This window comes from Pan troglodytes, chromosome 15 (assembly GCF_028858775.2).
Source record: "Pan troglodytes isolate AG18354 chromosome 15, NHGRI_mPanTro3-v2.0_pri, whole genome shotgun sequence".
NCBI classification, from domain to species: Eukaryota; Metazoa; Chordata; class Mammalia; order Primates; family Hominidae; genus Pan; species Pan troglodytes.
The window spans coordinates 93,685,094-93,829,272 of record NC_072413.2 but is presented as its reverse complement, the minus strand read 5'-3'; the positions used below and the strand labels follow the sequence as shown (position 1 = coordinate 93,829,272).

The 144,179-nt window shown below is 44.2% G+C and overlaps 2 protein-coding genes and 1 long non-coding RNA gene across 7 annotated transcripts; 1 reads left to right on the top strand and 2 right to left on the bottom strand.

Annotated features, from left to right (window-relative positions):
* Window positions 1-72,657: 72,657 nt before the first annotated feature.
* On the bottom strand, window positions 72,658-115,012 carry LOC112205366 (uncharacterized). Its single transcript, XR_002939254.3, has 3 exons — window positions 113,610-115,012; window positions 111,753-111,850; window positions 72,658-74,177 (listed from the first exon to the last, which is right to left on the bottom strand). It is a non-coding gene; the product is annotated as an uncharacterized LOC112205366 (long non-coding RNA).
* Window positions 114,512-136,660, top strand: TCL1A (TCL1 family AKT coactivator A). 5 transcript variants are annotated; one of them, XR_010151026.1, is made up of 5 exons: window positions 115,116-115,369; window positions 116,927-117,103; window positions 117,521-117,574; window positions 118,454-118,705; window positions 119,089-119,368. XR_010151026.1 is itself a non-coding variant. In XM_063793114.1 (4 exons), exons 1-3 carry the CDS (start codon window positions 115,250-115,252, stop codon window positions 117,566-117,568), a joined length of 345 nt encoding a protein of 114 aa, XP_063649184.1. In that variant the 5' UTR covers window positions 114,512-115,249; the 3' UTR covers window positions 117,569-117,574; window positions 134,637-136,660. The 5 variants fall into 5 exon arrangements, 4 of the variants coding, with proteins under 4 accessions (XP_063649184.1, XP_009426683.1, XP_063649183.1 ...); XM_063793114.1 differs by lacking the exons at window positions 118,454-118,705; window positions 119,089-119,368 and adding an exon at window positions 134,637-136,660 and having other exon boundaries at window positions 114,512-115,369; XM_009428408.4 differs by having other exon boundaries at window positions 115,088-115,369; window positions 117,521-117,569; window positions 118,454-119,368.
* Window positions 135,833-142,950, bottom strand: TCL1B (TCL1 family AKT coactivator B). The gene is made up of 4 exons (XM_054666280.2): window positions 142,718-142,950; window positions 138,457-138,627; window positions 138,027-138,095; window positions 135,833-137,430 (listed from the first exon to the last, which is right to left on the bottom strand). Exons 1-3 carry the CDS (start codon window positions 142,877-142,879, stop codon window positions 138,042-138,044), a joined length of 387 nt encoding a protein of 128 aa, XP_054522255.1. The 5' UTR covers window positions 142,880-142,950; the 3' UTR covers window positions 135,833-137,430; window positions 138,027-138,041.
* Window positions 142,951-144,179: the final 1,229 nt, after the last annotated feature.

Below are 144,179 nucleotides of genomic sequence, written 5' to 3'. Positions count from 1 at the left end.
GCTCCACAAAGAGGGCCTTTGAGCCTGGCCTCGGAAGAAGAAGGGGAGTCCAGGAGGGAGCATTGACCAATGGAAGACAGCAGGCCCAGGGTTGTCTCTGGAAGGTCAGCAGTCCTGCGTGGCTAGGCAGAGCACAGGCTCGTTGGATGACAGGACATATTTGGAGGCTGGGGGGCTGCAAAGGGTGGTCAGGGGGCATTGCAAAGGCCCTCCCTCCCCTGCTAGGAAGTGAAACCACCTTGCAACCTTGGCACAAAGTGTGATCTCTGCTGCATTAACCCGGATGCATCCTTTTCCTCTCAAACATGACTTCCTCAGAAAGACCTTTTCCAGACTACCCAGACTCCAGTACTCCCCTGTGATTTACACTCATGTTACCCCATGCTTGTCTTTCCCAGCATTTATCTCATTTGTACACACACAAGAGGCAGTTAAGCTTAATGCATAAGAGCAGGACACTGGATCAAGACTGCCAGCGCACACCTGGCCCCACCACCTACCGGGCAGGTGATGTGCAGGGCTGCATCATTACCCTGGTTCCTCACTCATCTCTGCTTACCCTTAACATGCCAGTTTGCAGTACCCTCCCCAGTGGGCAGGGCTTGCTGCCTGCCCCTGTGTTTGGCCACTTGCTTTGCTTTAACCAGTGGAATTATGGGGGAAATGACAGGATACCAGCTCTGAATCTACTGCTCACTCTCTTGTACTTCTGCCATCCCTATAAAAAGGACATGCCTGGACTGGCCTGATGTTTTCAGAAGAGGAGGAGAGGCATGTGGAGCAGAGTCAAGCCCCTACTGGCCACAGGCACATGGATGAGAACAGGAGAACCGCCTAACTGAGCCCAGCCTGGATCAGAGCTGATACCCAGCCAACAACTTGTGAGAACCAATACATGGTTATTTTAAGGCACTAACTTTTGGGGCTGGTTTATTATGTGGCTATAGCTGACTGATACAGGTGACCTTGGGCAAGTTAATCCATCTATGCCCCCATTTTCTTTTTTGTAAAGTAGGGGAATGAATAGTATCTGCCTCGTGTGATTTTTATAAGGATCAGATGAGTTAACAATTGTATAGCGCTTAGGTGCCTAAATACACATTTGTTTAATAAACATCTTTGTGTTTATTTGAATAATACTGTTTCCCCAACAAGACTCAATAACTGTTTTCTCATAATGTCCCCAGTGACTAGTACAATGCTTGATCCATAGAAGGCATTCAATAAATGCCTGTTGAATAGATAGTGGATTTTCCTAACACACATATAAATTATAAGGCCAAATATGGAACTTCCTTTTTTAAAAAAATGCTATTTAATGAGTCCTTATTAATTGCCAGGCATGATGTGAAACAACTTAGGTAGAAGTAGGCAGAATTATTGTGCTCATTGTAGAGACAAGAAAACTGAGGCTCGAGGTTAAGTAACTTGGCTGCAGTCACACAGTTAGGAAGTAGCAGAACTACGATTTGACCCCAATCTGAGTTCCTGCCTTCTTTCCTCCACCCCAGCATGCCTCCCTGTGCGCAGATGGCAAATCAAATCCAAGATTATTTCCCACTGTGGGAAAGGACTGCAGGTAATAAGGAAGGGGTCAAGTACCCAAAAGGGCAGGCTCAGCCTGCAATGGGAAGCGGGACCTCAGAAGGGACTCTTTACTTAGATGAATTCAGCATTTTTTTTCTTTTTTTTGTGGGAGGGTCTGATTGATGTTGTCACTGCAGGAGGAAGCCCAGTGTCAGCATATTCTCCAGGGGCAAGGGCTGGCCTCTCCTCCAGTCACCAGCTCCATTTTCTGAAGGTGGTTTATTGGAGTTTGCTCCCCGAGGGCCACTTCCTGAGCAGAACATGAAGGCAATAGCGAGATGCTTATGTGGAGGTTTTCTTTTTTGGTCAGGCATTGGAAGGGTTGGGAAGCCTATCTGAGTAAGCAGGTCTGGGCAGCCTGGGACTCCTGGGGCTCATATGCGCTGAGCTGCTGAGAGAGGATGTCAGCGCCTCCTTGGTAGACCCACTGTGGGGCCAAAACAAGAAAGGGCCGTCCTGTGACTTCCCTGCCTGCTGCTGCAGCCATCCCCCACCCGCTAGGAGCTTCACATTCTCCCCTGGGGCCCCCTGAAAGCGGGGGGAACTGGAGGACATGGATCACATCACCAGGAGCCGTGGATCTAGCAGTCTGGTGTCAGATGTGTTCTCCCAGCTGTGCAGACCATGAACAGTCACACAATGTCTCTGAGCCTCAGTTTCCCCATGTGGAAATTAAGAACTCTAACTGCTCTGGAAACCATAGTTCAGTACCCTAAAGAATAAAAATATCTATGCATTTATTCAACACCTTCTACATTCTAGGTTCAGGGCAATGCGCTTTATATATATGCTCTCATGCAATCATTTAAAAAACCCAATAAGAGATTATAGGGTTGATTTACTCTTTATTTTACAAATGATAAAACTAAATCTCAGGAGATTAAATAAAAGTTGCTTACAGTTTCAGCTGGTCAAACTTTGGAGCATCCACTCAGCATCATTGCCACCTTTCTCCTTTCTAATAGAATCCCAATATTATCCATGTAATTTTCTGTCCACGCAGGGAAAGGTGACCACATCCCTGGCTCCAGGACTCAGTCTCACTACCTCCAACAAGCAACATGTGTTGTTTGGTGGCTATGCCGCTTGCTTATGGGTGAGTATATGACTTGTGTGGGGTGAGGGTCTCCTGAGCTAATGATGTTGTTCTATGTATGACCTCGGTTTCTATGCAGCAATCCAGTAAGTATGAAGGGAGCCACCCTTAGGATGAAGCCAGTGTGAAGCAGAGATGGAAGAGGTCTCTGAACCATTGAACCAACCACTCCTGATGCTTGCCCTCCCTCTAGATTTCCTGGGTAGTCAGATCATCAATTTCTTTATTTTTCAGTCTAGTTTGAGTCTATTTAAATCATCCTGAAAGACACATGAGATGAACTTTCATCAGTTCAACTTTGAACCCACATCTTTCCAATTAGTACCTAAAATGATAAAGATTTCATATTTGTTCCATTAAAGAATTTAACAAGCATTTGCTCACTGACTACTAAGTATGTAAATATTTTACAAACATTTCACTTTATTCTCATCGTAGCCTGAGAAGGCAGATCAAGTTAAGATAATTTTTCTCCCAAAGGAACAAAGATTCAGGGAGGTTAGATGACAGAAGTAAAAGACACACAGCTATTAGGTGGCAGAAAATAGCTTCAAACCTGGATCTCTCGGAGTCCAGAGCCCATGCTGTTTTCAACACTGCACACTGCTTCTCAAAAACCTGTGAGCTCCAAGCTTTACCCCCTATCCAGTGAGATTATCAGCAATCGTATCATCAGGCCAGTTCTAATCCTAGTTCTAACCACCCCCATATACACACTGGAAAGTTGCCTTTAAGATGCTGGGACCCATTATGAGCTCCTTGTCTTTTATCCTCAGATCAAGTGAGAAAGACCACCTGGAAATTTGGAGGGGAAGCAAGGCTACGTCTCCCATTTCTATAGAAAAGGAGGAAATTCTACCAATAGTTCCCTACCCAGTGGAAGTGCTAGGGTGGACTCTGCCTTTCTCTTACTTCTGATTCATTTCTTCCCCAGGAAATTACATTTAACACAAAATTGTTGAGCACCTACTATGTGGCAGGTATAATTCTCAGTGCTGAGGATAGACCAACAAAGAACTTAAGGTCCTATCAGGGGTGTGGACTGGAGCCTAGCATTTTTGGGGCCGTGTTTTTAGTCCCTAATATTTAAGGGCTCATTGCTCATGCATCACTTCCTCTTGTTTTCTATTCTCTTATTATACCATTTTTATACCATCTTCCAGCAAGGCATCTCAGGGACCAAGAAGACTAGGAAACTTCTACGTATTTTGGGGAACACATTAAAAAACTAGGAAATCCTATAACAGTTAGCAAAATTATGCTGTATTTTAAACACATACATTAACTAAACCAACACCTTGAATGTAAAAAATGCAATGACATATACTTATGATATTCACAAAACAAAATACATAATTTTTAAAGGTTCATTTATTCATTGTCTATATTCATTGTGCCTGTTTAAAGTTGTATTAGTCTTTAAGGCTGTGCTACTGGCACATGAACAGAAAAGCAGATCAATGTTACAGAAATAGGCCAAAATACATATAAGAATTTAGTATATGATCTCTGCAGAGTTTTGGCAAAGTAAAACTTTATCATTTTGATAAAGTTCAATTTATTAACTTTCCCTTTTATGAATTATGCTTTTGGTGTCAAGTCTAAGAACTCTTTCCCTAGTCCTATATCCTGAAGATATTCTCCTGTGTTTATTTCCTTAAAATTTTATAGCATAACATTTTGTATTTAAGTCCATTATGCATCTTGAGTTAACTTTTGTATAAGGTGTCAGATAGGTCAAGGTTTATTTATTTACCTGTGTATGTACAATTGCTTCAGCAGTATTTGTTGTAAAGGCTACTTTTCTTCTATTAAATGCTTGTGTGCCTTTTCAAGAATCATTTGAGAATATTTATGTAAACTATATCTGGGTTCTCTATTCTGTTCCTTTTATCTAGGTGTGTGTCCCTCTGCCAGTAAAACAGTCTTGATTACTGTAGCTATATACTATGTTTTCAAATTGGGCAGATTGATTCTCTTTCAAAATTGTTTTGGCATTTTTAGTTTCTTAGTCTTTCCACATACATTTTAGGATAATTTTGTCTATAGTTACAAAATATTTTTCTGGAATCTTATGAGAATGCCCTTAAACCAGTACGTCAGTTTGGTGAGAATTGACATCTTTACTATTTCCGATTCATGAACATGGTATGTCTCTCCATTTATTTGGATCTTCTTTGATTTATTTCGTCAGTGGATTGTAGTTTTTAGCACAAATGTCTTTTACATGTTTTGTTAGATTTACACCTATTTCTTTTATTATGTGATTGTAAATGCTATTGTATTTTTAATTTCAGTTACCAGTTGTTCACCACTAGTATGTAGAAAGGCAGTTGATTTTTCTATGTTTATTTTGCATCCTGTGACCTTGCTGAACTCTCTTATTATTTCTAGGAGGTTTTTCTGGCATATTTCTTCAGATTTTCTACATAGGCAATCATGTCATCTGCAATAAAAACAGTTTTATTCTTTCTTTCCAATCTGTATGCTTTTTTTATTTTTACTTCTTGTCTTATTGTACTGGCTAGAACTGCCAGCAATAGATTAAATAAAAGTGGTGAGAGTGAGCATACTTACCTTGTTCCTGATCTTAGGGAAAAATTATTCAGTTATTGATCATTAAATATAAGGTTAGTTGTAGTTTCTTCCTTCCTTTATTCCTATTTTCCTAATATTTTTAAATCAAAAATTGGGGTTGTATTTTATCATATTCCTCTCTCTGCATGGAATGGTATTATCATGTAGTATTTTTCTTTAGCCTATTAATATTGTATATTACATTGATTGACTTTTAAAAATTGAACCATCCCTACATACCTGGAATAAATCCCACTTTGTCCTACTATATGCTGCTGAATTTTTTTTTTTTTTTTTTTTTGAGATGGAGTTTTGCTCTTGTCACACAGGCTGGAGTGCAATGGTGCAATCTTGGCTCACTGCAACCTCCGCCTCCTGGGTTCAAGGGATTCTCCTGCCTCAGCCTCCTGAGTAATTGAGATTACAGGCATGTGCCACCACACTCAGCTAATTTTTGTATTTTTAGTAGAGATGGGGTTTCACCATGTTGGCCAGGCTGGTCGCAAACTCCTGACCTCAAGTAATCCACTCACTTCAGCCTCCCAAAGTGCTGAGATTACAGGTGTGAGCCACTGTGCCCAACTGCTGCATTCTATTTGCTATATAATGTTAAGGATTTTTGGCTTTGTATTCATGAAGGATATTGGTCTTAGCATTCTTTTTTTGTATTGACTTTGTCCAGTTTGAATAGAGAGTAATATTAACTTTGTAAAATGAATTGAGAAGTGTTCCCTTCTCTTCTGTTTTTAGGAAAAATTTATATAGAATTGGTGTTAATTCTTCTTTAAATGTTTGATAGCATTCTCCACTGAAACATCGGGATGTTTCATCTTCAGTGAAACATCTGGAGATGTTGGGGGGTAGTTTTAAAATTACAAATATAATTTCCTTAATAGTTATAGGTATACCCAAATTATTTTCTTCATATTGAGTGAATAGTGGTTGTTTGCGGGTTTTTGAGGAATTGGTCTATTAAACCTAAGTTTGAAAATTTATGTGTGTAGAGTTCAAAGTATTTCCTTATTATCCTTTTGATGCCTGCAGGATCTATAGTGTTATTTTCTGTTGCATTCCTAATATTGCTAATTTGTGTCATCTTTATTTTTTGTTTTAGTTTTTTGTTTGTTTGTTTGTTTGGTCAGTCTTGCTACTGGTTTGTCAATTTTATGTATCTTTTCAAAGAACCAACTCTTTGTTTTATTGACTTTTCTCCATTGCTCTCTGTTTTCAGTTTTATTGATTGCTGTTCTTATCTTTATTATTTCATTCTTTTTCCTTACTTTGGGTTTCTTTTGCTCTTATTTTTCTAGTTTCTTGAGGTGGGAGCTTAGATAATTGATTTGAGACTTTTCTTCTTTTCTTGAGTATGAATTTACTGCTAAATTTGTCCCTCTCAACACTGCTTTAGCTGTGTCCAACAAATTTTTTAGGTCATATTTTCACTTCCATTCATTTCAATGTAATTTTTCATTTCCTTTAAGACTTCCTTTTTGAACCATGAATTGTTTAGAAGTATGCTGTTTAGTTTCCAAATGTTTAGAGATTTTATCTGTTATCTTTCTGTAATTTACTTCCAGTTTAATTCCATTATGGTTGAAGAACATACTCTGTATGTTTTCATTTCTTTTAAATTTGTTGAGGTTTATTTTATAGCCCAGGCTATGGTCTATCTTGGTATATTCTTTAAGCATGTGAAGAAGATGTATATTTTGCTTTTGTTGGGTGATGTGTTCTATAAATGCCAATTAGATTCTGTTGGTTGATTGTGTTGAGTTTTTGTATATTCTTGATGGTTTTCTTTCTAGTTCTATCGATTGTTCAGAAATATAAGTTGAATTCTTCAACTATAACTATGAATTGTCTCTTTCTTATTTCAGCTCTATCAGTTTTTGCTTCACACATTTTACAGCTCTGTTGTTTGAGACATACACATTTAGAATTACTATTTCTTCTTGGTAAATTGACTTATCATTGTATGATATCCCTTGCTAGCTCAGATAATTATCTTTGAAGCCTACTTTGTCTTATATTAACATAGCTACTCCTGCTTTCCTTTGATTAATGTTTGCATGGATATATATTTTTTCTATCATTTTACTTTTAACCTGCCTGTATCATTAGCTTCAAGTGAATTTCTTGTAAGCAGAATATAGTTGAGTCATGTTACTAATCTCTGTTTTTCAACTGATGTGTTTGAGTGTGATTATTTACATGATAGGCCTTAAGTCTTATTTTTCTGTGTGTTCTCTGTTTTGTTCTTCCTTCTGGTGGGTTATGTGGACATTTTTAGATTTACAAAGATGTAGAGTTTTGATTTATCTATAGTGTTTTTTAGTGCATCTCTTTGTGTAGGGTATTTTTTTTTTAGGATTGCTCCAGATATTACTTTATATACATAATTTATTACAGTCTACTCTTATCATCATTTTTAGAGTTTGAGTAAAGGATGATACCTCACTTCCCTTAATGAGCCTTAACTCTCCCCCATGTATAATATAATTGTATTAGTCCATTTTCACACTGCTATAAAGAAATACCTGAGACTAGGCAATTTATTTAAAAAAAGAGGTTTAACTTACTCATAGTTCTGCATGGCTGGGGAGGCCTCAGGAAACTCACAATCATGGCAGAAGGCAAAGGAGAAGCAGGCACATTCTTCACAAGGTGGCAGGAGAAAGAGAATGCAGAGGGGAAACTGCCACTTTTAAAATGTCAGGTCTTGTGAGAACTCCCTCCCTGTCACTATCACAAGGACAGCATGGGGGAAACTGCCCCCATGATCCAATAGCCTCCCACCATGTCCCTCCCTCATCAAGTGGGGATTACAATTAGAGATAAGATTTGGGTGGGGACACAGAGCCAAACTAGATTAATAATTTTCTTAACTATTTCTTCTACATACATTTAGAACCACATCAGACAATGCTAGAGTTTTTGCTTCAAACATCAAACACAGTTTAGAAAACCAAAGAGGAGAAAGACCACCTATTTTATTACCCATATTTTCACTTAGCCATGTTCTTTCTTCCCTCCAGATGTTCCAAGATTCCTTCTTTTATTGTTTCCTTTCTGTTTAGAGAACTGTCTTTAGCCACTATTTAGGGCAGGTCTGCTGATGACAAATTCTCTTAATTTTCCTTCATCTGAAAATGTCTTCATTTCTCATACATTTTTAAAGGATATTTTCACTAGATGTAGGTTTCTGGATTAACAGTTCTTGCTCTCAGCACCTGAAAATATTGTGCTACTTCCTTCTGGCCTCCATATTTTCTAATGAGAAATTCACTGTTATTCTATTTGTTTTTCTTTTATAGGTAAGATATTGTCTTTCTCTGGCCATTTTTAAGATTTTTTTCATGTTTTTGGTTTTCAGAAATTTAAAATACGATGTGTCTTGGTGTGGATTTCTTTGGTTTATCCTGTTTGAGATTTGCTCAGCATTTTGACTTTGTAGGTTTGTATGTTTTCCCAACTTTGGGGGAGTTTTAGCTATTATTATTTCTTTGACTACTTTTTCAGCACAATTCTTGTCTCTCTTTTTGGGACCACAGTGATACAAATTTTAGATTTTTGTTGAGTTTCTACTGGTCCATGAAGCTCTGTTTATGATTTCACATTCTGTTTCTCCTATGTTGTTCAGACTGAGTAATCCCTATTGTTCTATCTTCCAGTTCATTAATTATTCTCTTTATCCCCTCCATTTTGCTGTTCAGCCCATCCACTGAACACTGAACTTTTTATTTTGGTTACTGTATTTTTCAATTCTAAGTTTACCTTTTAATTCTTCTTTATATCTTTCAATTTTTGCCTTGTCTTTCTATCTCTTTGCTGAAACTTTCTATGTTTTCATTTGTTACAAGCCTGTTTATCATTGTTTGTTGAAGCATTTTTATCATGATACTTTAAAATCTTGGTCAGATTATTCTAATATCTCTGTCATTTCAGTGTTGGTATCTATTAAATGTCTTTCCTCATTCAGTCTGTGATCTTCTTGGCTTCTGATATGACAAGTGATTTTATTTTAAGATCTGGACATTTTAGTTTTATGCAATGAGGCTATGAATCTGAGTGTTTTAGCTATTTTTAATGAATGCTCTAGCAGGGGAAGTGGGGACACTGCCTTGTCATTTTTAGGCAGAAATAGAAGTCCTGAGTTCACATTTGGCTTTGTTGATACTTGAGAAGGGGGCTCTCCATTTTGCTGGGTGAGAGTGAAAGTCCAGGCTCCCCACATGGTCTCTAGTGATATTGCTGGGAAGGAGGTCTCATTGTCAGCTGGTAGGAATGAAATTCTTGGCTTCCTAACTGGCCACCTCTGACATCAGTAGGAATATTGGAGTGCCTTGTTAAAACATCATGAGACTGAAAATCTAGGCTCTTCTTTTGCCCTTTTCTGTCATGAGTGAGGTTAGAGGTTTCAAGTTTTTGTGTGTAAAGTGTTTGGCTAATGTAGAGTAGTTATTGGGAGCAGATTCTGTTTGAGCTTCTGATTTTGTCTGCTCCTGTTCATGTTTCTGGGAGTGCTGGCTTCTTCACATCCAATTCTGGGATATATGAGGCAAAAAGAAAACCCAAGGAACCCACCGCCATGTTATTCCCTGGGTTCTGAGATCTCTAGCCTTTTGCCTTCCCCTCTATCTTGCAGGAACTCAGTATGTTTGTCTTGCATACAATGCCTAGGCTTTTAGTTGCACTTAACCGGATGAATAGAGGAAAGTGCACCTGCTTTTTTTTCTTAGGCAAGTAAGTCCCCTCAAAGATACACTTTTAGTTGAAAAAGCAAGGTGCAGAACAGAGAGTGTGCTCTGTGTGAGTACACATATGTGCAAAGACTCTCTCTGGAGAGTCAAACACAAAACATAAATCACATGGCTTCTATGGGGACTGGGGTCAGGGAGGAAGGAAAATTATGCTTCTTTCTATAGTTTTTTGTAGCGTTTCAAATTTGTACCATGTGAATATGTCACATATTCAAAAGAATAAATGGTTTTTAAAAGAATGCTGCATGATGAACATTTTTATATTCTCCAGGAATATTTCCCTGACTGTCTGCCTAACCTTGTGTTCTGGGCTGAATTATGTCTCTTCCAAAATTCATATGTGGAAGTGCTAGCTCCTAGTACCTCAGAATGTGACTGTATTTGGAGACAGAGCCTTTAAAGAGGCAATCAAGTTACAATGAGGTCATTAGAGTAGGCCCTAATCCAGTATAACTGGTGTCCTTGTAAGAAAAGATTAGGACACAGACATTCGCAGAGAGAAGACCATGTGAGGACAACAGGGAAAGACAGCCATCTGCAAGCCAAAGGGTGAAGCCTGGGAAGAACCCCTGCCAACACCCTGATCTGGGACTCCCAGCCTCCAGGATTGTGAGTAAATAAATCTCTGTTGTTTAAGCCAGGCAATCTGTGTTACTTTGTTATGGCTGCCCTAGCAAACTAATATAACTTGTTCGGAGATAACACTGAAGGTATGAATTTGAGACCCTTGGCGAGTGAGAGACCTGAAAGAGATGGCTCTCTGGCCACACCTGCTGAAGTTCTGCCAATGTTCCTACTGTGGATTCTGTGAGGCCCAGGCTGCCTCTAGGATGACCCCCCAGCCAGCACTCCCTGAGAGGGGAAGCCTGCCTTGCTCCAGACTTTCTGTTATGGTGAATGCAGTTTGGGGAAGCTTGCCAATACAGCATCATCAATAACAACACTGATACTGAGCCTCGCCTGGCTCCTTGTGTACATTCTCAATTGGTTACACACTCAGAGGGGAGAGGGGCGATTAAATAGGTTCCCTCAGACTTCCAACAAGAGCAGCCCTGCAGTTTTTTGGTGCAAATGTTTTGAAGAGCATCATCCTATATGTCTCTTGTAAAAAGACCTGTGGGGTGCATCCCACTCTGATGTCAAAGTCAGAAGCATTTATTACCCACTTAACAGCCTGTGCTTCCTTTACAAACATCAGAGCCTGCCTTGCTCTTTGCCCAGATTCTTTCTACTGTGGTAGAAGGCAGGCTACTTGAAAATCAGCTACAGAAATAGCCTTTCAGTCATTTTTCTCTCTTCCCTCCTGTGCTTTTTGTGGTTTCTCAGGGTTTTGTTTTGTTTTGTTTTGTTTTTTAATCTGTCCCTTTTCTTCTGTTTCTCGTTTGAGTTGTTTTTAGTATTATTTTACCCATGTTTTTGTTGCAAGCTCTCAACTCTGAAGATGAGCTGATGTGCACATACAACCAGGTGGAGAGAGAGAACCCACATTCTCTTGTAACTGTAATATTTAGTAATAATGATATCAATTATAAAAGCATTGAATGTTCATTGAACATTTTTTATACACTCATGACTCTATGGTGCACATTTCTTGTGTCATTTCACTTGATCTTATAACTGTCCAGGGGAAGATATTATTGTCCTCAGTTCATAGAGAGAAACAGAGGCTCTGAGATATTATAACATATGGCCACAGCTCACCTCGCTTATAAGTAACTGATTGTGTATTTGAAACCTGGCTCTTGAATTCCACAGCCCAAGCTTTTAATCACTGAAATGGTACTTGGCAAAAGGTAGGGCAGGTGTCTTCCTTGTGCCTGGCACATGAAAGATACTCATCGCATAATTGTCAAATATTAGCTCTGTGAGACAGGGCTTTTGCTATATTTTGTTTACAGCCTGGCACTGAATAGGTGCTCATTAAATATTTGCTGAAGGTATCAAATGAACGAGTGCATGAATGAATGAATACAAGAATCAACACGAGAATCAAGAGCTGTGGGAATTCAGAGAAGGGGAAGTTCCCCACTTCCCCACCCCCAATTTGGGTCAGGTGAAATACGAGAACAATCTACAATAGCTCCTCTGATACTAGCAGTAAAAAATCCTAACAACATTCCAAACAGGCTCTGTTGCCCAGCCCACACCTCAGGAGATATCACTGGAGGCTTAGGAGTGTGGGGAGGGCAGAGATTCCACATCCACCACAGCAGAGAGAGGGCTCCAGAAGAAACCCCAGATCTTCAAGCTGCACACAGGGTTGCAGTCTGTACAACTTCTGCTGGGGGCCCTGCTTAGAGGTGTGGGCTGGAGTTGCGGCACCTCTGGGTGCTAAGTGGCTGGGTGCTGGGCATGGCTGTCCCAGGCATGGGTCATGTACATAATTTAGAATGTAAAAGTACAGACAGGCTCTTCAAGTTGCTCCCAGTGGTGACGTGCATTATCAGAGGGGAGGAACCATCCACAGAGAAGGCAGTGACTGCTTCAGGAGTGACTGGAGGATGGGATTTAGTCTCCCATAGCCTGATCAATTATTTGCCCCATTCTTCATTATGGACAACTGATGGTTTCCAGTCCCACATAGAGGGCTATGGAAATACCCCAAACCCACATCCCTGCCCACAATTCCCTCACCTGGTGGCACAGGTGCTGTTACAGGCAGAGTGTCCACCTCATGCTGGCCCCCCTGGCTCTGTGGCCCCATTCCTGCTGACCGCGTGCTCATAAAAGATGTGTTGAAGTGCTAACCCCAGTACCTCAGAGTGAGACTTTATTTGGGAATAGGATCATTGCTGATGTAATTAGTTAAGATGAGGTCATGTTGGAATGGGGCGGGCCCTTCATTCAATATGACCAGTGTCCATATAAGAAGAGAAGAAACAGAAAGAGTGAAAGGCCGTGTGATGGCAGAGACATGCTGGAGAGGACCACGTGAAGCAGAGATAGGAGTGCTACAACTGCAAGCCAAGGAATGCCAAGCTTTGCCAGTAACTGCCAGGAACTGAGAGAGACACATGGAGCCGACTCTCCTTCCGATCCTTCCAGAGGGAGCCAACCCTGCCGGACACCTTGATTTCAGACTTCCAGCTTCCAGGATTGTGAGAAAATAAACTTCTGTTGTCTTAAGTCACCCAGTCTGTGGTGATTGGTTACAGCTGTTGCAGGAAATGAATACTCTCCGCCACGCTGCCTGAGTGTCAAGACACTTCTCAAACCATATCTTTCCCATTCGCAAGAACCTTTAGTGACTCCTCATTATCTTCAGGATAAAGTGCAACTATCTGGGATGATTCACAATCCAGCTCTGCCTGGTCCACCTCTCTGGCCTCCTCCGCTAGTCTCCCTGCTACTGTCCTTCCAACTCAGCCACAGCAATGCCTTCATGAACCCCTTCTTTGTCTGGAAAACTTCTTTATTCTTCAAAACCCAGCCCAAATGTTCTCTCCTCCAAAGAGGCTTCCAAGTCTATCCAAGCAGAGAGAGCTGGTTGCCTTCTCTTCAGTGCTTGAGAGGACCCTGAAATACTTTTGTGATGGCAGGTAACACAAGAACGCAAGCTCCATGAGCATAGGCAGTTTATCTTGTTCACTGTTGAGTCCTCAGAGCCTAGATAATAGTCATTCACTAGGTATTTGTTGAATAAATGTATGAATTAATGCAGGAAAGAATGAATGAATGCAATGTGCTATAATTACAGTCACTTGAGAGACTGAGCACCTTGGTGTAGGGACTATGTCTCATTTGTCCCATGCACCTATGGATGACAGGGAGAAACAAGTTTCTTTTCAGCCTCTGTGATTGGAAAGGATGAGGTTTGAGGGACACAGGCCTAATGGTATTAAGATGAAGCCAGGCATACTCCCCAAAATAATAAAAAGGCATTTACAGGTCTTCACATCAGCTGACTATAACTGTTTTAAGAAAGCACAGAAAACAAAGAAGGTTCAACACAAGCAGTCCTGCAATAGTGTGTCCCCAGGTTCCAGAAACAATAGACATTACATGTCATCAGAATTATAGGACTGCAGCTGGAGGTCATCTTATCCTACCTCTGTGCAGCAGGTGAGGAAACCGACTCAGGGAGGGAAGGAGTCTGCACTGGGTCATGCAGGAGGCAGCCATGGAACTCTCACGCTATCACTTGCCTGCTGTTGCTAATGGAATGTTAATGCTTTGCGTTTGATCCCAGCCCATAGAAAGTGGAACGCCAAAGCAGGAAGGACCCTCAGAGACTGTTCAGCCCAAATGTGCTATCGCAGAGACGAAAAGCGAGACTCGCTTACCACAGGGGAAGGAAGAGGGATGAGATAATAAACAAAGAGATCGCAAGAAGCAAAGTATGCCAAGGGCTACGTGGGGAATGTAAATGGCCACTTTACATCGCACAGTTAGGGAGGGCTTCTCTATGCTGGTGACATTTAAACAGAGATCTGACTGACAAGGAGTCAGCCGGCTGATGATCTGGGGGAAGAACATTCAGGGCAGAGTAAAGAACTGTGCAAAGATCTTAGAGTCAGATTAGTTAGTGTCACCTCTGAAAGAGGAAACACTGCAAGATGGAAAGACCAACCAGTGATTCTTGCATGGCCTCCTGGCTTAGGTCAGGTTCCCTAGAAATGGAGCCTAAGACAGAGATTCTTGTGTGAGCAATTTAAAGAGGAAGTGTTCTCAGGAGAAACCTGTGAAGGAGTCAGAAATGTGAAATATGGGAAGGGGACAAGCTAGGCAAATGTGTGGTTTAGTGGGAGTCTGGCCTCCTGACGCCATGGGGAGCTCTGGAGCTTCAGATGCACCACAGAAGTTGTCTTGGCAGAGGCAGGAGGGCTGGGTGGTTACACCCCATATCAATCTGCCGCTGGCCACAGGTCACTCCTGGGGGTTTGGCTATACATCCCAGGCATCTCTGGGCAAAGTAGCTCCCATCAACCAAAGGCCACCCTCCAAAAGGATGCAAGCATGAGCTGCTGGCAGCCAACACCTACCGCATCTGGGAAATGAGAACACAGCCCCCGAGAGGAGTTGGGTGGAGACCAGCATGACTCAGTGCACCTATGGCACACCCTAAAGCGTTCCAGGTACTTTCTCACCCATTGCCCCGTGCGATATTTACATCACCCTGTGTGGAAGTCATCACTATTTTGCAGATTTAGAAACTGATGTTTAGAGAGGGTAAGGCACTCGCCAAACTTGCTCTGCTAGGAAGTTAGTGAGCTGGACCTCAGACCTAGGTTTTCTGATTCTCTTTAGGCTACTTCAGACTGCCTCTGATGCGTATATAAATACTCAGTCTGGAGGTGCAGACAGTAGGTGCCATTTGTTTTATGCCTTGCTGCATAGTATATATATTTCATAGCCAGAGATGTTAACACACTCCCTAGGAAGGAGTGATTCCTGAAAGCCAGTGATCTCATGGAATCCTCCTTTGAGCATCTGCTCAGAGCCTGGTCCACATCCCTGGTTAGTTCAGGTGACCTGTACCTAGCAGAAGAAGTCATTCTGCTTCTAGTCCAAGTTCCTGCAAGTCAGCTCAGCAGAGACCCTGTGGTCCTAAAGCTTGAGGTGAAAACCACAAAACTGATCTCATGCTGTTGTGGGTGCTCAGCTGCCTGCTTTGGGAATCCTCTGGAAAGGCAGCTTGTACCTTGCATTTGTGCCTGGTGAGCAGTGAGTTTGCATCAGTGAGCACCGAGCCCCATGTGTCTTCCACATTAGTCATTTTTTACAGAGATCTTTCTAAAATGATAAGATGCTGAACAAAATTTAAGTGTCTTCTTAATGACCCAGGGATCATCATTCTGAGTATGGGGCAAAATATAGTCTTTCTTTCAGAAAGTAGATATTGCTTGCCCCTAAACTAAATAATCCCAGATTTCTGCCTAGTATAGATTAAATTGCATCACCCTACGTATTCGTATGTTGAAGTCTTAACCTTCAGTATCTCAGAATGTGACCTTATTTGGGAATAGGGTCTTTGCAGATATAATGAGTTAATATTAAGTCATACTGGAGTAGAGAGAGACCCTAATCCAATATGACTGGTGTCCTTATAAAAAGGGGAAGCTTGGAGACAGACACACACACACAGGGAGAATGCCAGGTGGAGATGAAGGCAGAAATCAGGGTGATGCATCCATAAGCCAAGAAACACCTACTATGGCTTGAAAGACTGACAGCAAATCACCCTAAAAGTGGGAGAGGGGCATGAACTGATTCTCCCTCACAGCCCTCAGAAGGAACCAATCCTGCCTATCCCATAATTTCCAACTTGTAGCCTCCAGGACTGTGAGAATAAATTTCTGTTGGTTAAACCACTCGTTGTATAGCACTTTGTTACAGCAGTCCTGGGCTAACATACTGCCCTTGCTAGTCATATCTAGGGTTTACTTTTTTATATTTTTTCAAAATCTTTTCTTGGTAATCTTATGTATGAATATAATAGTTTCTCCTTTTATGAACCCAATTCTTTTTTTTTCCAAAGATGAAAGAGAGCTGAATATTAACCCAATTCTAACTCAATTTCTAATCAACTAGAAGCTAGAAAACTAAATCATGAAGTAGTTGGGCATATGGGTAAAATGGAAACCAGTAGAGCTGAGTAGGGCTCAGTGCTTGAGTTTTGCCACAACTTTTTTGTTTATTCTTGGACTCTCCCTTCTTGCTTGGAGATTCCTGTTCTGAGCAGCCTGGGTTCCCTGGAGCTGGACCTTTAGATAAACACGTTTTCAGTGGGAAAAAGGGAATTAACACATCGGGTCCCAGGCTGAGCTCTTTATTGTACATTATCTCATTTAATCATCATAACCAAATGGTAAGGCAAGAGTCTTCATCCTCACTTTATGCTCAAGGAATGAGAAAATTACAGAATGAAGAAAGTTGCCTCAAATCATGCAGCTGATGAGCAGTGCAGCCAAGAAGTGAACCCAAGACTTTGTGACTTCAAAGCCTGATCTCTTTCCACTAGAACATGGGATTTCTCGTAATTAAACCCAACAGTCCCATATGTTGGTATCACCTAATGATCGTACTTATCATGATTCTTTGTGTGGACAGGACTGGGATATGATGATGGGAAAAGGATTCCAATAGGCATCAGCCTGTGTACTGAACTCCAGGGTGACTAATAACTTCTAAGTTTCCTAGCCATCAGCTCAATCCAAAGATAGATTCTTGGCCAAATTACACTGTAATTGCATTGAATCCAAGAAGTTCTTTCTTTTGTCCAATTAAATTCCCAAAGCTTCATTTTTTTCCATTTCTTTTGATGGGAAGCTCTCTAGAAAAGGAAAATAAACTTCTTCCATGTTTCTACTCCAGATATGTGATATTTCTGCAAGAATAAAATGTGTCACCTCTTCTCTGTAAAACAATTCAGTGCAATGATAGATTGTTTTGTTTTGTTTTGTTTTTGAGGCAGTCTCACTCTGTCACCCAGGCTGCAGTGCAGTGGCACAATCTCAGCTCACTGCAACCTCCACCTCCCTGGTGTAAGGTATTCTTTTGTCTCAGCCTCCCAAGTAGCTGGAATTACACGCGTGTGCCATTACACCAGGCTAATTTTTGTATTTTTAGTAGAGACGGGGTATCGCCATATTGGTCAGGCCGGTCTCAAACTCCTGACCTCAATGATCCACATGCCTTGGCCTCCCCAAATGCTGGGATTGCAGGCTGATAGACTCTTCTTTGATCACTTCTCTATAAAGAGAGTCACTCAGCTTGGACCAAATAATTTCAAAAGACAAACACCAATTCTTTTCATCTGTCATGTCCACAGACATCAGACAACTTGGCTTAGGCCCTGCTGTGTGCAGGGGTCTTCTGCTTAGATTCTGCCATTTTTCCGTGGATCAGGAAGCCCACATCATACCATTTTGTCATCATTGTGTGTTAAGTCTGAGTCAATAGGCTCTTAATAAAGACCCTTTCTATGTTTATGCCATTTTGAGAATTTGATGAATGCTATGTCCTCCATCCCCAATTCACATAAAAAAGACACAAAAATTTAACATCAATTCAAATATTCTCTGTTTTTCAGAGTCAGTCACTGTCCATGGCATCAGGTTAAAAACACCTGACTTAAAAAGAGACTAAGAAAGAAAAAAATCCCTGAAATGGTTTCTTGGAATATTGATGACTTTATCCCAAGGCCAGACCATTAAAGTGTGAAGCTGCATGTTGCAATCTGGTCAAGAAAAGAGATTATGGAAAAAGAAGGAAGAGAAGGAGCAGATAAAGAAGAAGGACAAGGAGCAGGGGAAGGATGAGAAGAAGAAGAGAAGAAAGAGACTTTGGCACCCACTGACAAAGGCTGGAGAGAAAGACCTATGTCCTGATTGACCATTTGGGCTGCCTTGGGAGTCAGAAGCACAACTCTTGTTACAATAACATAGACTCAATTTACTGTTGAAGAAATCCTTCATCTCCAGCCACTCAGGGATGTTTGCCAGTGTGAGACATACCTGTGGGGCTGTGCTTTCTGCCTGGCCAGCCACCAAGGATACTCTGAAAAGACTCTAGTTTGTCTCCATGGAGAAAAACACGAACCTGAGAAAGAGGAGAGCTGTGTGACCCTGGGCAAATTCCTCTACTCAGCTTCAGTTTCCTCTTCTGAAAAATGAGAATAATTGCCCCTGCCCAGCCTGTCTTCAGGGATGTGGTGATGTCCAGGTACTTTACAAATGGAAAACACTAAATTGACATAAGGAAGACCATTGGTCAGTGGGGTGATGGCTCAGGGGACACAGTGGCAATTTATTCTGAATCACTCCCAAGTGCAATTGATTCTCTATATTCTATTCACTTCCCGTTGTCCCAGAGTTGGGAAACAGCCTTGCTCTTCTCCCACCAGCCATCTCTTTTGCCTTCCATTAGCTCGCTTAGACCTGGCAGCAGCATGAGTTTCACAAGTACCTGGGACACAATGTCCTCTTAGAAGACTGTGTGGAGAAAACATGATACTGAGCACCTGTCGGACCTGATCTCTAGAAAGGGTGTCTGGGAATAGATAGGCCCATGTTTTCTCATCAGGCAAAGCCACTGCATTCAAACAACCTCTTATGAGCCCTTACTATGAGTATGGTGCTCACTGGGGATGCCAATGAAAGACAGATGCAGTCTCTGCCATTGGGGGTGGAAACCAGCTACTGTTGAGTAGCTCAGGTGGGCCAGATGCTCTATGGACGCTTTCTCTAACCCTTGCAGCAATCTATTGAAGTCACATCCTCCCTACTTACACACAGGGAGTGCCAGGCACAGAGAACCTTGGCTATTTGCTCTAGATGTGCGGGATGGAGTCAGACTTGGCCTTTCTGGGTCCAAACCCCATGTACTTTTCTCTGTGCTGAGTTAGCACACGCTCTGGAGGAAGAGGCAAAAAGTCTGTAATAACAACAATGACAATAACTCACAAGTCTTGAGCAGGTATTATCCACGAGACACTGTGCTAAGTGCTTTGCAGAGTTACTCTCTTCTGTTACAACACCACAACATGGTTTCTATTAATAGCTGCATCTTGCTGGTGGGATAACTTAGACACAGAAGGTTAAACAAAGTGACCAACTTCACACAGAGAGAAAGTGATAAATCTAGGGCACAAATGCTGAGAGTGGCTCAGAATCCGCACCATTAATCTCTCTGCTACATTCTCCCCATCAAATGATGCATCACTCTGTCGGATGGTGAGACTCAGCACACAGAAACCAGTGGAAGATTCTCCCTGTGATGGCGAATTTTATGTGTCAACTTGGCTGGGCCACAGGGCACCCAGATATTTGGTCAAACATTACACTGGGTGTGTCTGTGAGGGTGTTTCTGGATGAGATTAACATTTGAGTTGGTAAACTGAGTAAAGCAGATTGCCCTCCTGAATGGAACAAAAAGACTGAGTCAGAAGGAGCTTCTTTTGCCTTCCCGCCTTTAAGCTGGGATGTCAGGTTTTTCCTGCTTCTGACTTGAACTGAAACATCAGCCCTTTCGGGGTCTTGAGTTTGCCTGCTTTAGGACTGGAACTACTCATCGGCTCTCCCAGGTCTCCAGCTTGCAGAGTGCAGATCTTGGGACTTGTCAGCCTCTGTAATCATGTTAGTCAATTGCTATATAAGTCATAAATCTCTCTCTCTCTCTCTCTCTCTTTCTGCACACACACACAGAGAGAGAGAGAGAGAGTGAAACTATTAGTTCTGTTTCTCTGACACCACAGACAGCAGCATCTAGGCTGCATGCCTTATCCCTGGATCATTCCTGGTTCATTTCCAATAAGGGAAAGTTCCATCCCTCATTGGTTTGAAAAATGGAGGACCTTTCCATAACCTCTCTGATTTTGGGTCTTTGGAGCTCTTCTGGCCTCAGCCAATCGGTTGACATTTATTATGAGTTCCTGAGGCCAGGGACCACCTCTTTCATCTTGGTGCTTTGATGCCTGACACACAGCAAGGACCCTTGTGTATCTGCTGGTTTCAACTCAGTTTGCAGAGAAGCCAAGAGAAGGAGAAAATGTAGCTCCCTGCTCTTTGATTGGATAACATGAAAGAGGAGGAAGAACAACATGAATGAAGGCAGGGAAGTGTTGAGTGTGGATCAGGATGGAGTTTACCTGCCTCGAGCATCCAACTGGTGCCTGGTGTTAGTTATGATGAGGAAGGACCACTCTTGCTTTTTTCCCGTGGGGCAAGGCCACTAGGAGGGATTTTACCTGGGTGAGAGGCAGGAAATGCAACTCCATGGAAAGGCGAACTCCCCACAGCAAATGGCCCTGGTCTGAAGAGTAGGATCTGCTATGTCAGCAAGCATAGGCTAGCAGCCAACATGCAGGTAGGAAGCAAAAAGTTGAGGGGTTGACAGTGTCAAAGTAAAAAATGGTTCTAATTTCAGCTGAGCATAGAGTGTTCTCTGAAGATAAGCCATGTTCAGCCAAGGCCAGTCTTTGGCCATGTTTGGAACAAGACAGAGAGATCACCTTGCAGTGCCCAAGGTGTGGGTGTAATGAAGGCCTCCTTGAAGGGAGATGCAGCTCCTTCCAACCCTGGCTCTCTAGCCCCCTATCCTGCCAGGATGCTAAGCAGAGATTAGCAGCTTCTTCAGCCAACTGGCACCTCAGCAGACAAAGGGCCAGCCTGGTGCTGCTGAGAAGGACTGGTCCTCTGTGGAGGGAATATGCCCTGCCGCAGCCAGGCTGGACCCAGCCCCTCTCTCTGAGTCCTGGGAAGCTCTTAACTTGGGCTTTACAGGCCTGTTTTGGGTCCCTGTTTTCTTTGAATTCCATAGAATCTCAGAGATAAACCACCTTGAGCTCCCACTGTAGAGATGGAAAAACTGAGGTCCAGTTGACTTAGCCTCTGAGAGGTACAGCCCAGGTGAAGGTCTAATCAAATACTACATTTTTATTTCTAGGCAGGGCTACTACACAGACTCCCCATCCAAAGCATGATAGGCTGAGAGGGGTTAAGCTGTGGACTCGCACAGACCTAGGTTCAAATCCTGCCCCCACCATTACCAGCTATATGGTATGGGAAATATTATATCACCTCTCTGAGCCTCTGTCATTTCATTTATGAAATGAGGACAGTAAAATTTCGTATTCAAGACTGGTGAAGCTTTAATGAAAAAATGTCAGGCACTCAGTAGATGTCAGTTGCTACTTCATCCTACCCAAAGGTGGTAAGCTGAGTAGCATTAAAGACGGCCCCAATTCACCCCTCCCTCTCACTCTGAATCCAAGCCTGGAGCCAATCCTAAGTGGTCAAATCCCTGCTTCTATTCTTTGAGACCTGAACTTACCACTGAGATTCTACCAAGCCCCAGATGCCTCCCTCCCAGATAGGGGAACTCAGAAAGCTCTTCCAAGTGATACCCTGAAATCACCCAAAATCATGGTGCAAATAGCTCTATAGACCAGTCCCTCCCCAAAAGCAAACATTAAGCTGAAAAGAGTAAGTGAAATAAACTCTTCTGGAACTCTGGAACTTGAGGACATTAATGACACCCAATAGAATTCTTGATAAAGGAAGAGGCTGCTGATCCTTCATAAGTGAGTAGCATGGGCAAACCGAGTACTTTCCTCCATTTCTCAGCCCCACTACACCTGTGGGCATAGAAGCTTATATTCTTGGCACAGCTGGCTGTGAGAGGGTGGGCAGTGAGACTTTTCCTCCAAAAGTTTGAAGTTGTACATTTTGGTTGCTTTGGTCATGGCTTGAGAGACTGGTACAGTCTCTTGTCATCAGTGACTTCCCTGGTGTCATCTATTGGAAGATTTAAAGAGACAGAACCCTTTACCCCATCATTTAGAAAAATCTTTGTTAGGTCACTAGTTGACTGCAAAGAAAATAGAACATAAAGTTCAGTGACCAGACACAACAAGGAATATGTACTTTGCAGAAATAAATTGGAAAAGTCACAAACAGATAATGCTAGCCTTCAAAAAGCAAAAGTCAGCAATCTTAGAAGAGGGGAAGAATCTGATTTCCAGAGTTGCCACATTATAATACTCAGAATGTCCAGTTCTCAAGGAAAAAAAAAAAACAAAACCTACAAAGAAACAGAAGAGTATGATCCAATCATAGGAAAAAAAAAAACTTAACAGAAACCATCTCTGAGGAAGACCAGACATAACTAGGCAAAGATGTTAAATCAGTTGTATTAAATGTGTTCCATGAGCTGAAGAAAACCATGAACAAAGCACTAAATGAAATTAGGAAAGGAATGTGTGGACAAAATGAAAATATTAATAAAGAGATAGACATTATAAAAAGGAACCAAACAGAAATTCTGGTTGAAAAGTACAATAGTTGAAATAAAAAATTCACTGCAGGACTTCAACAGTAGATTTAAGCAAGAAGAATAAAGGATCAGATAACTTGAAGATAAGGCCATTGATATGATCCAGTCTGGGGAATAGAAAGAAAACAAAATGAAGACAAATGAACAGAGCCTGAGGAACCTGTGGAACACCACCAATTGTACCAATATATGCATCACAGGAATCCCAGAAGGAGAATGGAGAGAAAATAGTGGCTAAAAGCTTCCCAAACCTCCAGCCTGCTCAACATAGCAAGACCTCATCTCTACTAAATTTTTTTTTAAATGAGCTGAGTGTGGTGGCATATGCCTATAGTCCCAGCTACTCAGGAGACTGAGGCAGGAGGATTGCTTGAACCCAGGAGTTCAAGGTTGCAGTGAGCTATGATTGTGCCACTGCACTCCAGTCTGGGTGACAGAGTGAGACTCAAAAAAAAAAAAAAGCCCCAATCTCACTTTTTTTTTTAGATGAGACCCCTCATCTCAAAAACAAAATAGTTCCAAACCTGATGATAGATAGGAATCTACACACTCATAAAGTTCAATTAATTCCGAACAAGATAAATTCTAAGATTCACATCAAGACATATTATATTCAAATTGTGGAAACCCAAAGTCACAAAGGGAATTTTGAAAGCAACAAGAGAGAACCAACTCATTGTGTACAAAGAAACCTCAATATGATAACAGCTGATTTCTCATCAGAAACCAAAGAGGCCAGAAGGCAGTGGGATGACATATTTAAAGTCCTGAAAAAAAAACCCAACCAAACAAACAAAAAAACCCTCTTAGCCAATAATTTTATATCTAGCAAAACTATCCCTCAAGAATAAAGGAAAAATTAAGACATTCTCCCATTAAAAAAATGCTGAGGGAGAGGAAGCAGGAGAGGAAGGGAGGGGCTGGTCCCTACACTTCAGGGAAGGGTTATAGTCATGGTACTTTTCAAGTCACTCCCAAATAAGCTGGAATGAAAGAGACAAAGGCAGGTATGGTCAGCACAGAGCTTTGGTTATATGGTCTCCAAGGCCCCCCAAGCTTCACTTCTGTGAAGCCATATAATTTTGAGGGTGTAACAGACATCAGGCTGGTGACAAGTGGGCATGAAATCAGTCTTCAGCACATCCCCTCAGACTACATAAAAGGCACAAGTCACCTAACAAAAGAATTTGATGCCTCTGAACCTATGAACTCTCCATGAGAGGAAGGAAGATCTGAATGTTGCATTGAGTCAGGCAGCAGAGGAAGTGGTCCTCAAAAGCATCTGCACCAGAATTGAAGCAAGCTCCTTCACTGATTACAGTCAGTCTCCGCCCCTCACCTTGGACTTCCAACCTCATTTTATCCTCCAAATAGCAGCCTGGCAATCACTGCAAATCAGATCCTGTCCTTCCTCGCTTAAAGCTTTCCAGTGGCTCACATCATCCAAAGGTTAAAATGACAACTATTGACTTGTCATTCATGGCCCCCTAGATTCAGCCCTGCCTCCTCTCTGGCATCATTATTCATCAGTGATGAACAACCTGGAGTCCTAACAATACACAGTTCTTTCTCACACCCCCCAGGACTTGGCCCCACTATTCCATCTGCTAGTAAAGGCTTCTTTCCTCATTTGTCAAGTTTGAGTCTTCCTTGAATCCCTGGCTAGATCAGGGGCCCTCCTCTGTGCTAAGTCCACTATACCACTCATTGTATTAGAGAGACCATGTACTTTTCCCATCCCTCAGTAGGTTCATTTTCTCTGACAATCTCTTACTTACCAGGCACTAGTATAAAGCCTGGCACAGAGCTGGCACTTAATAGACTATGTGTTCAATGAGTAAATGAAAAAAATGAATAAGTGGGTGAATGAATGTCTATATGCTAGGGGGCAGGGCATTCTGGGCTTGCACAGGTGAGGAAGGCCATGCCAGGAATACCAAACCATTTTAAAGCCATTATATTATTAATACTGGCTTGAATTTGGCTTGAATACTGGCTTGAATGCCAGAATAAATAAACTCTGGCTTTGCCCAGAGCATTTTGCTGCCTTCTGAATTGCCCAGGCATGAACAGCTCAGAAGTCAGATCTTCTGGTGATTTTCTTTGTTTCCTCTCCTGCACTTGCTGGAAATGTGTGTTTTAAAGTTTTCTGATGACTTTACTGGTTTTAAAGGACCCAAAGTTCTACAGTTGCATCCCTGGGTATCAAAAAGTAACTGGCTACTAGAAGCTTTCTGACACTGCTTTTGAAAGAAATTTGGTATCCTGCCAGCCTATCTGCAAATGGACTCAGACATTGATTCACACAACAGACGTATTTGGAGGGCCAACCACATGCTCAGTATCATGCAGGCTGCTGAGGGTTCAGGGATCCAGACCTGGTCCTGAAGGAGCTCACTGTCCGGTGGGGCAACAGATAACTACTATGTGGTGAAATGTGTCTAGGATAGGGCTTGCAATGGGGCATATGAGAACCCAGTTAGAGGACAGCTGTCCAAGCCTGGGGAAGACAAAAGGCTGTGTCCAAAGGAAGACGCATTTATTTATTTATTTATTTGACAGAGTCTCGCTCTGTCACCCAGGCTGGAGTGCAATGTCATGATCTCGGCCCACTGCAACCTCTGCCTCCCGGGTTCAAAGAGCTCTCCAGCCTCAGATTCCCCAGTAGCTGGGATTAGAGGCATGCGCCATCACATCTGGCTAATTTTTGTATTTTTAGTAGAGATGGGGTTTTACCATGTTGGCCAGGCTGGTCTCAAACTCCTGACCTCAAATTATTCACCCGCTTCAGCTTCCCAAAGTGCTGGGATTACAGGCATGAACCACTCGCCCGGCCTAGAGTAAGAGACATTTAAAGAACAAATGCAGGTTGTTTACCTAACAGATGAAGACGCTGAAGACAGGGTATCAGACCAAAGATCAGCACATGCTGAGGCTTGAAGGCATGAGAGGAAGTTATTGGGAAATGGCAAGTGTCAGTTGTAGGTGCAGCCAGTGTATGACTACAGGGTGTAAGAAAGAAAAGTGGTGCAAGATAGGCAGGAACTGGAGCTGGGGAGTCTTCTGTATCATAAGAAGTGGTTTGGATCTCTATTTTACAGGTGTCAACATGCCTTCAAAGGGTTTTAAACAGAGAAGTGGTGAGAGCAGAATTATGCTTTAGAAGGATTACACTGTGATATTGAGCTTAAAAGGCTCAGAGTAGTGTCTGGTATGTAGAAGATTCTCAGAAAATCAGCTCCTCTGCCACCTTCCAGCTCCCCCACCCAACAAGCCTTCTTAGTCCTAGACTTACCCTCCCCTTTCCCTGGCGTCTTTTATGTTTACTCCATAATTCTGCAATGTCTTTTCTGTTCTGCCTGCCCCAGTCTCACTGAGCCTTTCCAGGTGAGTGACAGGCAGTGAAAGTGGGGAAGCCATTAGAGGTTGTGTCCAAGGAAGAGTTAATAAGGCTGCAATCTAGACTAGCAGGATATGAGCTATTTCAAGAGTCACGGACCCTCATACATGTGGTGATGTGCTCATCAATTTCCTTGAATCTACCCCCAGTGAATCACAAGCTCAGAAAATAAGGTCTATTTGGACACTTGTCCCAGTGGAATCATTGTGCACACAAAATCTTGCTGGTAGAAGAGTATCAATTGCTCTAATGAAACAGAAAATTCCCTAGTAAAGGAAGGAGAAAAATCAAGGAGAACCGGCTTTGATTTTGTGCTGAATTCACAATCAGAATCTTCTCAGAATGGAGAAAGGCAACCACTGAGCCCATGGGGAGATGGCTTGAAATTGCCAGAAAAGCAGAAACTGTCAGAGAGGCTTGGCAGAGGCTGTGATGACGTGGGAAGCTCAGATGTTCTGCCCCTCTCCAGGAGTGCAGATCACAGTATTGTCTTAGTCTTTTTTCTGTTGCTATGGCTGAATACGCAAGGATGGGTAATTTATGAAGAAAAAAAATACTTCTTATAGTTCTGGAGGCTGGGAAGTCCAAGGTTGAGGGGCTGCATCTGGTGAGGGCTTTCTTATCATGTCATAACATCACAAAGGGCATCACATGGTAAGACAGCAAAAGCATGCCAGCTCAGGTCCCTCTTCCTCTTCTTATACAGCTACCAGTTCCATCTTGGGGACCCCACCCTGATGACCTTATCTAATGGTAATTACCTCCCAAAGTTTCCACCTCCAAATGCCACCAACATATAAATTTGGGGATTAAGTATCGAATACATAAAATTTGGGGAACATATTTAAACCATAGCAAGTGTCCCAGAAATGCAATCTGTGTGGCTGCAGGGAGCACACCAGATAGAGGACCACCCATTCTTTCCACCCAGCAGACTTTTGGGATTACTGCCCTGGTGCTCACCTATGTGACAAGGGCTCTCATGCTTCTGCTACGTTCGCTTCAGTGGCTGGCAATGCACCATCCCTGTGTTTCCCATCACAACACAAGATAATATATGTAGAGCCCCTGGTACACAGTAGGTGGTCAATGAACGAAAACATTTGTCATATTCCCCAGGCTTTCTATAGCTGAAGGTTAAAGTAAAATGCTTTTAGCTGAAGGGCACATGAAGTTTATTGTCCTTCTTTTCTTGAAAAAGCCCTGGTTGAAAATAACTGTCCCCAATACAAGAGTTGTTATCAGAAAGGTCTCCCTTTGAATATGATAAACACACTGTCACACACATTCCCATCGGTCTCTGAGCCCACTGAGGCCCCCGCTTTAGGCAAAAGCATCACCATTTCATCTTGGGTGGCTATTCTTGCGGTCTTTAAGAACCCAAGGAGGCGTAGATGGTATCCAAGCTCCTCTGCTTGGGTGAACAAGGCATGTTTATGCCAGAGGGGTGGGTGGAATGTGGTCAACAAAAACTGAGCAGATGGCCCATCTGGCCAGGCAATCTGTCCTTTCAAAAATTACTGCAGAGATATGGTAGAGTGTAAAAATGAAGCAGGGAAATTTAGATTCATGCTCAGCCTGGCCACTAGCTGTTTGCCTTTGGGCGTGTGACTACCTCTCTCTGAGCCTATTTCTTATGTGGAAGATGGGGTAATGGTACCATTTTTACTGGGCTATTGTGAGAAGGAGCTCAGATAACGCACCTGAAAGGCCTAGTAGAGTGTTTGGGACACAGAAGCTGCTCAGCAGATACTAATTTCATTAGTTTATCTCTTCCCTTCTGTGCCTCCCTAATGTACCCACTCCCAAAGTAGAACCTCTTTGCATGGACCCAACCTCTCCTAAGTTTCCCACGCCTTTAGGGTGGAAGGTTCCTTCCTCGTTGATATTCCCAACTGCCCCAAGTGACTTTTCCTTGTCTATATCTCACACATGGGCTCTAGGCTCATTGTGACTTCCAGGACAACCACTAATTGGCCCATCCTCTCCTCTAGGAAACTTGTGGGGAAACAGTGGCTCCCACTTTCGTTATCTTCATCTAGCCCTGAAAAATGGGGCCACCCACTGGAGCAGTATCTGAAACAAAGCCCCAGCTTGCCTCCCCGGCCTAATCCTATCATTCACCCCTGTGCTGCTCCCAAACTCAAACTCTCACTGCTCCCAAACCCACTTCATGCTCTCCTGTCTCCATGACTTTGTTCCTATAATATTCTGGCCCACAAATGTGCACATGACATGCACATACACACACACATGCACACACACACACAGAAACACACACACATACACCTGTGAAATCTTCCACCTCCATTTCAAAGACTCTTCTGGACCCTGTGACCCTCAGCAAGCACCCCTTGAAACTAAAATAAAAGTTGGAAAGAAAAAATAATAATTGCATTTGCTGAGGGTCACAGATTTTCTTCTAGGGTTCTTTATAGTTTTAGATTTTACATTTAAGTCTTTAATTCATCTTGAGTTGGTTTTTGTATATGGTGAATGGTAGGGATCCAGTTTCAATCTGCATATGGCTAGCAAGTTATCCTAGCAGCATTTATTGAATAGAGAGTCCTTTCCTCATTGCTTGTTTTTGTTAGCTTTGTCGAAGATTAGATGGGTGTAGGTGAGCAAGCACAATGTTTTCAAATCCCTTGAGCTCTCAGGTCACATCCCTTCTAGTCACCCACCATGGGTCCAGATTTTTGAAAGACTTAAGGAAGACCTTATTTCCCCTCCAGCCAGATGAATGTCTTTATCCTTGTAACCTGTGTCAGTTTGCTAGAGCTGCTGTACAATCATCACCACAATCAGTTTTAAAACATTTTCATCACTCAAAAGAAAACTTCATACCCATTAGTGGTCATGTTTTTCCCCAACCTCCATTCCAACTTTAGGCAACCACTAATCTATTTTCTGTCCTTATAGATTTGCCTGTTCCAGATATTTCATAAGTGGAATCTTATGTGGTCTTTTGTGTTGACTGGCTTCTTTCACTTAGCATAATGTTTTTAAGGTTCATCTATGTTATGGAATGTATCCACACTTTATTCTTTTTAGTGCCTAGTAATATTCCCATGTATGGATATACCACATGTTATTTAGTCATTCATCAGTTCATAGACATTTGGGTTTTTCCCACTTTTTGACTCTTATGAATACTTCTGCTATGAACATTCACGTACAGGTTTTTGATTGGATGTATGTTTTAATGTCTCTTGGGTATATCAGTGGGTTTTACCTACTATTTCCCTAAGAAAACAGTATAGAAGCAACAAGAAAAAAAAAACCTTCTTAATCTTCCCACCTCAAATCAACCAACCTATCTGCTTTCATTCTGTTACAATGGAAGAATTATTCCTGGTTGTCTTAGTCCATTCCTGCTGAGACTGGGTAATTTATAAAGAACAGAAATCTATGCTTACGGTTCTGGAGTCTGCGAAGTCAAAGATCAAGGTGCCAGTAGGTTTAGTATCTGGAGAGGCTCTGGTCCCTGCTTCCAAGATGGTGCCTTAAATGCTACTTCCTCCAGAGGGGTTGAATGCTGTGTCTTCACATGCTAGAAGGAAGGAAAAGGAAAACTTATTCCCTCAAGCCCTTTTATAAGGTCCTAATCTCACCGTTGAGGGAAGAGCCATCATGACTTAATCACCTTCTAAAAGGCCTCACTTTTTAATACCATTGCACTGGGGATTAAGTTTCAACATGAATTTTGAAGTAGACACAAATGTTGAAACCATAGCACTGATCCCATCTAAGGCCGTCCTATCCAGCCCAAGCATGGGTTCTGAACACTGCTTTCTAGCCAAGAACTTTGTTTCTTCCAACATTCATTGTCTCTCCTGTGTCACCAATTTCTCCCTCCATTTCCACCAACTCTCAACTATGCCAAAATGTCTCCCAAATTAAGAACAATTCTCTAGACCCCCCACATCCCTTTCTAGCCACACCCCCATTTCTATGCTCCCATTTACAGCAAAATTACTCAAGAGATATCTGCTCCCACTGTCTCTATTTCTTCACCCCTTTTTTTTCCCTAATGCTATTTGAGTTGAGCTGCTATTCCCACCACTACAATACAATAGCCCCTTTTAGGGTCACAGATGCCTGCTATCTTGCCAAGCCCAAAGGCTGAATCTTAGACCTCATTTATCTCTGCTTATCAACACCATCTGACATAACGGACACTACACTATCCTTTTCTCCTATCTTGCCAGTCACTCCACTCAATCTCCTTTGATGGTCCCCACTCTCTTCTAGTCCTCTAAATGGTGAAATGCCCCAGGACTCAGTTATTTGTCATTTTTTCTTGTCTATACTCCCACTTATTTCTTACTATTATCTACTTTCACAGTTTTAAATATTAACTATTACAGTGGCCAGTAAACTTTCCATAAAGGCCAGACTAGCAAATATTGCAGGTTTTTTGACTCAGATGGTCTTTCAACTCCTGCTGTTGTAGTGCAAAAGCAGCTACAGACAATATGTGAATGAATGTTGTTGTGTTCCAATAAAACTTTATTTACAAGAAACAGCCAGCAGATGGATTTGACCTGCAGGCTGTAGTTTGCTAAGCCCCAAACTATAAAAAATTTTTAAAAACTTTGTTTTTTAAGCCTAATGTCTTTTCTGAACTCCAGACCCATGTATCAATTGCCTACTTTTGTCTCCACTTGATTGTTGACTAAGTATTTCAAACTTAACACATCCAAATCAGAACTCATGTTTTCATCCACCTCCCCTACTCACATAAACATTTCTTCCACGTATTTATTCACCTCAATAAGTGGCATTCCATTTATTCAATTAAAGAATGCAACTTTATCTCCTTTCTTTCCTTCATACCCTCATCCAATCCATTAGCAAGAATGTTAGCTCTGCACTCAAGATACACTCAGAATCTGAGCACACATCATGTTTCCAAGTTCACTACTGCCTCCATGGTCACCTGGACTGCTGCAAAACCTCCTTACCAAACCCCTTATATGAAAATCTCCTGGCAACAATTAGAGTGACTTTTAAAAACTGTTAATCAGATCATCTTAATCAATTATAAATAAAATCTAAATGCTTTATCATGAGCCACAAGATTCTATGTTAGAGATAGACAGAGATGATCTGATTTTATTCTTCTGCACATGGATATCCAATTTTCCCAGCATCATTTATTGAAGAGACTCTTCTTTCCCAAATACATGTACTTCACACCTTTGTCAAAAATGTATTGCGTACTTCAAAATAGCTGGAAGAGAGGATTCAGAGTGTTCCCAACACAAAGAGATGATAAATGCTTGAGGCAATGTACATGCCAATTACCCTGATTTGATCGTGATACATTGTACATGTATCAAAATATCACTTGTGCTTAATAAATAAGTACAATTATTACAAGCTAATTTTTTAAAAGATTCTATTTTAGGAGATCTAGCCCATGCCTATTTCTGTAAACTCGTGTTCTAAGACTCTCATCTTATTCCTTCTACTAGAGTCACATGGATCTTCTTTCTATTCTTTGAGTACATCAAGCTAATTCTGACCTCAGGGCCTTTGCCTCCACTCTTCACCCTGCCTGGGGAGATCTTCAGATGACTTGCTTTATTATTTTGTCTCTGCTCAAAAGCCATCTCTACAGAGATGTGTTTCTTGGACAGTCTCGCCAAAGTACCTCCCTAGAACCATTGCTCTCTCTCCTACTAAGTCCCTGTGTGGCTTTGTTTTTTAAATAGTACTTCTAAGTCTTTGATGTTATCTGTTTGCCTACTTATTTATTAGTTTATCAGTTCATCTCTCTCCCAAGAATAGAAGCTCATAAAAGAAAACCCTTTATCATGTTCATCACCCTGCTCCCAACAGCTTAGAACAGTGCCTCACATGTGATAGGAATTTGATAAAGTGTGCTGAAAGAATGAATGTGTGGCTACGTTGTCCACACCAGAGCCTGATAAGCACTCTATCAGGTGTTGTTCAATTGAGAAGACAACAGGATGTGGCAAAATCAGCCCTCCAGGAGGAGCCAACAGTTCTAAGTCCTAGTTCTGGCTCTGTCATTAGCTGTGTGACCACAGGTGAGACACACCCCTGGTGGAAGCCTCTGTTTCTCATTTGTGCAATGACGATGCTAATTTAGGTATTTTCCCAGGTCCCTTCCAGCTTGGATGTCAATGAATGAAACTGAACTGAGACACTCTAATGGAATTTCAGGATCTGCAGGAGAGGGCCAAAGGAAGCAATTCAGTAATACCTTTCAAATGACCCCACATCTTCCAAGCAGTCTTAGAGCTTGTGGAGGCAAATCTCCTTAATGAGAACAGCACCTCAGGTGGGCAGCCTGAGCCCACATGGCAGTGAACCCTGTGTCAATGAGGGAGAATAATATGACTTCAGCCCTTCCAGATAGAAAGCCACATGCACCCAGCTTTTGCAGTGAATCTTGAAGATCATAAACTGATTCGTGTTGCTGCCAAGAAAGCTTTTGTCCTATAAATATGACTCAGGAGTACAGGTGAATCAGCTGTGTGCCACATCTTCAGGAAAATAAAATACAGTGCTTAGTTAGAGTTTAAAGCCTGCGACTGACGTGAACATGTCACTTAAATTTATTTGCTGTGATATCACCACCAGATTGCTATAAAAATGGGGAAGGATCGTCAGTCAGTGCAGTGAGATCACCTTCAAGAAAAGCCACAGAAAAATGTCTTGGCTCTCCTTATTAAAACTGTAAGTCCTGGCCGGGCACAATGGCTCGTGCCTGTAATCCCAGCACTTTAGGAGGCCGAGGCGGGCAGATCACGAGGTCAAGAGATCGAGACCATCCTGGCCAACATGATGAAACCCCATCCCTACTAAAAATACAAAAATTAGCTGGGTGTGGTGGTGTGTTCCTGTAGTCCCAGCTACTCGGGAGGCTGTGGCAGGAGAATCGCTTGAACCTGGGAGGCAGAGGTTGCAGTGAGTAAAGATCGCACCACCGCACTCCAGCCTGGTGACAGAGCAAAACTCTGTCTCAAAAAAAACTGAAAAACAAAAAACAACCCGTAAGTCCTGGCATTTCCAGGTTTCTGATGACTTCTCAGTCCTGCTGCTTGTCGAGGCAAACTTTCAAAATGATGGACTCAAGGAGTGGACTCAAGGCCTATCACATACATATGTAGACAGCTTTACAGTTTACTATGCATGTTTTCACTCATTATATCATGGGCTTTAACTTCTAATGTCTCAAGGAAATACCTGACCTTAAGTTTAAGTTTTTTATCTTCTTTGCTAAGCGGCCTTGGGGAAATCACTTCCCCACTCTGGGCTTCAGCTTCCCCATCTGCAGTCTGAAAATACTGAGTCCCAAGTGGGCCTTCCCAGACCCCCAGAGGTATTTGAAGGTCAAAACTGAAATCCAAGAGCTGTTTTCATATTTCAAAACACCCCCCGAGAATCCTACATATGCCCATGACCAGGTCAGACAAGTTAATTAAAATGTCAAGCTTCTTTGCTTTGGATGGAATGATATTGGCTCAGGTATTGTCTCAGATTATCTTGCAGTGATCAGAAGCTCTGATAGGCTATAAGTGATATCACAGGAAATCCTGGGATGTTGTTTTATTGCCTACTCTGCTGCTATGTGTCTGGTTCATAAAGTGGGGAGGGAGAGAAATTAGCCACTTGTGCAGACTTGTAGTCAAAACCTGCCAAGGAAAAGGTGTGTGAAGAAGAGTGGGTGGTGGCATATCATGGATGCTGAAAACATCCCCCCTCCACCCCGCTGATCCCTAGATAGTCTCTGATATTCCCTTTCCAGTGCTAAATTCTATGATTCCAACATTGTGTTCATTTGAGAATGCATTTTTATCCATCAGGGAAACATATTGAAGAGGACATTACTATCTGCTTTTTAAAATAGCCCTTTCTATGATAAAGTCACCCCCAGGTACAAGCAGAAAAAGAAAGCAATTCATTACAGCGTATAGGACAGAGGCAGCAAGGACAAGGTCCTGCAAAAATCAATATGGCACAGGTTTTAAAGAAAAATCTTGCAGCATGCCCTGAAGCTCAGCAGTTGTTGGCTCTACCGAGAAAGGACAAAGAAACAGATTCCACCAGTGACACCCTTTTGCTTTGAGGATCTGTGGATAAAAATAAGGGACTTGGTGACAGTAGAGCTCCAAACTCAGGAACTGAGCCACGTGACCCTCAGCAAGTCCTTTGTTCTCTCAAGACCTCAGTTTTCCCCTCCATAGGGTACAAAGCAGTTGGGTGGTGATGGATGCTGTGTGCACTCCATCAAATCCCCTCTACTCTGCCATGCCTCCAGCTCCCACCTTCTCCAAGTATTAGCAGCTGGCAAATCACAGTTGTACCTTCTCTGGAGAACTGTTCTCAGCTGAAGGAAGCCACCTCCTCTGAAAGGGTAGCTCCCACCCCACTCCCCAGGAGGAGCAGCCTGCAGCCATTAACAGACTGATATGAGAGTACAGCAGTGCAACCCTTGCCTCGAGGTGGGACCAGCTCAGCAGAGCCAACAACTGCTGAATTTCAGGGCACGATGCAAGATAGCTCTTTAAAACAGATGCCATGTTCCTGAGTTCCCCATGGGACCAGAAGAAGCTAGACTTCAGCAGAGGCTGCATCCTTGCCTCTTTCCTCCCACCATGTCCTACTTCTCCCAGTCTCTTGATCCCTCAGTGCATTCTGTCTCTGAGTCCCTGTCCCAGACTGCGTTCCTGACCTAAAGCACTAATGCTTGAAAAATACTTGTAGCTATATTGACTGACTCTTCAACTATTCTAGGCGAGGACATTCTGGAGCATGGCTGGCCTCCCTGGAAGCATGTCATCACCATCCTTTCTCCATGCAAGGTTTTATCCCTTGGCCTAGCATAATTCTCTCACCCTGAATACTTCATTGTACTCTAACCAGCTGGTTAAAATCACTATGGCTGTCACCCCCTTAGGCTCTTCAGTATTTTCTTCCTATGTTTATGTAATTAAACTTCCAGATTAGTCCTCCAGAGAGGACACAACCTGCTCCTTGTCTCTCCAAAACCTGATTCTCCCAGGGATGACTTCCAGCTCACTCAGACCTGGTAAAGTGGAGAGAGACCTGCTGTAAAGTTAGAAGACACCTCAACCCATGGCCTGGCCCCTCATGGATTGAACGGGCCTCAGCTTCATTATCTTTATGAAACAAAGAATAGATCAATATCTATTAGCCAATATTGATTGGATCAATATATATGGAAATATGTAAAGACCACATGCATTCAAGTCATCTGGGAAACATATTTTAAATTTAGATTCCCAAGTTCCATTTCAGATCTGCTGTGTTAGAATTTCCATGTGCATGTTGAGGGGAGTGTGGGGGGTGCATGTCTAACAAGTACCTCCAGGTGACTGCTAGGAACACTACTAGGAGACCACCAAACTACGTGACTTCCAAAGCTTGTTCCCACTCCTATGTCCTCTACCTTATCACAGCCATTTCTCAGATGGGTAGGGCAGATATTAGTGCTACATTCACAATAGTCTCCCTTTAAAGTGTTCAACCAGAAACTTCCTTTCTAAGTAGATCCTTCTTTAAGCACAGAGTCTCCAGGCTACCTGACCCTCATGCATCCACCTATTCCCACCTATGGCACCATCCCCAGGATTGCAGCACAAGATCTCTTCTGCTTCGAGTTCATTTACTCTCACTGGAGGCTTTTGTGGTTGTGGAAATCCCATTCTGATACAATTAACTCAATTCTCCATGATCCTAGGACCTAATCACAGGTTATCCTGAATGCTAGCATAAGGAATTTGGACTTCGTTCTTTAGGCCACATTTCCCCACACTGTGTTCAGTGGAATTCTACTTCCACAAAAGAGCGAGGAAGAAGGTGTTTCCAGTAAGCTAGGGAACAAGGAAATGGTGGCCCATTCTCCCCTTCTGGGAGTTTCACGGTACCGCCTGCATGGTAGGGGTGCTGAGAAGTCCATCTGTGTGGAAGCTTGCCTTTGTTGCTGTGCCCAGCAGTTCCAATACAATTTGGGCATGGAGTTTTTTTTCCAAGGAACACCATTAATATTTTGTAGGAACTAGTGTGACTCGGAAGATCATTTGGGAAACTGCTCTAGGCAGTGTCTGTGAGGAGACCAATTTGAAGGTTTACAAGCCAGGTAAAGACACACTGAGATGCGCCTTAACATGGCCCAGCTGAAAGCTGTTGGAAATGAATGGAGTAGTGGAGACTGCAGGCTGGGGGACAGTGATGGTGCTGTTGTAATGCTCCTGCATTAGGCCATTTTTGTTTACTATAAAGGAATATCTGAGATTGGGTAATTTGTAAAGAAAAGAGGTTAAATGGGCTCACAACTGTGCATGTTGTACAGGAAGCATTGTGCCAGCATCTGCTTCTCAGGAGGGCCTCAGAAAGCTTCCAATCACAGCAGAAGGCAAAGGGGGAGCCAGTGCCTCACATGATGAGAGCAGGAGCAAGGGGCGCGGGAGGGGACACGCTCTTTAAACAACCCTCTTGCGTGAACTCGGAGAAAGCACTCACTCATCACCAAGGGGATGGTGCTAAGCCATCCATGAGGGTCTCGCCCCCAAAATCCAAACACCTCCCACGAAGCCCCGCCTCCAACATGAGGAATAACATTTCAACATGAGATGTGGAGGGAACGCACATGCAAACCATATCAGGTTCATGGGAAATACGATGGGGCCTCAACTAGGGCAGACTGGGGTAGGAGGTCTGGGACAAATGGATGCGAGGGACACTGGAGAAGTAGGATGCTCAAAGCCTGGGAACCTTGTGCTTTGAACCTCGCTGCCTGCACAGTCTTCAGGCCTCTCCTGGGTGCTTATTCCAAATGCCATTTAGCCCACCTCCGCTTACCCTTTGGTGCAGCAGGAATAGCATCAAGCTGGTCCTCAGTGTCTATCCTCTGCAGGGATAACGGAAGCCATGAATCCTGGACCATTGGCTCTGCCCTGACACTGATATCTAGGGGCTCCCCCTCCCAGGCCCTCAGCCTCCTGATCTCTCCTCTCATCTTCTCTCTTAGCCCCTTTGTCTGGCTGCAGAGCTGAGCAAGACAGTGCACTGGGCTCGAGGTTAAGCCTGATGCCCTAAGTCCCCATCCACCATGCTGATGTCCAGCTGCTCCTGGACAAGCTTCTCAGTGTGCAGGACTTTCCATTCTGCCTAGCATCTTCATTTACCTTCTCTAAATTAACCCTCCCAGCAGCACTTGAGAGAGGATTGTTATTCCCATTTTATAAATTAGAGGGGAGGGGAGCAACTTCTCTCAAGGTCACACTGCCAATGAGTAGCGGAACCAGTCCCGAATCCCTACTTTACTTCTAGGTCCTATGCTCTTTTACTGCAACTCTAAAGTACAATGAAGTCAGTCAGTCTATCTTCTGACTCTATTGGCCCCTCTCTCTCCATTTCTCTCTTTCATTCTGAAGAGCTGCATAGGCCCTATGCCTCCCTTTACAACCTTGAAGGTGCCACAGGTGTGCGGAGACCCCAGCTCCTTCCATGAGTCTATCTCGCAGATGCTTTCAGATTGCGTCACTCCTCTAAGCAAGAGTCTACCCAGAACTCCTGCCTATGAGTTTCAATGAATTCTGAGTGTTGCACAACGTTTAAAAATTGCTTCTCCTAAGAGATCCTCACTGGGATGGGGATAGGAGCTGCCACCCCCCATGGGGAGAGAGGCGTAGTTTTTTCTAGGCTGGGCAGGCCTGGCTCCATGCCAGGGCCTGGAATCAGTAGGTGACCACTTCTCTTCATCAGGTAGCAAATGCTTTCTTGGTGCTGCAGTCTTGCATGGCACACTGAGGAGAGGGGAGTGGGAGAGAACTCTTTATGCAGGTGGAAATTTCTGCTGCTTGCAGTATGTACCACTGGACTCCACCAAGAGGGCAAGGCTGTTGGGCCGAAAGTACCCATGGAATATATTTGAAGAAAGACAGCATGCAGTTAAAGGGGAGCCTTGAAGGTCATGGCTGAGGAGATGGAGAGCAGGGCAGGACCGTGGCAGGCTGAGGGCTGCTGTGTGTTTGTGCAGGGCATGGGCAAGCAGGGGAGCCGGAGAGGGCAGGAGTGGAGCATGGGCATTCAGGCAATAGCAACGGGCTGGCTCCTCTCTCTCCACTTTGCTAATATCAAACCCATGCTAGCTTGACCATGGCTTCTGCTCCTATCAGCTGCTGCCTGGGAGAGGGAAACCACAGAAAAACAGTTCTCACCAACACGTCTGATTGGCATATTCAGGGATCCATAGTGAGTGCAGGAGGGTGGTCTGGGCTGGAGGGGGGTCTTGCCATAGAGGTCACAGTCAGGTCACAGCACAGCTGGGATCCCTGCTTGGGTCTCTGGACTCTTAATGAAATCTTTTCAGAGTGCAAGTGCTGTCTGCCATTCCAGAGATCCTGGAAGCCTGCAAACCCTCCCAAACCTGGCTGTTCTTCCACAGTTTTACAAAGTAGCAGAGTCTGTAGGAAGTGAATGGAATCCCTGTGGTGACAGACTGACAGAGTTTAGATGTGTGTCTCTGCCCAAATCTCATATTAAAATGTAATCCCTAATGTTGGGGGTAGGGCCTGGAGGGGGATGATTTGATCATGGGGGCTGATTTCTTGTGAATAGTTTAGCACCATCCCTCCCGGTACTGTCCTCGTGATAGTGAGTGAGTTCTTGCAGATCTGATCATTTAAAGAGTGCGGCACCTCCTCTCTTGCTCTCTTGCTCCTGCTCGAGCCATGAGACTAGACTAGCCTGCGCCCCCTTTGCCTTCTGCTATGATTAGAAGCTTCCTGAGGCCTCCCCAGAAGGAGAAGCCACTACTTCCTGTACAGCCTTCAGAGTCCTGAGTCGATTACACTTCTTTTCTTTGTAAATTACCCAGTCTCAGGTATTTCTTCATAGCAGTGCAAAAATGGACTAATACAAAGTTCATGCATTGCTATTTTATGGGAATGGTACTATACCTTCCCTGCTCCCAACCACCATCTTAACATCTCCCCTCTTACCTGCAGTTGGAATTTCTAACTATGCTGCCTTCCTCTGGCCCCTCCCAGAATGCTGTTGCCCAGTCCTCAGCAGCCCCTGGAAATGCCCACTTTTATGGCCAGTGGAGCCTGATAGGATTGTCCCTTTTGAAAGCCAGATCAACTGGACAAAGCCCCTGGTTTCTGATCTCCAACTTTTAGCTGGATCTCCATCAGTCCGATCTTGAAAGCCAACACAATGTGGACTGACAGTAGAGGCAGCTCCAACCCAACATTTCAACAGGCACTTACTGCGCATCTATTATGCGACAGCTGCTGTGCTTGGGATAAAGGAATGAGGCATCCGCAGACACAAAATACTGTGAAATGCCACGTGATGATGTCAATAAGAGAAATAAGCGCAAAGTGTTTTTGAGAACCCAGAGGAAAGCACAGTGAACTCTGCCTGGAACTGAGAGGGTGTCGTAGTGACCTGCTGAAGAATCACTGGTAGTTTGAGCAGTCAAGGGGGCGGCAAACAGAGAAACAGGACATTTGAGAGTCATTAGAAACCTAGACTGGCTAGGCCTGGAAAATTCGTTGAATGAGGTGAAGGGTGCTTGGGTGACTGGGTAGGTGAGTGTCAGGGTCATTCCTTGCAACAGGAGACCCTGGAAGGGGGAAGATTCGAGGCAGCAAGAGGGTTTTCTGTCACTTGCTTTGTGAGAGCCACCATCAAACCAGAAGCATTTGAGTCCTTTCATTAGAATAAAGTGCACACTATTTGAAATGACCTTAATACTTCCTTCTCAGGCTGTCAAAACCCCACTCTTTCCAAGCCCAGCTCAAATTTCACCTTCTCTGAGAAGCTTTCCTTAAATGCGGTGGACCCCTCATTCCTTGTTTGAGGTCATCCTGGTGCCGTCTTGTTCATCAGTGACAGCACTGTGGCCTTGCCTGCCTGGGGATACAGCAAGCTGCACACAGGTGTGTCTCCCTCTCCAGGGCCCTGGCCCTGTTTTTCTCACCCTTCATTCACATCTTCACGTGCCCAATGCCACACCCAGCACAAAAGAGGATGAGTGAATGAGCACTACATTAAGCCAAATTGCAGGGCTTCTGCTTAACTAGGACAAGGAGCAGTGGAAATTTCTGGAGCTCTCACCTGAAGCTTCAAAAGAAACCAACCTGCAAGATGCAACAGCCAGACAGCAACTCCTCCCTCTGATGCACAAATGAAACCAAGCCTGGAGGAGGGAGCCTGGCACCAGGTCAACCTCTCCAGATCGTCTGCCTTCCAGAGTTTTACTCTGTGAAGGGGGCTGGCCCCTAAGTGGAGGTGACAGTTGGCTGGCTCTGGCCACCCATGCACAGAGTCTTGGCCCCGTTTCTGTGGCAGGCAGAATTTCCAGTCTGAATCCAGGCACTGGGAGCAGCCCTGGGCCAATCTGAAGCAGTGAGGCTTGTCATCCTTCATTCTCAACTCGGCTTTCCCTGACCTTCAGTAAGTACCAGCTCTACCCCGTTCCCCGGTTTCTGAGGAGCCATCTGCCCCCATCAGTGTCCTGCTTCCAGTGCAGCTATCAAAGGATCTGTCCTCAGACCTTGCTATGAACCCTGTCCCTCACCTAGTGTTACCAGCCATCCCATTCAGCAAGGAGTCTCAAAGGATCCTTCATGAGGCCAAGCCCCAAGCCGGACACCCTGCAAGAGTGAGAGACCCCATCACACCCATAGAAGTGCAATGGCCATCATAGCATCTGACACATGCTATGCTCAATGGATGCATTGGATGCATGTCTGGTGCTCAATGGATGCATGTTGAATGAATGCTGGGTGCAAGAATAGACAGCCCTTGTCCTGCAGCAGCCCAGGATCTGGCAGAAGAGACACTAGACAGAGAGGCTGGCTTGGGATCTGGGGTCAAACCACGTGATCTAAATACACACTCTGCTATGGATGTGCTGGGTGGCTTTGATTTCTCTGTGCCTCCGTTTGCTCATCTGTGAAATGTGGATAACTTTGAAACCTGCCTCCCAGGTAGTTGAAGAGAGTAGGTTACATATGATAAGTGTATAGCACAGTGCCTGGCACTCAGCAAGTGCTCAAGAAACTCCCTGAGAGGATAGGTAGTAAATCAATGAGTGAGTGAGTGGGTGAGTGAAAACATGAATGAAGTATAGATGTAGTACAAAGTGCTGCTGGAACAGGCAGCATTTGGGGACCTTAGTAGAAGGTGGTGTTTGATGAGGAGGGTCTCCCTAGGTGGAGCTGGGGAAATGGCACTCCAGGTGGAGGGCACAGCCCCAGCAGAGGCAGAGGTCGGAATGGGCAGGGCAGTTTAGGGAACAGGTGGCTCAGGCTGGCTGGGCCATGAAGGGCAGGGACAGGAGCCATGGAAGATACTGCTGAAGGGGAAGGTTGGGCCCAGACACATGGGGCCCTGAATGCCAGGCTGGCAGCTTGGCAAAGGAGAACTTTGCCATAGGGGAGGGAAGAGCATGCCCAGGGCGGGAGGCAGATGATGCCTAGAGGGACACAGAAGGAGCTGAACATCGGTTCTGCCTCCTTCCTGCTGCTCACAGCCAAGTTCAAGCAGAGGTGCTCTGATGGGGATGAACCAGGGCATGGGGAGAAAGCCCTCAAAACCTTTACTGCTTGTCCATCAGTAAGCATTACTGGGTTTGCTGGATCCAAGAACATCCATAAGGCATAGGATTTCAATCTCCATCTCATCCGACTCTCCCAGTTCCATAGATGAGGAACCCAAAGGCCCAGGGCAGGGAAGGGACTTGCCTGAACCTAAGAGCTCCTGGGCCTCTGTCCCTAGGACTTATTTCCCTTTAACATGAACTCAACATCAGGAAGTTAAAAGGAAGAGACTTGCCTGAACCTAAGAGCTCCTGGGCCTCTGTCCCTGGGACCTATTTCCCTTTAACATGAACTCAACAACAGCAAGTTAAACCCATCTGAGGCAACAAAAATGAAAATAAATCTCTACCAGCCATCCCAACACCAATCCTAAAGAACTGGTATTTTACTCTTGAAAAACAGAGGCAAAGAAAAGTGACATTGCTTGTCCCAGATGCCAATGGAGCCTGTCTTTCAGTGCAGCATGGCATGAGACATTCATTCATTCATTCATTCACTCATTCACTCAACAAGTGTTAATCGAGTGCCTTTGCCATGTGGGGCTCCATGCTGGATACCGGGAGCCTAACTTTGGAAAGGCCACAGATTTGGCATCTGACCTCAGGCTAATTCTGGCCATGCCTGACCCATCTGTATGGCCTTGGGCAAGTCACATCATCTTTCTGAGCCTCAGCTTTGTCATCTGCAATGTAAGGATCCAGCACAGAGCTCCTGGCATTGCATTCAGCATTGAACAGAATCATGTGTGTAAAGTGCCCATTGCCGTCCCATAGAAGGAGGTCCTAAGGCAGGTTCCCAGCCCAGATGCCTTGCTCAGATACATTTTTTCACTACCCCCATGAGCTCCAAGGGAGATTCCAGGTTCTGGGGGACTTAATTGTTTCCTTCTGATAAATATCACGGGGCATAAAAGCTGACAGCTGCAATGGGTGCATCTTGCACTTTGAGATGTTGCATCTCCTTGCAGAAGCATCGCTCACCACTCTGCGAGCCAGGGAGCCCAGCCCACGCTGTTGGCAGAGAGGAAGGAGCTCTGACAGCAGCTGGGACACAGTGACTGATAAGGTGCTGTCACTTTCCATCCACTGCTGTGTTCAAGTATCAAAGCACTTGGTTGAAAATGCCAGGCAATTTCTCTCCTCCAGAATTCATCAAAGGCTGTGGGGGTTTGGGGAATAAATAGAAGAGATGCTGAAAACAATTGGAAATGTTCTCGTGAAATGATGCATTGGGGACTCCTGTACATCACACTTTTGCCTTTTCTTCCACCCCTCATATGGTGGAGAGCTTTGGGTCTCAGGTCTCAGATGAGGAGCACTTACAGACTGGATGACCTGGGGTGAGGCACTCAACCCTCTGGGGCCACTGTTTCTTCATCTGGGAATAAGAAAATCTATTTGGGTTTATTGTGAGTGTTAAATTATGGGGGAGTCTTAAGTTTTTGTGCTGAAATGACCCTTGTTAGTCAGGGATTCTTAACCCTGGCTGTACATCATACCCACTTGGAAAGTTAGTTATTTAAAATATCTTTGTCTGGGGCCCACCTCTGGGTAGTTTTATTTAATTGGTCTGGCCTGGGGTCTGGGCACTGTCTGTCTGGTTGGTTGGTTAAAGCTTCCCAAGGGATTGAAATCTGCAGCCAGGTTTGAGAATCCTGACATTGAATCTGCCTTCTCATTGCAGGTCTTAAGCATGGGAACAACATTGTCAGTTTTCTGCCTTGGAAAGATCCCTCTGGGGACAGTGAAGATAATGGGTTGTGTGGCAGGTGTAAGATTACATTCAGGGACACCGGTTAGAGCCTTTCTATTCACTGTGTGGTCCATGGAACAGCAGTATTGGCCCTCCTTGTTAGGCAAGCAGAATCTCAGGACACATCCTGAGCAACTACTGATTGAGAGTCCGCATTTTAACAAGATCCCAGGTGATGTGTACCGTCATCCCTCGGTATCCACAAGGGATTGGTTCCAGGACCCTAGAGCATATCAAAATCCACAAATGCTCAAGCACTTTATATAAAATGGTATAGTATTTGCATACAGCCTATGCACATCCTCCAGTATACTTTAAATCGTCTCTAGATTGCTTATCAGACCTACCTGATACAATGCAAATGCTATGTAAATAGTTGTTCTACTGTGTTGGTTTTACATTTGTATCATTTGTATTGTTATGTTGTTACTTTTGTTGTTTTCTAAAATATTTTCGGTTTGCTGTTGGTTGAAATCACACATATGAACTCATAGATACAGAGGGCCAACTCTTCATGCATGAAAGCTTGGGAAGGTCTGGATTAGAAGACCATGCACTGCAGGAGTCCAGGCTGGAGATGGTGACAACCCCACTCAAAGCAGAGAGTGGGGTTTCAGAATAGAAGGAGACATATGGAAGAAGAATTGACATGATATAATGGTGGGGCTTGGTGTGGAGTTTGGGAAAGAGAAATTGAAAACAAGAACATATTTCTTATTTGGCCCTTGGGGGAAGATAGTGTCTCTGTCTGCAGGTTAGTAGGGAAAGGCTGATGAGTTATTTTCTTTAACTCAGCTATTTTTGCACAGCATCTTATACCAATAATTAGCTTGCAACTTTTGTGTCTTATTTAGTAAGAAGCGTCTACCCAAACATGCTCACTCTGGTGTAGATAGAAAAGGGCATTTTTTCATTGCAAGTTTTCACATTCGGAAACAGGCTTGGTAGAGTTGGGTGCTTGCTCTTGGTCACGTACCTAGGAACTGGTGGAATGAAGCCTGAACTCAGACCTTCTTACTTCAGATCCTGTGCTCTTTTTCAAGCCTGGCGGTATTTCTTTTGTTTTGTTATTTTGTGTCCCACTGATCTCTGTTGTTGTTATTGTCCATTCACTGCTTAGTGTCCAACTAAGTCAACATAATTGATCCCTCATGGAATGCTTTTATAGAATCTCCTTTATTAATCACTGGTCCTTTAAAAAATCACTGCATATAATAGGCACACAATCAACACATAACATCTCTGGTCACCAGAACATGTGAGATTTTTCCCACACTGACCTCACAAGACTGCCCTGACTTGAGATTCCACTCTTAAAAAGTCCAGGCCTCCAGTATTTCTGGCCAACCGGCTATAAATCGGGGATTCCCACGATCCCCTCCTCAGGTTTGAACACATGAGCATATGATGGGAATTGAGGGGAGAGGAGGGTGGAGAGGCAGGGAGATAGTCTATTTTGGGGGTCTCCGATGCCTTGGGAGAGGTTTGGACCTTGTCAAGGGCATAAGACTACTAAATCTGTGCCTTTAAAAGATTACTGTAGCAAAAAGATAGAAGAACAATTACATCAGGGCTAGAAAAACGTTTTAAAAACTTGGCTGAAGAAAAAGTCCATGACAGAAATGAAGTCAGCTGAACCAATGCTCCTGGCATAAAGAACAAAAGCAGTGGTGATCAAACTTTCAGGACCACGGACAGATCTCCTCTCAGTCCAATCCCCTTTTGCCAGAATATTGTATAAATATCTTGCCCAACTATTTTTAAGATAGCCACCATTTACTGAGGGCTAGGATCCTTGCATACATTATGTCTTTAATCCAAATAACAACCTTGAAAGGCAATGATTATTGGCCCCATCCTCCTGGGGAGCAAAAATTGAGTCTCACTGAGGAATCCCTTATCAAGAGCACACAGCAGACCAACACAGCAACTTCATTTTGCTATACTGACCATTACATCAAGCTACCACCACTAAACATGCTCTAATTTTGAAGTGGCAATTAATTCATTTTTCTATTTTAGTTAATTAAAAGCACAGATCCAGCCAGGAATTTTAATTTGTCATCCAGAACTGCCATGTAGTACTGCTTGTACTTCTAGCTCCAACCAAAGGGATTTGGCATCCTTGTTCACTGTGCTGAATATTGTGAGTAACTGCAAGGATATCTATGTGGGTTTTTTTTTTTTAATATTGGAATGGTTTCTAACACCCTTCAATCCTCCTTCAAGGATGCCTAGGGATGTGGGGAGCCAGAACATGGAAAGGTGAAGAAGGCAGAGCCTGGGAACCCTGGCACCCTTGTTAAGGTTTATAAATGGGTCTTCTCCAGGAAGCTGAGAAAATACTCAGCCCTACCAGCTCCTTTCTCCATCTTGGGAACATTTCCTTTCATTTTCACAGAGTCAGGCTTGTGATTATTTTCAGTTCCAATATGAGTTTGTCACTGTGTGGAGTGGAAATGAGGTGGATGTCAAATAAATACCTGATAGAGTTTCTGCCTCACAAACTGGGGAGTGTTTAGAGAACTTTCAACATCAATGAGAATTCTATTACAGTATTTTCTGGGCTGCTGTTTATTTCTTTAGTCAGAGGGTCCGAATTCAGGGCCTCACTACCTCCCCCGGGAAGCTGTCTCTAATTTCTCCCCCTTTGATGTGTTGTGCATACAGCATTTGATTAGTCTTTGGTAGAGCAACTCTATCTAATAAAGTTACTCATCTGCTCCAAGATTCTCAATGGTTCCCTATTGCCTTCCAGTATAGCTCATAATCCTTAGCTGGCTATTGAGGGCCCTTCACAATTTAGCCATAACCTGTCGTTCTAACCTCATATCCTGCTGCATCTCTCCACAAACATCATGGTCCAGTCACATGAGTTTAATTTCTATTCCACAAATTCATAGCTCAGGATGTGCAAATTGCCTTATCAGTTTCTTGGCACATAGGCCGCCCCAATGTAATAAGAGGCTTCCTCAAAAACACCATTGAAAGCAGTCTGCTGGCAAGACAGAAGTCAGAATCTTTTGTAATTTTATCATGGAAGTGACATCCCCTCAATGTTGCAGTGTTTTGTTTATTAGAAGCAAGTCACTCAAGGGGAGGGGATTACATGAGGCTGTGGACATCAGAGGGTAAGGACCACTGGAGACCATCTTAAAAGCTGCCTACTGCAATTCCTGTTCAAGACCTACCATCCCTTTAAGAGTTAAATCAAATTATATTCCTCAAAGATCTTTCTGTATGTCCTAGTCAGAATAATTCCTCTCACTTCATAACATCCTCGTTCTACATTGCTTTATTTGTCCTTCTAGAGGAACACTTGTATTAATGCCTATATTAGAAACACTTGAAGATGTCTGTCTTTACCACCATTTTGGGAGCCCCTGGAGGGCAGGAATCACATCTGTTTCTGTCTCTGCATTTTACGCAGCCTACTGGAAGAGAGGTGTTGCGTAAATGTTTGCTGAAGTGAGTTGGCCAACTCTTCTGCTCCTTTAGAAATAGCTTTTAGCCTCCAATTTCAAACACAGAAAATAATTCACTGACATGGTGTATATCTTGGGAGATAAGGGAATATGTGCTTTTCTCAGAGTTTAAAAACTCCAAGATTTGACAGGTTAAGAAATAGGAGTTTACCATAAACTGGAGCAGAGAGAAGCAAGTTTCTCTGAAGGCATTCATGTATACAATATATGACCATATATAAAAATTCACAAGGTAATAATAATAATAATAAATAATGCTTACCATGCCAAGTGCTGTATGCTTTACCTACCTTGGACCACTTAATTCTCACAATAGTCCTACCATGTTGGACAACTTGTCCCCATTCTACCAATGAGAAAGGCTAGACTTCAAGAGGTAGGTAACTGCCCCGAGATTATAGGGTCTGATGACAAAGGCTATGCTCCTCACTGCTCCCCTGGGTGCCTTTTTCTTATTTTCTTAAATAAAGAATTTCCTTTTTCTTATTACTATTGAAAAGCTGTAATTTTACCACAGTGAAGTTAGAATTGCATTGGGCCAGTTCTGAAGCATAGCTTCATGAATGACACGTAGGTCTGCATGTCAGGAGAGCTGAATTTTTGTTTTGCTTATATCTCAAACTTGCCGTACAACGCTGGAAATGTCATTTGCTGTCTCGGGATCTTCTTTTCTAAAAACAGATGCAAATTATGTAATATCTAAGGTTCATCACAATTCTCACAGTATATAGGATTTAATTATAAACCATTACAGATAATTTAAATTGTATTGCTAAAATATACGTTAAAATCAGATCATTGCTATTTTGTCAAAATCCCTCTTGTTTGTTTATATATGTATATACATAAAGGAGGAACCATTTAAAGTTACATTTCAAAATGTCATCATGGAATAAAGAGACTAAGCCTCAGTGATATCATTTGGGATACTTTTTTAATGAGGTTTTTTTTTTTTTTTAGAAAACCTTGTCAATAAGTCATAACGGACTATATTCCCTATTACAGACCCAGAGGTTTCATTACGGACCATTTAGGAAGATTAAAGAACACTCTCTCTGGAGGTGACTTGAGTCTCAGAGCATCTAGGACATCACATTAAGCATCTGAAATACTCATTTTCAGTTTCTAACAGTGGATTAATGAATCTACAAAGAACACACTTATTAAAACCAACATATGCTGAGGGATAATAAACCTAGTCCACATTTTCATCTGTCTCTTTCTGCCTGTGAATAAAGGGAAAAGGAGCGTGAAAATTGAGTTGCTGTCCTACCCAACACTCTTATCTTCCTCGTTGTGTGTGATGGTGGGAAGTAGTGTCATGGATTGGACACTGGTCTTGGGGTCAAGTACACAGGGTCCAAGCCCTGACTAAGCCATTCACCTTGTACAAATCATTTGACCTTCTGTGGGCCTGTTTCTTTCTCTTCAAAATAGGCTAGACAAGAGATTTTCAGAATGTGCCCCTCAGAGCTTGAGGCATTTCTTCCTCAGGGCTTGTGGGAATGCTGCTGGGTGATGACCGGATGAAGGGGTTTCTCAACATTAAATGTTGTTGTTAGAAAACCACTGGCTGGTTGATGTGTAGAGTCTTTTCCAGTTAGATTTTGGAGGTGATAGGGAAATATCTAGTGATGTTTCTGTATTCTTGAATTTTTGTTCTTGTTGTTGTTTTGTTTTTGTTTTGAGACGGAGTCTTGCTCTGTCGCCCAGGCTGGAGTGCAGTGGCGCGATCTCGGCTCACCGCAAGCTCCACCTCCCAAGTTCACGCCATTCTCCTGTCTCAGCCTCCCAAGTAGCTGGGACTACAGGTGCCCGCCACCACGCCCGGCTAATTTTTTGTATTTTTAGTAGAGACAGGGTTTCACCATGTTAGCCAGGATGGTCTCAATCTCCTGACTTCGTGATCCGCCCGCCTTGGCCTCCCAAAGTTCTAGGATTACAGGAGTGAGCCACCATGCCCAGCCTATTCTTGAGTTTTTTTTTTAGCTTATAATTCAAGTTTGTAATATTCCAATATACATGCATACATGCTGTTATGGCTAAAATAACATATGAATAGGTACCATATTGTCAGATTGAGCCTTCCTGGGGCCTCAGTAGAGTCAAGGTCAGAACTCTTTGGCATAGGTAATATTTTCTGATCCCAGAGCTTGAAAGAAACAGAGGAGGTTCATTTAAAAAGGGAACTGAGACTCAGGTTATGCAACAAAGAGAGGAGTGGACACCAGGTTTTCTGTCTCCTGTTTCAGGATGTTCTCTGCTGTCCCGTGCTCCCTGCCCTGCTGTTCTCCATCCTACAGCATCTCTGTGCTGTGCTACAGTTGCTTGTGGGCATCATGCCATTCTTCCTAAACCATAAGTTTCTGGGGGGTCCGGGCTGTTTTGTCACAACGACCAATGGTGTGCGTTTCATCCCATCATCCCCTGAGGGGATTGCAGATATTTGTCATCATCAGGAGAAGAAAAAGAAAGCTTTAGGAAGATAAATCATGGTTTTTTTTTTCTTCATTAAGGAACTCTTTAAACTGGAACCCATCTCCACAAATTATGGAACATACATACTGAAGTGTCATTTTTTGCAGAAAACAATGATTCACCCAAGTTTTTCCTGACTGGAGATTTAAATTGGGCTGTCCATCAACTTGCTGTCAATCAGCTTCTCCTATCCTGAGCCGCACATACAGTCAGAAATAGAAATCATAAGGTCTGTTCTCTGAGGGGAAGCAGGGCTAAGTTCCATCCCTTGTGATTTGCCTCTCAGTCAGTTGGCAAACACATGGCAAGCACCTACTATGTGCCAGACTTTGAGAAGGTGGGAGGGAAGCTAAAATGAAAAAGGCATGGACTTTCCCTGTAACCATTTTCTATTTTCGTAACAAATTACCACAGAGCAACTTAAAATAACACAAATTTATTATCTCACAATTTCTGCTGGTTAGAAATCTAACACTGAGCTAAAATCAAGGGCCATCAGGGCTGCATTCCTTACTGGAGTCCCTGGGGAAGAACCCACTACTGCACTTATTCAGGTTGTTGACCTGACTCAGTTCCTTTGCTGTGGTAGAACTGAGGCCCCATTTCTTTGTTGACCATGACTGGGGGTCTCCCTCAGCTCCCACAGGCCTCTCCCCAGGCCTTGCATGTGGTGGCCACTTGCACCTCAGAATCAGCCATGATGTGCCAAGTCCTCAGGCCTAGGCTCTCTCTTCTCTTTCTGCTGCACCTCTGTCTCCAGCCAGAGAAGGTTCTCTGCTTTTATGGGCTCATGTGGTTAGCTTGGGCAAAGAATAATCTCCCTGTCTTCAGAATAATCTCCCTGTCTTCAAATTTCTAATCTCATTTATATCTGCAAAATTCCTTCACAACAGTACCTAGACTCATGTTTGCTTGAATAACCAGGAGATGGGAATTGTATTAGTCCTTTTTCACACTGCTATGAAGAAATACCCAAGACTGGGTAATTTATAAAGGAAAGAGGTTTAATTGACTCACAGTTCCACATTGTTGGGGAGGCCTCAGGAAACTTACAATCATGGCAGAAGGCAAAGGAGAAGCAGGCACCTTCTTCACAGGGTGGCAGGATGGAGTGAGTGCAAGCAGGGGAAATGCCAGACACATAAAACCATGAGATCTCATGGGACTCACTCACTATCACGAGAACAGCATGGGAACAACTGCCCCCATGATCTGATTACCTCCACCTGGTCCCGCCCTTGCCATGAGGGGATTATGAGGATTACAATTCAGGATGATATTTTTTGGAGGGGTACACAGCAAAACCATATCAGGAATCTCAGGGGATGTGACAGTTAATTTTATGTGTCAACATGATTGGTCCACCGGGTGTCCAGACATTGGTTGAACATTATTCTGGGTGTGTTTGTTCTGGGTGTGTTTGTAAGTGTGTCTCTGGATGACAACAGCATTTGAATTGGTAGATGGAGTATACTAGATTGCCCTCCCAATATGGTGGGCCTCATCCAACCAGTCAAAGGCCTGAATAGAACCAAAGGGCTGACGTGCCTGAGAGTAAGAGGGAGCTCCTCCTGCCTGACTTCCTTAGAGTTAAGACATTGTGTTTTTCCTGTCTTTGAACTCAAACTGAAATATTGACTCTTCCTGGTCTTAAGCCTACAGGTCTTTGGACTCATAAGCCCTCCTGGTTTCCAGGCCTTCCGACTCAGACTGGAACTACACCATCAGCTCTCCTGGGTCTCCAGTTTGCCAATTTAAGATCTTGGGTCTTGTCCCTCCATAATCATGTGAGCCATGTATGTATATGTGTGTGTTTATATATATATATATATATATATATATACATACATACATATATATGCACACACACATATATATATTCCCATTAATTACCTAACTCATGTATATATGTATATGTAAATATAAATTCCCATTAGTTACCTAATTTATATATGTGTGTATATATATACACACAATAAGTATGCATACACACACATATATATATATACACACACACACTTGTTTTCTAATATATATCCATGTTGGTTCTCTTCCTGTGGAGAACCCTAATATACAGGAGTATACCTCTATGAACAACCTCCTTCAAAACTGTATCTACTGGAGCCAGGCTCTTTAACAGGGATGCAAACTCAAAAGCCTTCAGGGTCAAGGCAAAAAATCAAAATACCTGATAGGCATGGTGTAATACAACAGGGCAGTGGTGGTTCTGTGGTGAACTGGAGTGTACAAGCTCTACCTACTTTTAAGTTCTCTAAAATCACAATGCTGGCCAAACAAAACACACTTGTAGCTAAATATGGTCAGGAGCCTTAGAGTCTTCAACGAAATGAAAACTGTTATACTAGAGGCTTGCTGGAGAACCACAAAGGAAGGATAGAAATGTTTTTATAAAAAAGATGACATTTGCACTGAGCCTTGGTGGTGAATTCTAAGTTCTCCAGGCCCAGGGGGAGGAAAGGCACTCCAGACAGAGAGAAGAGCATAGCAAAGCGGCAGAGCCCTGGTGGTGCCCACGTCTGCTGTGCAGTGGGCAGGAGCACAGGGCCCAGGCAAGCAGCTGGAGAGTAGGTGGGGGCCAGACTCAGGAGGGCTCTTCTGTCAGGAGAGCAGCCGTGCCACCCACATACTCCCTGAGACTGGTGTCAGGTGCAAGGTAGGCCTGGGCTGGGAGCCTCAGGTCAGCCAGAGATCCATTTCATTTTCTATACAGGGATTTCATCATGAGAGACTGAGAGGAACACAGCTTGAATAGCAATGAGGGCCTTACCTCCTTTTGTGCACAGCAGGCAAGGCTGTGCCCTGCACACCAGGGCCTGGGCTGGCGGAGTTGGACCCCTGGAGACTGAGGCCCCTGCCTTCCCCATCTTACTCATTCTCACAACTAGTACCCCTTTCTCATTAATTACCTAATAATTGTTTGAATGTCTGATGCCAGGTGAGCCATCCACCAATTAAAGCTGAGGAAAGCCTGCAGCCCCCCAGGTGGTCGAGGGAAGCACCTCTGGGGAAAGGCCCGGCCTGGCAGGCAGGATCTGTGAGCTGCGTTCAGCTTCACTCTTCACCACCTGCCTTTCTGGGATCCCAGTTCCATCCTCTGAGGAACTACAGCCTTGGGCTGTTTACTGCCAGTCATGTCCAGGCTCTTGAGGTCTACTCTAAGTCCAGACTTCTGTAGATCTTCAGCCTGAAAAAGGTTTTCTTCCTTTTCTACCCCAGAGACACAAAACCCTTAGAAGCAGCAAAAGCACAATGAGAAATTGCAGAAAGGAAACTGGGTATCACTTCTGGCTAATGTTGGAGTTTCTCTTCCCCACCCATGTTCAGGATAAATGACAGGAAAAGGGCAGAGGCATCAGGCAGACGGGGGAGACAAAACCTCCGTTGAAAAAAGTAAGGTTGGGGCAAGTGGCTTAGTTGCATGGGTCCCTAAAATTTTACCTCTGAATCAGACACCTGTGCCTACCCAGCTCTAAAAGAGGACCCAGAAACGGCTGATCCCAACATGCCCAGTTCCTTCTTCCAGGCTCACCAGTTCGGTAAATGCTGCCACCTTTCTTGGGAAGGTGTGAGTAAGGGGAAGAGTGTGTGGCAGAAAGAGACCAAGGGTGTCGCCCTAGTGGAGGTCCCTCCACATGGAAACATAAGGAGTAGGGGAAAAATATCCCCCCTATAAGAGCTAGTAATGATGATAATGAATAACACATATTGAAGGCTGAATGTGCCAGACTCTAAAAGTGTATTGTTTTGTTTCCTCAAGACAATCTCATGAGGTAGGTAGTGGAGAAACTGAGGCACAGAAAATGTCACTGGCCCAAAGGTCACACACGAGGTGATATAATTTGGATGTGTGTCCCCACCCAAATCTCATATTGAAATGTAACCCTCAATGTTGAAGATAGGGCCTGGTGGGAGGGGATTGGGTCATCGGGGCAGATTTCTCATGAATGGTTTAGCACCATCCCCTGTGGTACTGTCCTCGCGATAGTGAGTGAGTTCTCATAAGATCTGGTTATTTAAATATGTGTGGCACCTTCCCTCACCTCCCTTGCTCCTGCTTTCGCAATGTGATGTGCCTACCCCACCTTTGCCTTCTGCCATGATTGGAAGCTTCCTGAGGCCTCCTCAGAAGCAGAAGCTGCCATGCTTCCTGTACAGCCTGCAGAACCATGAGCCAACCAAACCTCTTTTCTCATACATTATTCAGTCTCAGGTATTTCTTTATAGCAATGCCACAACGAACTAACATACCTGGCAAGTGTCAGGTAGTGAGACTGCACAGCTCTCTTTCCCGACCATTCACTCTAGACCAGCTCTCTCCTGACATCTGGGGGACCTGGCGCAAGACTCTTGACCTCACCATGTCTTGGGTCTCTCACCTGCAGAGTCATGGCAGTCCCCAGAGCATGGGGTTTGGTGAAGATCGTGCCCCGGATGTACTTCTATTTTGAACTTACTCAGGTTGGAGAGGCTGGATAATGTAGTGGGAGGGGCATAATGTGGTGGAATCAACCAGGAGGTTCAATTTCTTTCCCCTCAAAAAGGATCATAATAGGCCGGGCGCGGTGACTCATGCCTGTAATCTCAGCACTTTGGGAGGCCGAGGCAGGTGGATCACCTAAGGTTGGGAGTTCGCGACCAGCCTGACCAACATGGAGAAACCCCATCTCTACTGAAAATACAGAAAATTAGCCAGGCATGGTGGCTCATGCCTGTAATCCCAGCTACTCAGGAGGCTGAGGCAGGAGAATCGATTGAACCTGGGAGGCGGAGGTTGCAGTGAGCTGAGATTGTGCCGTTGCACTCCAGCCCGGGTAACAAGAGCAAAACTCCGTCTTAAAAAAAAAAAAAAAAAGGTCATAATATCTACGTCATGCAGACAGACCAACGTCCGCGGTGTAGACCTACATCTACAGCACAGGAGTCTTACGAGTTAAAGTTGCGCAATGCGTAATAGCTGTTGTTTTGTTGCCGCTGCTGTCGTAATTGCCTTGGGGTCTCCTGCCCTCCTTCCCCCACTAGACTCTGGTTTTTGCCTCCCAGAACCATCGCAATGTCTGGCATGTAACAGCCGCTAGATGAGTGTGAGGTGGGGTGGATAGGCGTTGCTTCTTCCTCCCCGCCCACCTTCCCACACCGCCCAGGTGAGCTCTCCAGGCCCTGTTAGCGTCCCGAATTTCCCTGTTAGTGTCCTGTTAGCATCCCGAATTTCCACTTAGAAGAGCACTCACCACTCTTGAAATAGATTGTTGAATTTTTGCTTTCCCTGCCAGATTATCAACACCATTAGTGGAGGGCTGTGACTTTCTCATTCACCATTTACACCCACCCGTGGTACAATGGCGGGAATATGGAACTCACTCAATGGATGTCTATAAGATGGATGAACGAGAAAATGAATTGAGTGAGCGAGTGGATGATTTCACAGAACTGCTGTGTCCCGGACCAAATACAGGATCAAACCTTGACCCTGTGCAGTTCCAGATATGACCAACAGAGGGTGCACTGCTCTGAGGTTCATAAAGAAAATGCGATTTCTGTCCTTAAAGCTTGAAAACCAGCTGAATGACTGATGCTATCCGGCACGTGGCTTCAGGTAATGCCCGGTTTAATGGCCTCAGTTGAAGCTGCCGACTTTCCACAGCTGAGCTCCCAGCCAAGCTGGGGCAGTAAGACAGCCTTGTTAGGGCTAAAAAGCCTTTTCTGTATTTCGAAGATGTAGGTACAATCCCAGTAAGGCATTCAATGGCATAATTTTATTGGCAGAGTTAGCGTATATTTTAATCAGGCATTAAAGATGGTGGGACTCACACTGGCCTGGAAATCCTGATTCTGTGCTCACCTGTATAAAACCTTGAACAAGGGATTTCCTCATTCATTCACCCACTCATTTCATTTATTGGACAAACTTTTTCTGAGTGTGAAGTATGCCAAAAGCACAGGAATATTTGAGTTGAAAAGTCAAGTCCTTGTCCTTAGAGAGCTCAGAGATAAAAGGGGTAAGATAGGCATGAAACAGACATTTCAACACCAGAGCCATCATACAGACTGTGTCAAATGGCACAGAGGCACAGAGAAGGAGCACCCAATTCATCCCAGGAGATGCGGTCAGGAAACAGCTCTAGGAAGAGGTGGCCTTCAAGCTTTGTCTGAAAGGATGGGTGAATGAACAGGTGCAGGGATGGAGTCCCTGGCAGGAGGACCAGCAAGAGCAAACGCGGGGAGGCTTGGAGGCGTGCGTCTTGCTTGAAGAAGTGCACTAAGGGCAGTTAGTGTGCAAAGTATTCATGCACGGACCAGATAAGCGTCTTTTGTACCGAGAGCAGAGGCCCTACTTCATCCAGATGGCAAGAGAGAACTTTTGAAGGATTTTAAGCAGGGAGGTGACAGGGCCAGTGTTGTATTTTGAAAGATCACTCCGTTGACCAAGCAAGCAGTTGGGATGGAAGGTGGCTGGTGGGAGGAGGCCTCTCTGAGCTCAGTTTTCTCACCTGAGATGTCTGAGAGTGGAAGAAGATGGCCTAGAAACTTCCTTTGGGTTCAATGTTCTATTTTTTCCACACACAAATATAGACACTTTAGTCCTTCAGCGTGAACAGAGGTTATCAGAAACACATCACAACTGGGGGGTGAGGGGGAAAGGTTTCCAGCAAGCTGGGGTCTAAAAATACCATGATCTAACTGGGTCTGTCTGTCACCCACTTCTTCAGTGGGTCTGATGCGGTGTCAAGAAGCTGTTGTCTGTATCTGTCTGCAGCCCTAGTTGAGAAAAGCCTGCAGGAAGCAATTAAGAAGGGAAGATGCCACTCACCTTGGACGGGTGTCCCGCTGAGGCACTCTGCAGTTAACAAAGTGTCTAACAAAGTGTCCAAAGGCAGAACTCGAAGTCAGACACTTTCCTGGAGTTGTCCCTGACCTTCAGAAAAATGGGACCACTGTGGCCTTTGTGGAACCTACGTTCTCCTGGTAACGCCAAGGAAAGAACCCAGAAAGAAATGCTCTCTATTCCTCATCCCAGGAGCCCCATGCTCAGGAGGGTTCCGTTTTGCTCATGAGGCAAGAGCAGAGGAGACAGGGAGATTTATGAGAAAGGGACACAGTCCTTCACAGGCAAGTTCACCAGATACAGATGGCAGAAAAAGAGTTCCTGGAAGAGGAAACAGCTTAGATAATGATCTCGAGTCAGGAATCGTACTAACCTAATGCGATTGTGTTGGGAGAGGTCTTGAGCGTTGCTTTTTCAGTAATTGGAGACATCTCTAATGTCAAAGGGGACAGCTTGGGAGACTGCTCAGGTCTCGATGTTATATTGATAAGATTGGCAGGACTGGTATCAATGAGGGATTTCCTAGTCCTTGCAATACTGTAAACATTCACCTATAAAACCCCCTGGGTGGCCGGGTGCGGTGGCTCACGCCTGTAATCCCAGCACTTTGGGAGGCCGAGGCAGGCGGATCATGAGGTCAGGAAATCGAGACCATCCTGGCTAACATGGTGAAACCCTGTCTCTATTAAAAATACAAAAAAAAAAATTAGCCGGGTGTGGTGGTGGGCGCCTGCAGTCCCAGCTACTCGGGAGACTGAGGCAGGAGAATGGCATGAACCCGGGAGGCAGAGCTTGCAGTGAGCCAAGATAGTGCCACTGCACTCCAGCCTGGGCGACAGAGCGAGAATCTGTCTCAAAAAAAAAAAAAAAAAAAAAAACCCTGGGCCTGCCAGTGGTTATTTGTATGTGCACATTGATTTTAAAAACTTATAAGGGTATATGCAGTTTGATACTATGTACGTGCATTTAAAAATACGTAAGACAGTGCTGTAAATTGTTTAGGTATTTATCCTTAAACCATGAAAGTCTGGGCAGGAAGACTGTATGCCAACTTCGATACAGAGGCAACCTCTGGGGAGAGGGAGGCAAAGGTTTTACAACATCTGCAACATTTTTCGACAAAGAGAATATGCTATTAAATTACTTTTCTATGTGTGTTTTAAGTGTTTCATAATTGGGGATTAACATATGAAAATGGAAATCACTGACAGCAATAATAAAACTAGAGCTCTTTTCTGGAATCCATTCATTCAGGTGCTGGTTCATCAGGGCTCTGCCTTCTGCAAGCCCCACTCTCCAGTCTGCCTCTCCCCAACCCAGACCTGCTCTCTTTCACCCAGACCAGGTGGCACCTTAGAATCGAGTTGCTTTCTCCAGACGCCTGACCCATCACAGCCGTAGGCCTTCCTGAGTCTGATCGGTGCTACAGAGATGGGATTTGAGGCCTGCATTGCCACTGGGTTCACTCTGCCACCTCCTACACCATCCTGGCCCAGACCCTAATGTGGCCTTCTATCTGATTGCTGTTCCAGAAGTGGAGGAGGAGAAGCTGCCCCTCCCTGGTGTAGGATCACCTACCCACCGTGGGCTCAGGTCAGTCCTCCATGCCTCTCAGCCCTGCCTGCTTGGTCACCATCCCCAGTGGAAACCCCTCCAGGCACCCAGTTTTTTCTACCACCTCATGTTGCTCCCTGACCCAAATTTCCTCTGCTCTCCTACCTGCCCCCTTCCCCACTGTGCATTCCAGAATCCCAGCTGTAGAGCAGGAATGCCCCTTGTATTCATCTGCTCTCACGCTGCTAATAAAGATATATCTGAAACTGGGTAATTTATAAAGAAAGAGAGGTTTAATGGACTCACAGTTCCATGTGGCTGGGGAAGACTCACAATCCTGGTGGAAGATGAAAGGCACAGCTTACAAGGTGGCAGACAAGAGAGAGTGAGAGCCAAACAAAAGTGGAAACCCCTTATAAACCCATCAGATCTCATGAGCCTTATTCACTACCACGAGAACAGTATGGGGGAAACTGCCCCCATGATTCAATGATCTCCCACCAGGTCCCTCCCACAACATGTGGGAATTGTGGGAGCTACAATTCAAGATGAGATTTGGGTGGGGACACAGCCAAACCATATCACCTCTCTATCCTGAACCTCTCATTCAGCTCTCTTCATCCTCCCTGCTGAGGCTCGGCTGTCTTCCAAGGGTGCCACTTCCTGACAGGCTTCTTCTCACATGAGGGACAGACACAGGCTGAAATTCTTCTTAATCCCCACTGCTCCTCCTAGACCATTATTTCTTCAGCTTCACATACAAAGCCCGTTCTTTCAGGATCACATCCTCAGGCCAGATAGTCCTATGCTGTTCCTTCCTGCCGTTGTCTCCAAAACCCCAGACATTCCTCTTTATTTACAGAGCACTCTGGCACCTGAACGCTGCACTATGAATGCCTTTGAGTATTACAGGCTGCAAACCTGCCACTGGCTGAATCAGCCCTGCACACATTATTTATTTGTTTTTAAATAGGAATGTGTATTAGCCAGCTCAGGCTGCCATAACAAAATAGTCCAGATTGAGTGGCTTAAGCAAGAGATTTATTTTCTCATAGTCCTGGAGGATGGAAGTCTGAGGCCAGGGTGACAGTAGGATTGGTTTCTCCTGAGGGTGCTCTCTCTAGCTTGCAGATGGCCATCTTCTTGCTGTGTCCTCACATAGCCTTTTCTCTGTGTGCATGCAGGGGATGCAGGAATAGGAGAGGGAGAGGGAGAGGGAGGGAGAGAGAGGGAGAGAGAGGGAGAGAGAGGGAGAGAGAGAGAGAATAAATGAGCTCTGTCTCTTCTTATAAAGATACTAATCCTATTAGATTAGGGCCCCCAACCCATGACCTTGTTTAACCTTAATTACTTCCTTAGAGGATCTATTTCCAAATAGAGACACACTGGGGGCCAGGGCTTTGCCCTGTGAATTCCGGGGGGATGCAAGCTGATATGGTTTGGCTCTGCATCCACACCCAAATCTCATCTCGAATTGTAATCCCCACACTCCCCACGTGTCGAGGGAGGGACCTGGTGGGAGGTGACTGGATCATGGGGGCAGTTTCTCCATGCCATTCTCGTGATAGTGAGTGAGTTCTCATGAGATCTGATGGTTTTATTAGAGGCTCTTCCCCCTTCACTCCCTCTCTCTTTCCTGCTGCCTTGTGAAGGAGATACTTGCTTCTCCTTCGCCTGCCTCTGTGATTGTAAGTTTCCTGAGGCCTCCCCAATCATGCAGAACTGAGTCAATTAAACCTCCTTTCTTTATAAATTACCCAGTCTCAGAGAAGTTTTTTATTGCAGTATAAAAACAGACTAATACACAAGCATTCATTCCATAAAATAAGGTGGATGTTGTTGGGAGCAAGCTCCCCAAAGTCTGGCCATAAACTGGCCCCAAAACTGGCCATAAATAAAATCTCTGCAGCAATGTAACATGTCCATAATGGCCATAACGCTCACGCTGGAAGGTTGTGGGTTTACGAGAATGAGGGCAAGGAACATCTGGCCCACCCAGGGTGGAAAACCGCTGAAAGGCATTCTTAAGCCACAAACAAAAGCCTGAGTGATCTGTGTCTTAAGGACATGCTCCTGCTGCAATTAATTCGGCCCATCCCTTCGTTTCCCTTAAGGGATACTTTTAGTTAATTTAATATCTATAGACACAATGCTAATGATTGGTTTGCTGTTAATAAATATGTGGGGAAATCTCTGTTCGGGGCTCTCAGCTCTGAAGGCTGTGAGACCCCAGATTTCCCACATCACACGTCTATATTTCTGTGTGTGTGTCTTTAATTCCTCTAGCGCCGCTGCGTTAGGGTCTCTCCCTAATGCAGACTGAGCTGGTCTCGGCAAGATGTCTTTGGGCATGCATGCCCTCTTGTTTACTACCATCCCTACCATTCCCTATTTCTTTCTGCCTTCCTACTGCAGTCTCTTGCATGTCTACCATGCTGAATGCTCTTCACTCTCCTCTAGCTCAGCAGCCAAGTTCAGCTGCATCCTGAGCCATGTTGTCACCCAGGACCTTTGCATCCCTGAAGCCATTCCACAACCTTCTGGTTACTGTTTCCTAACTTTCTATCCTGCTGAACTGCGTCCATTGGATCAGGTACAAAACCAGACTTCTACATCTTGGGACAGCTTTTGAACCAGGACCCTTGATGTGGCTGTGTTCCCCAGAGGCTCTGCCACACCTGAGGAAGACAACAAATCCAGCTCACACCCCATAAGAGAGCACAGAAAGAACTGGAGTTAGAAAATGGATGCAGTCAGGGGCAAGTAACTTAGCTTTCGGGCCTCAATGTCCCCATCTGTAAATGTGAGAATACCAATTCCTTCTTCCTAAGCTTTTTGTGTAAATTAAACTTCATGTCCATGGATACACTTTGTAAACCGCAATCATGGAGCACAGGGAGTCAGGTGTCACCTGAGAAGCACATGTTCCTCTAATTGATACTGGAGACACCATCTCCTTATATGGACATATTAGTCAGGGTTCTCCAGAGAAACAGAACAGGATATATATGTGTGTAAATATTATGAGGAATCAGTTCACATGCGTCCAGAGGCTGAGAAGTCCCAAGATCTACAGTTGGTAAGCTGGAGAATCAAGAGAACTGATGGTGTCATTCCAGGCTGAAGACAGGCAGGTGCAAGACCCAGGAAGAGCTGAGTTTCAGTTCAAGTCAGAAAGGCAAAAAAGACCAGGGTCCCAGTCCAAGCACTCAGGCAGGAGGAGTTTCCTCCTACTCAGACTTTTTTATCTCTTCAGGTCATCAGTTGATTGGATGAGGACCCCCTATCTGCTTTACTACGTCTACTGATTCAAATGTTATCCAGAAACATCCTCCCGGATGCACTCAGGATAATATTTGACCAAAGGTCTGGGCACCCTGTGGCCCAATCAAGTTGACACATAAAATTAATTATGTGGACACAGATTTTTCAAGGTCAGGAATTTCCTCTCCTTTTGCACATGCAGTTGCAGTTGAGAATCTAGTGATTTAAACAGCCCTGCAAGGTGCTTGGCTGATATCCTTGGACTTTATCTATGTCCAAGGATGACAGAATGAATGGATCCAAGACAGTAAGAGCAAGAATGTTTTGGAAGAGTGGAAAGTTTCATAGACACACTAGTAGGTGTTGGTATCATGGTTCAAATCAGTGTAACTTAATCATTATTTTCTGAGAACCAATCACAGGCAAGACCATGGGCATGGCCCAGCAGGAGAGAGACGAGGGTTTTGGGATCCCTGAAGCATCCCAGTTCCATACGCAGCATGAGTCTGCCTAAGAGCATGTTGACAGTGTGACTTTGTGCCTCTCCCTGGGCCTCAATGTCCTCAACTGAACAAGCAGGTTCTGAATAATGTGAGGATGTGCAGAATCATCATAAACTAAAGCCCTGAGAAATGGCAAGCAAGTTCCTTACATCTCTGAGCCTCGGTTTCCTGGTGGGTAAATGCAATAGTTATCAGTGCCCTCCTAGTTGGTGTGAGTGTTCATGAAACAGTGTCAGAGGATGCTTACCATGCATGATGGGTGGCCAGGGGGACGTCTCAGGTGCCACTTATTCATGAGTTTGGACATGGATTAGACATGTATTTACTGAGGGCCTGCTATGAGCAAGGGCTGTGCTAGGGGCTGGAGAAACAATAGCAAATCAATGAGAAGTCAAGGTCCCTTCCCTGAGGGGAACAAAGCAGAATCAGCCAAGTCGATAGCAGCCATCCCATGTGGGTACTCATAGGCAGGTAAGACAGAACACTGTGGGGCCCAAAGAGCAGATAGCAAACCCAGGCTGGGGCTGCATCATAAGAAAGGCTTCCCAGGAAAAATGACCCTGGATCTGAGTTTCGATAATGAGTAAAAGTTTAGGACCTAAAGACAACACAGTTAACTCCTCGTCTTGTTTCTTCTTCCACTTGTGCTGAGATGACTAAGACTTCCTTTCCTGGGGCCGTCTAATGTTAGACACTTTCAATCAACATACCTGAGAAAAAACCTCAGGATGCACTCAGGCTCACAGCAACGTCTAACTGTGTCCAGCTTTCACCTGCACTTGTGTAGAACTCTGCGGTCACGTGGAGAACGAAGAATTAGGGAGCCAAGAGAAAAGCTTCTTACATCACATATCAAAATACATTCCAGGTGGATGACAGAGGTTAGGTAAGTGTGAGACAATCCGTACACCACCAGAAGAATTAGACTTGAATATCTATCAAACATCTGGAGGGAGAAAAGACTTGCTAAGCACAGCATCACTGGAAACAAGCCCAAGGGAAAACAATGGGCAGAAGGGACGTCAGCAAATTTTAAAGTCTCTGCACTTGGAGGTGGGATGGGGAGAGGAGAAAAATAGTAGGAAAAATATTTGCAGCAAAGAGTTAATATTTTTATTATATAAAAAATTCATGGCCAGGCACAGTGGCTCACACCTGTAATCTCACCATTTTGGGAGGCCAAGGTGGGAGGATCACCTGAGGTCAGGAGTTCGAGACCAGCCTGGCCAACATGGCGAAACCCTGTCTCTACTAAAAATACAAAAATTACTGGGCGTGGTGACACGTGCCTGTAATCCCAGCTACTTGGGAAGCTGAGGCAGGAGAATTGCTTGAACTTGGGAGGTGGAGGTTGCAGTGAGCTGAGATTGTGCTACTGTACTCCAGCCTGGACAACAGAGTGAGACTCTGTCTCAAAAAAAAAAATCCTACACATAAATAAGAAAAACTGAGTTTTCTGTAACTAAATGAGTAAAGGATACAATTTCCAAAAAGGGGCATAATTAGTAGGGAGACATATAGGAAAATGCACCTCCCCTCCTCTGTAGTAACAAACCACATGTAAGCTGAAATAAAGATGAGCTACCACTTATCCCTAGCAAAGCTGTGACCACAGAAGAGTCCCAGGGCTGGCAAGGGATGGAGCAGAAAGCTTTCTGCTCTTTGCCTGTGGATTTGGAGAGGGCATTGTCTAGTGGTACAACTTGTCTCTATTTAAAGGCTTTTGATGAAGATGATATATTGAGAGCTTTATGTTATAGACAAGAGGGAACAACTAAATATTTTTCTCTAGAGTCCTGAGGGTTAGTTAAGAGGGATGCAGGGACTCGTCAAGGTTGTTCGCGTATTCTTCACCCATTTGACATTTAGTTATTGAGTACCTACTATGTGCACGTATTCTTCACCCATTCGACATTTAGTTATTGAGTACCTACTACGTGCAGGATGCAGAGCTATCAGCATTACTAGAACAGCAGTGAAAGGCAGCCAGGGTCTTTTAGTCAGCTGGTCCTCTGGCCATCTAGAGAGTGGTGCAGAACACTTGCAGCAGCTTTGCAGTGTGCTAGAGTCATCCCCCTAGCATCTGAAAGCTTCAGAGAGGCATCCAATCTTGCAGAGCCAAGAGCTTCAGTCATTAGAGTATCTCATTAATTTGGGATAACACACACTCCTTGGGGACATTCATCGAGGAGGAGGCAGTGTCAGTGGCAGGATGTGGAGGCCACACACCTGGATGCTGGCCTTGCCTTGGCTCCTTTTCGGCTGTGGTCTCTTGAGCGAGTCACTGGACCTACAGCTCCCACCGTCAGACCTACACAAGGGGTTAGCAGAGGAGGGTTCAGGTCCTCCTAGGTGCGAAAGCATCTGTCAAACTGTGACATGTTGGACAGACGAGAGGTACATTCATTACGTAGGACACCAGGGCTTCTCTGAAAGCAGATTATTTATTTCAATTAGCGCCTCAGAACCTTCCAACCCCTCCTGTTTGGGCTGCAGCATTCCAGGGGAGGGATGGGTTTCTCCTCGCAGTCTGGTGCTTAGAGAAGGACTGCCCCACGTGGTAATGACTCCACACTCCTTTCAGAAGTTACAGAAGTCTAATGACCTGATGGCTAACTTTGCTCTGATTCATATATTGCTTAATTAGGATTTTACCCTGTAACAGATGGCTGTCTTCATTAAATCATGATCCATTCGCTCTGACTGGAAGCAGCTGGTTTGGGGGGTAGATGGCAATTTATTTTCTCCGTGTCAAAATGAGCCACGAGGAAAGGAATTCAGATGAAAATAATGCAGTTTGTTCCATTTAGTTTTATCCGTAAAATTAGAAGTTTTTCTTGTTTTGGTTTTTGTTTTCCCTTAAGTCTTTTAGAGGTCCGCACTATGATCTTTATAAACCTTAAGCAGTAGGGGAGTTAAGCAGGAAACTGAGTCACCCCCTGAGAAACCGCTAGAGGCAGCGGACCTTGCAGTTGCCTTTCTGGCTCCCAGAGTGGACCAGTCGTATCACACCAAGAAACAAATCTATGCTCTTGGAAAATAAATAGTTCCTGTTTTTATTTTGCATTTCTTTGTTTTGTTTTACAGGTGGGAGAGTAAGCCTCAGCGAGGGAAGGTCGCTTGCCCAAGAGCACCACGTGGTTTTGGTCAGAACGAGCTCCACAGCCGAGTTCCTCCCTACTCAGCAGGGGCCCCGGTCCAGCAGCGTCCCTACGCGTCACTATCGCCTGGAAACCTGTGAGAGATGTGGCATCTACCCCCAACCCCCAAACTGTTGAACCAGACTCTGCCTTTTATCCAGATCCTTGGGTGATTTGTGCGCTGGTAAATTTTAAGTAACCTAGACAACTCCAATCGTATCCAAGGCAGGGTGCTGACTTGAACATGACTTTCTTGGAAGTTGTCATTTATGTAGTGCATATGAGGGGCCAGGAACCTTGCAGCTTTTGCAAGGTGCTTCATGTATTTTATTTCATTTAATCCTCAGGAAAGTATTGAATATAAAGCAGATACTTTATTCTCGTTTTGTTGGTGGAGAAGTCAAGGCCCTGAGAGATTGAGTGGATTTATCCAAAGCCACACAGCTGGTAGATGAGATTTAAACCCAGGTCTGTCTAAAGGCCAAGCCTGCGCTTTCAGTGCTAAGCCAGTTGCTATGGTTTGAATGTTTGTGTCCCTTCCAAATTCATGTTGAAACTTAATCTCTAATGCAATAGTATAAAAAAGTGAGGCCTTTAACAGGTGATTAGGACATGACAGCTCCACTCTTAACAGTGGGACTGGTGCCTGTATAAAGAGTACTCTCTGTACTACTGTGAGGGAAGCAACCCTTTTTCACCCTTCCCGCCATGTGAAGATGCAGTAAGAGCCGCCATCTTGGAAGCAAAGAGAGAGCCTTCATCAGACACTGAATCTGCTGGTGCCTTGACCTTGGACTTCCCAGCCTCTGGAACTGTGAGAAATAAAATTCAGTTATCTATATAGATTATCTAGTCTAAAGTATTTTTGTTATAGCTGGAACAGAGACACCAACGTTATCGCTAAGCATCAATGACTTTTTAACCATTGTGAGAGCTAAAGAAGTCTTCAGCATCATTTTAAATGTATTACATTCATCCCTGCTCTCTGAAACTAATTAGTTCAAAAGTGTCACTTTTTCAAAATTATAAACTTCAAAATGAATGTGTTATTTTAGAATACAAGGAGACACATAGATTCTGAGAAAGAGTACAGAACTGTTTGTCTCTCCACTGAATGAACCCAGTCAGTGGAATTTTTAAAGCAAACTTTTTTATTTTAGAATAGCATTAGATATAAAGGACAAAAATGTGAAGATAGTACAGAGTATCCATGTCCTCCACATCCAGGTTTTCCTGTTCTTAGCATCTTACATTAGTATGGTACATTTGTCACAGTTAATGAACCAGTAGTGATAACTTATTATTTAGTAACATGCATACTTTGTTCAGATTTCCTTAGTTTTTAGGCTCCTCTTGGCTGTGATGGTTTCTCCAACTTTCCTTGTTTTTGATGACTTTGACAGTTTTGAGGATTACTCTCAGGTATTTTCTTTTCTTTTTTTTTTTTAGACGGAGTTTTGCTCTTGTTGCCCAGGCTGGAGTGCAATGGCGCAATCTTGGCTCACCACAACCTCCACCTCCCATGTTCAAGCGATTCTCCTACCTCAGCCTCCTGAGTAGCTGGGATTACAGATATGTGCCACCACGCCTGGCTATTTTTTTTTTTTTTTTTTTTGTATTTTTAGTAGAGACGGGGTTTCTCCGTGTTGGTCAGGCTGGTCTCGAACTCCCAACCTCAGGTGATCCGCCCACCTCGGCCTCCCAAAGTGCTGGGATTACAGATGTGAGCCACTGTGCCTGGCCTACTCTCAGGTATTCTGTGCCTGGCCTACTCTCAGGTATTCTGTAGACTGTCCCTCAATTGGGATTTTTCTGAAATTTTTCTCATGATTAGACTGGGGTTATGAGGTTTTGGGGAGAAGATCACAAAGGTCCTCACATCATACCAAGGGAGACTGCATACTGTTCTCACAACGCATCACTCTGGATGCTGATTTTGGCCACCTGGCAATGGTAGTGCTTGTTAGATTTCTCAATTGTAAATTACTCGTTCCTCCCTCCCCCTGTCCATGCTATGCTCTTTGGAAGGAAGTCACTATGCGTAGCCCACACTTAAGGAGTGGGGAGTTGGGGAGTTATGTTCTACCTTATTTTTTTTTCTTTTCTTTTCTCTTTTTTTTCCTTTTTTTTTTGAGACAGAGTCTCACTGTATCACCCAGCTGGAGTGCCGTGGCGCAATCTCGGCTCACTGCGACCTCCGCTTCCCTGGTTCAAGCAATTTTCTTGTCTCAGCCTCCCAAGTAGCTGGGACTACAGATGCGTGCCACCATATCAGCTAATTTTTTGTATTTTAAGTAGAGACGGGGTTTCACTGTGTTAGCCAGGATGGTCTCAATCTCCTGACCTCATGATCTGCCTGCCTCAGCCTCCCAAAGTGCTGGGATTACAGGCATGAGCCACCTCACCCGGCCTTTTGTTTTTTGTTTTTTGTTTTTTTAATTTTTGCTGCTCCTTGCAGAGCAGGGCTAACTCCTGCTCCCAGGCAGTGTTCTCAGAGTCAGCCATGCTCTACCTTCTTAAGGGCAGAGCATCTGTATAAATTATTTGAAATTGTGCATGTGAGATGTGCCTGTGGTGTCTCATTTATTTATTTATTCAATCACATATTTATATCAGTATGGGCTCATGGACATTTATTCTATAATTTGGATTATAATTTAATACTCTTTTATTTATCACGTTGCTCAAATTGTTTGAGCATTGACCACTGGGAGCTCCTTCAGTTGGCTCCTGCCTCCCTTTGACATCCCCTCATCACTGTGGGTTTCCTTTTGCACACTTCCTTGCTCTCTGACACTGCAGGAAGCTAAGATGCTCCAGGCTTATCTTGCATCCTCCTTTTCTAGCCCAAGAATCAGCCATTTCTGTAAGGGGCTGCTTTGTGGCTTGTGTCTGTGTGTGCTTTACGTAGCTGGTCGGGTTTCCCCTGACATCAGCTTCACCCCCATTACTACCTGCTGTGGGCTAATTCCCTGTGTTGAACTTTCCCTCTCCTAGTTCATGACTTCTAATCAGCTGCTGATTGGGAATTGCCAGCCCTGTCAGATCAGAACCACTCCCACTTCGTGTTCTTCACCCTCTTCACTCACCGCACCCCACACTCAGCCTTCCGTTGTCTCCTCTCACACGCCAAGCTTTCCACTGCCTCGGGCTGTCCCTCCCCCTCGGACACTCTTCCGAGGCCCCTTCTCACTCTTCACCTCTCACTCAAATGCTCCCTCCTCAAAGAGCCCTCCGCTGACCACCCTATCCAAAAAGAGTCTCTCAGACTAATCGCTGTTTCAACACTTGTCTTCTTTAAAATTCATTTTGTTTGTCAATTGATTTTGAATCTCTGAACCTCTCCACCACTAGTCTGTAAGCTCAAGTGGAACCACATCTATTTTGTCCAGGGTAATATGCTGTAGCAGTTAAAATGGTGGCCTTTGGAATCCAGGTGCCTAGGTTCAGATCCCACCTCTGACACTCACCAGCAGCGTGATTTTAGACAATTCACTTAATCTCTGTATGCCACCATGTCCTTATCTGTAAAATGGGTGTGATGATAGACTAATATATAATAAAAGGCTTAGAACAATGCCTGAAATGTAGTAATGATTGGAAATGCTACGTTATTTTTTCCTAAGTGTTCAGATAGGCAGTTTTGTTAGCTCTGGTGTCTTACTGACTGAGATTCCATGGTGTAACAGAGCTAGACAATTAGCAAGAAGCATGCATTGCAACCACTTCAAACTGCACCTTGGATCAAATTGCTGAACACTAGACACTTGCTGTGAAAGGGCACCTTACAGGCCTCACAGTGGCTGGGATGTGGAAGATCCTGTTTCTGAAAATGACACAATCCCTTAGGAACTCCTGGACATCCAGACTCCTTCAGACCACAGGGGAGTCTGTTCCTCCAAACATGCATAGAGCATTCCTGCCCGTACCCCTCTATTTATGCTGTTCCCTCAGCTGAAACAGCTGCCACACCCATCTCTCCCTTCCATCCTTTCTGGGAACCCCCTTGTGCCTGGCATCTAGTTGGCCACTAGGGATGGGGGATGTGCAATATCAGGGCTTGTTCCTGCCCTTCCAGGGGCACGAACCTACTGCCTGATTCCTCCCCAGCTGGGAGTCCTACTGGTGCATGGAGCTGGATCCCTAAATAAGCCCCTCCCACCACGGTCTCTCTGGCCATTCCTGTCTTATCTACCCTTTATTATACCCCGCCTTGTGTATCACTATAGTAATAACTTCATTAATAGCAATAATAATGCACAATGCTCAATCCCACCAAGTGCTTCCCAGATATCATCTCCTCAGAGCCTCATGTCAACCCTTGAGGCTGGCAGAGCTGGGGCTACACATCCTTGTTACAACATTGGGGCTTACAAGCACCCCTCCAGCACACAGTCAGTGCCCAACAAATGCCTGCCAAGTGAATGAGTAAATACACAAACACAGGATATACTGGCTTGGGAGGCTCACACTCCCACAGCTGGTAAGCATGTGTCTGGAGCATGACTCCTAGGCTTCTCCTCTAAGCCTGTTCCCCTTTGCAGAGGGATGGGGAGGAAGGGATAAATGATCAAGCTACATTTCTGGTGTTGCCTTGGCAGCCCCTATGGAATACAATGAGGACAATGGAGGGACAATGTCAGTGCCTCGATTCTCTGACTACTTAAATGTTATTATTATTTAATAATAACTGTCACCCATTAAGGTGCTTCCGCGTGTTAAGTGGTTTTCCTATGCATCTCATCTCATCTTCTCAACAGCCCTGCAAGATAGGTAGCCGTATCCCTCCTTGCAGGAATGGATCAGAAGGGAGAAGTAGTGGAGAATGCCCAGCTAGTGAGGATGGAATATTTGAATCAATATCTGCTTGCTCCAAAGCCTTTGCCATGTATACTGACCTGTCATGTTGAAAACTGGGGCAATCTCTCAGGGTTCTACATTTGAAGCATCCAAGAGGCTCTTAGGGAGGATGAACACACACACACACAGAGACAGACACAGAGTGAGAGGAGAGAGGGGGGTTGATTAGAGTCATCGGGAGGTGAAAAGAAGATTGTGGTACTGAGATTCCTGTACCTACAGTGCACAAACAGAAGCTTCCCTCTTCTTCAGCCCACCATTCAAACCACTTTTCCACATCTCCTCCCTTAGCTCCCCTTTCATGGAGCCCTATAATTTCAGTTCTAGAAGACACACAGAAATCAAATCACCAACTTTCCTCCTTTTACAAATAAAATAATTGAAGATCAGAGAAGGCAAAAGGCTTGTTCAAGGGTGAACAGCAACTTGACACCACAGTGAGCAGTAGGATCCATGCTCTCTGACTCCTAAGTCATTCGCCTGGGTGACCTTGACATACACGGTAACCTGGTTTCCCCTGGTTTTACTTGGGAGTTGCCGTGAGCTTTGGCATAATTCATCCCCCGTCTCATCTCTGTGCATGTCCTAGGCTTGCAGAACATGTCCTCTGAAGATGGAGATCTTCAGCCCTTAGTCACCCAAGGACTCTCCCTTACCCCCACAATTAGGCTTTAGAAGAAGAATGTGAAGATTTTTTTTCTCAAAACTCACTTTGGACCCTTCTTCTGCATCGTCCTTTGATACTCTCCCAAGTCCCAGCCAGGGCAGTGGGGACTTGGCTGCAGAGCCCAGAGCTCCAAATTACAGTTGGATCAGACTCCCTCGTTCATTAGCCCCTGGCACCCAGTGTTTGGTGGGGACAGAACCCAAGAAATGATGAATAGTCCCCGATTCATTTCCAGCCCGATGGCCGTGGAGCCATCCACCTTGCCATTAAGAGAGCCCCATGCCTGGTAAGGGAGATGCAGGCAAACAGAGATGAATATTTTTATGATCCAGCTCTGGGTAAATTCATTTCAGGGCCTGTTTAGCTTCAGGGCAAGCAGGAAGAGATTAAATAAGTTAATGGTTGTGATAGCACTTTCTAAACTGTAAAATGGTTGTGAAAGCACTTTCTAACGGTGAAGTGTTATGTAAATGTGCGCTGGGATGAGTGTGTGAGCCATCCTGAGAGGGTGTGGGTACAGTGTGGGAAGCAGCACTCCTCAATGCCGCCAACCTCTGCTCAACTATTTCTAGCTATTTCATTAATTTAGGCTTATAATCTTTGCTATCAAGCCAATGTTTTTTCTCCCCCTTTGAGGAACTTTCCTTTGCAGCAGGCTGGGCTGCCCTACTTCGTGGCTTCAATTTAAAAGTGCATCACGCCTGTAATCCCAGCACTTTGGGAGGCCAAGGTGGGCGGATCACAAGGTCAGGAGTTCGAGAACAGCCTGGCCAACATGGTGAAACCCCGTCTCTACTAAAAATATAAAAATTAGCTGGGCGTGTTGGCAGGCGCCTGTAATCCCAGCTACTCAAGAGGCTGAGGCAGGAGAATCGTTTGAACCCAGGAGGTGGAGGTTGCAGTCAGCCAAGATCACACCACTGCATCCAGCCTGGCTGACAGTGCAAGACTCTGTCTCAAAAAAAAAAAAGTGCACGCCGATGGCAAGGAAGGTTTTCAATCACTCCTTAATCAAAAGTAGAATTTTCTATAAAATTAGTTAAATCTGGTAAGTCTTAGAGAACACTGAATAACCTCATGAAGCTTTATAAAAGACACAAACACTATAGGAAGAGTTTGATATTTTTCTAATCAATAATTATTATTAGTGATTACATGACCGCATACTCTTGTCAAAATTTATAAATTATACACTTAAAATTGGTAAATTTTATTGTATGTAAATTATGCCTCCATAAAGCTGATTTTTTTAAAAAAAGGATAAATACCCAGGGACACTTTGGCAATTTTCAAACAATTATTATTACATTTAACCTAATGCATTTCTAGGCACTGTAGGGGAGGAAGAATCTATCACTAAATTCATCTATCACTAAATTCATGGCTGAGGCCTCACAAAGACAGATTAACAAGAGAAAAGCATACAGATTTATTTTATTTAAGTTTCATGTGACATGGGAGGCTTCCTAAGGAAAAGGAAGACCTGAAGAAACGTGTAAGGTTTTACAATTTTTATGCTAAGTTTGATGAAGAGTGGATAGCTTTGGAGAAATATAACTGGACAAAGATGGTATGAGCAAATGGTGACAAACTGGAAGAATTTAGTAAGTCCTGTTCAGATTCTTCTCTGTGACCCTGTGACTTCAAAGATAAAAATGTTCCTTTCTTCTGGTTACAGGGAGGGGCCTTTCAAAGGAGACCTGCTTCAGGAGGGGGAAAGGGAGGTGGATGGTGAGAATGACCTTCCTGCTTCCGCCATTTTCTCAAACACCAAGGTGCCATATTTTGGGTTAGCATATCCTGAACCCATCAGTATAGACTGTACCTTCCTACATTATTTAAAATCTTATCTTCAAAACACACAGTCTTGAAAAGAGTTCCGAAACTTCACATCAAACCCCCCTAATAATTTTCTATTTTCTAGTTTTGCACTTCAAATTTAAAAGGCATTCTTTTCTATCATAGCTTCCTGCTGATTACAAGAGAGCCCTCGTCTTCATTTTCTAACCCTAATCAGCTAGAAAATTCTCCCTGACTCTCTTCTGCCACAGTCCTCACTGGGCAGATTCTCAATGAGGAAATGTAAAGGAGGTCATTTTCAATGAGGCTGCAGGGAGAGGGTGTCTGCTTTGCCAGCTGTGTTCTAGTTGGAAGTTCCCAGGCATGTGTGACTTTAAAGTTAGGCAAGATAAACATTTTCTTTGCAACAATACAGCATTGACAGTGGGTCCAGCATTTTCAGTGATTCTTGCTGTCATGTGGGAACTCTTATTTCTGTTTTGTTTTTTTTTTTTTGGAGACAGAGTCTCGCTCTGTCACCCAGGTTGGAGTGCAGTGGTGCAATCTCGGCTCACTGCAACCTCTGGCTCCCTTGTTCAAGCAATTCTCCTGCCTTAGCCTCCCGAGTAGCTGGGATTACAGGTGCACGCTGCCACGCCTGGCTATTTTTCTGTATTTTAGTAGAGACAAGGTTTCACCGTGTTGCCCAGGCTGGTCTCGAACTCCTGAGCTCCGGCAATCCGCCTGCCTTGGCCTTCCAAAGTGCTAGGATTACAGGAGTGAGGCACCGCACCCAGCCAGGAACTCTAATTTCTAACTCTTGATATTTGCACTGTTAAGAAATGAGCATGATTAACGTAACTCCCGATGTCTCCTTTTCCTTCCATATGGAGGGAATTTTATTAGAAGTCTTTCTCTGCTCCTTTATTAAATCTCTCTGGGGGCGGAAGTGACTTATCTGATTGGCAAATATGAAAAAATGAAGCAGGCAGGCTGAGTTTGGTTCCTTGTCTTTATCTTGAGAGTGAACCTGTTTGTAGGAACATGAGTTCTCTGCTTCTCCACGTCCTAAAGCTAATCTGGGCAGACCCCTCTCCATATAGACCCAGTGTCCTGTCCCACTCCAGCTGCTGGGACTGGGTAGTTAAGTCAGTTCAACTTTAGGGTTTAAGTTTAGTAAGCCTACTTACCCAAGGATATAAGCCATGCCCTCCAACCTAGCCTTTGTGACAGCTTGATGTTCCATTCACCCCTTTTGGACAGTGAAGGGGTTGTCATTATTGAATTACACTCAAATACCCCAAGACTTGTAAGAGAAGGCAGTGGGCATGCATTGAATTCTCAGTCCTATCAATTAACTAGAGTGTGACTATGGATCTACCACCTGATCTTTCTGAACCCCATCTGTAAAATGATGGGAGAATCATTATGGAGAGTAACGATACCAGCATCATTGAGCAGGTGTGAGTATCAAATGAGTAATAAATACCAGATAGCTTGGCCAACTGTGACAACCTTTATAAAGTGAGCCATGCCTAAAAACACTGTAACAAGGTCTTTGGTAAACATATACAATGCACACATGCACGTAGAGATCCAAGCTATTTACATGACATCTGTTCACTTAGCGCTTCATAGATCATTGTCCACTTCATAGTCTTGGCTCTGGAACTAGCCCTAGCAAGACTTAGTAGCAGGTGAAGGACCACTTTGTTGGATGTCACATGAATGTGGTGAGATGGCTGACAGCATAGATTCTGATGCCAAACAGAACTAGTTTGTCTTCCAGGTCTGCCACTCACTAGCTGGGTGTCTGTGGGTGAATTACTTCATACTTCACTCTTCTTAGTCTTGACTTCTTCTTTTTTTTTTTTTTTTTGAGATGGAGTCTTGCTCTGTGGCCAGGCTGGAGTGCAGTGGCGCAATCTCGGCTCACTGCAACCTCAGCCTGCCAGGTTCATGTGATTCTCCTGCCTCAGCCTCCCAAGTAGCTGAGACTACAGGTGCGTGCCACCATGCCCAGCTTAGTCTTGAATTCTTTGTCTGAAAAATAAGAATAATAATAACTGATGGTGATAATGAAACCTGCTTTGTAGGGTTATTATAAGGAGCAAATGAAGGAAGGCATGGGATGAATCCAGTACAAGTTTGGGCACATCATAGGCATCCATTACATGCTAACAGGCATTATGATGTCTACCCACCACCTCCACCATGGCACCTATGACACACAACCCCCAGGCTGGTCCGGATTCTCACCATAGCTCCTTGTCTGAGCCCAGCCTCCTTCTTAGCCTTTGTAGCCCACTCCTCTCAGCAACTCGTATGTTCTCAATTCCTCCAGTCAACCACCCCATCCCACCCCACCATGCCCTGTTTACCCCAAGCTCCTGACAGATGAACAGGAACTATGCTCATTTATTTATTTATTCAGTAAGTGCATACTGGGCAACTCCTCCATGCCAAACCCTGGGTGGGAGTTGGGGTCACAGAGGCAAATCAGCCTCATTCTCCCATTCTTGAGGAGCTCACTCATGAGTGAGTAATGAACACAAATGGCTCCACTCCATGGCAAGATGTGAAGGGGCAACTCCAGAGGGACAGGCAGTGCCTTGTGAGCACAGGACATGGTTCTTTCCAAGGAGGTCACATTTAACTAGAACTTCAAAGGCAGGAGGTGCTGAGGAGGAGCTTGCAAAACAAAGGAAAGGGTGAGGAAAAGGACTAAGATAAACAAAGGCATGGAGGAAGGAAATGACAAGGATTGTGAGATGAAAGGTAATAGCAATCCAGAGCCTAGAGTGCTTAGGAGGAGACCACCAAGAAGAACTTTGTAATCAGAGGTAAGGTTGGGCAGGTGAGTTGAAGTTAGGCTTTGCAGAGCCCTGGATTTTGTCCCCAGGACTCGCATGTGCTGTGGGAGTCCATTAACGGTCTTTGCACCAGAGCATGCAGGAATGAGGGCAGCTCCTTAGGACAATGATGCGATCAAGTAGGAAGAATGGATTGTGGAAGGGTGGGGAGGACCAGAAACCTTCTGAAGACCAGTTGGCAGTAAGAGCATCATCACCTGTTTTCTAACTTATACAAGAAGTGGCTACTGAGTTCCGTATGTCAGGCAGAACCTGGGTCTTTGGATAGGACACTTGAACCTTCCCGGGCCTCTGTTTCTTCATCTGTGAATGAAGGATGTCAATATTCAGGAACAAAGGCTATGCCTCTGGCGTCAGATCTTGGGCATGGGTTGTTCCTGCTGCTTTCTGGAGTCTTCTGCCGCCTTTGAGATGCACTCCCTAGGACCCTGCTCGGTCCAGCCAACTCTTCTGAACTTGAAGACTGACAATATCTCCTCATCCTTCCCCAAGCTCCACTAGATTGTCATGTCCTGAGGACAGAAGCAGACATGTCCATATCATCTGGACATGCCTAGTAGGTGCTTGCCCTGAAATTGAATGTCACGTGAATGTCAGCATTCTCTGAAAAGGCATATTCTCCAGTCAGATGAGGAGCCATGGGTGCCCGGGATTTCATCTATCGAGCCTTTACTTCATGCATAGAAACTGTGGCTGGGGTCTCTTTTTTTTTTTTTTTTTTTTTTTTGTCCTTATTTACAATTGTGATGTTTTTTATTTTATGAGTTTTTTTCTTTCCTTTTTTTTAATCATATTTTAAGTTCTAGGGTACACATGCACAACGTGCAGGTTTGTTACATATGTATACATGTGCCACGTTGGTGTGCTGCATTAACTTGTCATTTACATTAGGTATATCTCCTAATGCTATCCCTCCCCCGTCCCCCCACCCCACAACAGGCCCCGGTGTGTGATGTTCCCCCTTCCTGTGTTCAAGTGTTCTCATTGTTCAATTCCCACCTATGAGTGAAAACATGCAGTGTTTGGTTTTTTGTTCTTGCAATAGTTTGCTGAGAATGATGGTTTTAGCTGGGGTCTTTAATGACCTTTGCTTAGCCCTCCAAGAGGCTTAGGAAATGGATGTTTGTGCTCTCATGTTCCCAATGACCAAGCTGAGGGCCAGAAAGATAAGGCATTTGCCTAAGGTCACAAAGTAAGGACACAGCAGAGCTGGGACCAAACACAGATGGGGCTGTCTCCTCACCAGTATTCTTTCAGCTACATCCCACATCAGACTCACATTGGCCCCCATCCCCGCCCAGCACCTCTCATTCTCTAGGGCTTTTGAGTGGCCCCTGCATATCTCAGGATCCTCAGCATGATGGTTCTCCCCACCTCAAGGAGAATGGCAGCAACATGATCTGGGGATGAATTAGCACATGAATGCATCTCATCCATCACCCCCTCCCAAAGGAAAAACAAAAGATTAAACATGCTCTGTGTGCCCTTTCCTATCCTGGTGGAGAACAACAATTAAAACTTCTCATTGCAGGAGTTGCCCTAGAGAAAAATGAAAGGAAATTGAATGTGAAAATGAGGGGAGAGCGGGATCTCCATAGAGGATCTAGGTAACTTCAAGACTGTTCAGAGAGACGATCATTTTAAAGCAGGCTTAGCTGGCAGTCTTCAGATGAAAACTCAAGAGCAAGCCCAAAACATTTCTGGAGTGGTCAGTGAACAAAGGCTTTTCTAATATAAAATAAGTATGTGTGTGTATATATATACGTATATATATATATGCATGTGTGTATATGTCTACAAACACACATATATACTTATATATGTTATATATAAACACATATACAAACGTGTATACATATATATGTACATATAAGTGTTTATAAACTTACAAGTGTTTTATATATATAAATACTTCTATGTATGTACTTGTGTATATACACACACTTATAGAAATGCTTTCTAACTTAAAACATAAGAGATGTTCATTAAAGAAAATCCTGGAAGTAAAAAAGGAGAAATCTTCTTTGGTCCTACCGCCTTGCTTCTTTCCCTTGCCCGGTAAACAGGTTGTATTAGTCTATTCTTGTATTGCTATAAAAGATGCCCAAGACTGGGTAATTTATAAAGAAAAGAGATTTAATTGGCTCATGGTTCTGCAGGCTGCACAGGAAGCATAGTGGCTTATTGGGAGGCCTCAGGAAACTTTTAATCATGGTGGAAGGTAAAGAGGAAGCAGGTACGTCTCACATGGCTGTAGCAGAAGGAAAAGCCCAGGTGGGGGGTGCCATAGGCTTTTAAATCACCAGATCTCCTGGGAACTCTATCACAAGAACAGCGCTAGGGGGATGTGTTAAACCAGGAGAAATTGCCCCCATTATCCAATCACCTACCACTGGGTCCCACCTCCAGCACTGGGGATTGCATTTCAACGTGAGGTCTGGGTGGGGACACAGATCCAAGCCATACCACAGGTCCTCTCCAAAAGAGAGTCCAAAAGGTAACAACTGATTCCCTTCATTCCATTTATTTTTTCACATACTCAAAACTATGACTTCATAGGGAAAGGAGGTGTTTATTTAGCACCTACAATGTGCCAGGCAAGTGGCATTGCTTTGCCTTTGCTACCTCATTTAATTCTCACAGCAATGCTGGGAGGTCAATATCATTATCCGTGTTTTAGGGTTGAGGAAACTAAAACTCAGAGTGGTTCAGAAACGTACTCAAGTCACACAGCTTCCAAGCGGTGAAGCTGAGATTCCCACTTGGCTCTAACTACAGGCCCCCCATTACCTCAAAGGAAGCATTGTGGAAAAACATGAAGACTTGGCTGCTACTCCCAATTGCTCCCAGCATTACAGGGCAGGTGAGGTGTGCATGGCATTGACCAGAAGCCCAGACAAAATGCTGTAACTGTATGAAGTTTCATTAAAACCCTTTGCAAATTTACAAAAGGAGCATATTACTTTTAGTTGGAGAGGCAAACGGAGATTAGATTAATGGAAGGGGTGACATTTGAACTGGTCCTAAAAAAGGGGGTGGGATTTTAAAGGGCATACTGGGGGAGGTAGAAGACTTTCTAGGCAGAAGTAACAGCCCGAAGAAAGAAAAAGAGTTAGAACACTCAGAAGCCGTGGACAGGAGATAGACTCCTTCGGCTGGAACTTGAAGATGTGTGAATAGAAGATACAGACAATGAAGCTAGAAATGAGGTTGGAAGCAGATACTGAAGGGCATAGAATGCTTGGTTAAGGGTTCGAACTTCTGTTGTTGAGCAGAAAAATGGTATGCTCTGAGTAACAGTTTAAGGGAATCACTGTAGGAGCACCTTGAAGGCAGAATGGAGGGAGTGGGGGCAGCTTTCCATGTTAGGAAAACCAGGCAGGCTGCAGTTACTGTAACAGAGCAGAGGCCCATGAGGGTGAAGTGGTAATAGTATTGGGGAGATACGAAGAGGAGAGCACTGGACTGTGAGATATATCAAAGATAGAAATGATGAGGCTTGTGTTGGGGAGATTTCTGACTTGAGTTATTGAATAGGTGGTGGGCCATTAACTGGGAGAGGGAGCACAGGAAGGGAAGCAGGCTTCAGGGACAACGCCATGAAATCAATTTTTGTCCAGTTGAGTTCACAGTGATTGTGTGACATCTGGGTGAGATGTTGAGTGAGTAGGTGGAGGTATACCTCAAGCACTGGAGATGCTGGCTGACACCTTCCAGCACATTCTATCGCAAACCCAGTGGGGGCCTTGGAAGTCATCTATTCTAGCCTCATCATCCCTGCAGCAGGCCCTGCAACACCCATGCCTCCAATTCATTGACCTTTCAGTATCTATTCTCTGAGCCACTTCCTTTACTTCCTCATCCCTGGGACCTTCCTCCCTCTGAAGTCATAATGTCTAGTATTAGATACTCTGATCTAACTATCCCATCTTCTCAAGACTTTATTTCATATTGGCCTTATCAGCATTCTTCCCCCTTCAGCCTGTCCTTTTTCTCCCAGTCTTTGGGATTGTTTGTGCCCATTTTTCATCCCTCTGGTGCTTTTACTCCACATGGACTTTCTAAGCCATTCTTTCACCAACATCCTTAATTCCCTTGCTCCTCTCTTGTGCCCTGCAACCAGCTGATGAAACTCCATCACTCCATCAATGCAGTGCCCCACCTTCTCTATTTCTATGCTAGATTGCCAAGCAGGAGGAAAATCATGCAACTACATTGATCAAATATACTAAAATTAATGGTCTTTCCTCAGTTGGGCTCCCTACTCTGTTGTCACAACCTTCCACTTGTCCTTTTTCAACTCTCTAATTCCATCTTTGCTCTTGTTGTTCCATAAATTGTCCCCTCTTTTCCTGCACCTCAGCCTCCCCTTCTTCACTGGCTCCATACTTAGATCTTTCTCACTTCAGTTGTCATCCCATCTCTCATATTTTTCTCTTCCCAACTTGTCAAAGGACTTGCCTTCCATGACATTCACTGACTTCCATTCACTTCCAAGCCCATTAAAATCAGCCTTCCTTCCCACTGCCCTCCTGGAACCACTCTCAGGAAGGTATCAGGGAGCTTCCAACAGCCAAAGGCCACATCCTTCCTCCATGCCTCATCTCACTATGCCTGTCTCTTAGATTTGACTCTGTGAGTCACTGTACTTTTCTTAAATCTCCTACCCCCATGACTTCTATGGAGCAACAGCTTCTGGTTTATCTCATACCACTTTCATTCTTTCTCAAAATTCTTCATGGGTACCTCCTCCTCTTTCTGCCCCTTGAAGTTATTCCTTAACGTTATAGTAGTAGACCATGACTCTTTTAACTTTACACATACGCTTGTCTGGGGGCTCTTATTCAAATCACCAACTAAATACAGACAACTCCAAAGACTGTATCATCAACCCGAACTTCTTCCATGAGCCAGACTCAAATCTATCTGCATACCTGATCTATTCCTTGACATACCATTGACTCCTCAAAGTCAACATATCAAAGTGCTCTTTCTCTTAGTTGATGACATGACCATCAACCTGATTTAACCTGGAAGTCATCCTTGACTCTTCCTTCCCTCACTCATCACATCCAATAGATTTCCAGGTTCTGATTGTTTTATGTCCTAAATGTCTCTGAAACTGCTTACTTCCTAATATCTCCTAGTGCTGTGTGTATCCTTAGCATCTCTCCCCTGAATTCCTGTAACCCTTGCCTCACTGGTCTCCTATACACAGCCTTGTTTCCTTCAAATCTATTCTCCACACTGTTAAAGATAAATCCTATAGAATCACTCTCTTCTTTAAGACCTTTCAAAGACCCTGGATTGCCCATAAGCAGTGTTACCAAAGAGGTTTTTTTAAAAATGGCTTTTCAGAATGTTAAAAATGGTTACCAAGTTAATCAACTGAATAGTTTTCTTCATTGGAGGACTTCTCAGTGCCCAATGGGCTACTGTTTATTGGGAATCTCTAAGATATTACCCAAACATACTTGGCCTCAGGACTTTTCCCAAGGAGCATTTCACAGGACTGGCTTTCTAAGAAAAGTATTTTAGGACTCATTAGTCTACATCATAAAGTCAGAGCTCCAGAGCTCAGCATCTAAGGATGCCATGATATTGACCAAACTGACCACTCCAGTCTGACTCCTACCACTCCCTGCCTCACCTCCTGTGCTGTGGAAACAGCAGACACATGCCCGTCCCTACCTTCGTCATCCCATCTCTCACCTCCTTACTGCTCATGCCATGCCCTTTGTTTGGATGGCTCTTCCAATGCATCTTCTCTTTGCTGATTCCCAGTAATTTTTCACATCTCAGCATAGCTATCGTCTCCTCTGGGAAGCATAAAGATCATGGAATATACACAATGGGAAAGCCGGATATGCAGAGCAGACACCTCTCCAAGCAGCTGAAGGAGAACTGAAACTGACTCCTACCTGATTAATTACAGAGGGGCTAAGAAAGGGGCTAATCCTACCTGATTAATCACAGAGGGGCTAAGTCTTGAGTTGCCAAGACTGATTTGGGCTTCACCTAGGTTTGCTTACCCCATGGAAGGACAGGAGCAAAAGGAAAACACATTATCTTAGACTGGATATGCCAATAGGGAGAGCCCAGAAGAACTCAAGACACCTATGCTCAGTCCCTTTGCCCATTCCTCCAGACCAATGAAGTCCCCTTCCTATCTATGGGAGTCATGAATTGATATGAGTGAACTAACAGATACAACCTCTTTCCATCATTTCCAAAAAGATAGAATTTCTCAGTTTAAGGGCCAAAGTAGAAAATGTGATCAAGCAAGAAAATGATTTATCCTCTATAAGAAACATTGCATACGCTTAATTACATAAAAGAAACAGGCCATTTGAGTGCATCAAAAGGGTTAAAGAGAGGCTGTGACCCTGCCAATCTAATTAAGGCAGTTGATGCCTTCAGAAATTCTTCTTATGGCTCTGAGAAGAGAGACACAATGGAACCTAGAAACAGAAAGTAAATAGGGATCCCCATGGTCTCCTTCCTGGCTTTGCAGAGAACTGGATTTCAAACATTCATCTCAATGAGCTTTACCACTGTCTGAGTGCCAGAAGTCACTGTCACTCCCCAGTTCTCGTTTTCTCTGAAGTCTCTCTGGTTATTCTAGTTAGGCGGGCACCTAGACCGACATTCAGCTTCAATTTCTCTTTCTTAAAGGGCATCCTGGTTGCCCCCCATTTCACGCAGTTGTCTGCTCCCTGAGGATATGTCCTCCTTCCAGTTCTCAGCTTCCTTCCTATCTTGCTGCTACCCACTTCTCTGTTTCCCAGAAATCTAATTAGTCTCTGTCTCCCTCACCTTACACTGCCCACAACCAAATGCAAAATGTCAGGAAATTGTTTCTTCATTGAATGCATCAGCAACCTGTCTCCCACGCAAAATGCATCGTCTATCTTTTGGCCCAGACCCCGTTTCTTGTTGTCACACCTCATTATGATCAAGGTTGAGATACAGCATGGTGCCATGGAAGGGGCAGGCCTGGGTTTCCATACAATTCTGCCAGTAAACACTTGCTTTGTTTAAGTTTATGACCCTTAACTTGTCTGGGCCTCAATTTCCCCACCTGTCAAATAGGGATAACAATAGAGAAGTCTCAGAATTTGTGATAATCAAATAAAAGGACCTCATACACCAAAAAAAGCCCATAAATATGTTGGTTTAATGGAGACGCAGGGGATTTCCAGGCATTCCTGGAGAGCAGCTCTTTATCATTGGGTGTTGAGAGGGTTAAACATGAAAATGAATGCAGTGCCTGCAGTTCAATTCCAGGCTGATAGGAGCTCCCTTCCATCCCTCACTTTCCCAATAAGCCACATGTCCCATTGTCCTGCTGCCCCTGTACCTCCAGGACCGTTGGAAAGATGTGGGTGACCCTTCCACTTCCCTTTGAGCTGGATCCCCCACCTCCATGCCCTCTATTTACTTTGTTATGTTGCCAGCTCACTGAGTTCTAATTGCTTGTCTCATTAAAAATTGCTAATCTAATAAATACTAATTACTCTGAAATAAAACAAGAGCATCCTTTGAAGAACAGCATACTCAAAAGCGTCCAAGGTAATAGGCATGGGGATAAGCCACAAAGTGAGGGCCTATCTTTTCTCCAGAACTAGTGAACTCTTTCCAGATTTTAATTACATTACTCAAAAACAAAAACAAGACCTATTCCCCTGTGAGGGATTCATCCCTGTTTTATGGAGAACAGAACCAGCTGTGTTGAATAGCAGGAAAACACAACAGGAGAGGGGCAATGATGGTTAACATGTCCTGGACAAGAACAATTGCACATGTTGTCCTCACCACATGCATAAGAACAAGCACCCCGTCCCCAGCCCCCCAACCCCTCCCCCGGCCGCTGGGTTCTTACCCATCCCTCAGGTATCCTGCCTAAGGGAGGATGAGAGGCATACATGTTCTGCAAAACCCTGTGTCCTCACCAGGCTCATCATGGCAAATGGCTGGGAATCTAACAACCCCAAATTTCCACCTAAGTTTGCATTTCAAACAGCAGCCTGCACACTGGAAACACTTGGGTTGCTTGGACTCATCTGGTCCATGATATAATGATTTGAGTTCTTCTTGGGAAAAGTCATTCAACCTTAGTCTCAGTTTCCTCATCCATGAAATAGGGCCAATGCTTTCCAGTCTGTCTACCTTCCAAGGTTGTTGTTGAACTGAAAACAGAAAGGAGACACCAAATATAGAGTCATGTTGCAGAGAACCCTTTTTTAAAGTAAGAGAGTTACACTGAGCAATGCTCTCTTCTCTCTGAATTAGGGTCATGGGGCAGAGAAGCCAGGCGATGACCCTCCAACACCTGGTGACCAGGGAGGAATGCTGGCTTTTCTATCTCATGTTATGACCAAGTCCTCTCTACTGACCTAGGCCCACTGGGAGAGACCCCCTTCTGAGATTCCATCAGAAGGGTCCCTTTGTGGATGCCACCTGGTGTGACATGTGGCATGGAACAATCTTGCTGGAACAGCCCCCTTTGAGGCAGCCTGAGCTGCTCACCTCATCCCTCCAACCTGACCTTTTGCTCGGCACTGGGGCTGGAAAGCGACAGCTGAGATAGTGTTCATAGCCACGTTTTCCTTAAACATAACTGAGGAGTGTGCAAACGCCTTGTCAGAAACAGTAGTGCTTGGTGATCCATGCTGCTCCTTACAGAGGGTGTGAGAGAGAGCTGGGAAATGTGGTCCTTGCCTCTGCATCCTTCATCAGGAACTCTCTAGATGAGTAATTCTCGGCCCAGAGTGATTTTGACCTCCAGGAGGTGTTTGACAATGTCTAGAGAGATTTTAGATTGTCATAACGGTTGTGGAGCAGCTACTGGCATCCAGTGGGTAGAGGCCAGTGACACAGCTAAACACCTTACAATGTACAGGACACCCCCACAAGAGAGATCCCGCCCAAAATGTCAGTAGGGCTGAGGCTGAGGAACCCTGGTCTAGATATTTCAGGGCTTTTAAAAAGATTTGGCAGCTGTTGTCACCCCCACTAGCCTTTGCCTGTCTTTCCTTAATGGCAAATGACTCTTGAGGGGGCTTCCTGATCAACCATATAATGAACCCAATAATGACAGTCATTGCCAAAGAAAAGGTTCTCTCTTTTGAATAGAATGATGATGTTTGCCATCCTATTTTATTATTGCCAAAATAACACACAGGCTAGTTTACATAGTCTGTCTGCCATCCCATGAATGACGGTGCTGAGACTTGCTTGATCGAAAGAACAAGTTGGTTTCCAATGGAAGAAGGTCCTTCTTTTCCAAATCAGAACCCTTCATGTACACAAGTAAGCATCACATTTGCAAATCACAATGCTAATCCAAAATTATATAAAACTGGATGGATATATAACATTATATATCCAACCCAAGTCTTCACTGATGTCTTCATCTGTCAGCCAATAGAAACGTGTCAAGCTCTTTTTATGCCCAAGACCTTGTGTTCCAGCATGGGATTCCAGTGAAAAGTGGCCTCTGCCCTTTAAGGGCACACTCTAATGGGAACAGACACTTGCAGAGAAGCAATTTCAGGAAAATGGGATGGATTGAGTGTGGAGGCCTGTGGCAGAAACTGACCAGTTGCTCTCCAAACCTGCTCCCTTTCCTCTTGCACACACAGCCATACCCTATTTCCCAGCCTCCTCTGAAGCCAGGGTCTCTGCATTCTGGACATTGGACTATGAGTCAGAAGTGATGGGACTCACTCACAGCCTGGCCCATGGGAGCCTCCTATGGTTGGCCCCTGTCCTTTCTCTGTCTCCTACCCAGATACAGAGGATCCAGCAAAGGACTGTGAGACCTCATGGGATTGCAAAGCCACAAGATGAGAGGGACATGGCTACCTGGATGGCCTTGGGAATGACCACCTCCAAACAAGAGTACCCACCATATTCATCAGAATTCTCCAGAGAAACAAAATCAATATGATACACACACACACACACACACACACATATACACACACACACACATATTAATTTGATGTTATGGAGGCTCAGAAGTCCCACCATCTTCTGTCTGCAAGCTGGAGAACCAGGAAAGCCAGTGATATAATTCAGTCTCAGTCAGAAGGCTTGAGAAGCAAGAGAACCCACAGTATAAGTCGCAATCCAATGCAAAAGTCCAGAACTTGGGAGGCTGATAGTGTAAGTCCTGGTCTATCCAAAGACCTAAGAACTTACAGTGCTGATGTCTGAGGGCAGGAGAAAATGGATGTCCCTGCTCAAATAGAGATAGCAAATTCACCCTTCCTCTACCTTCTTGTTCTGTTTGGGCCCTGGACAGATTGGATGGTGCCCACCCACATTGGTGAAGGCAATTTTCTTTATTGATTCAAATGAGAATCTCTCCAGAAACAACCTTCCAGACACACCTACAACCAGAAATAATATTTAACCAGCTATCTGGGCATGGCTTAGCCCAGTCAAGTCAACACATAAAATTAGCTATCATACCCACAATGGACTGAGACATCAATTTGCATTTGTTAATCTACTGGAACTTGGGACTTTAGTTGCTACAGCAGCTGATGTTACCTATATGAACTAACATAAGTTTTGTGCCCAGGCCATCATCTTAAGTGGAGCTGACTCTCCTTTGTGTCTGCCTTATATGTTATAGAGACCTTTATCTCAACACATGGGAGATTTTGATGCACTAATGCATTTACTCTCTGTCTCTCTACAGGGGTTGCCACAGACTTACTTGACAGAAGAGACTTAGGGATGGCAGTTAGACTAAGAGGGGGTGCTAGGAGATTTGTCTTGAGGCTATAACTGCCCAGAAAGAGTACTGTTGCACTCCTGGTATAAAAATAAGAGAGTTTCTAGAGTGGTTTTGACACACTGCATAAGAATGAGAAAATGGCAATTGCTCCATTTCAAAGAAAGCGTAAGGAGTTCCCCTACCAACTTGCTGAAGAATAACTGGGTTGAATCTAGGGTCTGCCTTTTACCATTGGTGATGTTAGATAAGTTACTTAATCGTGTTCATCCCGCTTCTTCATCTGTAAAAATGGGGGTAGTGAGAGCACCTGCTTCATAGAGTTAGGATTAAATAAGATGATGCATGAAGAATGCCTCCTCTAGCTTCTGGCACCCAACGCCAGGCATCCTGATTATTATTATCTCCAAATCCCCAGTGCTTAACCACAGTGCCCAAAAGCATGGTAAGTGTTTGCTGAGAGAATGAATAACTGAATTTTTAAAATCATCCAAGTCAGAGGAAGATAAGAGGAAAGATATTGCTCATCCAACGCTGATTCAGCTATCATAATTAATTTCAGAGATACATTTTGCTGGCATCTTTTCCACAAGGATTCTCCCCTAGATTTAATTAGGAAGGCAAAGTCAACATCCTGCCAAGCTACTTATACTTTTTTATGCTCCTCTTAAAAAATAAATAAATAAATAAATAAAACAAAAAAAAACTGTGATGCTATTTAGTGCAATGAAAGGTATTGTCCAGGGTCCTCACTGTAGCAGTGCACATTGCATTGAAGAGCCAGCCAGCTGTGCTACCTACCTTTGCAGAGAGAAAAGGGAAAGGGCCCTGGGGATCTAAGAGCCAATGCAAGGTCAGAAGACAGAACAATGGGGCTCAAAGGCTACTAAAAACAACAACCTTAGGAATCATCTCAAGTCATAGATGGGGAAGCTAAGACCCTGGGAGGGGCCAGCCAAATTGCCCAAGATTACAAGCCAGGAAGCAATAGGTGTGATTCCAATGGCTTCTCTCTTAAGCACCTCCAGAGGGTTTGGGTGGGTACATTTTGATTCTTCTTAAGCATCCTCTCCATCCTCTGTCCCCAGGATCTGGTGCAGAGTAATTTCTTCTGGCTCCTCCAGAGGTAGATATGGGTATCTGAGGGCAGTGGACAGAGTCTGGACCCCTTATGCCACACTGGAAGGCAACTGGACCAAGGAGCTGAGTAAGACTCACAGCAAATGCATCCACTCTTCCAGGAAAAATAGGCTGCAAGTCCTTGGAAGAGTAGTCAGATGTGTCAGCTCCATCTGCAGAGAGTAGTAAAATCAATAATATCCTTTGGGGTCAAATTGGGGTTACAGTACATTTTAGGGTCCCCTTGGGGTCAAATTGCCTGCAGAATAACTCAGAGGGTGGGGTGGAGGTGGGGGTGGGAGTGGGAGTTAGGACAACAAAAATCTTGCTTGATGAGCTGCCATGGGCAATATGTCCCACCAATCCAATCCCAATCCAACATCCAGCCCAATGCCCATTCATCCAGAGTGGCCACACATGCTGGAGGTTAAAGCACAACTCTGAGGGCTAGACTGCCTAGGCTGGAATCTCTGTTCTCTTGCTTACCTGTAAGACTGTGGGCAAGTCACTTACCTGTGCATGACTCAGTACCCTCCTCTATAAAATAGAGATATTAATTGTCCGCAACTCATAGGGCCACTGAGAGGATTACATGCAGCCTAGTTCCTTGTGCATACCACCCTCTCCAACACACACACACACACACACACACACACACACAATCGTGATTACTATTTCTGAACCATCTCTTCTGGGTCTGGCACTGATCTCAGCACTTCAGAGAATACAAAGATGAACGATTCGGTCTCTGGACTAAGACAAGCATCAGAGGACTCTAATGTTAGAGTCCTGAGTGAGTGGGGCCCCAGGCAGGCTCACACTGTGTGTTTTGGTCAAAGGAGGGTGCTGAGCCTGGTGGTCAAGAGCCAGGGCCGGCAGCTCACGGTTGTGGGTTCCGTGCACAGCTGGCCTGGGCAGAGGGGATCCCAAGGAGAAAGGTGGCAGGTGGCAGGTGTGGAGGCTGGAGGAAGTATGCTGAGAGCTGGATGACAGGGAGTGTGGCTCAAAAGGCTGATTCCAGAGCCTCTTTGGAGGGCAGGTTTTAAAAGGGGAGGGCTCCGTGTAGAGGAGCATGAGTGTCTCCCACGTGGTAGCTTTGCCTGCCTTGCCTGCCTTGCAGTTTACAGTGTTCATTTGATCTCACAACAGCCTCGGGGCAAGGCTGAGTGATGTCTCATATTTTAGACGTGACTTCTCAATGCCCTGTACACTAGGCCCCTTCCTCAGCACTCAGCCTAAGGTAACACATCTAATCCTCCTGACTGCCCTTATCAACATCTCCTATCTACAGAGGGGAAACCGAGCAGTGAGACGTCAGGTGCTTTGTCCAAGGCCCCTCAGCTAGTGGAGGAGTCAGTCCCACATGAAGCTGACTCCACAGTCCACACCTTTAACCAATAAGCCAAACAGGAAAAGTGGGGCTCAGAGCCAGGAAATGAGTCCTCAGGGCCTCTGCTGTGAGCAGGCTGAAAAGACAGACCTCAAACTCCATCCTCAGAGGTATGGACAGTGTCCTCCCGCCACACCCTTGTCCCCCTGGTTCTTGGGGTGATTCTGTGGGCTTGTCTATTTCATGGTCTCACTTCAGGCCTGGCCCACCTGCCCTGGGCCAGGCTCTCTATGCCCACTTTTGACTCACATATCTTCAAATATCCTCAGCTCTCTAGAATGTAGCTTCTGTCACAAGCTTCTGTCACCATCTCCCATGGCTGGCCCAGGAGATGTGGTCTAAAGGAAACAAACCTTTCCCTCCATGTCCAGAATCAGGGTGAAGATCATAGTGGACATTGGTATGAGCGGCAAATGCTTTTAACTGTGAGGAATCCTTTTGCCCCCCTATAGCCTAAAATAAATCTTTACAGAAGGAGGAAATTACCGAAGGTAAAATTGAGTCTGTATAGTGGTACCTGACTCACTTGAGGACAGTGCTGGAATGCCAATGGGCCCAGGCCTTTCTGGTCATCCTTCTTCCAAAGCAGAGTGCAGAAGGGAGATTTGCTAGCCATCAGCTGCCCAGTGGCCTGCAGTGGCCCCACTGCTGATCCTCTGAATGATCTGGGTAAAGATGCTTCACCTTTCTGTGCTTTTGTTTCCTCTTCCAACAAATAAAGATGACAATGATGACTCCTGCCTTGTATTATTGGTATCAATTAAACCATATTTGTAAATGCCTTTGCAAAAATGGCACTAACTATATACAAAGGAGTGTCATTATAACCAACTCATGGCTGATCTGCCCCCTCCAACTCATCAGATCCAGCATCTACTTCCTTTGACCATTCCAAAGGATTTAAACAGTTTGCATCTTGGCTGTACCACCTACTAGCTTATGACTTTGGACAATGTATCACCATGTCCTCATCTGTGAACTGGGGATAATATTAACTCCTGACAGGATGGCTGTGAGAATTAAATGAGAGAATTTACAGTAAAGCATATAGTTAAAGCAGTGCCCCATAAAAGTAAATAGATATTTATATTCACAGCAATTAGCAGCAGCGGCACTCTCCCCACCTTGCTGTGTAACTTGTGTTTAAATGTCCTCCTTCCAAGATTGTGGGCTTCTCAAGTTCAGGGATCATTTTATATTTTAGTACATTCATCTCTGAACTGGATGTTGGATCACTCTCACACAGCTCTCTGAGATGGAGTCCACCGCTCTTGCCCTCTACACCATCTCTTTCCAGCCACTGCTGTGATGGCCTGTTCCACCGAGCTTCAACTGGCTTTGTGCAGGTGCCATTTGGCAGTGCCTTTTCTCAGGTTAGGGCTGTATGTCTCTTGTGCCCTATCCCTGGGCTTCTCTCAGGGTGTCACACTCCTGGGCCCTCAGATCCATGCAATCAAAACTGTAGGATGTTAACTCTACGGGCAGCTTTGGGCCAACAGGGATAGGAGCTAATGCCTTCCTTCCACTTTCATCATCTGAGGACAGTCCTGAGATGTGTTTCATAAAGTGACTCAGAAGTTCCATGGGATTGAGAAACCAGTCACTCATGGTGGTGGCCAGTTGAATAATGTCTCCTTGCCTTGGGTCTCTCCTTCCCATTTCACCTCCCGAGGCCCTCATTCCTGATTTCTGGCATTACATTCTCAACTAAACAACCCCACTGTGAACTTTTCTCTCAGGTTCTGTGGCTGGGGGGCTGGGGGGCCAGGGGTAGGGGATGGTGGGGGCAGGTTAAGAAAACCTGCTTCTCTCGCTATGCTCCCATTACAGTAAATAGCATCCCCAACCACACTGTTTCCAGGAAAGCATCTGGGAAGAAAATCTACTCCTCCTTTCCCTTCTTCATCCCCCTGCCTAGCCCTCAACCACACACTCACACACACAACAATCAGCTGATTTTCTTCCCATTGATTTTCCTCAACTTCCCGTTGAGTCAACCTTACTTCCTGTTGATTTGACTTTACTTCCTGTAGATTATTCTTTACTTCCTATTGATTCTACTTCCTTAATAGTTTTTTCAGCAGCTCATTTCTTACCTCCCGGCTGCCACTGCCTTTGTTTGAACCACCATCGTCCCTCTCTCAGGACACAACAACCATCCTGATGGTCTCTCTGCCTCCAGCACTCTACAAGGCCAGATCTCAGAGAAACTCGTATAGTCTGCCCTGGAGCTGGCACTTTATCCCCAGGGCAGTGCCCTGTTCAGATTCCTGTTGTAGGAGATCTTACTTGGTAGAGGGCATGATAAGAAGAGTCTAGGTACAGGGAGATAATTTAGCCTAAATAATTTAGCATAATTAAGTCTAATATGAGGCTGCTACCAGGAGACCAGGAAAGAGGTGGTACAATCCCAAGGAGCAGCAAATTTGGCAGTAAAGGTTTTGAGTTCACTCTCCATCTCCTGTATCCTGGGATTCCTGTAACTCATGACATTGCACCTCCAGGATTTCAGCAGGAGGGAGCAACCTTGCAGAGTCTGACAAAGCAAGCACATGTGGCATGAGGGACTCACAAACCCACTGTGAGCCCTAGCTTCTTGTCCTCAAATAAAAGTGCTGCTTCATCTCTAGGCAGGGCATGGAGCAGCCAAAGGGAGTTAAGTAATAAACTGCATAATGACCATAGACCCACTCCACTTCTCTCTGTGAATCATCCCAGCACCAATACCCTCAGCCTTTGTGCTGATGAACAACTGTTCCAATCTGGAGAGCGGAAGCCTGAAGTTAGCTGTTTATGTATTTATCAATGTCACCCACAGGTTCTTGGAGGTGGGAGATCTAGAAAAGGCTTGCTATGGTTAAACCCGATATACAATACACTGTTTATTTAGGGACTAATAAAGGCTGTCTAGGGTTCTTTTTTTCCACACTAACAGTTTCATGCCAACCATCATATTTAACACTCATAACCCTCTGAAGGGGCATTATTTTTCATTTTACAGATGCAGAAACTGCAGCTCAGAGAAGTGAGTAACTTTATTAGGCTCACAGAGGAAAGTATGCTTCTCTCCGTGCCTACCACATCACACTGAAATTTCTTTTTAATCATTTTCTTCAAAATTACACGAGGCTGGTCAGAAATTTCCCTGCATCGAAAGAACCAGTTATAATCATCAACCTATTTTTCAAAGGTTATTTTTTTACATAGAGCCAAAGGGCTTCTTCCCTTCATCAAAAGCCCTCAAGGCTGTTTAAATGCTCCTATCCAAGAAGACCCCTGGGACCTCTCCAGGCCACACCAACCACTTCTACTCCAAACTTTCATAGCATCTAAGCCTGTGTTCATCCTGTTTTTTTTTTTTTTGTGTGTGTGTGTGTGTGTGTGTGTGTATGTGTGTGTGTGTGTGTGGCTTTCTTCTTTCTTTTTTTTTTTTTTTTTTTTTGAGTCAGAGTCTCATTCACTCAGGTAGCCCAGGCTGGAGTGCAGTGGTGAAATCATAGTTCACTGTAGCCTCGAAATCCTGGGCTTAAGTGATCTTCCTGCCTCAGCCTTTCCAGTAGCTAGGACTACAGGCATACACCACTATGCCTGGCTAAGTTCCTTTTTTTTTTTAGACAGAGTCTCACTTGTCGCCCAGGCTGGAGTGCAATGGCACACAATCTCTGCTCACTGCAACCTCCACCTCCCAGGTTCAAATGATTCTCCTGTCTCAGCCTTCCAGGTAGCTGGGATTACAGGCATGAACCACCACACCCGACTAATTTTATATTTTTAGTAGAGATGGGGTTTCACCATGTTGGTTAGGCTGGTCTTGAACTCCTGACCTCAAGTGATCCACCCACCTCGGCCTCCCAAACCACTGGGATTACAGGCATGAGCCATCGTGCCCAGCCTTTTTTTTTTTTAATTTTGTAGAGATGGGGTCTCACTCAGACTGTTCTCAAACTTCTGGCCTCAAGCAATCCTCCCTCCTCAGCCTCCTAAAGTGCTAGGATCACAGGCATGAGCCAACACACCTGGCCCCTTTGGTTCTTGATGGTCAGCATTTCAGACAACTTCTCTTTATTATTTAACTGCTCATCATGACACACCATTAAAAGGATGAAAAGGCAACCCACGAAGTAGTATAAGATATTTGCAGTACATGTGTCAAAGACTATTATTCAGAATATATAAAGAACTTCTACAAATCAACATGAAAAGACAAACAACCCAATACATAAGTGGGCAAAGTACTCAGAAGCTTCACCAAAGACATTAATTTTAATGTTGATAATAAAAACCCTTTAACTGAAGTATAATAGACACACAGCAAAGTGCAAGTATTTTGAGTATGCAGCATGGTGAATGTTCACAAATGCACCTGTGTGACCAGCACCCAGCTCAAGAAAGGAGATCATAACTAACACCTCCATTATCCTTCAACTTATACCCCCTTCCAGCTACCGCCTTTCCCCATTGAGGGTAATCCCTCTTCTAACTTCCAGCACTACAGATTAGCTTGGCTTGTTTTTATGTGTTCTGTAAATGGAATCATGAATAGAGTAATACAATGTGTACTTGTTTGAGTCTGTCTGCTTTCGCCCACAGAATGTCTGTGAAGTTCATTCATGGTTGATTTCTTCCCCTCAACCTTATGTTTGTGAATTTCATCCATCTTTTTGTGCATAGCTGTAGTTTGTTCATTCTCATTGCTGAGAAGGGCTTTCAAGTACTTATCAGATTGAGGCTGTTTTGAATAGCACTACAATGCACCTCCCAATACATGTCTTCTGGTGGACATGTGCACACATTCCTGTTAGGTAAGAAGAGTGGGTCCCTGAAACCTGGAATAATACTGAACCCAATTGCTGTCAATCTGAACATGATTCTGTTCGTGTATTCCACCCACAAATGTCATGCCTTTTCTGCCTTCATTAAGCACTTATCATGCACTGTGGCTGTAACTTTTGCAGTTTGAGGTGCAACAACAAAAGTAGCATGAATTTCTTTTTCTTCTTTCACAATTTCATGGATAGAAGATTTGTTCTTACTGTAGATCTTAGCAACCTCAACATACTTTTTTTCCTTTTCTTTAAGTCAAGAACTTTCACCTTTTCTATTAAAGAAAGCACTTTAAAGCTTCCTTTTGGCATATCCGAATTGCCAGCATCAGTACTCTTGCACTTTGGGGCCATTATGAAATAAAATAAGGGTAACTTGAACATGAGCACTGCGATACCTCGACAGTCAAACTGAAAACCAAGATGGCCACTAAGTGGCAACTGGAAAGGAGTGTAAACAGCATGGATATGCTGGGAAAAGGGATGATTCGCGTCCCAGGCAAGACAGAGCAGGACAGTGAGAAATGTCTTCACAATACTTAGAATAGCATGCAGTTTAAAATTTAGTAGTTATTTATTTCTGGAATTTTCCATTTAATATTTTTGCGCTGCAGTTGACCATGGATAACTGAAAATGTGGAAAGCAAAACCACAGCTTTAGTAGAAACTGTCAGTTTTCCAAAGTGGTTGAATAAATGTATACTTAACAAAATATGAAAATCCGGTTGTTCACATTCTTAGCAACACTTAGTATTTTCTCTTTTTCATTTTAGCAATTCTGGTAAGTATGTAATATTGATGTCTAATGTTGGTTTTAAACTGCATTTTCCTGATGTCCAGTGAGGTAGAGCTTATTTATGTTTATTGGATATCTGGATAACCCTTTTGGTGAAGCTCTTGTCTGAGTGTTTTGCCCACCTATATATTGGGTTGCTTGTCTTTTTCATGTTGATTTGTAAGAGTTCTTTATATATTCTGAATACAAGTCTTTTTTCTGACACATGTAGTGCAAATATCTTCTACTACTTTATAGAAGAAGTAGGTTGCCTTTTCATTCTATTAATGGTGTGTCATGATGAGCATCTTTCATTTTATCCAAATTTAGTCCAGATTTATAAGATTTTCTTTTATGGTTAGTGATTTTATGTCCTCCTTAAGAAATCTGCCTACTTCAGGATTATGAATACATTTGATCATGTTTTCCTTTAAAAGGTAAAAATCTTTCTTGTTTAAATCTGCAATCCATTGTACATTGTGTGAGGTAAGAATTGAGATTCATTTTGGTCCATGCATATATGGTTGGGAAGGCTATCCTTTCCCCCACTGCTCATGGTGTCTCTTTTCTAGGTCTGTTTTGGGCTCTCTATGCTGTTCCATTGTGGAGTTTTTCTATCCTTGAGCCTACCAAGCTATTTTTTTTTTTTTTTTTTTTTTTTAGATAAGAGTCTCACTCTGTCCCCCAGGCTGGAGTGCAGTGGTGTGATCTCAGCTCACTGTAACCTCTGCCTCATGGGTTCAAGTAATTCTCCTGCCTCATTCTCCCAAGTAGCTGGGATTACAGGCATGTGCCACCACGCCCAGCTAATTTTTGTATTTTTAGTACAGACAGGGTTTCAAAATGATGGTCAGACTGGTCTCGAACTGCTAACCTCAGGTGATCCACCCGCCTTGACCTCCCAAAGTGTTGGGATTGTTTGATATGAGTCCTAAATTTCTTTTCAAAGAATCAATATGTCATATGTTCAATTCTTTGCCTTCTACTTTTAACTGAACTTCGTCATAAAGCAACCTTTTTCAATTACCTGCTCCACCCTGACTCATTCCGATTACCTGCTCCACCCTGACTCATTCCGATTACCTGCTCTGTCATAACCATTTTTCCTGCCAAACCACTCACCCTCGTCACTCTCTTTAAATTAGCCAATCGGAATTAGTTTAGCCTGTGCAGTCTAACCCTAGCCAATGGGGAAACGACACAGCAGCAGGGGCCACGTGTATCAGGAATAAGAACCCCTTCACCTCCCTTGTCCAAGAGTGCGCTCACCATTGCTCCATCTGTGAGGGTGCACCCTTCTATAGAAGTACCTTGCCTTGCTGAGAATTAAAAAGAAAATTTTATATTCAAGTGCTATTTCTTTTGCGGCACCAAAACTTTATTTGTAACAGGATTACAGGCGTGAGCCACCGCGCCCAGCCCATACTGTCTTAATTATTGTAGCTTTTCATCTGGTAATCCTCGGGGTTTGTTCTACTTCAAAATGGCCTTGGCTGTTCTTGGTTCTTGCAGTTCCATATGAATTTTACAACCAACTTGTCAATTTCTGACAAGAACAACAAAAAAAGATTAAACTTGCTGGGATGTTCATTGGGATTGCTTTGAGTGATGGCTTTATAATACTGAGTGATCTGATGCATGATATATTGAATCATTCCATTTATTTAAGTTTCCTTTCTATAATGTTTTGCAAATTTCAATATACAATCTTATGCATATTTTGTTATATTTGTATATGAATAATACGCTATTTTAATAGTACTTTTAAAATTTTACTTTCTGTTTCTTGCACATAGAAATACTATTGAATTTTTTGTATATTGGTTTTATATCCAGCAAGATGGTTGCTTAAGTTTCAAAGCATGTGTCTTATTTCCCCAACAGGCTGTAATTCCTAAAGGAGATCTTGGCACTGGGCTCCCAGTTTGACATACCCTAACTCCCTCACCAGTCCTTGAGATAGGTATAAATAGCCCCAGTTTAAAGATACAGTAACTGAGTATCATCAATGACTCAATTTGCTGAAGGTCACATGGCTTTTTGTGCATGACAGAGCCCAAGGCCAATGCTGGAATGTCTGATTCCAAGGTCTATATTCCTTATGCTACAGCAGACAGGGTGACTGATATTGTACCTGAGTAAATTTCTCTTTCCTCAGCACTGAACTAGGGACACAGAAGGTGCTTAGTTGTTTTTCGTACAAGGGTAAAAACCTTTCAAATTCATCGCTTACTTTCTTATTCTCTGTCGTCCATGAGAGCAACACGTGCATGCCAAGTTGCCAAGTTCCTCCTTTAAAGAGAATAACTCTGGACAAAGCGCTTGGGGCTTTGATTTTGCTGCTCTCTCATGTTGCAGACTGAATTTTGTCTGAAAACTATCTTTTCTGCTCCCAAAGGCTTTCACCTTGTGTTACAGACACAGAGCACTGGGTGCTTTGTTGGGAGTGGGGACTGGTCAGGTAAATGGATGCACAGAGGGAGAAAGAGGTTATTCAAGGCAGGGAGGAAAGGGAGTTGGGAGGCAAGAAACAAGGAATAGAATCCTCCTCTGACCACTTTCTGTACCAAGAGCTGGTCTGAAATTTTGGGAGGTGGGTGGTTTTTAGCAGCTCAGGTGCACAGAACTGAGTTCCTCATGGTCACTTCCTGGAACATTAGCACATTTTGTCAGAGGCATTTGAACAAGAGAGACTCCATCTTGAATAGGGGCTGGGTAAAATAAGGCTGAGACCTACTGGGCTGCATTCTCAGGAGGTTATGCATTCTTAGTCACAGGATGAGATAGGAGGTTGGCATAAGATATAGGTCATAAAGACCTGGCTGATAAAACAGGTTGTGATAAAGAAGCCAGCCCCAACCCACCAAAACCAAGATGGTGATGAAAGTGACCTTTGATTGTCTTATTTGCTCATTATGTACAAATTATAATGTATTAGCATGCTAAAAGACACTCCCACCAGTGCCATGACGGTTTGCAAATGGCATGGCAACATCAGGAAGTCACCCTATATGGTCTAAAAGGGGGAGGAACACTCAGTTCCAAGAATTGCCCACCCCTTGTTTAGCATATAATCAAGAAATATATATCCTTAGTCCAGCAGCCCAAGCTGCTGCTCTGCCTATGGAGTAGCCATCTTTTATTCTTTTACTTTCTTAATAAAGTTGTTTTCACCTTACAGTATGGACTCACCCTGAATTCTTTCTTGCGTGAGATCCAAGAACCCTCTCTTGGGGTCCAGATTGGGACCCCTTTCTGGTAACAGTTTCAGGCAAGACGCCCCTTTGGTATCTCATTATTTCTCTCCATTATTCTGTCGATGTTATGGAGCATCCAATCTAGTGCTTATGCATCCTCCCAATTTCCCTTCTAATATTTGTTTGGATGTATAACTTTTAAAAAAATAATTTGAGGGGTGTGGTTTTAAAAATTACATGAATGGGATTTTTTCAACAAATCTGATTCCGTTTTTCACTTGCTTCCTTTGACAGGTGCTTTTGCAGTCTATTCAGGTGGCTCCACATAAATACAGTTTGCTCCTTGTAACTACGGTAGTATCCTCTTCCCTCATAGGAATATACCACATTTTACTTATCCATGCCTACAGGTGCAGATTGCTTACTTTCTGCTCTCTTTGTGACATTCATTCATTTCCTGATTCACAAACATCTGTTGAGTGTTTTTATCCTTCAGGCAATAATCTAGATATTGGGGCTAAATTATACTAAATTGAACACCCTTATAGCAACTATTACCCTGGGGGATTACAACTTTGAGTGGGATTGCTGGGTCAAAGGAAGTACACATACTTAATCTCAGAGTCCTGCCAGATGGATCGCCAGAAAGGCTGTATCCGTTACCCTCCTATCACCTATGCCTGCAGGTTTGTATTCTTGGCAGACTCCCCAGAATTCAGTATTAGATGACTTCCTATTGTTTTTCAATGTGATGGGTGTGACATGGTATTATGTTGCTTTAATTTGCATTTCTTTGACTAGTGTTATGATTAAACACCTCTTTTCAAGCAATGGGGTTTCTCCATCTGAATTTTCTGTATAGACTTTGCGATTTCCTTTAGACTTTTTGTCTTTATATTGCTGATATAAAAAAGCTCTTGGAATGCTCTAGATGTTAATTCCTCATAGGTTTTAGATACTGCAAATACATTTCCCTGTCCTGGTACCTGCCTGTCATTTTTGCTGATCGTTTTCTTCCCATTTTTTTTTCCTGTATGCTTTCTTTTTTTTTCTTGTATCTTTCTTTCTTTTTTTTTTTTTTTTTGAGATGGAGTTTCACACTTGTCCCCCAGGCAGGAGTGCGGTGGCACCATCTCGGCTCACTGCAACCTCCGCCTCCCGGGTTCAAGTGATTCTCCTGCCTCAGCCTCTCAAGTAGCTGGGATTACAGGCACCCGCCACCATGCCTGGCAATTTTTTTTTTTTTTTTTTTTTTGTATTTTTAGTAGAGACGGGGTTTCGCCATGTTGAGCAAGCTGGTCTCAAACTCCTGACCTCAGGTGATCTGCCCGCATCAGCCTCCCAAAGTGCTGGGATTACAGGCGTGAGCCACCGTGCCCAGTGTCCTGTATGCTTTCTAATTTGAGGGTTTGTTAAGGAGATTCTTCTGCACTCCTGAGTCACAAACATATATATTGTTTTGCCTCTCATGTGTGCCTCTTTAATCCATTTAGAGTTTTTGTTTTGGGGTTTTGTTTTGTTTTTAAAACATTGTGAAGGATAGGAACCTAGCTTTCTCCATATAGTAAGGCAGTTTCCAAAATACTATTTATTAAAAGGCTCATGCTTTCTTCATTAGATGATACCTTGATCTTACATGTAATCTTCATAAATACTGGGTTCACTCCTCTATTCATTTGATTTATTTGTCTGTTGTTGGAAAAATCATGCCTCATTTTATCATTATAGCTATTAGAATATTTTTAAATGCATAAGGAACACCCTCTTTGCTCTAACTTTGCTGCTAGAAGAACTCTATTCTTCCATAAAAATTTAGAATATGTCAAGTTTTTATTGTGATTGGAATCACACTGAATTTGTCGACCACTTTGGGGGAAAACTGACATCTTTACAATACTGAGTCATCACATCCATCCAGGTGAAGCAATCTCATTGCCCAAGGCATGACTCGAAGTTCTTTGTTTCACAACCACGAAAAGCAAGGAGCGAGAACACCAAGGGTGAGGTTGGAGCAAAAGTTTAATAAGCGAAAGAAGAAAGTGTAAGAGTTAAAGAAAGAGGAAAGAAACAGGAAATGTGGCTGGCAGTTAAAGACAGGTTTTCTTTAGATAAAACCTGAAAGGGGCTCCTGGCTGATTTTGGTGAGAAGCACTTTCTCTTACAGACTGTAGGGTAAAGAAAGAGAGATCACACTGTTACTGTGTCTATGTAGAAAAGGAAGACATAAGAAATTCCATTTTTATCTGTACCCTGAACAATTGTCTTGCCTTGAGATGCTGTTAATCTGTAACTTTAGCCCCAACCCTGTGTTCACAGAAACATGTGTTATATGGAATCAAGGTTTAAGGGATCTAGGGCTGTGCAGCATGTGCCTTGTTAACAATATGTTTACAAGTAGTATGCTTGGTAAAAGTCATCGCCATTCTCCAGTCTCGACTAACCAGGGGCACAATGCACAGCGGAAAGCTGCAGGGACCTCTGCCCAGGAAAGCCGGGTACTGTCCAAGGTTTCTCCCAACTGAGACAGCCTGAGATATGGCCTTGTGGGAAGGGAAAGACCTGACCGTCCCCCAGCCCGACACCCGTAAAGGGTCTGTGCTGAGGAGGATTAGTGAAAGAGGAAGGCCTCTTGCAGTTGAGGTAAGAGGAAGGCCTCCGTATCCTGCACGCCCCTGGGAACGGAATGACTGTGTAAAACCTGATCGTACATTCTTTCTATTCTGAGAGGAGAAAACCACCCTGTGGCTGGAGGCGGGATATGCTGGCGGCAATGCTGCTCTGTTACTCTTTGCTACACTGAGATGTTTGGGTGCAAAGAAGCATAAATCTGGCCTATGTGCACATCCAGGCATAGTACCTTCCCTTGAACTTATTTGTGACACAGATTCCTTTGCTCATGTTTTCTCGCTGACCTTCTCCCCACTATCACCCTGTTCTCCTGCCGGTGCGAGTCTCTGAGTTCCCTCAGTATTTATTGATTACTATTCTACTATCTCAGCAAGGGGAATGCGGCATCTTTTAATAGGTGTTATGATCTGACTGCTTGTCTTCTCAAAATTCATATTGTTAAAACCTAATCACCAATATAACAATATGAGGAGGTGGGGAATCTGGGAAGTGAGTCTTCTGCTACTTTGTTAGAGTTTTTTTGACATATTCTGGATCTGAGCACTTTGTCAGTTCTGTACGTTGCAAATATTTTCTCCTCCTCTGTGGAATTTACTTTCTTTAATGAAAAGAAGTTCTTAATCTCAGGAAATCCAATTCACCAATGTTATTAGGGAAGAATTTAAGGTAGAGTTTAGCGGCTCCTTGTGCTACCCTCCGCCCCACTCTGGGTGGCCCAATGAGCTTCTGCCATTTCCCAATATAAGGTTTCTTTCTGGACAACAATTCATTCATTCAAGTATTTCTTAAGCATCTCCTGTGTGACAGGCTCTCTCCTGGCTGTGTAGGGTTCAATGAAACAAAACAAAAGCTTTGCCCTTATAGAGCTTACATTCCAACAGGGAGTTAGAAAAGCATAAGTCTGAAATCTTCAATGTGAGTAATGAAATAAATCATCAAGACTGCTGAGTGGGCTGAGCTGGGATTAGACATGATGAATGTATAAAATCAGAAAGATGCTATGACCTTCTCCAGCGGCACTCAGAAGCCTGAGAAGAGATAAAGCAGGCAATAGAGGGTTGGAAATTAAAATGAGGAAAAAAAACAGCAACTCTTTGGCTTGATTTTCAAGCAATATATTCTAATCTCCAGAGGTTATTGCCAGAACTGTTCTGCTCAATTTTAACACAATATAGCAATGCCCAGACTAATCCAGTGGTCAGCTTTTTGGCTCAAACAGAAACTAGGAAATGAAAAAGATTTTAGTGAGGTCACTAAGCTTTAGGAAAAATGGGTGTTATCCAGCCTTTGCCATCCCTAGCCTCTCACTCAGATAAGATCATGTAAAATTAGACAACAGATTAGGAGAATGAAGATGCACAGAGACTATCAGAAAGTGATGCTAACAGGAAGAGAAGAGAAAGTAGATGAGCACCTTGCAAGGCAAATGGAGCTAAGAAACACAGGAGTTGGGGGAGCACGGACTTTATCTCTTAAGGGGTGAGCAGCCTGATCAGGAGATGTATTCAGACTCCTTGTGAACATTTCCAAATCATTACATGGTGCAATAACTTGACATGATAGAGCCCAGAAAAGAAGATTTATTTATATTTAGTCTACTACCTTTATGAACTCAAGGATAGATGTGATGTTGTCCTCTAGAGGGAGAATTCTCTGCCCCACCCCCTACTGCCAATGATATTTTTAAGTTGTCATAAATGGAGAAAAACTTCAGTTATCATGAATATAAACCACACGATCAGTAGTTCTTAACTTTTAGAGTCTTAGACCCTCTCCCTAGAAAAAGAAGTCATGTATTTACATATAAAGAAAATTTTGCATACAATTACAGGACTCTGATGCCTAGCTTTGAACTTCAAGCTGCAATCTCTGACTTATATGTAATACTCTCATTTATTAGTGATACCAAAAAATAAATAAATACTGTTACTATTTTTGTTCCACTTTGCCAAAGTTAGTGAATCTTCCATGATACCCTCTCAGTTATATTTCTTAATAACAATGAGCTTAAAACCCATGTTTATAAATACAGTATAATCCTGGTTAATCTTCCCCAGCTCCACTTCGTTGCTGAGTAATTTATGCAGGGCTATATTTATTCACCTGTTCAGTGCACCACGCTGTGGCCTCACCCACCTGGAGACACCCTGTCCTGATCTCAGCTTCCTCCCATCCTCAGGCCTGTGGACCCAGGCGACAGCATGCCTCCTGCCCAGGTGCACCTGACTGCTGAATGCCTGCTTCCCACCTCTACCCAAATTCCCCTACAGTTTTCCTAATTCCAATTTATTTATTAAATGTAAGAATAATGTCCTCCTTTATGGAGAGGTACTGTGACATCATCTCTGCCCAGAGTGTACTTGAACAGCAGCGCTGATTGTCCAGGAGAGTTTCCAGGACTCGACAGTCACTGAAAAGCTCTCCGTGCAGCTTTTAGGCGATGTAATGTCTACATATTACAGCTCATGTCTCTGCTCTTATGGGAGCCTCTCAGGCTCTGCTCAGAGCCCATCTGCTTGTACAACACACAGAATACTAAGAAATTCATGAATTTTTTGTTGACAAAGATTAAAAGCAAAATGTATAAGCAAAATGCAGAATGCTGGCATATATGGGGATATGAGTAACACTACATTGTGTTTGTGTGTGTGTGTGTGTGTGTGTGTGCATGCATGTATGTCATTTTTGAAATCCAGGGCACATTTCACATGTTCAATAGCCACATGTGGACAATGGTCACATATGGGATGGCACATCTTTAGAAAGTTAATCACACGAAGGCCTTATATATAAGGGCTCTTAGAGGAATTACTCCATCAAGAAGTGAATCTAGGAAAGAAAAATAGATATAAGAAGTAAATGTAGAGTGATGTCACCTAAGATAGTGGAGTAGAAGAAAACAGCCTTCACTCCCAAACAACAAAACAAATATAGACAGTTATCCACAAACCAAAATAGTCTCGGGAGGGCTCAAAAGCCCATTCCCCAGCACTTTGGGAGGCCAAGGCGGGCGGATCACGAGATCAAGAGATCAAGATCATCCTGGTCAACATGGTGAAACCCTGTCTCTACTAAAAATACAAAAATTAGCTGGGCATGGTGGTGTGTGCCTATAGTGCCAGCTACTCAGGAAGCTGAGGCAGGAGAATCACTGAACTCAGGAGGCAGAGTTTGCAGTGAGCCGAGATCACACCACCGCACTCCAGCCTGGGGGATAAAGAGAGACTCTATCTCAAAAAAAAAAACAAACAAACAGAGAATACCCGCACAGAAAAGATTGCTTGTGAGACTGGCAGAACAGAGATGCCAGAAAATGGTTAGAAACGAAGAAGAAAGGCAGAGGCTACTGGCATCAGCCATATGGTAGAAGCCATCCTGTCCCCAACAGCCTGTTTCTCAGGGTGTAACAGCATCTTCTGCCTTGAGGTTGAACAACAGCCATTTTCACTGGTGAATCTGAGAGAGAAAAAAACCCTTGGGTAGGGTTTTCACCACACAAGAAACAGCTGTTGTGTGGCTTCAAGACTACAGCCACCACCCTCCCTTGGGTATGACCCTGACACATGAGCCACAGCTGCCCCACGAGTGAACACACTCCAGACACCAGGCTCTGTGGCTGCACTACACCCACCCGTGTGTCAGACACCAGAGACATAGCCATAGAACAAGCTTACACCCCAGAGCCCAGAATCAAGGTCTCTCTGCACATGTACATGCCTATGCTTCGGGCATCTGCTCAGCTGCCACAGAGAACTAGGCCCTGCCCTAACCCTGGAGCCACTGTAACTCTGACCATGTCTGTGCTCCCATTCTTGGCTGACACTTCACAAGCACTCACATCTCATATATTGTTACCAATGCAGCAGTAGGGGTGCCTTCTCCTAGGCACCAGCAGACCCCAGAGCCATAGTCCCTCCACACATGCCCAAGCTTCAGATCTCAGCTCTATGGCTACTCCAGGGTACCATTCATCAATACTAATGACACTGCCAATGCAAATCGGCCCATAAGCTGGACCCAGTACCAAAAGGGAACTCCTGTCCACAACTTACCCAGTTGGAGAAAAAGAAGTTGAGAAGATCTTAGCAGCTATTACCAGTGAAACCCAACAATCTTCACCACCACTGCAGACATCCACACTGTTGGCCACTTGCAATCTTCAGCAACATCAACACCTGAGCTGACAGAGCTGCACAGAGACACTGTCTGACAACAGTGGCACCCTCACTGGTGTCAGAACTGCTACATAGCATCCAGGAAGTGCCTTCACACCTCCGAGTAGAAGAAGGTCTTTCCACATTGAAACTAGCCCATGAAGTCTGGAAGGGATTGATCTTAACAAATGTGCAGAATTCAACATAAGGCAACAAGAAACATGAAAAGCCAAGAATACATATCGCCATGTATTAGTCCGTTTGCATTGCTATAAAGGAATACATGAGGCTGGGTAGCTTATATAACAAAAAGAGGCTTATTTTGGCTTATGGTTCTTCAGACTGTACAAGAAGCATGGCACCAGCACCTGTTTCTGGTGAGGCCTCAGGAAGCTATTACACATGGCAGAAAGCAAAGGGGGAGCAGATATATTACTTGGCAATAGGGGGAGTAAGAGAAAGAGGGAGGTCTCATACTCTTTTAAACAACCAGGTCTCATATTAACTAATAGAGCAAGAACCTGCTCATTACCATAGGGTGGGCACCAAGTCATTCATGAGGGACCTGCCCCCATGATCTAAAACCTCTCTTCAGGCCCCACCTCCAACATTGTGAATTACATTGCAAAATAAGATTTGGAGGGGACAAATATCCAAAATATATTATTCCTCATTGGTCCCCCAAATCTCATCATGTCTTTCTCATATCGCAGAATACAATGATCCGTTTCCAGTAGTCTCCCAAAGTCTTAACTTGTTCCAAACATCAACTCGAAAGTCTCATCTGAGATTCAAGGCAAATTCCTTAGAGTTATGAGGCTGTGTGATCAAAAATAAATTATTTACTTCCAAGATACAATGATAATACAAGCACTGGGTAAACAGTCCCTTTTCAAAAGGGAGAAATCTGCCAAAAGAAAGGAACAACAGGTACCATGCAAGTCCAAAACCCAACAGGGCAGACATTAAACCTTAAAGCTCCAAAATAATCTCCCTTGACTCCATGTTCCACATCCTGAGCACACTGGTGCAAGGGGTAGGCCCTCCAAGCCCCGGGCAGCTCCATCCCCATGGCTTTGTTGGGTGCATGCCATGTGGCTCTGCTTTCATGGGTTGGAGTAGAATGTCTGCAGCTTTTCCAGGCTGAGTGCATATTGCTGGTGGCTCTACCATTATGGGGTCTGGAGGGTGTTAGCCCAGTTTGCACAGTTCTACTAGGTAGTCCCCTAGTGGAGACTCTGTGTGGGGGCTCCAATCCCACATTTCTCCTCATCATTGCCTTAGCAGAGGCTCTCTGTAGGGGCTCTGCCCTTGTGACAGGTTTGTACCTGGGCACCCAGGATTCTCCATACATCTGAAATCTAGGTGGAAGCTGCCAAGTCTCCATAACTCTTGCATTATGCACACCTGCAGATCCAATACCATGTGGAAGCCCCAAGGCTTATGGCTTGCACTCTTTGAAGTGGTGACCCAAGCTGTACCTGGGGCTGTTTGAGCCAAGGCTGGAGCCTGTGCTGCAAGTATGTGGGGAGCAGCATTGCAAGGTAAGACAGCACAGGGCAATTGTGCCCTGGGCCTGACCCCTAAAACCCATCTGTCCTTTTAGGCCTCTGGGCTTGTGATGGGAGGGGTGACCTGGAAGATTCCTGTAATGCCTTTTCCCCATTTTACTGAATATTAGCACTTGGCTCCCTTTTAGTCATGCTAATCTCTCTAGAAGAGTTTGCTCCCCAGCCTGCATGGATCCTTCTCCTTTGGATTCCTCTCCTGAAGATGCTCTTTCCTTCTCTACCACATGAACAGGCTGAGGATTTTTGCTCCCATATCTTACTGTAGGTTGTTAGAAGTAGCCATGCCACTTCTGGAATGCTTTGCTGCTTAGAAACTTTTTCCGCCAGATATCCTAGGTCATCACTCTTAAGTTTAGTTGTCCATAAAGTCCTAGGACATGGATAAAATGCAGTTAAGTTCTTTGCTAGGGAGTAACAAGGGTGAATTTTGCTCCATCCCCCAGTAAGTTTTTCATTTCCATCTGAGACCTTGTCAGCCTAGCCTTTACTGTCCATATTTCTATCTGCATTTTGGTCACAACCACTTAACCAGTCTCTAATAAGTTCCAAAGTTTCCCTTATTTTCCTGTCTTCTTCTGAGCCCTCCAAACTCCTTCAATCTCTGCCTGTTACCCAGTTCCAAAGCCACTTTCACATTTTCAGGTATCTTTATAGCAATACCTCACTACTCAGTACTAATTTTTCTGTATTAGTCCATTTTGCATTGTTATAAAGGAATGCCTGAGGCTAGGTAATTTATAAAGAAAAGAAGTTTATTTTGGTTTATGGTTCTGTAGACTGTACAAGAAGCATGACACCAGTATCTGCTTCTGGTGAGGCCTCAGGAAGCTATTACTCATGGTAGAAGGTAAAGGGGCATGTCACATGGTGAGAGGAAGCAAGAGATTGGGGGGAGGTCCCGGACTCTTTACCAACCAGATATCACATGAACTAATAGAGCAAGAACTTACTCATTACTGTGGGAAGGCTGCCAAGCCATTCATGAGTGATTTCTCCCTGTGATCCAAATACCTCCAGGTCCCACCTTGAATATTGGAGATTACATTTTAACATAAGATTTAGAGGAGACAAATATCCAAAGTATGCCACACCACAAAACAAACAAAAAACCAATAATCTCCCAGTAGCTGACCCAAAAGAAATGGAGATATATAAACTGCCTGACAAAGAATTCAAAATAATTGCTATAAGGAAGCTCAGAGAATTTCAATAAAAATACAAAAAAGCAATTCAATTAAATCAGAGAAACATAAATGAACAAAATAGATCAAAATCATATACAAAAATAAACAGAGATTGAAATCATATGCAAAAATGAAAATTCTGGAGCTGAAGAATTTGGTGAATGTAATGTGAAGTGCAACAGAGAGCATCAACAGCAGAATTAATAAAGCAAAAGAAGAATCCGTGAATTCAAAGACAGGTTATATGAAAGTATACAGTCAGAGGAGAAAAAAGAAAAAACTTTAACAATGAAGAAAGCTTAAAGAATTTATGGGGCAGCATCAGGAGAACAAATATTTAAATTATGGATGACCAAGAAGCAGAAGAGAAGAACAAAAAAAAACCCAGAAAGCTTATCTAAAAAAATGAAAGCTTCCTGGTGCATAAGGGGCACCAAAGAAAATAAATAAACAAATAAATAAAAGTTAGAAACTTCCAAAATCTGGGGAAAGATATAAATATTGAGGTATAGGGAGGTCAAAAGTCTCCAATCAAATTCAATCCAAATAAGACTGCACCAAGCCATATTACAATCAAACTGTCAAAAATCAAAGACAAAGAGAGGATCCTGAAAGCAGCAAGAAAAAAGAAGCATATCACATAAAAAAGGGCTCTAACAAGGCTGGCAGTGGATTTCTCAGAAGAAACCTTACAGGCCAGGAGAGAGTGGGATGATATAGTCAACATGCTTCAGGGAAAAAAACCCCTGCAAACCAATAATGCTTTACCTGACAAAGCTGTCCTTTAGGAAATGATAAAGACTTCCCAGAAAAGAAAAGCTGAGGGAGTTTGTCACCACTGGACATACCTTACAAGAAATGCTAAAGGGAATTCTTTAACCTGAAAGAAAAGGATGCTAACAAGTAACAGGAAAACATATAAAAGTATAAAATTCACTGGTAAAAGTAAGTACAGAGTCAAATTCACAATACCCTAATACTGAAATGGTAGTGTGTAAATCACTTATATCTTTAGTATGAAGGTTAAGGCTAGGCATGGAGGCTCATGCCTGTAATCGGCACTTTGGGAGGCCAAGGTGGGCGGATCACCTAAGGTCAGGAGTTTGAGACCAGCCTGGCCAACCTGGTGAAACCCCATCTCTACTAAAAACACAAAAATTAGCCGCGTGTGGTGGCACATGCTTGTATTCCCAGCTACTCAGGAGGCTGAGGCAGGAATCGCTTGAACCCAGGAGGTGAAGGTTGCAGTGAGCCGAGATCATGCCATTGCACTCCAGCCTGGGTGACAAGAGTGAAACTCCATCTCAAAAAAAAGCGGGGGGGGGGCGGTTAAAAGACCAAACTATTAAAAAGAATAACAACTACAATGATTTGTTAAGGGATACACAATATAAAAATATGTAAATTATTACACAAACATATAAAATGTAGTTGGAGGGGCACTGGAGTAAAAGCGTAGAGGTTTTTGTGATCAAGGTTAAGTTGTTATCAGCTTAAAATAGCCCATTGTAACTATTTGATGTTTTATGTAAGCCTATGATAACCACTAAGCAAAAATCTATAGTAGATACACAAAAGATAAAAAGTAAAGAATCAAAGCATGCCACTAGAGAAAACCATCTAACCACAAAGGTAAACAGCAAGTGAGCAAGAAAGGAAGAAAGGATCTACAAAATAACCAGTAAACAACGAGCAAAATTACAGTAGTAAGTCCTTACCTATTAATAATTACCTTGAATATAAATGGATTAAATTCTCTAAGAAAAAGAGTGGCTGAATTGATTTAAAAAAAGAAAAAAAGCAGACTCAACTACATGCTACCTACAAGAGACTCACTTTGCCTTTAAGAACACACATAAATTGAAAGTGGAGGGATGGAAAAAGATATTTCATACAAATGGAAACCAAAAGAGAGCAGAGATAGCTATATTTACATCAGATAAAATAGACCTTAATTCAGGAGAACATTGACTACATAAAAAAAGAGACTAAGTTAAAAACTATAAAAAGAGACAAAGGTCATTATATAATGATAAATGAGTCGATTCATCAAGAAGATAAAATAATTACAAATGTATATACCCTCAACCTCAGAGCATCTAAATATATAATGCAAATATTAATAGACCTGAAGAGAGAGATAGACTGCAATACAATAATAGTAAGGGAACTTAATACCTCCACTTTCAACAATGGACAGATCATCCAGAGAGAAAATCAATACAGAAATATTGAACTTGAGCTACACTTTAGACAAAATGGACCTAACAGACATATACAGAACATTCTACACAACATAAGCAGAATATATTCTCAAAAGCACAGAGAACCTTCTATAAGATAGATTATATGTTAGGCCACAAAACAAGTGTTAACAAATTTAAAAAAATTGAAATCACATCAGGTATCTTTTCCAATCACAATGGCATGAAACTAGAAATCAATAGGAGGAATTTTGAAAATTCACAAGTATGTGGAAATTAAACAACATGCTCCTAAACAACCAGTGGTTGAAGAAGAAATTACAAGGAAAATTTAAAAATATTTTGAAACAAATGAAAGTGGAAACACAACATACCAAAACATATGAGATGTAGCAAAAGCAGTTCTAAGATGGAAGTTTATAGCAATAAATGCCTACATCAAAAAAGAAGGATCTTAAATAAACAACCTAACATCATACCTCCACAAACTGGAAAAAGAAGAAGAAATTAAGGTTCAAATTAGCACAAGAATGGAAATAATAAAGATCAGAGCAGAGATAAATGAAATATACTAGAAAAACGGTAGAAAAGATCAAGGAAACTAGGAGTTGATGTTTTGAAAAGAGCAAAATCAATAGAGCTTTAGTTAGACTAACAAAAGAGAAGACCTAAACAAACAAAATCAGAAATGAAAGATGAAACTGATACCACAGAAATATAAAGGTTCATAAGAGCCTGCTATGAATAATGTTGTGCCAACAAATTGGATAAACTAGAAGAAATGGACGAACTCCTAGACATATATAACCTAGTAAGACTGAATCATGAAGAAACAGAAAATCTGAACAGAGCAATAACAAGTGAGAAGATTGAATCAGTAATAAAAAGTCTCCCATCAAAGAAAAGCCCCACAACCTGATGCTTCACTGCTGAATTCTACCAAACATTTAAAGAACTAATACCAACCCTTCCCAAGTGCTCCAAAAAATTGCAGAGGAAGGAATACTTCCAAATTTATTGTATAAGGCCAGCATTACCCTGATACTAAAGTCAGACAAGGACACTGCAAGAAAAAAATATATTACAGGCCAATATCCCTGATGAATATAGATGTAAAAATCCTCAACAAAATACTCGCAAACTGAATTCAACAGCACATCAAAAGGATCATTCATCATTATCAAATGATATTTATCCCAGGGATACAAGGATAGTTCAATGTACACAAACCAGTAAAAGTAACACATCACATTAACAGAATGAAGGACAAAAACCATATGATCATCTCAATAGATGCAGAAAAGGCATTTGACAAAACTGAATATCCTTTCAAGGTAAAAACTCTCGACAAATTAGGTCTAGAAGGAATGTACCTCAGTACAATGAAGCATATATGACAAGTCCACAGCTAATGTCATACTGAATAGTAAAAAGTTTAAGGCTTTTTCTCTAAGATCAGGAACAAGAGAAGGATGCTCACTCTCACTGCTTCTAATCAGCACAGAACTGGAAATCCTAATCAGAGCAACAGGTAAAAGAAAGAAAAGGCATCCAAATGAAAAGGAAGAAGTTAAATTGTCTCGGTTTGTAGAGGACATGATCTTATATGTATAGAAAACTCCTAAAGATTCCATCCAAAAGCTGTTAGAACTGATAAATGAATTCAGTAAAACTGCAGGATACAAAAACCAACATACAAAAATCAGTAACGTTTCTATACACTAATAATGAGCTATGTGAAAAAGAAATTTTAAAAATCCCATTCACAATAGCTACAAAAAATAATAAAATACTTAGGAATAAATGTAAGCAATGAGGTGAAAGATCTGAACACACAAAACTACAAAATACCCATGACAGAAACTGAAGAAGACACAAACGAATGGAACAATATCTCATGTTCATAGATTGAAGGAATTAAAATTATTAAAATGTTCATCCCACTCAAAGCAACCTACATATTCAACGCAATCCCTACCAAAATTCCAACAACACTTTCACATTAACAGAAAAAATAATCCTAAAATTCATATGGAACCACAAAAGGTCTGAATAGCTAAAACATTTTTGAACAAAACAGAAAAACAAAAACAAAGCTGTAGGCATCATAGCATCAGTAGGACAGTAACACCCAAGGTGTGGAGTAATCCCAGGATTGAGAAATGTTTCCAATACAAATGTAGGTCAACTTTAACTTGCCTCTGGCAAATGGCAACCACAGTTGTAGCTCAAAGTGTCCAGTGCAATTCTATCACATCTTGGTCACTCGCTAGCTTGGCAGAATCAACTATTCGCTGCATTTTGAGTAGGGGTTGTGAGTTGTGTTTTTCATTTGTGTTTTGTGTGGGTATCAAGGGTAGCATGGGGGTTAGTATAGGTCCTTGCTACCCAGAGGTGATTTATAGACCATTAGTACCTGCCTCAACTCCGAGGACATGAATATGTTACAAATTCAGAATCTTGAGAATCGCCTCAACCCTACCATATTAGAATCTGTATTTAAATAAAATCTCCATATACACCTTAAAGTTGGAGAAGCTTTAAGTTCCTTAGAACTGTTAATTTTAAAGAGAGAGATGATAGCTATGTAGTGGGCAGAGTAGGATCAGTCCCTAATTTCTACTTGAAATATCCTTGTCTCAGATTCTCCATTAATTTAGAGATACCATTTCATCCCTTATGAGTAAAGGCTACAACATCTTTTGTACCCTGAACTCACTTGATCAGCAGCCTTAATTATTTCAACTATGGCCCAGACCTAGGAATTAAAAAAAAAAAAAAAAAAAAAAAAAAAACGGGCTGGGCATGGTGGCTCATGCCTGTAATCCCAGCACTTTGGAAGGCCGAGGTGGGAGGATCACCTGAGGTCGGGAGTTCAAGACCAGCCTGACCAACATGAAGAAACCCCGTTTCTACTAAAAATACAAAATTAGACAGGTGTGGTGGCGCATACCTGTAATCCCAGCTACTCGGGAGGCAGAAGCAGGAGAATCGCTTGAACCCAGGAGGTGGAGGTCGCAGTGAGCCAAGATCACACCATTGCATTCCAGCCTGGGCAACAAGAGGGGAACTCTGTCTCAAAAAACAAACAAACAAACAAAACACTCCAGGCATGGATGCCTTAATAGCTACATATATATCACAGATTCTGTGTTTTACACATTAGCAAGATCTCAGACCCTTATGATTCCAATAAACTTAGGGCTATGGATCCCTGAGCACAAAGGATTGGAAGCAGCAAAGTAGGGCAAAGGGAAAGAAGTAAAATATGGAGTTGGGGTGAAGTTTACAATGAGAATTGATGGTAGAAAGAATAGCTTTGACATTTTCATAGTTATTTAGATTTATAAATCTGTGCACACATCAAAAACAGTCACTCAGATCTTAGAGAAATTGTACTTAACCCTGCCTACATGTTAGCATCACCTACTTTCCTCAAGCCTCAATCTCGGAGATTCTGATGTAATTGGTTTGGAGTGGGATCCAGGCGCAGGTGTTTTATTAAAGCTTCCCAGGTGATTCTTAGTGGTTTAGGGTCAGTCATCATAGGGCCCAAAGGCCTAAACACCTAAGTAGCCTCTAGGCTCTTTCCAGCTTGCTATAATCATTGACAATCAAGGACCCCAGGGTTGGTTAGGATGACCTTGGTTACTAGGATTTTCTTTTAAGAGGAAAACACTCTATATATTAGAGGTGATTTTGGCAGAAAATAAGATAGCCTGGAAGTAAATGATACATAAACACCGATATAAGTCCTGTGTCATAGTTGGAGAAATCTGGAGGGCACTGGTGTGTTGAATCAGACACCCCCTATCTCTCCCTCTTGACCCTCCCTCCATATAGCCCAACATTTACCATGCCCGTGAATCACCCGGGGGTCTTGTTCCAATACAGATTCTGACTCAGTAGTCTTGGGGGAGGCTCCAGATTCTGTCATTCTTACGAGCTCCAGGTGATGCTATTGTAGCTGGTCCAGGGACAACACTTTGAGTCAAGGTCATCCTGATGGCCTTGACTACTCCTCAACCCCTTCTTTGGAACCCAAACAAGAAGAATGGCTCCCATGAATTCCACTGGGGTCCTTGATCTACAGCCACTGTACCAAAAACTGTAGGCATTCCTGAACTAACATCATATATTTTGTCCATCTCTTTTCTTAACTATTCCCTCCTCCCGCTAGGCAATGTTATAGGAGGATTGGGGCCTACTGAGTTAGAAACAAGCTTAGAGAGCAGGTAGTTTGGCCCATTCATTACAAAACTATGGCACTGAGGCCAAGTTGCAAAGGATTTGTCAAGTTCACAGGTGATCGTGGTAAAGGCAAAACTAGATCTAAATCAGGACATGAATGCATCCATTAAGGATTCTGTCAAAATGATTGCTTCCTGTAGCTTTCTGTGTGAAACATCCATTTGCTTATCCTCAGGGAAATCAGACTAACAAAGACTTGGAAAGGAACATAAAATTCTAAAGCTAGGCTTATGGCCTTTATAACCCTTAGATGGGGCAGATAACATGCCACGGAGGCTCAGAGACAGCTCTGAGACTATGCAATAGCTACTGTTTCCCCTCTTGTGGAATGTTCACTTAAAAAAGCTCAAGGGCTCTATAAGTTGCCCAATGAACTCCACAGACATCCTTAATTCATTTTCATTTATTGGAACCCTCTCTCAAATAATTTTCTAAATCTCACGCAATAATGATGTATATTCTTGCTCAATATTAAGAAGCCCTCATGCAAAACTGAAGAAATAAATTGTTCTTACAAAAGAAGGAAAAAGGAATTATATTCCCAGAACATTCTGCTTACCCAGACACACAGATCTGATTCTTGCTCCATTGTTTGTGGCATTCTGGATCCTAGGGCCATTGATGAGGCTGGGTCAGTGGCCACACTGGCTCCTGGGTACCCCTTCCCTGGCCACAAAAGTCCATCCCAGCAGCACTATTTAAACTGGACTTGTTATTTCTCACTTCACAGCTCTGGCCTGGGCTGAGACCTCCCCAACAGAGCTTATTAGCGAGCTTGTCATCTTGCTCTGTGGCTATCTGGGTCTGGAGTCAAGAGCCATTCACAGGAAAATCAGCATGAAACCTTTAAGTTTGCATATTAAATATTAACACCACTAAGGGCTACAGTGGAAAAGAGGTTTGCTGAGCTCAGGGGCCCTCACTCCACCCCCAACTTCCCTTGGCTTTTCTCTTCTATGTTGTGTTCCTGGTAAATCCCATTATGTCTCGACTACCTTAGGCCCTCTCAGCCCCTTCTTGGGAATTAGGCTCTCTGGATAGGCAAAGAGGCAGATACCCAGCTGCCAGGTGAATCAGATGTCCTCATCAGATCTCTTAATTTCCACTTTGGTGATATTTCAAAGGATCACAAATTATGTTCTTAGTGCCTGGTCAGAGAACTGGGAAAGAGCTGGAAGATGAGACACCAAACTCCATCCCATGGTGATGTTTGAACCAGGCTGGAGCTGCTTTCACATGTTTTTCATTGTGCATGACTTTCTTAATTGCCTTAGTGGGAATGCGTTACTGCAAAATAAAGTGAAATTGTTTTCCTTATTGCTTGTAATTTACAGAGGGGTGGTTTTGATCATATAAACCAGGCACTTTTCAAATCCATTGATCTTAGGGTGGAAGGAGGGATTTCTTTTTAAGTATTCATTTCGAACTATGCTTTCACTAGTAAACTCAAAGCCCAAGGGGAAAAACCCATGATTCTCCATTTTGTAATAGCTATTAGATGTCCACAGCACATCAGACCTGTGGAAAACGCATGCTTTGTGTATGGAAGAGGGAGAGGGAGCGTCAGGAGTTGTCCTTTGCCAAAAAACGTACTCTGACACTCAAAGGCACAGGCTGGTGGAGATCCAGGGAACCCGGGAAAGCCCAGGCCTAACTCAGGCCCGCGCGGGTCTCTTCTGATCCCAGAAGATGAGGAGTGTGTCCTGGCTCTGGGCATCCTGGTGTCGACTGTGAGTTCCCAGCAGAGGCCCAGAGTCCCGGTCCGGCAGCCGAGGGAAGCGGCGGGGTCTTCCAGAAGAAGGGCCAAGGTCACCCCGGTGCCTCTCCAGCAGCAGCAGAGGGCGGCGGTCGGGGTCGCTGCTGGCCGGGGCCTCGAGGAAGGCGCGGGCCAGCTGGGGCCGGGTCTGCGTTCCCAGGCGCTGCCACCGTTCCAGGGAGCAAGTCAGGCCGGGACGTAGCGCCTGCGCGGGACCCTCACTTGCCACCAAGACCCCCACAAACCCCGCCCCATCCTGCCTTACGCCCCGCCCCAAGGTCGTTCTCCCGACCCGGGGTCCCGCCCCAAGGCCGTCCTCCCGCCCCGCCGCTTGGTGGCGGCCGCATGCTGCCCGGATATAAAGGGTCGGCCCCACATCCCAGGGACCAGCGAGCGGCCTTGAGAGGCTCTGGCTCTTGCTTCTTAGGCGGCCCGAGGACGCCATGGCCGAGTGCCCGACACTCGGGGAGGCAGTCACCGACCACCCGGACCGCCTGTGGGCCTGGGAGAAGTTCGTGTATTTGGACGAGAGGCAGCATGCCTGGCTGCCCTTAACCATCGAGGTACAGCCAGCTTTGGAGCGGATGGCGAGGCAGCAGGGGCAGCCCCTGGGAGCTTGGGATGCCCTAGGAAGGGCGAGGACTCAAGGAGCACTCACTATGGGGCAGGGAGGATCCCCACAGATGAAGCCACTTTGAGCCGGGCTCTGGAGGATGAATAGGAGTTCTCCAGGCAGGGAAGAAGGGTGGGAAAACCGCCAAGGAATGTCGGTCAAAGTGGGGGACCCAGTGCCTGTGGAGTGTGACTATAATGTTGACTACAGCAGGCATTTTCTGGGCTTCGGGGTCCTAATCTTTAAAAATGGGTATCTCTAAGTGACTCATCCATATGGCCGATTATCGGAATCATCTCAGGTGGGTCCCAGAAATCTGTATTTTTAAAAAGAACCCTCAACAGTTTAGGGTCAACCAGGCATAGCAAACACTGCCCTAGAGTGTGAAGTATTTTCCATTACCTCTGGGCTTTATTTAGAAAACAAATTTAACAAGTGATGTCGTAGTATAAGCGCCGGTATTGAATCAATATTGACTTTTATAATGTGTGATGCCTTAAGATGGGTCCTTAATCCATGTTAAGTTTTTGTTAAAGAAATAGATAAGTCTTTTACAAGTATTTGGATTTACTCAATGAAAAAGAGTCAAAAAATGTTCAAACTCTTTCCAAACATACACTGAAGAAAGCATAAAAATTAAAAAATACATTAGAACATGTATGTCCAGTAGCAAACAATCAAAAATTATTGAGTGTTGACTGTGTCTCTACAGATGGGAAACTGAGGCACAAAAATGTACATTTGTCCGAGGTAAGATTGCTAGTAGGTAATGGGGTTGGAATTCTAGGCTCTTAACCACCACAAAATCTGCATTTTTATTGGCATTTCAATTTTTTAAATATGTTTTTACTTTAAAAATCAAGTTAAATACTTACTTTTTTAAAATCAAAATTTGAAGAAATAATTTGAAGATTCAGTGGATTTCTTTTTTTAAATCTCTGAGAAATCTCTTCTTCAACGTGACACCGAAACCACGAACCAGACAGTTTTTCATAAAATCATGATACATGCTCCACAAAAAATAACCCACTAGCAAACTGTGGGACAGATTTTGCCTCACATCATTGAAAAGGCCAGTATTCTTTTTCTCTCTTTCTTTCTTTGTTGTTTTTTTTTTTTTTTCCTGTAGATACAGGGTCTCGCTCTGTGACCCAGGCTGGTCTTAAACTCCTGGCCTCAAGCGATCCTCCTGCCTCTGCCTTCCAAAGCACTGGAATTACAAGTGTGAGCCACTGCAACCCGCCAGAAAAAAGTGTGCCTTTCATGGCCCTGTCTGGGTGGCTAGACACATGTGTGTGCTGGTGGTCCTGGCCCAGCCAGAGTCCCTGAGAGGAGCATGCATGGCCTAAGGAAGTGAGCTTCAGGGAACAGTGATGACCATCATTTCACACTCGGACCCCTGCCCAGATGGGTGGGTGGCTGGCAGGAGGGATTCCGGTTTTCTGCATCTGGAGAAGCCCTGGCAAGCGGAACCTGAAAGTATGCCCTGTCCTTTTCTTCTCCTCAGATAAAGGATAGGTTACAGTTACGGGTGCTCTTGCGTCGGGAAGACGTCGTCCTGGGGAGGCCTATGACCCCCACCCAGATAGGCCCAAGCCTGCTGCCTATCATGTGGCAGCTCTACCCTGATGGACGATACCGATCCTCAGACTCCAGTTTCTGGCGCTTAGTGTACCACATCAAGGTGAGTGTCTTTCCCCCAGAGGTCCATCGGGTGATCTTGGGTTTGCCCTCCTCCATGTCTGGCCTTAGTGGTTTCTCTTCCCTCCATCCCAGTCCCAAAAGCATTAAAAAATGGGGGAAATGTACAAGTGCGGATTTCTAAAGGACTTTACCAGGGAGAAGATAGATCCTCTGAGGTCTCTAACAGAACCCTACCTCCACTACCTCCCAGCCACCAGCTAGCCGCAGGAAGACATCTGTGGTGGGCAGTCACAGGCTGAAGGCTGGTGGGAGGAGGGGCAGTCTCCAAGAGCCCCTGAAATCCTCACACCTGGGTTCCTACCTGCTGTTTCCAGCTAGGGGAAGGCGCAGGAGTGAGGAATGGAGGGAGTGGAGGGCTCTGGCCGATCAATGCCTTCTCTCTCTCTCTGCCTCTCAGATTGACGGCGTGGAGGACATGCTTCTTGAGCTGCTGCCAGATGACTGATGTATGGTGAGCTCCACTGGAGCCTGACCCCTCTTAGTCCACAGTGCCTGTATCAGAAAGAAAGACCACCCCTTCTCCATGAAGGCAGTGCTAACCCCTCCCCGACTGCTGCCATCTGAGGGTCCCTAGGGATGGGAGAGGCTTCCTGGAGGCACTCATGTCTCTCCCTTACCACTTCGGGAGCCAAGGGCTTTGTAGGCAGCCCCCTTTATCGCAGCTGCTCATATCTATAAGGTACTTCACAAGTTTCAGCTGGCACTTTCATTTACCATTGCTTTTTTTTTTTTTTTTTTTTTTTTTTGAGATGAGTCTGGCTCTGTGGCCCAGGCTAGAGTGTAGTGGTGCAATCTCAGCTCACTGCAAGCTCTGCCTCCCGGGTTCACACCATTCTCCTGCCTCAGCCCTCGGAGTAGCTGGGACTACAGGCGCCCGCCACCACACCTGGCTAACTTTTTGTATTTTTTTTTTTTTAGTAGAGACGGGGTTTCACCGTGTTAGCCAGGATGGTCTCTATCTCCTGACCTCATGATCTGCCCGCCTCGGCCTCCCAAAGTGCTGGGATTACAGGCATGAGCCACCACACCCGGCCTTACCATTGCTTTATTAAATAAGCACTGGTGCTTGATTACATCAGCTGAGCCAGATATTAGATATGCTATTGAGTTTTGAGGAAATAAGAGTACAAAACTCAGAAATGAGTTGAAGTATAGTGACATCTTCAGATCACAGAGCCAGGTGTCAGAATTTGCCTTGGCTCAGAAGGCCTCTGGGGGTCATCCCTGACCACTAGGCTTCCCACTTAGACCTGCTCCAGCAGCACCACCCCTCGCCACTGCCTGGTCCTTTCCTTCACCCTTGGTTCTGTCTTCTCTTGTCCTTCTCCAGGTCTTGCAGCACCTGTCTCCTTTCACCCCAGGGCCTGAGCCTGGCCAGCCTACAATGGGGATGTTGTGTTTCTGTTCACCTTCGTTTACTACGTCTGTGTCTTCTCCTCCATCACGCTGGGGTCTTGGAGGAATGGACAGACAGAGGATGAGCTCTACCCAGGGCCTGCAGGACCTGCCTGTAGCCCACTCTGCTCGCCTTAGCACTACCACTCCTGCCAAGGAGGACTCCATTTGGCAGAGCTTCTTCCAGGTGCCCAGCTATACCTGTGCCTCGGCTTTTCTCAGCTGGCTGATGGTCTTCGGCCTCTTTCTGTCCCTTCTGTCCCTCACAGCACTAGTGTTTCATGTTGCACACCCACTCAGCTCCGTGAACTTGTGAGAACACAGCCGATTCACATTAGCAGGACCTCTGAAACCCCGGACCAGTGGTTTCACATGGTGCTACGCCTGCACGTAAACACGCCTGCAAACACTGCCTGCCCGTAAACACGCCTGCAAACACTGCCTGCCCGTAAACATGCCTGCAAACACTGCCTGCCCGTAAACACGCCTGCAAACGCTGCCTGCCCGTAAACACGCCTGCAAACGCTGCCTGCCCGTAAACACGCCTGCAAACGCTGCCTGCCCACACAGGTTCAGGTGCAGCTCAAGGAGAGGCCTGAAAGGAGCCCTTATCTGTGCTCAGGACTCAGAAGCCTCTGGGTCAGTGGTCCACAGCCCAGGACGCAGCAGGAGGCCAGGCCGGCGAGCCCTGTGGATGAGCCCTCAGAACCCTTGGCTTGCCCACGTGGAAAAGGGATAGAGGTTGGGTTTCCCCCCTTTTATAGATGGTCACGCACCTGGGTGTTACAAAGTTGTATGTGGCATGGATACTTTTTGTAATGATTGATTAAATGCAAGATAGTTTATCTAACTTCGTGCGGAATCAGCTTCTATCCTTGACTTAGATTCTGGTGGAGAGAAGTGAGAATAGGCAGCCCCCAAATAAAAAATATTCATGGATTGATTTATTCCAGAGCCCCCCCTGCCTCCATCTGGTCCTGCCCTCCTCACCCTCCTCATTCCCATGTGCCCTCGGCCCCAGCCAGCTCTGCCTCCTCCTTACCTGGGCATTCACCAGGCTCTGTCCTTGCACAGATAACTTCTATCCTCTCTGCTCACAATCCCAGCAGAAGCCCCTCCTGCCTGAAGCTGTCCCTGACCACTCAGGCCCCAAGCAGACTCCCTTCCCCACCTCCCATGACCTGCAGTCACAGCAGATCCCACCCTGTGCCCTGTCCTCTTGCTCCCTTCTCAAGACCCTGCTGCCCCTCCTGTACCTCTATAGACAGTAGCTGGACCTCAGATATTACCAGGGGATGCCTTCCAGAGAAGGGAATCAGTCCTGTGTCGAATCCTGGCCTTCCCACTTCCCTGTGTCTCTAGTCCACAGCTTTCTTGTCACAGAGATGAACTCAGAGGGTTGTTCTGAGGATTCAGCGGGATATATAACTGAAGTACTTTAAGAGAATTGTATAAGAAAAACACTACTTCTCCCGCTTTACAGTCTCTGAACCCAGGTTTCTTAACCAGCACTAGACAGAGAAGAAGCACTGACGTCCAACGTGCCAGGGTTTGTGTCTTCTGTTGTAACCCGGTCACCCTGCACAGACCATGGCAGCAGGGGAGTTTGGTCTGTGGGAGCAATTACTGTACAGGTGCCTCTCAGCAGGGCTGGAACGTGGAAAGTCAGAGCAGGGGGACCATGGGAGATCAGGCAGCTGCCTCATTTTAGGAATAGGAACGCGGGGACCCAGAAAGACGGAAGCTTTTGTGCGAGATTCTTTTGTTGACCAAATATTTGACCATCACCATGAACGGTGCCAGGAACTGGGACTCAGCAGGGACAAGGTGAAGGCCCCACTCTCATGCAGCCTTAGTTCTGGAAAAAGATAAAAAGAAGGTGCAAAATCCCAGAAGAAAATAGAACAGGGTAATGGTAGGGAGTTCGATTGGCTGGTAAGGAAATTCCTGTCTGTGGATATGGCATTTAAGATTGGGCCTTGAAAAAGAGGGAGCTAGATTCTTAGGAAGAGGGGATGGCAAGTGCTGTGCAGATTTAATTTGCTGTGGAAATTAAAAACATAGCAAAAGTATTACTTCTTACAAAAAGAAATGCTGTTTTGTAAGAATAAATGGCCCTAATAAATTAACTAAATGCAATGCAGAATCTCAGTTTTCCACAAGACTGACTCTAGGGTTTTGGCTGGAAACACAAAGTTGTTTTGCCAATGTATTCTAAATACCTCATATTTTTCCCTCTACATATATATATATATATATATATATATATATATATATATATATATTTTTTTTTTTTTTTTTTTTTTTTTTTTTTTGAGGTGGAGTTTCACTGTTGTTGCCCAGGCTGGAGTGCAATGGCGGTCTTAGCTCACTGCAACCTCCACCTCCCAGGTTCAAGCGATTCTCTTGCCTCCGCCTCCCAAGTAACTGGGACTACAGGCATCCACTACCATGCCCGGCTAATTTTTTGTATTTTTAGTAGAGACAGGGTTTCACCATGTTGGTCAGGCTGGTCTTGAACTCCTGACCTCAGGTGATCCGCCCGCCTTGGCCTCACAAAGTGCTGGGATTACAGGCGTGAGCCACCGTGCCCAGCCTCCCTCTACATATTTTATTACATATATATTTATATTTTCTTTAATTTCTTTTAATAACATGTTGCAGTTTTCAGAGTATAGGTTTTTGCATTTCTTTTGTTAAATTGATTCCTAAGTTTACTCTTTTTTTATTATGATAAAAAAATCTAATTAGCCTGGCGTGGTGGTATATACCTGTAGTGTCAGCTACTTTTGGGGCTGAGGCAGGAGGATCGCTTGAGCCTGGGAAGTCAAGGATGCAGTGAGCCGTGTTCCTGCCACTGCACTCCAGCCTGGGTGACAAAGCAAGGCCCTTTCTCAACAAAAAAAAAGCAAACAAAAAAACTAACATGAAATCTGCCCTCATAACAGACTTTTAAGTGTGCAGTACAGTATTGTTAATTATATGAACATTGTTGTACAGTAGATCTCTAGAACTTTTTCATCCTGCATCACTAAAACCCTGTGCCCTTTAAAGAGCAACTCTTCATCGCCTCCTCTTTCCCAGCTCCTGGAAACTGCTACCTTTCTTTCCACTTCTATGACTTTTACAACTTTAGCTTCCTCATCTAAGGTAGGAATCATGCAGTATTTGTCCTTCTGTGACTGATTTATTTCACCTAGCGTGATGTCCTCCAGGCTCAACCATATGGCAGGACTTCCTTCTTTTCTAAGGCTGCATGAAGTTTCATTGTATGTATGCACCACCATTTCCTCATTCATTCATCCACAGGTGGATAGAAGGTGGTTTCCACCTCTTCGCTATTATGGATGGTGCTGCCATGAATATGGGCACGCAAATATCAGTTCAAGATTCTGTTTCCTAATTCTTTTAGATGAATACCTGCCAGTTGGATTGCTGAGCCATATGGTAGTTCTATTTTTAATTTTTTGAAGAGCCTCCATACTGTTTTCCATAACAGTTACAACATTTTACATTCCTACCAACTGTGCACAAGGGTTTGCCACAGCCTCACCAGCATTTGTTGTTTCCTGGTTTTTTGATAACGGCCATCCTCACAAGCATGATGTGATATTTATTTTACTTATTCTGTTCCAATCTGGATGATTTTCCTTTTGTCTTCTTGCCTAATTACCCTGGCTAGAACCTCTAGAACTGGCTAGAACCTCTAGAACTGTGTTGAATAGAAATAGTGAGAGTGGGCCAGGCATGGTGGCTCATGCCTGTAATCCCAGCACTTTGGGAGGCCGAGATGAGTGGATCATCTGAGGTCGGGAGTTTGAGGCCAGCCTGGCCAACATGGTGAAACCCCCATCTCTACTAAAAACACAAAAATTAGCCGGGCGTGGTGGCGGGTGCCTATAATCCCAGCTACTTGGAAGGCTGAGGCCGGAGAATCGCTTGAACCCGGGAGGTGGGGGTTGCAGTGAGCCAAGATTGTACCACTGCACTCCAGCCTGGGCAACAGAGCAAGGCTCCGTCTCAAAAGAAAAAAAAAGAAAAGAAAGAGAGAGAGGGAGGGAGGGAGGGAGGGAAGGAAGGAAGGAAAGAAAGAAAGAAAGAAAGAAAGAAAGAAAGAAAGAAAGAAAGAAAGAAAGAAAGAAAGAAAGAAAGAAAAAGAAAGAGTGAGAGTGGACATCCTTGCCTTGGTCCTGATCTTAGAAATCTTCATCTTTCACCATTAAGTCTGATATTAGCTATGGCTTTTTCATAAATGTCCTTTATCAGATTGAGGAAGTTCCCTTCTATTCTCAGTTTATTGAGTGTTTTTTTTTTCATGCAGGGATGTTAGATTTTGTCAAACGTTTTTTCTGCATCTGTTGAGATGATCATCTATTGGAATGTTGGTTTTTGTCCTTTATTGTATTGATATGGTGTAATACACTCATTTTTTTTGTATGTTGAACCATTTTGCATTTCTGGGATGAATTTTACTGGGTCCTAGTGTATAATCTTTTTTATATGCTGTTGGATTTGGTTTGCTAGTATTTTGTTAAGGGTTTTTATATCTGTATTCATAAGAAGTATTGGTCTGTAGTTTTCTCTTGTGATGTCTTTGTCTGATTTTGGTATCATATATAACTTTTTAATACTAGAAATTTTATTTTATTTTTTAATTTAAAAATATTATTATTAGAAATAGGGTTTCACCATGTTACTCAGGCTACTTTTGAACTCTTGGACTCAAGTGATACCCCCACCTCTGCCTGTCAAAGCCTGGACAAGATGTTGAGAACTCATCTCTAAGGTAGATAGATAGATAGATAGATAGATAGATAGATAGATAGATAGATAAAAAGGCCGGGAGCAGTGGCTCATGCCTGTAATGCCAGCGCTTTGGGAGGCCGAGGCAGGCAGCTCATTTGAAGTCAGGAGCTTGAGACCAGCCTGGCCAACGTGGTGAAACCCCATCTCTACTAAAATACAAAAATTAGCCAGGCATGGTGGCACACACCTCTAATCCCAGCTACTCAGGAGGCGGAGGTGGGAGAATCGCTTGAGCCCAGGAGGCAAAGTTGCAGTGAGCCAAGATCACACCACTACACTCCAGCCCGGGCAACGGGGTGAGACCCTGTCTAAATAAATAAATAAATAAATAAATAAATAAATAAATAAAAGATAAATGAAAAATAAGTAAAATTAAATAAAATTAAATTAATAAATAAAAATAATAAAATTAAAATAAATAAACATATTGGGCCATGTAAATTATGCCTATATATCAAATGCACATGGATGTCCTCAGTTTTCATGATTGTTCCCTGTGCATTTGAAAAGGAGGCATTTCTCTCAACTAAGTTCAGAGATATAAATCTCTGCTTTATTATTAATATGGCTCAGGCTTTCTGTGTTCTCCATCATTATTGTTGTTCATTTGTTCTATCTCATCCTGAAAAAAATACACTAATGTCTCCTATTAGTATATTTCCATCTTCTCCTTTAATCTCTGGTAGTTTATGCTTCATAAAGTTGTTGCTGTGTTACTGGCCACATAAATGTTGATTGTTATATCTTGTGTAGCCTTTGGCTCAATGAACTATCCTTTCTTTGAGTGATTTCTGGCTAGATTTCTACCTTGTCAGATATGAAGATCATGAACTGTGTCTATTTGTTTCTACTAATTTGCATTTGTCTGGCATATTTGTGCATAGCATCTTATTTAAATCTTTCTGAATCTCTTTGTTTTAGGCATGTTCATTCATATATGTGTGCATGTATATAAAAAGGTTGGATTTTGATGCATTTTTTTGAATTAGTGAATTAAGCTCATTTCAGTTATTGATGTATCTGATGTTCTGGTCTTAGTATTGTTTTATGTTTGTTTTTATATACATATACAATTTTTCTCTATGGGGACTGTTTTCTACATTCTTTTTTAGTATTCTCTTCATGTTGCATTTTCATTTCATACCTTTAGACTAATATCTTAGGGTAGTTTCCTCAGCCCTTCTTTTTCTCTTTTTTTCTTTTACTTTTTTTTTCTTTGGAGACCACGTCTCACACTGTCGCCCAGGCTGGAGTGCAGTGGTGCGATCTCAGCTCACTACAACCTCTACTTCCCAGGCTCGAGCAAACCTCCCACCTCAGCCTCCTGAGTAGCTGGGACTACAGATGAGTGCCACCATGCCTGGCTAATTTTTTAAATTTTTTGTAGAGATGAGGTCTCACTATATTGTCCAGACTGGTCTTGAACTCCTGGGCTCAAGCAATCCTCCCACTTCAGCCTCTCAAAGTGCCAGAGTTACAGGCATGAACAACTGTACCTGACCAGCCTTTCCTTTAAAAGTACTATCTACTGTAGCACTGTCCAAAGAACTTTCTATAATGTTGGACATGTTCTGAATCTGTGTCGCCCAATGTGGTAGCCACTAGCTTCTGTGACTATGGAGCACTTGAAATATGGCTAGTATAATTGAGAAACTTAATTTAAAATTTTATTCAATATTAATTAAATTTAAATAGCCACATGTGACTGGTGGCCAACCTGTTGGGTGGTGCACATCTTTTGATTCCCTATTGTGAGCAGAATTGAAAACACTAACATTTCCTTCCCCCACCCCTCTCTCTCTCCAAAGCATCTAAAGTAATATTCTTTAAGTGCTAAGTAATACCTCCAAGGCAGCCATCAAGCTTGCTTTTGGTATATTCTCTCCCTTTTTTCCCATTTTTGATAACTGAAATATACCTTTATTATCAGAGAATGTAACAAACACATAGGATTTCTCACACTCGTGCCCTTTATTTAGTCTTAGTCCTTCAGTTAAACATATTCATTTCTCACCACTAGTCCTAATGAAAAGCTTCCTAAACATTTCTTGATTGTGTGAAGCTCATAGCTTAGTGGATTACTCAGGGAGTGCTCACAGGAACATCATTTCCTGATTCCTTCCTTCCTCTTCATTGAGGTTTGTCTATGGTCTTTCTACTTGAAGGTCATTTGGCTGAATTTAAAAATCCCGAAGTGGGGAGGGTGTTACATTTCCTTTCTTGGGTATTTGTACTATGTTACTCCATTTACTCCACTGTGTTTTTAACTTAAAAGTCTTCTGTGAAGATCTAATCCCATGTAAGTTACTTGGTCATTTTACCTTATGCCAAACAGATTTCTGTTCTATAACGTACAATAATTTTAAGGCTATGTCTTGGAGTCGACTGTTTTTGTTTATATGTTCTAGGCACATCATGTTCCCTTCAGGTACACAGGTTCAAGTCATCTTTTTTGTCTTCAGGAATGTTTTCTTTAGTAGTTTCTACCCACTGCCTTACTTTCCTCTTTGAGGGGGTCTGGGGGTGAGACTTCTATTATGGATATGTTGCATCTTTGTTGCCTGTTATATCCATCACTTTCTCTTCAATTCTCTCCATCTTTTTATTCTGATTTTTTTTTCCTACTTTTCTATACTCAGTTTTTCTTTTGCTATCCTGGTTGCTCTTCTGGACTTTGTGAGGAGAATTGGGAGACTGAAAAACAATGCCACTGTCAGCATCTTGCCCTGAATCTTATTGTGTTTTAAAGTTACTTTGTTACTGTCACTGTATTTTGCTTACAAAACAACTTTATTCACAGTGAGGAAATGCCTGCGGAAATACACCAGTTCTCAAAGATTCTAACCTCTTTGTATATCAAGTGAGTTAACTTGAGCTAGTTCAATGAATTTATTGTCAGTGAACCTCCTACGGCAAATACAACTTACAAATTTAAGTGAGAAATTTTGCAAGAAAATGCTCTCACAAATACTTAACTATAATGATCATTTATAGTTTGAGGCGAAAATTCTATAGCTCTTGAAACTACTAAACACATTTTAATAATATGGGAGAGCTCTTTGTACTACTCAATACTAAAACTTATAAATTCAATGTTGGTACCTGGTGCAGTAGTACGGGACTTACTTACACAGCAGGTTCACTGGTTAAGATGCCAATTACTTGGGCCCCTGGACTTAGAAGGCCCCTAAAGGCTGAACATGGCCAGGGCTGTTCTGACCTGGTGGTGCCTCTCCTCAACACTGGCCCTATCAGCTCACTAAGCAAGGACAGCAAGAACCATGGCCGCTTTACCATCTTACTGGCTGGACTGTAGTGAGTTAAGTAACACAGTGTCTCATTTCTACTCATCCCCACAACTTGGAGGTCATGTGTAACCACAGTAAAGCTTCATTTTAAGAGAGACTCATACATATTTAGCCTATCTTGTATAAGAATAATAGACTGACCATAGTTTTATAATCCCATCTGGTTCATTGTGAAATGCCCTGTGCTCCCTATATCTATATGTCGGATGGGGCACTCCATCTTTTTCGACTTAATTTAGCTTGACTCTCCCTCCCACATCACCTTTCACAATCGCTCCAAGGATTTCAATGGGGTCTTACGTTTCTCCCCATCACCCCTTACTTTGAGCTCTAACATCCACTGATTCCGTTTGGTTTATGGCTGATCCTATTCTTGTTCCACACACATCACCCTACCCTACAGTGAACACTACTCTGATTCTTTCTCCACAGGGCTTGCCGATGTCAGCCTTTGGGGATACATTGGGGGTTACGTTTGGGGGTTACGTTTGGGGGTTTAGGGAGGGGTGGGGGTTACCATTCAGACTACAGCTTAAAGTGGGATATTAGAAACTTTGTTTTGAAAAAGACCCTTAAGCATTGTTACAGCATTACCACCACCCCAGTAAAGCCCCACCACCTGCATCTTTTCTCAAGTCCTCTCTGCCTCACAGACCGCACCCTCCTCCTCCCTTTACATAGGTAATCCTTGAAACACCAACATTCTTACTTTATTATGCAGAGCAACTTGGTTCTCTAACTTGGGGCTATCTTCTCTGGATTTAACACCATGTCCATGTTGTTCCTGGAACTGGGCCAGGTCGGCTGTGTTTTCGCATAGCCCAATAATGAGAAGCAGATAATCTAGGAAAGAAGGGAATTTATTGCTATAACCGGATACAGGCAGAAGGCTGGAGATAATTCCACCAGACCAACTCAAAGTGTTGCAATTTTCTTAGTGCTTATATAGGCTGGGGTTATGTGCCTACGTGCAGTATAGCATTCACTTAAGTCTATAGGTAACTAATTTTGTTTCAACTAGAAGGTCAGAGGCCAAAAAGGGAGATGGGTTCGAGAAATTTCTCCCTCTTCTCACTCAACTGACCCTGCAACACCTGCTACTGTTGTATTTTTTCAGGGCAGCAGGCAAAATGAACCACCATTGGGTTGTGATGATAATGTTGGCTTTTGGGTTGTTTTTGTTTTTGTTTTTGAGACGGAGTCTCGCTCTGTCACCCAGGCTGGAGTGCAGTGGCGCGATATCGGCTCACTGCAAGCTCTGCCTCCCAGGTTCACGCCATTCTCCTACCTCAGCCTCCCGAGTAGCTGGGACTACAGGCGCGCCCACCACCACGCCCGGCTAATTTTTTTGTTATTTTTAGTAGAGATGGGGTTTCACCGTGTTAGCCAGGACGGTCTCGATCTCCCGACCTCGTGATCCGCCCACCTCGGCCTCCCACAGTGCTGGGATTACAGACGTGAGCCACCGCGCCCGGCCTGGATTTTAGTTTTAAAGCAAGTAACAGATGGAAAGTATCTGCCATATAGTGGATTCCATAAATTTCAATATTCCTCCTTTATGATATTGTCCACATTCAGTGAAAAGCATCATTAATAGTGTTCTTAGGAGGAAAAAATTAAAACCTTTCCTAAGATTATTTTACTTTGAAAAAAGATCACAGAAAGCACTGAGAGACAAACTAAATGTCAGCGTCTGTCCTTTCATCTTTATCATATAATTTAAGCGGGAGAGAAGGAATTACTAGCGGTCTGCAACTAGAGATCAGGAATGTTGCAAGAATAACACAATTTGCTCGATTTTTAAAAAATCAAACAATTGGCTTGAGATGCTCACCTTAAAAAATATGGCATATAATCACAAATAATTAGGTCGATTTTTGCTCCAAGTTACAACTGCCTTTTTTCAACATCTCTACTTTCTTGGGCAACTGTTCAACAGGGTGACAAGCACCCCCACCTACCTTTGCTTCAGGCTCTCTCAGAATGAATGTAGTCAAATGCTAATGTCACAGCAGGAAAAACTAAACCTGAAGTAAAACTGTATCGTTAGCTTTGTAATTACTTATAACAAAGGTCTTTGTATATATAAGGAAAAGAATAAAATGTGTATATTATGCATTTTTTCTCCTTGAAATTCTAGAAAATCCTTTCGTAAAGATGGATTTGTACATACCATATTCTGAATTTTATTAATCTGTTTCTTGATATTTTTAAAATGAACATCACTACCTTTGTTACAAGCAGCTCAGGGTAATGTGCCTAGTAGTTGGCAATGCTAGGCTGAAAGTGTGTGATGTCATACAGAGTCACAAAGCTGGGGTTTTATTTACTCCTAACCACCTACGATCTTACCCCAGGAGAAAGCCTTGCCAGCCTCATTTGGCACCTAAGGTCAAGATAATAAATTCTGGATTTTTTTTAGGAGGCCAGGGGTGACAAGTACATACTGTTGTGTAATGGTTACACTAAGCAAAAAACACCAGCCACTCAGAGTCCTTTACTGTAAAGTGTAGATAACATTGTGTGGTATGCCTTGATTGAGGAATTAAAGGTAGTTTAACTGAAGACGTTGAGGAAACTTGGTTCTAGTTTTAGTACACCAGAATTATTTTTTTTCAATTTTAGAAAAGCAAGGAGGTTAGAAAAACTAGAGAGGAATTAGGGGATGCTTTTTTATGGGTTCGTTTATAAGAAGAAGAGAACTAGCCATAAATACTTTGTGAGATTTGTCCTGTCTTAAACTTGAATTATGAGTAATGCTTAAGGGAATTTAATAAAGAAGGAAAGCTAAAAAGAGAGAGAGAAAGGCAGTTGGTCCAAAAAGTGATTCCAGTGGACCAGCTAGTGTGATGTGTGATTAACACAGATTATCTCCTTTAGGCCTTACGAAGAAGTAAGTACTCGTTACCCCCAAGTTCTTGGTGAAGAAACAGGCTCTGAGACTAGAAGTTACTTGCCCCAAGTTAGTTTAAGTGGTGTGGTTCGGATGTTGCCAGAATCTGCCCTGTTTCTCCCTTCTGGTATTTGTTTATTCAGCTCAATCTTTGGCCCTGAGCTAGGTTCAGGGGGTATGCATTCTAGCACAGAAGGAAGTCCCATGATGGAAAGAAACCCAGCAGAGTGATCAGGAAGGCAGGAAGAGCTTTGTGTGGGCCCTTCAGGCAAGGCCCCTCTGGGAATTCCCCATATTAGGTCTCTTTTTCAGCCAAGTGTAAGGCAAGGACATCTCACATATGAGAACAGATAGACTGACACAGCCATCTTCGATCCAGGGGAAACCAACTTACCAGAGAAACTTGATAGAATTGCTGAGCAGATCTGGCCTTTTGAGGTTTGCAGGCAGGAATTCAAAGTGGAAATTGTCAGCCTGTTTTTATGAGTATTTTGTCTATCAATATTTTTCTCTCAGGTTTAGAACATAAGGCAAAGTGGGTTCCACCAAATGTGGCATTTCACCTGGCAAGTGATACAGAAGAGTGGGGCAGACTCTCCCATGTGTGTGAAGGAGTTTTTGGAACACAGAATCTAAGCTGGTGAGGGATGAATGAAGTGTGGAAACAACCATAAAGAATCTTTAGATATTCAGGAAAGAAGTCCTTTGTCAGTGTTTCTCTACATACTGATCTGTGTTTTCACCATGGTTAAGTTGTTTTGTACTTTATTTTGTTGTTGTTGTTTCTGCTAGGCAGAAATGTTTTATTTTTTAACACTGTCATATGTATTGCTTTTTTTGTGTGTATTCTGGGTTTAGGTTTTTCTTTTTTTTTTTTTTCCTTTTTTATTTTTGAGATGGAGTCTTGCTCTGTCTCCAGGCTGGGGTGCAGTGGTATAATCTCGGCTCACTGCAAGCTCCGCCTCCTGGGTTCAAGCGATTCTCCTGGCTCAGCCTCCCGAGTAGCTGGGATTACAGGCACCTGCCACCATGCCCAGCTAATTTTTTTGTATTTTTAGTAGAGATGGGGTTTCACCATGTTGGCCAGGATGGTCTCGATCTCCTGACCTCGTGATCCGCCTGCCTTGGCCTCCCAAAGGCTGGGATTACAGGCGTGAGCCACTGCACCCGGCCCAGGTTTTTCTTAATAAGGACTTCTCTGCTCCACAATAACAAATTTTCTTCACGTTTTCGTCTATCCTTTTGTCATTTCCTTTGTTTAAATCATGAATCTATCTGGAATTTACTTCTATATGAGAAATGAAGTAGTGATCCAACTTTTTTATGCAAATGGCTAGCCAGGTCTCATGACGCTATTTAGTGACTAATGTATCCTTTGGCAGTGCTTTGAAATGCCACCTTGATTGTGTAAGGGAGGCAAAATTTCACCTCTACCCTCTTAGCATTTTCGGCTGGGCTAGAGAATTAAATTGACATAAAACAGATTCATAGGAGAAAAGCATATTGATTTAATGTAAGTTTTCTGTGACACAGGAGCCCCTCATAAGGAAACAAAGACCCAAAGAAACAGAGTTAAACACTGATTTTGGACAAAGAGTAGTATATTGTGGAAAATGTGACCGGGAAAGGGGCCTCGGGCTAGGCGAATTCCTTGTGGCTAAAGGAGAAAGGTTTATTTATGATGTTAGTTTATACAGAATTCTCTCAGCCTCAACTCCCAGCCCCAGTGATGAGTGTCACTTTCCTTCTGATGGAGGACATCTTCCACATAGAGGTTTCTCTCTTGCTTTCAGGAAGAGAAAGGAGAAGGCAGAGTGCCCTTCGTGCATCTGTTGTTTATCAAGGGCCATTATTAGCACAAAATCGTTATACCAGAGTGGCATGTTGTACCTGCCTTCACTCGTGTGCTGAATTCCCACTTGTGTTTTCAGCTCTCCCTCAGCCTCTTCCGTTTTCACTTCTCTTGATGCCTGCACCTGCGTGACTACCCACCAGGGTTTGTTGCTGCAGCTTTGGGTTGCTTGTCGATGGCTGCTAACTCTAGTCCACCCTCACAGCTCTCCTCGTTCAGATTTTTCCCAGCTTTTCTCACATCTTAAATTCTCCATATCAGTTTGAGGTTCAAATTGTCCAGGTACAAAACTCTTAAGTTCTTTGTTGTGATTGCATTACATTTATAAATAGGCTTAGGGAGATATTGTATCTTTCCAACAACGAAGCCTCCGATTGATTTAGACAATGCTTTTCCATAGCCCTATGTACCACTAAGAGCTTTACAAATACTAACTTAGCCCGATATGTTAATCTGCACAACAGCCCATGAGATGGCTACTTTTACTGTCCCTGTATTACAGATGAGGAAACTGAGGCATAGAGGTAAATTGTCCAATTCACATGACTATTTTAAGATTTTTAGGTTTATTCAAGACTTGTTTACTGTCCTTCAGAATTTTAAAATTTGCTTCATATAAGTATTTTACATTGATCACCCATTTTTTTTTTCTAACTGACTCATGTCTATATACAAGAAAGCTGTTGGGTGTTACATGTTAAATGTATAAACACTTAACTTGTTGAATTCTCTTACTGGTTCAAATATATTTTGGGAAGGTTGTTTTTCTTACGTAATTCAGAAGGTCTGAATTGCACCTTTAGAGCTTTTATCATTTTTCTGAGACAGTGTCTCACTCTGTCACCCAGACTGGAGTGTAGGGGCGTGATCTCACCTCACTGCAATTTCCGCCTCCCAGGCTCAAGCGATTCCCCTGCCTCAGCCTCCCGAGTAACTGGGATTACAGGCGTGCGCTACTACCGCCCGGCTAATTTTTGTATTTTTAGTAGAGACGGGGTTTCACCGTGTGGGCCAGGCTGGTCTCGAACTCCTGACCTCAAATGATTCACCGGCCTCAGCCTCCCAAAGTGCTGGGATTACAGGCGTGTAGCCACCACGCCCGGCCTTTTAGAGCTTTTATGTGGCCGTTCTGTTTATTGTTCTACGACCTCTCCCAACTGTCCCCTGTGAAGGATGAGGAAACAGCATCCTTGTGCTTCCTCTCTCCTCCTGTCCATATCTGCTGCTGCCAATTTTGGTTAGTTTTCTTATGAGTCTTAATTCTAGCTTTTCCTTTAAATAATATGTTCCTAGCTCTGTGACTTGATCTTTCAACTGTATTTTCTGGACTTCCTTCCACGGGAAAACCTATGTACTTTACCTCTACCTTCTTTCTCCTCCCCTTCCCAGTGTTTGGAAACACTGTTATTTTTGTATTTCCTGGAGGTCAGGAGGGTGGGACTACAAGTTCCAATCCTGTAATCACATGGTAGGTTGAAAGGGGTTTATTATGAAGAACAAAAGATGCTCCTCTCACTCCTATCACTTAGAAAATTCCAGAGGCTTCAGGAGCCCTACGCTGGGACCTGGGGATGGAGACCAAATCTGTATTTCTTATTGTATCACAATGTTACAGAAACGTAACAGCAAAAGGAGCCTGGGCCAGAGCCTCTGGGCCCAGGCAATGCGAAAGAGCCCACTACTGAAGTGGCTACTTTGTCTGGGGTATATACCCTGGAGTTCCTTTTAGGACACAGACACACACAAGGAGTTTAAGAGCAGAGGTTTAATAGGTTGAAGAGATGAGAAACAGAAATAGCTTCCTCTATAGAGGAAGGGGTCTCCAAGTGGAAAAAGGACAGTTTGAATGCTCTTGAGTTTCGTGGTCCAGTTGAGGAAGTGGTAATCTGATTTGTTATGTATGGCTCATAACATACAGTTGATTGGCCCCATCTGGTCTGCTCCTTAAAATACATGTGGCTGGCAGACAAGTCTGCCACCTTGAACATGTCTAGTCCTTAGTTCCTGCCAGCATTCACCCATGAAAGCTCCCAGCTTGCAGGCTGCTATTTGTTAGAAAACGATTGGCGCTGCTTTCGTTAAAAAGAATAGCCTTGGCCAGGCACGGTGGCTCATGCCTGTAATCCCAGCACTTTGGCGGGTGGATCACCTGAGATCAGGAGTTCAAGACCAGCCTGGCCAACATGGAGAAACCCCGTCTCTACTAAAAATACAAAAAATTAGCTGGGTGTGGTGGCGCATGCCTGTAAACCCAGCTACTTGGGAGGCTGAGGTAGGAGAATCGCTTGAACCCAGGAGGCGGAGGTTGCGGTGGGCCGAGATCGCGCCATTGCACTCCAGCCTGGGAAACAGGAGCGAAACTCCGTCTCAAAAAAAAAAAAAAAATGAAGAAAAGCCTTACTGAGGACTCTCATGCCCTTGCTATCTGCCTAAATAATTCCTTTTTAACTCCCATATCACTATGGTGAGGTGGGGTGAGAGGTTCCCTGGAGCGCATCTTCTGTGGGGCACCGCCATGCCACATCCAGCACCAATGCCAAGTGCCAGGGCAAGCTGACCTCAGCAGAGGCTTGGGTGTGGACCACCCAGATGGCAGCTGGAAAGGGGTCACAGCTAACAGTTGGGGCAGAACAAGTAGTAGGATCCCAGGTGAAGCCAAGTCACCCAGACCCTGGGAGTCACCAGGCACAGACTATGCGTTGTCCTGCTGCAGACCTCAGCAGTGAGGCCAGGAGAGCACGCAGACCACCAGCAGGTGAAGGACAGCGCCCAGGAGGGGCAGCAGATCCCAAAGTGTGACTCCCTGGGGACCAGCTGGGGGCTGGGGGCCCCTCCCAATGCTATAGGACTAATAGCGCTCTAAGGTCAAGGAGCAGAGGTATCCTAGGTGGCAGGGACAAGGGCCTATTTCCCAAGGAAGAAGCAGCACCCGAGCTCTACTTCCCAAAGAACTGATGACTTCCTTCCCTAATCCTGGGAGCCTGAAACTTCCCATATGAAACTGCCCCCCTTGCAGTTTGCATGCTGGGTTCTGGACAGAAATACAGTTATAATTAAGCATTGATCAGGCTGCACTTAGACCCACTTTCTTGTTGCTGAAAGTCACGTAGCACTCTAGATAGTGACCATTTGCATATCCGATGTTTCTACAGATAGGATTTCTGACTTTAGGATTATAAGACTGACTGTTTAATAATTTACTTGTATCCCCTTCGTTCCTATAGACAGGATCTCTGACATTAGAATAAAATCACTTAAGATGTTTTTCAGAGTCTGAATTCCAGCAACCAGTTTGAAGACCGCCACAGAGGAACAGATCAGCATGAGAATACAGCTGCTTCATCTCCCTGTCCCATGTCATCCTGCACTTTTCAATCAATCAACAATCTCCAGTGGCCCAGTCCTACTCTCTGGGAGATGGATTTGAGGTTTCCTCCTATCCCCTCCTTCGGTGACCCTACCATTCAACTGCTTTCTCTGCTGCGACCCAGTATTGGGATATGTGCACATTTGACAACAAACCTATTACAGTTACATATAGACCCCAAGTGTCCAGGCACTGGACGGCTGGCATTCCCAGACCCCACCCACCTGGTACCCAGGAAGTCTGTGCAGCCTTCATCATTGCACTTGCACCCAGCCTGCACTATAAGAAGGCAGCTAAGGGACTGAATTCTCTCTCCTGGATGCAGACACCCACTGGGTATCCAGCAGAGCCGGCTCCTTTCTGGGAGGCACATTTCTGTGGGTAGGAAAACAATGCCTCCTTCCCTCTCTGGCTTTGTAAATTTCCCATTTAACAATAAAAACCTTTCCTAGGCCAGGCGCGGTGGCTCACACCTGTAATCCCAGTACTTTGGGAGGCCAAGGTGGGCGGATCACGAGGTCAGGAGATCAAGACCATCCTGGCTAACACGGTGAAACCCCGTCTCTACTAAAAATACAAAAAAATTAGCCGGGAGTGGTGGCGGGCACCTGTAGTCTCAGCTACTCGGGAGGCTGAGGCAGGAGAATGGCGTGAACCCGGGAGGCGGAGCTTGCAGTGAGCCGCGATCGCGCCACTGCACTCCAGCGTGGATGACAGAGCGAGACCGTGTCATCATGAAATCCTTATGTTGACTGGGATGCATGCTGCATGACACACCCTCTCCTGCATACCCCCGACTCAGGCCAGTGGGAGGGAAGGCAGGCTAGGGGAAGAGGGTTCCTCAAAGACCAGGCTGCCAGATCAACATAAGCTTCTCAGCAGAAGGTACAATGCCAGCCTGCAGTGCTCACCCCAGCTCCTGCTCACGGGGCCTCCCTTTAACCATGCCAACACTGTGGAATCTGAACTCTTACCACAGTGCTCTCTCTTCATACCTCTTGTGTACACCACATGTGCAAGTGTTTATCTAGGGTAGTGATTCTCAGCCAGGGGCAATTTTGCCCCCTCAGGAGGCATTTGGCATTTTTGGTTCTCACAAGTTGCGGTCAGGAGATGCTTCTGGCATCCAGTGGGTGGCGGCCAAGGATGTTGCTAAACATTCTACAAGGCACAGGACAGCCCCTCCCCGCAACACCACTGGGCTTGAGCAAGCCCGCTGCAGGCAAACACTGGCGTGCCTTATATACCATGCTAAATTGTGATTGATGCTTCCTAATATTTTGTCATACAGAAATGCTTCACTTGAAAAAGTTTGTCTTACACTGTCTTTTGCTTACACCTGTGATTTACTTGGGTTTTTCTGTACCCCACGTTCATGAACATATTTCCCCAAACTTTCTATGAATGCTTTTACAGATTCATTTTGTAAGGTTGGGATTTCAGCCCATGGGTGATTTTTTCTTGTGAGCGACATGAGGGAGGGAATCTCTTCTCCTTGCCACCACTGCATGGTCACCCTGACCTGCACTGTATCGTCCTCTTCTTCCTGGTCACAATGGTGGCACTGCTCAGTGCCTTGGCCCCCTGCCTCATCCCTCCCTGCTCAAGGACTCTGCTCCTCTGTCATGTCATACTCTCCCACACATGGGCCCTTCCTCCCTTGCACCTGCATTCTGCATCTCCTGCAATGACATGCTGTTGCATTGTCTCGCTTTGGGAGCTCTCCCTTGCTCCCGGTTCTCCTGTGACCACTACGGGCTTTCCTGCCCTTTCACAGCAGGGCTTCACCCAGAGCCCGCACGAGTCTCCTCCCCTTCCTTAACTCCCGCCGGCGTCTTGCTGCTGAATGGACCAATCACAATTTCCTTCCCAGTGTGGAAAAATATGAAATGGATCATTAAAATGTTACCTTAACATTTCGGTACCAGAAGCTGCCATTTCTATGCTAGAAAGAGGTCAAAGAGAGGCTCCAATTCAGCACAAAAGTGGACAGTGAGCAATAAAGTTTAATTAACCAGTACTGTGAGGTCACCTTCACGGACTAGCATCCCTTCCGTGAGCTGAAGGACTGAACAAGCAGAAGCACAGGCCAAACCCATCCCTCCATGCTCCCCACTGTGCAGATGGGCTCACTGAGGCTCCGGTGTACATTGCTTGCTCAGCACTGGATCTATTTCGGGCCAAAGTGTCAGCAGAACTGATACCCACGGGGCATCCAAGTCCACATCCAGACTGGGCTCCCTCTAATGCCATCTCTTAAACCAAACCACTGCCTGCCGATGGTGAGTTTCCAATCATGAGCTGCACTGGGGGTGCTGGAGGCCTGGCTGGGCACACATCCTGGTGGGTATGAAGGGGATTTGGGAGTGGCATCTAGAAGATCAGCATGAGGGGCACAGAGGAGAAAGAACCCACAGCTTGCAGGCAGCAGGGGAAACTGGCTCAGCGCACAGACAGGGCCCCAGTGAAGCCCATCCAGGCCAGCTGCCCTAAGTGCAGACCCGAGTGGTACAGGACAGGACTGATAACTAAGGAAAACGAGAGAAACTGAGTGTGCAGGGGCCCTACTGCCTTCCGCCCGCAAGGAGGCTATGCTGGGTGTGCAAACAGAAGAGCAGGTACATGAAGATCCTCACTGAGGGGGCATGAGGAGACACCAGGCCAGAAGAGGCAGGGCCGGCAGGGCCTGGGAGAAGACCAAAAGAGACAGTCAGTGAACTATGGGGGAGCCCGGCACCCCATCCAAGCTGCTGGGGTCAAAGGCAAGTCCAGTGCCAGCCCCTCCAATGGACCAGGCCCTGCCTGGCCTGCTCCAAGCTGCTGCCCATCTGAGAGGAGCCCTCTATGGGTCAGTGCTGGGCCCTCCAAGGCCACCGTCACACGGCACCTCAGTGCCACGGTTAAATCTAGGGACCCGAGATCACTAGATTCACCGCTATTTCCTGGCTGTATGGTCTCGAGGAAGTCATTCCCATCCCCAGAGTCTTGTCTTTTCGTCGTGAAATGGGACATTAACACGTACACCTCACAGAATTCTCGCAAGGATTAAATGATGAGTCTTATTCGACGAGATCCCATGCTTTAGGAACTTATTATGGGGGCCCACCCACTGTGGACCATCACATCCAAGGGGCTGGGGAACAGAGGTGACAGGTGGCTATGTAAGAAAAATCTCAGCAAACAGCAGGGAGGAGAAGGAGGCCACACCGTCTTTCTGAAAAGAGGAGAGGTCTTCTCGCTTCGTCTGATCCCTACACCGAGACGCACAGGGCCCCAACATACCAGCCACTCCCAGTGTCAGTCTTTCCTCTCCGGCTGATATGTTAGGACCAGCTGCTCCATAGAGTCAATCTGCAGGAGAGGGAGCAGCCATCAGAACCTCTGGGAGATGCTCCTCCAGTTGGCCTTAACGGCCGCCCATGCAGGCTGGCAGCAGCAGCAGGCAGGGGTGAGGCAGGTGGGAACTCCAGCTTGTGGATTTCTCTAGCCCAGGGAAGGCAACCCTCCCTCCCTCACCCACTCTGCCTGCATCCCACATGGGAACTCATGCACCGATCCACCCACACACACTCAGGCCTCCTTGAAGGAAGACTTGAGCAACAGGAAGAGGACAGACAAGAACCCCAAGGGGTCCAGGGGTACAGAAGAGAGAGGGCCACGGCAGTCACCGGGGGCCACCTGTCGCTTTCACCTAGAACCACCACACACTTGCCTGGCCATGGTCTGCTATTTCCCAGAAACTGGAATCCGCTGCTCGGTACTTCCTCCCGGGGTAGAGCTGCCACACGGCGGGCAGCTGGGAGAAGGGCATCTGGCCGGAGGAGAGTAGCTCCCGGGTGTGCACTGCCATCTGCCACAAGTGCACTGTGATGCTGGGTTCATACTGAAGGGACCAGAAAAGAGGCGGCAAATCATGGATAGGGGTTCCCTGCCAACTGGGCTGCACACAAGCAATGGCCAGTGGGCTGCCAGGGTCAGAGGTAAATGTTTTCAGAATTCCAGACCAAGAGCCTTGGCACTGGTGCTTGTGGCTTCATCTAGGATGGCTGGGGCTCTTCTGGCCCCCTCTGACCTGCACCCTGCCTCACCCCACTGCAATCCCCAAATTTAGCCACTGTTTCCAACCCGTCAATACCTTGGGTTAAAGCTGAGTATTCTCTTGGGGCTCCATCTCTGCCATTGCCGTAATTTTTTAAATCTTCGTTTTAAAAACAAGATATCCATGGACTCCTGGATCTGAGGGTGATAGATTTTCCCGCCAAAATATATGGCAGTTCTGATCATGACCTTCACACACTTATATACGAAATAAGGCTGGGAGCAGTGGCTTATGCCTGTAATCCCAACACTTTGGGAGGCCAAGGCAGGAGGACTGCTTGAAGCCACAAGTTCAAGACCAGCCTCGGCAACATAATGAGACTCTGTCTCTACAAAAAATAAAAAATTAGCTGGCCATGGTGGCATGTGCCTACAGTCCCAGCTACTCGGGAAGCTAAGGTGAGAAGATTTCTTGAACCTGGGAGGTAGAGGCTGTTGTAAGCTATCGTCAGGTCACTGCACTCCAGCCTGGGAGACAGAGCAAGACTCTGTCTCAAAATAAATACATAATAATAAAAATAAAAATAATTAGGCTGGTACTGGAAGTTAGAAAGATGAAAGGTAAAGTAAAACCAAAGCTTCCTACGTTATGCAACAAAATGGAAAATCTTTTGCACAATTTTCTAAGTATTTGTCTTCTTTTGTGATAAAATGTCTTTTTGAATTAAGAATATTAGTGCTCTATCAATCAGACATGTTGTGAATAATTTTTCTCAGTTTGTTGTCCTCACTTTTTTTATGGACTGCTTTTGCAAAGAGAAGTATTTTAAATTATATGGCAAAATCTCTCCTTCTCTGTGTATTCTGACTGTAGATCAGAGATCAGCAAACTAAGTCTGGCTTGCATCTGCTTTTGCAAATAAAGCTTTATTGTAAATAAACTAAGGCTCCTTCCCTCATTCCTTTACCGTTGCCTTTAGCTGCTTTTGCACTGCAATAGCAGGGCTGAGTAGCTGCAAGAGCATAGCTCTCCAAGTGGAAAATGTTTACCATCAGATCCTTTACAGAAAAAGGTGGCTGATCTTTGCATTAGATGTGTCGCCCAGGAAGCCTAATTCCCACCCTAAGACATCGATCTATTTTTAAGAAAGAGGGGAAAAAAATACTTACTAAGTAGGTCCCTTATCCCACCCGTGGCTAAGTTATTTGAAGAATCCATTCTATTTCCATTGAATCATTTTTTTAAAGAAAAATCTTAACTTTTTTTTTGTTTTGTTTTGTTTGAGACGGAGTCTTGCTCTGTCGCCCAGGCTGGAGTGCAGTGGCTGGATCTCAGCTCACTGCAAGCTCCGCCTCCCAGGTTCAAGCCATTCTCCTGCCTCAGCCCCCCGAGTAGCTGGGACTACAGGCGCCCGCCACCGCACCCGGCTAATTTTGTTGTATTTTTAGTAGAGACAGGGTTTCGCCATGTTAGCCAGGATGGTCTCGATCTCCTGACCTTGTGATCCGCCCGCCTCGGCCTCCCAAAGTGCTGGGATTACAGGCGTGAGCCACTGCGCCCGGCCAACTGTTTTTAAGAGTACAGTTTGGTGGCATTAAGTGCATTGATATGTGGAACCGTCGGCACTATCCACCTCCAGAACTTTTTATCTTCCTAAACTGAGACTCCGTACCTGTTACTAACATTAACTTCCCATCCTCGACTCCCTCCAGCCCCTGGCAGCCACCATTCCACTTTATGAATGAGACCACTCTGAGTACCTCATACAAGAGAATCTGTCCTTCCGTGACTGGCATATTTCATTTAGTATAATGGCTCCAAGTTTCATCCGTGTGTCTGACTTTTAAGTGTGAATACTTCATGGTTTGTGTTGTTTACCCATTCATCTATCAATGGACACTGGGGCTGCCTCCACCTTTTGGCTAGTATGAATGATACTGCTGTGAACATGGATGTATGAATACATGCTTAAGTTCCGGCTTCAGAGTCTTGTGGGTATATATCCAGAAGTGGCATTGCTGGATTGTGCCGTCATTCTTTTTTTGAGGAATCCTCATCCTGTTTTCCACAGTGGCTGCACCATTTTACAGTGCCCTCCATTAACACTTTTTCAGGCTTTTGAAAAACTTAAAATATTTGCTCCACAATTTTTGCATGCTTTATTTAGTGTATGTACAGAAAAGCCTTTCCATGTTCTCTACCATTTTTTGAAATAACCTATTTGAACTTTTCTTAGGAAATGTGTTATATTGTTTAAAATGTCAGTGAACTGGCTGGGCGAGGTGGCTCACCTGTAATCCCAGCACTTTGGGAGGCCAAGGTGGGCAGATCACTTGAGGTCAGGAGTTCAAAACCAGCCTGGCCCACATGATTAAACTTTGTCTCTCCTGAAAATAACAAAAAAAATTAACTGTAAAAAAAAAAATCGCCTGTAATCCAAGCTACTCGGGAGGCTGAGGCATGAGAATCACTTGAGCCTGGGAGGTGGAGGTTGCAGTGAGCCAAGATCACACCACTGCACTCCAGCCGCAACAGAGCAAGACTTTCTCAAAAAACAAACAAACAGGCAGTGAATTGTTTACGATGACCTAAACGGCATTTTTTTTGGGGTGGGGGGACGGAGTCTCACTCTGTCACCCAGGCTGGAGTGCAGTGGTGCGATCCCGGCTCACTACAAGCTCCGCCTCCCGGGTTCACCCCATTCTCCTGCCTCAGCCTCCCGAGTAGCTGGGACTACAGGCGTCCGCCACCACGCCCGGCTAATTTTTTGTATTTTTAGTAGAGACGGGGTTTCCCCATGTTGGCTAGGATGGTCTCGATCTCCTGATCTCGTGATAAGCCCATCTCGGCCTCCCAAAGTGCTGGGATTACAGGCGTGAGCCACCGCGCCCGGCCCTAAGTGGCATTTTAAATATCCGGATATGCTTTTACCACATTACACTAAGGTACAGCCAGTCCCCCATTTCCATGGATACTGCACCCATGAATTCGACTAACCTCAGATTAAAAATATTTGGGGAAAAAAAAATTCCACAAAGTTCCCAAAAGCAGAGCTTGAAGTGATGTGTAGGTGTAGCATTAGGTGTTATTAGTAATCTAATTTCAAATATAGTAGAGGATGCGCTGAGGTTATATGTAATTACTACCCAGGTCATTTTCTATCAGGGACTTGAGCATCCACAGTCGGTCCTGGAATCAATTCCCCACCGCCACCCACACCAGAGACGCTACTGTATTTACTTCATCCCTCAAAGACTGGCTGTGATCTAAAGCCCTCATCTACAGCTGTTTCCTGAGTCATTATCATTATCACCTGGGGAGCTTTTGAAACGTAAAGAATCTAGGACTCCACCCAAGCCTCCTGAATTAATTTCCAGAATCTGTTATCAGTCAAATGCTTCCCCAGGCCATTCAGGCGGTGAGCCATGTATGTGAGCATGTCTGTGACTAGCTTGCCACAGAGGTATATTATTCTCATTTTGCAGATCAGTAATCTGACACCAATGTCACGTTCATCCTGTTGGCCCACCTGGTGCCTCCAGGTTGCAATGCTTTTGCTTATACTACTCCTGCCTCCTTTCTAGACCTGGAGAACTCCTACTCATCCCAGAAAGCCCAGCTCAATAGCTGCCCCATTTGTGGGCCTTCCCAGCAGGCACTGGCAATGGCACTAAGCCCTGAGCTACCTTAGCCTCGGCTTCACCACGCAGGACCACATTATCTCACGTGGATAAGCTTGTGCCTGTGGTCCCTTTACGGGGGGTGTTCCTGGGGCCAGGGCTGGGCATGGACATTGCTGCGCTCCTAGACCTGCACAGAAGTGAGTTTTCCAGTGCGGGTGAGAACGGCCCCCTCTGACCCCCACCGCGGTCCCACACGGGCAGGGGTCAGTGCGCAGCCCTCCCCACAGCCTCCCCTCGTGCCCAGGACTCACTCTGCTGCCCTGGGAGGCCCTGGCCCATTCCCTATGCGAGGGATTGAACCGCACGACCACAGTCACCCAGGTTCTCCCCTCCTCATCTTCGTAGATGCCAGGCCTCTGGATCCACAGACGGCCAGGAGGCACCCCTAGACGCACAGAAGCTTCGGAGGCCATGGCAAGTCTGCAACCGGGACCCGCCTCCAGACTCACATGTGTAGCTTTCCAGCTGCGCAAACTCCTTAAATGGAGCAGCTCCGGCGTGGGTGGGGCCCGGGCCTCAGAAGGTCAAGAGGCCTCAGAAGCTCAAGAACATAGCAAGAAGCAGGTCCGTTCTATAAGCACCCTGGGCTGCTTCTAAATGCACCATGAATAGGAACCTTTTCCTTTTGAAAACCACAAGCATGATTCTTCTAGTTCAAGTGAAGATTAGTATTGAGATGATGCCATTCTGCTGGGGAGATGTGAAAATGATTTCTGGACAGTCCTGATCCAGTGTAAATGGCAGGTAGGATAACCACTTTTGAAGAACTCCCTGGGCAGCTTCTGTGGAGGACTGAGTCTTGTTTTCACAGCAATTCCACCTCCATCCCCAGTGTTTTTCCAAGGAACCAACACTTGGGGTGGGAATGGAGTGGGCCAGGAAGACAAGGGACATCACAGTCTCATATAATGTGATCCATACGTGGAATCACGTACGTGTGTCACCTTTGCCATATTCCATTGGTCAGGGGTAGGTCCTATCCTTACTCAAGGTTATGAATACCAGGAGGCAGGGATCATGGGGAACCCTGGTCTCCTGGGCCCCCTGAAGCCTGTTTGCTGTAAGTACCTACCCTATGGGACTCCTCTGAGGATCAGATGAGGCTGTGTGTATAGTGTTAAAGCCTGACACATAGTGAATACTTGAAATACCCTGGTCAATAGTTATGTTCTCAGACTAGTTCCCTCTCCCAAGCAGAATCCATCATTCCTACCCTTGTAACCCCAATGCAATTACTATTTATCTCTATCATTTTCTGTTGCAAATATATATTTTGATATTCTCAACCTCACTCCCTGATGGGCAGGTGTGTGGCTGTCAGTGGGGTTGGAGGTAAAGGTTGCTTAATATGTGGGGAGCCCCTATGCCATGTCAGGCATTTTTCATAGGGTATCTCACTAACACCTCCCAACAACTCCATAAACTAGAGACCATCACCCCCATTTCATAGATGAAGTATCAGAGGCTTGAGTGGCTTAGTAACCTGAATGAAGTGGGTAGCAGAGGAAGGATATGGACCCAGCTGTTCCTGGCTCTAACATGCATGCTGCTTGTTGACTGCCTTGGCCAAGTTTGGCTCATTACATGGAAGAGGCAGAACCTGGAGTAGGGAGATCCACAGTGGCTACTGTAGAAATGGTGGTGGGGTCTGAAGATGGAGACTGAGAACACCTTGCCATGAGTGGGTGGTCAGAAGGTAAGCAGAGGTCTCCA

What these genes read in the sequence shown, in the direction of transcription:
- TCL1B (XM_054666280.2), bottom strand. Translation starts at nt 142,879, where the DNA reads ATGGCCTCCGAAGCTTCTGTGCGTCTAGGGGTGCCTCCTGGCCGTCTG. An exon ending in GGGCCTCCCAGGGCAGCAGA is followed by an intron (nt 138,628 to 142,717) that starts GTGAGTCCTGGG and finishes TGGTCCCTTCAG; the next exon opens with TATGAACCCAGCATCACAGT. An exon ending in AAATAGCAGACCATGGCCAG is followed by an intron (nt 138,096 to 138,456) that starts GCAAGTGTGTGG and finishes CCTCTCCTGCAG; the next exon opens with ATTGACTCTATGGAGCAGCT.
- TCL1A (XM_063793114.1), top strand. Translation starts at nt 115,250, where the DNA reads ATGGCCGAGTGCCCGACACTCGGGGAGGCAGTCACCGACCACCCGGAC. An exon ending in GGCTGCCCTTAACCATCGAG is followed by an intron (nt 115,370 to 116,926) that starts GTACAGCCAGCT and finishes TCTTCTCCTCAG; the next exon opens with ATAAAGGATAGGTTACAGTT. An exon ending in GCTTAGTGTACCACATCAAG is followed by an intron (nt 117,104 to 117,520) that starts GTGAGTGTCTTT and finishes TCTGCCTCTCAG; the next exon opens with ATTGACGGCGTGGAGGACAT.